Raw genomic sequence first — 144,179 nt, forward strand, 5'->3', positions numbered from 1 at the left:
CAGCAGTCGGACAATGAAATTACGGTCTCAGGCGTAGGCTGCCATTAGCAGTGCAAACGGGTGAGTTTGGAGTGGTGCAGTGGTAGGAAACCGTGGACTGTTGATGAATGAAGTCGCTTTGTAATCAGCGATGAATCATGGTTGTGTATACCATCAGCGGTATGTGGTGGCGAGCCTTGGGAGATGCCCATTCTCCTGTTTTGGGGAGGCTCAGCAGTGTTGGCGTCATGATGTCGACTGCCATCAGGTATGACTTGTGGCCACGGCTGGTAGCCATCGAGGTGGCTCTGGTGGCCCAACAGTACGTCGCAGCCTCATGTGTTACCTGTCACGCGATGGTATCATGGTGACATGTTTCAGCAGGACGATGCTCTTCCAAAAGTGAGACTGTGTGCATGATGTCGGGGCACTCGCATGGCCAGCAAGACTTCCAAATCTGCCCCAGATAGAAGCAGTTCGGACGCTTAGGAGCAACTCGAACGTCGATCCTAGTGCCAGTATCTGGGACACCAGATCCAATGGTGGAGGTTCCAGCTGGAACAGTTATGGACCATCGTGCGTGAGGAGAGGACACTACTGGTTCATAACAACCGAAACAGTTGCGTGCATCCAGGCCAACAGGGCTGCAACGTCGTACTGACAAGTGGTCTTCTACAGCAAAGATGGGGTTGTACTGCCTATGTAAATTTGTCACGTTTTTCTAATTACTGCAATACCGTGGCTTGAACTGTCAACCCATCAAGTTTCATTTCGCTTCCTCCTCTCCTTCTGGGTGCTTCAGTTTCTTTGTCAGGCAGTGTACTTAACTGGACTAGGATTACAAGACTTTATGCACAACACTTTTTTAACTCGGCTGAGGTTGTGTACTAAAACCTCTGGTTTCACCATGATGGTGTTCTAGCATATTTCAGCGGCAAAGCGCGAGCACGCAGCATATTATCCGACTATGGAAAACATTGCATACATTCGGCAAAACCCGTAGGGTGGCAAGCGGGATTGGTTGATTTACCGCATACCGATTATTATTTCCTTTTTTGGGGGGGGGGGGGGGGACGATTGCCTGGAGTAAAGTACAGGCCCAGTGTAGTACTTACGTCACCTCATGTAGTGGTTCCGTTTCGTCGCTCATGCACTGCACAGCTCCGACTAGCGCCGACGTAGCCCAACACAAACCAGTGTCCTGAACACTGTCCTACAACTAAAGGGTGATTTTGCTAAAATAGTAAAAGCTACAGGGAATCATCTCTGAGAGGGCAAGGACAGGAAAATGTGATACGGATATATGGGCAGAACTGTGTTTTAAGGGAGGTGCAACTTTTCGACAATTACAATGGCATCAGCACTAGTGAGACATGGTAGTCAATGGGCTACAGACGGTGCTGCAGGAGACCTCCGAGATGGTCCGGCAACAAACACATTCGCGAGCGATGAGATAGGCAGCCACTTCACAAGATGGTAACTCAGACTAGTGGCAGTCTAACGAATGACTAATGACAATCTTTCTGAAGCTACCTGACGCCCGATAAACCAAATGCAACGATGGAACAATACGCTAAAGCCGGAAGCGGCGGTCTGCACTACGTCCGCAGAATACTGTGCTTAGAGCGCCCTGGACGAGAAAGGAACCACTACCATCAGAGTAGAAGAATCACCAACCGTCCTAAAGTCTAGAAAGCTGTCAAAACTACACGCCTTACCGCACAGCAGCGGCAAGGCGAGGAAACGTATACTGCCGTTACATATACTAACACCCAGGGCAGATAACTGGGCCGTTAGCGGACACAAGGGAAGAAATATTACCGCTGGTTGAACTTAACACATTGTAACAAGTTGAACGCAGTAAATAGTAATAAGAAGTCGAAGAAAGCTAATCAGATCCTCCTTCCCCAAGCACTCCACTCGCTGCTCTTCGCCTCAGCGATAATACGAACAACAACACGAACCCAAGTCACTGGAGAATATCGGGATATCACAATGGTGGAGGTTTCTCTACTTGGATTGAAATGCACTCATCTTAAAGCTTCCTGGATCCAGTTTACGACGAGGTCGCGCACCCTCGTGACCACAGCCCTTCCATCTGGCAATCCATGAGAGCCGCCAGCGGTTCTGGCATGATCTGGCACTGCGCGGATCTGGCTCCTCCTCAGTCCCCAACCGAACTGCCCCACTCACACGACCCGGAAAAACAACGACGTAGCCCGAATGATAGGACAATTACTACATATCGATAACCGCCACTGCTGCCACTAGCGGACTTGCAACGCTTGCTATACCGAGTGGCGCCAGTCAACACGAGAAGAAGACAAACAACCGCAATCATGCCAACTAAACGATACCGTCTGACCTCCAACAGAGGGCGGAAACCTACAAACAGCGCCAAAGCGAGCCGCAGCACGGCTCAACCAGACCGGTGGTCCATCAACATCAGACAAGCAAGGCGACCCCGTGGAACATTCTTCACAACACCTATCACTGCCTACAACACATGCAATGCTTATTACCTAAAGACTTGCCTCTGATGTGAACGTTTTGATGCTGGTTCGTCCTGCAGGCCATCATGGTATTGGTATTTGTGTCATCCGTCCTATCCACAGATGAGACTACCTTTACAAAGGGCTATGGAAAATCCCCATGGTATGGTGGCAGCGAACCATCAGCACCGGTTCAAGCTCAGTGTTTTATTGGGCATTACTAGAGACCGCCTCGTAGGACCACACCTCATATGCGACGCAATGCACACTTCCTGCAACTGACCCTACCTCCAAGTACCTTTTGAGGTGTTATAACTTCCTTGCACGTCGTGTGGTCCTTCAGTAGATACAGAAGCGAGAAACAATGCCGTTGGTGAACAGAGAATTCAGATATTAATTTATTCTACATCTAATATCCAATTAAAAAATAAATACATAGCTTCATTGGCGTAGTTGCGGCGACAGCTGGTAACAGTAGCTTTGAATGTTGAAACATAAACAGACGGGGCAGATTTACAAATTAGTCTTTGCGAATTAGTCAGTTTTCAATAAAATAACTATTCTGTATGAATGAGAGAGGAGAAAGACCGATCTAGTCCTGTAATAATAGTAATAGCGAATACTCTCTCCAAGAATCACAAGAGCAAGACGTGTATTTGGGAAAGGCCGGATGATACAGGAAGATTTCAGTTAGACTACATCACAGTCAGACAGAGATTCCGGAATCGAATACTCGAATGTACTGCGTACCCATGAGCAGATATTGACTCTGATCACAATGTAGTAGTGATGAAGAGTAGGCTGAAGTTTAACAGATTAGTCAGGAAGAATCAATAGGCAAAGAAGTGGGATACTAAAGTACTAAGGAATGGTGCGATAGGGCTTGAAGTTCTCTAAGGCTATAGATTTAACAATAAGGAATAGCTCAGTAGGCAGTACAGCTGAACATGAATAGACATCTCTAAAAAGGGCAGTCACAGGATTTGGACAGAAAAACATAGGTACAAAGAACGTCATTGCGAAGAAACCTTGGGTAACATACGAAATACTTCGGTTGATCGATGAAGGGAGGAAGTACAAAAACATTAAGAGAAATTCAGGAATACAGAAATATAGGACACTGAGGAATGAAATAATTAGGAAGAGCATGGAAGCTAAAATGAAATGACTGCATGAAAAATTTGAAGAAATCGCAAAAGAAATTATTGTCGGAAAGACTGACGCAGATAGGAAAGTCAAAACAACCTTCGGTGAAATTAAGAGCAAGCTTGGCAACATTAAGGGTACAATGGGAATTCCACTGTAAAATGCAGAGGAGAGAGCGGATAGGTAGAAAGAGTACATTGAAGGGAGAGGGGTGATTTGTCTGATTTGATAGAAGAAGAAACAGGAGTCGAATTACAGTAGATAAGGATCCAGTATTACAATCATAATTTAAGAGAGCTTTGGAGAACTTAAAACCAAATAAGGTAGAAGGGATGGTCAACACTCCATCAGAATTTCTAAAATCATTAGGGGAAGGGGAAACAAAACTATTCATGTTGGTGTGAAGGATGTATGAGTCCGGCGACGTACTATCTGACTTTCGAAAAAGTATCATCCACACAATTTCGAAGACTGCAAGAGCTGACAAGAGCGAGAATAATCGCACAATCTGAATAACAGCCCATGCCTCAAAGTTCCTGACAAGGATAAAATTCGGAAGAATAGAACAGAAAGCTGAGGGTCTGTTATTTTACGATCAGTTTGGCTTTAAGAAAGGTAAAGGTTCGAGAGAGGCAATTCTGACGTTGCGATTGATAATGGAAGCAAGACTAAAGAAAAATCAAGACCAGTTTACAGGTTTTGTCGACCTTGAAAAAGCGTTCGACAATGTAATATGGTCTAGAATGCGCTAACTTCGTGGCAGATTAGAACTGTGTACCGGACCGAGACTCGAAGGGAAAGGTCCCGAGTTCGAGTCTCGGTCCGGCACACAGTTTCAATCTGCCAGGATGTTTCAGTGTCACATGGTGCAAGATGTGGGAAATTATGAGAAAAATAGGAGTAAACTATAGGGAGAGACGGGTAATATACAATACGTATAAGAGCCGGCCGCTGTGGCCGAGCGGTTCTAGGCGCTTTAGTCGGGCACTGCGCTGCTGCTACGGTGGCAAATTCGAATACTGCCTCGGGCATGGATGTGTGTGATGTCCTTAGGTTAGTTAGGTTTAAGTAGTTCTAAGTCTAGGAGACTGATGATTCAAATGGCTCTGAGCACTATTGGACTTAACTTCTTTGGTCATCAGTCCCCTAGAAGTTAGAACTACTTAAACCTACCTAAGCTAATGACATCACACACATCCATGCCCGAGGCAGTATTCGAATCTGCCACCGTAGCAGCAGCGCGGTGCTCGACTAAAGCGCCTAGAACCGCTCGGTCACCGCAGCCTGCGGCACGATCAAGATTTAGTATCTTGTAGCACTGCATTTACTTAACAACGATATGTCTTTATAATAAGAATAATAAGTAATCAATCATACAAACTACAGTACTCACGACGCACTAAGTACCTCCTGTAATCCTCAGCAAGACGCAGATCCCGTGCGACTACTTAAACCTAACTAACTTAAGGACAACACACACATCCATGACCGAGGCAGGATTCGAACCAGCGACCGTAGTGGTCGCGTGGTTCCAGACTGTAGCGCCTAGAACCGCTCGGCCACTCCGACCGGCGGAGACTGATGACCTCACATGTGAAGTCTCGTAATGCTTAGATCCATTTGAATACGTTTAAGAGCCAAGAGGGACTAATAAAAGTGGCCGACCAAGAACGATGTGTTCGGATTAAAAAGGATGTAAGACAGGGATATAGTCATTCGCCTCTATGTTGCATCTGTATATCGAAGAAGCAATGATGGAAATGAAAGAAAGATTCAAGAGTGGGATTAGAATAAAAGGTAAAAGGGTATGAATGATAGGATTCGCGTCCGCCCCCGGTAGCTGAGTGATGCCGGCACGATAACTCAGCGTGTTCGGTCAGAGGGTTAGCTACCCTCTGTAATAAAAAAAAGACTGAGTTAATAGATCAACGGCGGTCTGAAACGGGTGTCTTGCGACGTCCACCCCGAGCACATACAACGAACGAAAACGAACAAAATGAGATTTAAAAAAAAAAAAGTGGTCAACGCCTCATGCTGTCAATGCTAAGGGCCCGGGTTCAATTCCCGGCTGGGTCGGAGATTTTCTCCTCTCAGGGACTGCGTGTTGTGTTGTCCTAATCATCATCATTTCATCCCCATTGAAATCGAAGCGCAAGTCGCCGAAGTGGCGTCAAATCGAAAGACTTGCACCAGGCGAGCGGTGTACCCTACGGGAGACCCTCGTCACACGACATTATTATTATTATAGGATTCGCTGGCACCTAAAAATAGATTTAAAAAAAAGTCTGTAAATGTTAGTCAGCTGGCAAACACACAACATGCAATCAGTGTATGAATGTTCGAACTTCACCTTACGTTGGAGCTCCGGAGAGGGGATGCCTGGTCTCATTGGCAGCGGCGTCATCGCTCTTGGCAGCAACCTTGTGAAGCCGTGGCGGCTGTTGGAAACGCAGCGGCGCGTGTCAGGAAGTGCCGTAGACTGAGCCGCGGCCTATACCGCAGGTAGCATAAAGGGTAATTTGGCTACTACTTGTTAGTGCCCCAGCTCGTTGCCCCCTTCAGTGAGGAGCTAAATCAGTAGCACAGAATGAGCCTCCACACTTGGCTGGTGTGTTTTAATGTGTGCTGTCAATCATTGAAATCTAAATTGTCAAACATCTATTATCTTCACATTCAAGTGCGTGTACCTCATACGGAACGCATTTCTGGCAATGCGTCCGTACGACCTCTTTTGCTTCTTATCCTTTCAGGGGTCATTTCCTGTGGTTAGTAAAATCACCTTGTTTACTGCCACAGTATTGCAAATGGCGCATATTACTTCAAGTCCTTGTATCACTTCCTCCCTTTCCTGTTCGAGTCGCTACTTGTACGTCCGAAGAAAATAGTTCACATAAACATAGGTCCGCAAATGACCGCAAATCTGCAGTGCTTTTCCAGAACATCCAAAGAAGCAAAGATTTTTATACAAGAAAATTTGTTCACTATCTATTAAGAATGTAGACAGTCGGTTAGAGCGTCAGCGAGAGCGCACCGCCAGTTCCTGCTACTAATAAGGCGAGTACACCGTTCGCTTCTTACATATTTTTACGAGCTTCAAACAAGAGCGACTTATTTTCAGTTATCTGAGTAGTTACTAGTTTATTTTTGTAATTTCTTGCCTGTTAGAGTGCTTACTACAAACAACTTTTTATTTCAATAACAGTGTAGAGTACAGTACCACCGTTGCTGTCGACCGTTATATCTAAACTCATATCGTACAGGCTTTTGTTTGTTTGGTTAGAACAGCTCAGTGTCAGTTAGGCGGTCAATGAGAGAGCACTTCGATTTCCTACTGCTAATAAGGCGAGTACACAGTTCGTTTGTTGTATATTTTTACTAGCTTAAAACAGGAGCAACTGCAGTAATGGATAGAAACTGTGATTGTTGTGTACAGATGCGAGCCGAGTTGGCGACCCTACACTCACAGCTCCAGGCTGTGTTGGCTTCTGTCACACAGCTTGAGGCTGCTGCCAAGAGGCGTCACTGTGGGGCATCGAACTTGGGGATGCGAGGGACGTCGAGCACGTCCCACGTGTCCTCCGATCGGTCCACTGCTGTTACTGCCCTGATACTGCCTGCACTGTGGTTGACCCCTCACCCGCGGTCTAGTGGGAGATTATTCCAAAGTCTGGTAGGCAGCGAAAAACTTTTCGAGGGGCCGATCGTAGGGCCTCCTCGGTTCGTTTGACGAACAGGTTTCAGGCGTTATCTGCGGCTGACGATGTCTCTCAGTCGGATGCAATCGTCCACCCCGTTTCAGAGGAAGGTCCTCGGCGCACAGTCTGGGCATTCACAGAGGGTGGGTTTGGTGGTAGTTGGGAGCTCCAACGTTAGGCGCGTAATGGGGCCTCTTAGGAACATGGTTGCCAAGGAGGGGAAGGAAGCCAGTGTGTACTCCGTGTGCATTCCGGGGGAGTCATTACGGATGTGGAAAGGGTCCTTCCGGATGCCATGAAGAGTACAGGATGCAACCAGCAGGAGGTAGTGGCTCATGTTGGTACCGATGATGTGTGTCGCTTTGTTTGTATCAGATTCTGTCTGGTTTCAGGTGGCTAGCGGAAATGGTGTAGACTGCTAGTCTTGCTTCCGAGATTAAGGTGTAGCTCACCACTGCAGCATCGTCGATAGAACGGACTGTGGTCCTTTGGTGCAAAGCCGAGTGGAGGGTCTGAATCAGGAGCTCAGGCGGTTCTGTGACCGCACTGGAGCTCAAATAGTTGTAGGTACAGAGAGCTGGCTAAAGCCGGAAATAAGTTCAGCCGATTTTTTTTTTTTTCAAACGATCTAATAGTGTTCAGAAAGGATATGATAAATACAGTTGGTGGTGGAGTATTTATTGCTGTCAGAGGTAGTTTGCCTTGTAGCAAAATTGTTTTATCGCGAAATACGGGAGATAGTGTCACAGACATGATACGTGAATTGGAGTGGCAATCATTAAAACAAAGGCGTTTTTCGTTGCAACGGGATCTTCTCATAAAATTTTAATCACCAGTTTTCTCCTCCGATTACGAAAACATTCTGTTGATACCCACCTACATTGGGAGAAATGATCATCATGATAAAATAAGAGGAACTTGTTTCCCGCGTGCCGTTCGAGAGTGGACCGGTAGAGAGACAGCTTGAAGGTGGTTCATTCAACCCTCTGCCAGGCACTTTATTGTGAATAGCAGAGTAATCACGTAGATGTAGACCTAGATGTAGATGTCTGTCATTGTTGGCAACCCTTAGTGTGATGTTTCAATCGTTTCCTAAACTTGAAACGAGTTAGTTTTATGTAATGTTCAGTGAGAGAACAATAACAATAGCATATTTAAATGAAACCACATTGTAACTGTTGTAGTTTGTAGATTATGTATCTGACCAACAGATTTAACACCAATGGATTTTTGTATATGGGGATGAATGAAATACATAGTTTATGGGGACAAAGTCAATACACCTGAGGGATTACTTGCTCACATTATGAATGCTTTAGACGAAATTAAGAACAACCCTGTCAAACTGAAACGAACAAGAAAATCTGTTGATACGCGTGCATCCAAATTGATTGAACTCGGTGGAGACATTTTTGAACATTTATTGAGAATGTATTGTGAAATTTTATGTACACTGTACAACTTCCTTACTTGCCAGTTTATCATAAATTCACGTGAGCTATGGTATTAATAAAAGTAGATTCTCTGACACATTCATACAGTTTCAGTTACCGTTATTGCCATCATTTTTCCAAAATTAATTTCACTACAATTTCTACTGAAAACTTTGTGCAATTGTCTGGAAATTAAAAAAACAAATTGGGCCAAGTAGCTAATAAATTAAAATTTTTACGAAATTACGTCTTTGCTTCTCTTCATGTTCTGGAAAACTACTGCAGATACACGTCTGAGACATGTTTTATTAGATACGCCAAATCAATAACAACAAAATAAATGGAAATCGTGCATTACTCTAACCTTGTACAGTTTCTCGATGGCTTGATATTAGCGAAGTTGCTAAATTTCAGACAAAATCCTTATTAGCCGTAAATCCGTAACCAAACATATGCGAATCTATGTTCATATGAACTTTTTTCATAGTTTTGCTTGTGGAATAACGTATTAAAATATTTGAATATCTTCGTGAATCACCCTGTAAACAAACCAACAACTGTATTTTCACGTTTGACTTATTCCAGAGGAACTGGCTTTGGCAATTCCGTTACGCCATAGTCAGGCACTCTATGGGAACATAGCTGCTGAGTTAACATACCACGGCTACACACTCGTAAACAATCAACTGTTTGTTATTGGTTACCGAACTGCTATTGGTTAGCCTCTGTGTGAGACCAAAAATCTCTAACCTTTCCTTTATGGTTTTCCGCAGGGTACACGCAAGAGAAAGCAGTACAGTGATTGAATCTTCTACAAACATACGCTCTTCAAATTTCAATACTAGGCCACTCCGTGATGCGAAACGTCCGTCTTGTATCGCCCGCTATTGGAGTTAAATGAGGCTTTCGCGCTTACTAAACTAACCTTAAGAAATTCGATGCTCTTCGTCGGATCTTAAATGCTATCTGGTTATGGTCACAGACTGAAAAACAACATTCGAGTATGGGCCACTTAAATGTTTGCAATCTCCCTCCTTCAAGAGCATACTACAATTTCTGAGGATATTTCCAATGAATTGCAGTGTGATATCTGCCTTTCAACTATTTGTAGGTGCTCCTTCCAACGCAGTTTACTCCATTAGGATTCTCATAGATATTAATTGATGTGACTGCTTCCACCGAGAGTTCGGCACGCATGTAAACATACACTAGAGGATTCATGCCTTTTTAAGTGCTATGCATCTGCATATTCCCCTAGTTTTACGATGCTATCTACATCTACATCTACATCCATACTCCGCAAGCCACCTGAAGGTGTGTGGCGGAGGGTACTCTGAGTACCTCTATCGGTTCTCCCTTCTATTCCAGTCTCGTATTGTACGTGGAAAGAAGGATTGTCGGTATGCTTCTGTGTGGGCTCTAATATCTCTAATTTTATCCTCATGGTCTCTTCGCGAGATGTACGTAGGAGGGAGCAATATACTGCTTGACTCTTCGGTGAAGGTATGTTCTCGGAGCTTTAACGAAAGCCCGTACCGAGCTACTGTGCGTCTCTCCTGCGGAGTCTTCCACTGGAATTTATCTATCATTTCCGTAACGCTTTCACGATGACTAAATGATCCTGTAACGAAGCGCTCTGCTCTCCGTTGGATCTTCTCCATCCCTTCTATCAACCCTATCTGGTGCGGATCCCACCCTGTGAGCAGTATTCAAGCAGTGGGCGAACAAGCGTACTGTAACCTACTTCCTTTGTTGTCGGATTGCATTTGCTTAGGATTCTTCCAATGAATCTCAGTCTGGCATCTGCTTTACCGACGATCAACTTTATATGATCATTCCATTTTAAATCACTCCTAATGCTTACTCCCAGATAATTTATGGAATTAACTACTTCCAGTTGCTGACCTACTATTTTGTAGCTAAATGATAAGGGACCTATCTTTCTATGTATTCGCATCACATTACACTTGTCTACATTGAGATTCTATTGCCATTCCGTGCACCATGCGTCAATTCGCTGCAGATCCTCCTGCATTTCAGTACAATTTTCCATTGTTGCAACCTCTCGATACACCAAAGCATCATCTGCAAAAAGCCTCAGTGAACTTCCGATGTCAGCCACAAGGTCATTTATGTATATTGTGAATAGCAACGGTCCTATGACACTCCCCTGCGGTTCACCTCAAATCACTCTTACTTCGGAAGACTTCTCTCCATTGAGAATAACATGCTGCGTTCTGTTATCTAGGAACTCCTCAATCCAATCACACAATTGATCTGATAGTCCGTATGCTCTTACTTTGTTCATTAAACGACTATGGGGAACTCTGTCAAACGCCTTGCGGAAGTCAAGAAACACGGCATCTACCTGTGAACCCGTGTCTAAGGCCCTCTGAGTCTCGTGGACGAATAGCGCGAGCTGGGTTTCACGCGACCGTCTTTTTCGAAACCCATGCTGATTCCTACAGAGTAGATTTCTAGTCTCCAGAAAAGACATTATACTCGAACATAACACGTGTTCCAAAATTATATGCACTAGGTTACATATATACAAGGTCGGCCAATAAAATTAGATGGAAAATATTTATGAGACCGAAACGTAATTGACCCTTGTAACTGTACAGGAGAAATACTCATCATAGAAAATGCTGGAAACGAAATGGTTGCTGACATATGCCTGCACATGCGCATCTCCCGTATGCTCTGGTCCAAGTATTTCTCTGTATTATTAAGTTTGAGTGAATGAGAGATGCCACACAAATTAGTGATCACGATAAAATACCGCGTGTAGAGCAGAATTTTATGCGAAACAAAATTATTGGAAAACTTGTGTGGAGCTATGAAATGCCTGGGCTAGCAGGACAGAGCAGATCAGGTTGTGGAAAGGGGCCAAAATGAGTTCCTGACAGTTGCACTCAACATATAAACTTTATACATCAACACACAAAATTACAACAAGGATGCAAAACAAGCAAAACTTTATTCGATGTCTTTTGATTAACTTTATTCGACATCTTTTGATTAACTTCATTCGACATCTTTTGATTAACTTTAGATTGGCTCAATGCTACATTCAAAATCCAAGGCACAAAGCTTAAGCAAAATTGAAATAAAAGGTTCTTCTGGAGGTTTCACCCAAGAATATTTTCTAAGTCTTCAATCTAATCGGCTGAAGGCCTCAGCAAATTGAATTTAATGGAACTAGGCTGGAGGTCGCATATTAAGCAATAAGAGGAGTTTCAGTCAAAAGTCAGAAACCCTTATCTTAAAACATTTCATGCAAACTGGGCTCAGGGCCCCATTCAAAAGCATAACAATCTTATGCCTTAAGGGCAAGAGAAGAAGATTAATTTAAGAGATATTGATACTCGACTGAAAGCCACACACCAACCAAATAACTAAAATCCAAACAGGGAAATTACTACATAACACACAAGGAATGGAGCTCAGAAGCTTTAAAGGTTCAGCCTGGGATTGTAACACTGACGCCCATTTAGGTGACACAGGCAGCAGGACCAACGACTTCTTAATCTGGAGGCAACCCAACCGACAGACAGTCGACTGACCAATCAACCAAATCAGTTTCGCTCCACACAACGACCGCAAGATTTCAATACACGAAACACACAATATATTGGCACCCACAACGACCAACAACACCTCAGCTGTTGAACTACACGCCACGCTGGACAGCAACAACATGATGAGGAAAATACACTGCCAAAAATTACGTCAACCACCAGGGCAGGTAATCGAAATGTCGACGGCCACAAGGTAGAAGATACCGCTGGTGAACTTCCATAACAGGGAATAAATTAAGCTAAATTTCACAGGAAGACGGCTGGAACCTTTGCCGACTTAAATACACACGCCTTGTTGCTCACGGGAATGTCCCAAAACAGACAACCATGAGCAAACGAAGAAATGTAAACAGTTGGGGCTCGATAGTAAGTTAAGTCAGGACTCAACTTTCATGCCCAAGGTCGGTGGGCGACGAACTTGGTAGCACTCGCAAGCAACACCTCACACCGCGCGTGCACGCCACCAGCGGCTCCAACCCGACCTCGTGCGAGGGTGGCTTGCTTGCTACTCCACGCCAACAGACCGACTGGACTGCTGCTCCGTCGCGACTGCGCTGCTGGTGCGTCTCCCACTAACTGACCATCCGACACACGATGACCCGGAAATACGTCGGGCGCTCCAGAGATGGTACGACAGTGCGCTTGTCGATATGCGCTGCTGCTGCCACTCCTGGGCAAATAAGGCAGGACGTTAGTCACCCCAGTAAACGGAATAAGAAAACGAGACGGCACTACCGTAATAGAAGATGACAAATAATTAATGGGATGAACACGAGCCGTGCACCGCTCAAACTGCTTGTGAGTATTTTGCAAAAATCTCTAGCAAAGTATGCAATCCAGAACTTAACGGCAAGATATGATGAATAGGATGAATAAAAACCGCCAATATTCGAAAGGAGTTCGAACTTCTGAAAACGTTGCTTTAATGAACGGAAGTCTGAAACTAAGTCCGATTGAATCTCAATGCCATTTATCTGTGCAGGAGAGACTTAAGAGAAAAATTACAAAAAAGTAATTGAAACTCTACTCTTACAGTATACTTCGTTCCTGAGTTAATGCGTGTAGACGAGCTTTCGCGTGTTGAATTCTGCTGTCTTGAGTACTGGCGAAGCCTTCACAGTATGTGAAATCACAGAAAATTCACTATTGTGCAACAGAAAATTACATTTAGTGTTTCGAATATGAATACCCGTTTCATGACCTCAAAGTCAGAGTTTAGTGTTCAATATCTGATGTTCGCATCGCAATAAGATTCTTTCACCAAACTTTTAACACCAACCAATGTGTCCAGAAACTGTTTAACCGTATGTGGATCTATTGACCGGAGATAACGAATGTACGGATGTTTTCATCAAGACGGAACGACAGCGAATACCGCCTTGACAACCTTGGCACGTGTGCATGATGAGTTCGGTGAAGATAGGCCAATTAACACGATCACATCCGTCTCCTTTCCCCCTCGATCACATGACTTCTCTCCCTGTGATCTCTACTTGTGGGGCAATTTGAAGGGTCAGGTGTACTCAAGCAATCCTCACACATTGGAATAGCAATAGCAGACCGTTGTAAACGCTCTTGTTACTGTCCCTCAAGCAGAGCTGCTAAGCATGTCCTACAGTTCGATAAATCTACGATGCATCTACAACTGTTCCCCATACTACGCAAGCTATCAGACAGAGTATGGCGGAGGATGCAGTGTACCACTATCAGTCCTTCTTTTTCCTGCTCCACTCACAAATGGGGCGAGGGAAAAGGTTCAAATGGCTCTAAGCACTATGGGACTCAACTGCTGTGGTCATTAGTCCCCTAGAACTTAGAATTACTTAAACCTAACTAACCTAAGGACATCACACACAGCCATGCCCGAGGCAGGATTCGAACCTGCGACCGTAGCAGTCGCACGGTTCCAGACTGCGCGCCTAGAACCGAGAGACCACCGCGGCCGACAGGGAAAAGGACAGTATACCTTAATTTTTCTTATCTTCACGTCATTGCGTGAAATGTACTTTGAACACAGTAGAATCATTCTACAGTCAACCGCAAACGTACGTTCTCTAAATTTTCTCAATAGCGATTCTCTAAAACAACGTCTTCCATTCACGTACTCCCATTTGAGGTCAAGAAGCTTTTCCGCAAAACTCACTTATTGATCGAATCTACCGGTAACAAATCTACGAGGTGCATTCAAGTTCTAAGGCCTCCGATTTTTTTCTCCGGACTGGAAAGAGATAGAAACATGGGCATTGTTTTAAAATGAGGCCGCGTTCATTGTCAATACGCCCCATATGTGGCAGCACCGTACGGCGGATGGAATTTTACCGCCAGCGGCGAGAGTGAGAACGGTTTTAAATACTTAAAATGGCGACGTTTTCCTTACTTGAACAGCGTGCAATCGTTCGTTTTCTGAATTTGCGTGGTGTGAAACCAATTGAAATTCATCGACAGTTGAAGGAGACATGTGGTGATGGATTTATGGATGTGTCGAAAGTGCGTTTGTGAGTGCGACAGTTTAATGAAGGCAGAACATCGTGTGACAACAAACCGAAACAACCTCGGGCTCGCACAAGCCGGTCTGACGACATGATCGAGAAAGTGGAGAGAATTGTTTTGGGGGATTGCCGAATGACTGTTGAACAGATCGCCCCCAGAGTTGGCATTTCTGTGGGTTCTGTGCACACAATCGTGCATGACGACCTGAAAATGCGAAAAGTGTCATCCAGGTGGGTGCCACGAATGTTGACGGACGACCACATGGCTGCCCGTGTGGCATGTTGCCAAGCAATGTTGACGCTCAACGACAGCATGAATGGGACTTTCTTTTCGTCGGTTGTGACAATGGATGAGACGTGGATGCCATTTTTCACTCCAGAAACAAAGCGACAGTCAGCTCAATGGAAGCACACAGATTAACCGCCACCAAAAACATTTCGGGTAACCGCCAGTCCTGAAAAAATGATGGTGTCCATGTTTTAGGACAGCGAGAGCGTAATCCTTACCCATTGCGTTCCAAAGGACACTACGGTAACAGGTGCACCCTACGAAAATGTTTTGAAGAACAAATTCCTTCCTGCACTGCAACAAAAACGTCCGGGAAGGGCTACGCGTGTGCTGTTTCACCAAGACAACGCACCCGCACATCGAGCTAACGTTACGCAACAGTTTCTTCGTGACAACAACTCTGAAGTGATTCCTCATGCTCCCTACTCACCTGACCTGGCTCCTAGTGAATTTTGGCTTTTTCCAACAATGAAAGACACTCTTCGTGGCCGCACATTCACCAGCCGTACTGCTATTGCCTGAGCGATTTTCCAGTGGTCAAAACAGACTCCTAAAGAAAACTTCGCCGCTGCCATGGAATCATGGCGTCAGCGTTGTGAAAAATGTGTACGTCTGCAGGGCGATTACGTCAAGAAGTAACGCCAGTTTCATCGATTTTGGGTGAGTAGTTAATTAGAAAAAAAATCGGTGGCCTTAGAACTTGAATGCAACTCGTAGCAGCCCGCCTTTGATCTACTACGATGTCTTCCTTTAATCTGACCTGTCGAGGATCCCATACACTATAGCAATACTGAAGAATGTTTCGCTCTAGTGTTCTATATACGGTCTCCTTTATAAATGAGCTGCACTGTACAAAATTCTCTCTATAAACCGAAATTTACCATTGATGTAACGTCGTAAAAGACTGTAATGTATTTTAGATATTTCGTTCATTTGAAAAAATTGTAAGTAGGAACAATTTTCATTAAAAATCCTATAGTTAAATTTGTCGGTTTAGTTAAAGAATTCATTGCACTTATATGAACCTTAAATTCACTTAAAAGTAATTTTAGGTTCGGAAGGGTGTTTAACGTAGCAAGTTATTATGAGATAACATTCGTTGCAGTAAGGCACGCAACCATCTAGTACGGTGACTGCAGGATGGCTTTGTTTTTTTTCTTTTTTTTCGCTTTACTCACAGCACAACTGACGCTGCCTGCTGTGAGAACTGCATAGCGTAACATTCAGCCGATACGATGATTCATACTGTTGTGTACATAGTTCTGCATAGTCAGCGCGTACACAGCTTTCCCACTAGAGCGCGCTCCACTAAGCACAACAGCGCAGCGCTCGTCCGTCTCTGGCAATTGGCGCTGCCTTAGAGATGGACCAAATTCTGCTTCCGCCGATCAGCGTATTAATATGTAACGCAGCCAATGAGATTGCTGCTACTGTATAACCTTTTCCCCTCGTGGATCAATCTCGCATAGTGATACCTGATCGCGCGACGTATTATAACAATTGTACAGACCTCCGATTAGTCAGTCTGCATTGGTCTGCACCAGTCTGTACCAGTCTGCATTGGTCTGCACCAGTTTGCATTTGTCTGTGCCAGTCCATAGTCACGTTTCAGTCTGCGCCTAATAAGATTACCATATTCCTGTACATAGCCATGGAGATAAATGTATAGACACTTTGTCAAGTATCAGAGATATGTGAGAATAAGGTTAACGTACCAAGACCAAAGGAACTTCAGATTGTCAATTGTAAATAACATCCAGAACTAATTTAAGTAATGTTTATGCTGGTTATTATTTAAATAAATGTGTGTCAAAATTAATCAATTTCTGTTTAAAGTTGGTCACCGTCAATCTGCTACTCTAAGCGTGCAAGTGGCATTTCTATCGTCTAACCTAACGGCAGAAGATAAACAAGCCACGATAAGACCACGAGACGTATTGCTGACACTCGCCTACTTCGTTAGAGCGATGAGTCAAATAATCTGATGGTGTGTGTACCGAAGGTCTTACACTACGCATACCACATTGGCGACGAGGTACTAAGGAAACAGAAGATTTCAGCACAATTACGGATGACCACGTGTGAGCCTGAAATAAAATAGATTACAGTGGACTTCTGGAAGATACATACTTGGCTGCTAACCCGCTCTCTGGCAACTAAAATATCATTATTGCAGTAATCCAGTCGCACTTGGCATTTTCAGATAGCCATGGACCTCACGGCACAGATCGTAAATCTCAAGGCACAAATACAATAGACGCAACAGGCGTTGCTTACAAGAGTGTAACGTTTGGAGTCGCAGCCTGCCGTAGCGTCTCCCCTACAAATTAAACTTCCTCCACCACCTTTCGCAATTTACAACAGCAAGGAAGAAGCGTGGCCGGACTATGCAGCACGCCTGGAACAGCACTTCCTCACACACCAGATATCAGGTGATGTAGAAAAGAGATCTTATTTTTTGGCAAATTGCTGCGCAGCTATCTACAACCTTATCTCAAAACTGAATCGGACTTGTGAACCGACAAATTTGTCATTCCCAGCTATTAAAGACTTGCTCGAAAAATACTTCGACAAGCAAACGCATGTCGCTGCTGCAATGCATAAATTTTACTTATGCAAGAAAAAGGCACAGCAGACATACACAGAATGGATTACACAGTTGCAAGGATTAACTAGGAACTGCAAATTTATTTGTGAAAACGAAAAGTGTAAAAAGTCCTATGCAGATTCTTTAATACGTGATATGCTCATAATGCATTCACCAGACGAGAAATTAAGGAAAGAGCTCCTTAGTTTAATCAATGCGTCCTTGCAAGATTGTTAACCAATCATTCGAGCACACGAACAAAGCCAAGCTTATGTGAGTGTGGCACGCGACGACGGCTGTGACGTGTTCGCGTATCCAAAGCCGTAAACAGGACAGCAAGGCTAGGCTCACGCGATCTAAGGACGGATCACACACCCAAACTAAAAGAATAAAGTTTAAATCATGTCTCAAATGTGAAATCAATCATCACAGAGACAATTGTTGCTTTCGTAACGCACATTGTGACTTTTGCAAACGTAAAGGGCACAAATCAGAAGTGTGTAATAAGAAAAGTGTACAGACTAGAAATAAATTTAGCAATAAGAAAGTGCTTAATTTTAAGAATTATACCTCCAATGCGTGTGGCGATATGAGTAGGCAAGACTATATTCAGGTTTCAAAAGTTAAACATAAAGTTAATGCTATTCTACAAAACAGGAACAAGTATTTTTATGTCACATTACTGGTGAACAAAATACCTATCAAATTCCAGATTGACACAGGATCGTCGATCTCTATCATAAATCTGCATGCGCATAAACGACTAGGTTCTCCTAAATTGCAGCATTTTGAAAGCACACTGTGCAGCTACAGTAATGAACACATTCCAGTCAAAGGTGCACTGACGACGGAAGTAACTTACAAACAGTTTTCCAAGACAGCTACTTCAGCAGTAGCCATAAGGCATCAAACTTGCTGGGCCTGGATCTCTTTAACGACTTAGGCTTCACAATCCATGAAGCAAAACAGGTCATACATGAAGTTCCGAAAGGAAAATTACAAACACTGTTGCAGAAGTACGACGATATTTTTTCCTCCGCGACAGGCAGTGTCACAGATTGCCAGGCACACATTACGCTGACACCGAATGCAGTGCCGAAGTTTTGCAAAGCTAGAACTGTCCCATACGCAATGAAAGAACGCGGAAAACAAGAAGTTGACCGTTTAGAGGGCAATGGTGTTATCGAACCAGTCACATGTAGCGCCTGGGCAACACCAATCGTTGTAATAGAAAAGCCAAATGGATCATTACGTATCTGTGGAGATTTCAAGACTACTGTCAATTCACAGTGCATTATAGATACATACCCGATTCCGAAACCGGAAGAACTGATGCATAAATTAGCAGGGGGTGTGTATATAGCCAAACTGGATTTAAAGAAGCATATCTGCAGATCCCTTGAGACAACGATACACAAAAGTTTACGGTACTAAATATTCCATTTGGATTGTACAGATACAAGCGCTTACCATTTGGTATCGCTAGCGCACCAAGCATCTTTCAACGTTACTTGCAACAAATAATTATCTACTGTCCTAACGCAGTTAACTATCTCGATTACATAATCGTCTCGGGAAAATCTCCACAAGATTTACTAGATAACCTGGAAGAATTGTTCAAGGTTCTCAGAAAGGCCAATCTCAGGTACAACAAGGACAAATGTACATTTTTTGTCAAGAAAATTCAGTATTTAGGACATATATTGTCAAATAACGGAATCAGTCCGACACCACAGCATATAGACGCAATACAGAAATTGCCAGCTCCGAAAGACTTAAAGCAACTAAGAGCTTTATTAGGCCAAATTAATTATTAGCGGAAATTAATACCGAAAGCAGCTGAAATTTCCGAACCGTTGCACAGATTGCTTCACAAAGGAGTCGCGTGGAATTGGTCCAAAGAAATACCAGCGCGCATTCGAAAAACTGAAACAAAGTTTAGTAGACGCAAAATGTCTTACGACATATGACCCGCAAAAGTTGATCACTATTGCGGCGAACTCGTCAGATTACGGGATCGGTGCAGTCATGTCCCATAAACATCAAGGAATTGAACGACCGATTGCACACGCGTCGAAAACTTTAAACTCGAGTCAACGAAACTCTAGCCAAGTAGAAAAAGAGGCACTAGCAATTACCTTTGCCGTCAAGAAGTTTCATGACTACATATACGGTCGAAAATTTGTTCTGCTCACAGACCATAAGCCATTGGTGACCACATAATAGTGTATCCACTAAGACAACACAGCGTTTACGACATTGGGAATTGCCACTGTCTAATTACAACTACGAGACCTTATATATATCGACGGCAAAACATGCCAACGCCGATGTACTTTCACGTCCACCGGCGGGTCAAGATGGACATTTTGACAAATCAGAGGACGTATGTTTTCGGATAGACGTAATCAGTGAGGGCGTCGTGAAACAATTCCCCGTCACTGCCGCCTTAATAGCTGAGTTAGTGCCCAAAGATCCAGTGTTATCAGATAAAGCAGTATATTCTTACGGAATGGCCAACCGATAAGAACATGTTAGCTCAGCCAGAAGTGAAATCTTATTTGAACACGAGGCATGCTGTCACAGTGCAGAAAGGCGTCATATTAGTTCACAGTGAAACGGGAAAAACAAGAGTAGTTACACCCAAAGCTCTCAGGAATAAAGTGTTTAAAATGTTACACCAATATCATTGGGGCATAGTACGCACGAAACACATGCCCAGACAATATTGCTACTGGAAGAACATTGCTACTGGAAGAACATTGCTACTGGAAGAACATTGTTACTGGAAGATCATTGCTACTGGAAGAACATTGCTACTGGAAGACCATTGCTACTGGAAGATCATTGCTACTGGAAGAACATTGCTACTGGAAGTCCATTGCTACTGGAAGATCATTGCTACTGGAAGAACATTGCTACTGGAAGACCATTGCTACTGGAAGAACATTGCTACTGGAAGATCATTGCTACTGGAAGAACATTGCTACTGGAAGAACATTGCTACTGGAAGACCATTGCTACTGGAAGAACATTGCTACTGGAAGAACATTGCTACTGGAAGAACATTGCTACTGGAAGATCATTGCTACTGGAAGAACATTGCTACTGGAAGAGCATTGCTACTGGAAGAACATTGATAAAGATATTGAAACAATGGTTTCTAACTGTAAATTATGTCAGACGTATCAATCAGCTCCAACAAGACAATATTTTCCGTGGCCACAGGCAACAGAACCATGGTCAAGATTTCATATTGACTATGCAGGTCCTTTTCATGGAACTTCTTGGTTAATTGTCACTGACGCATTTTCAAAATTCCCTTTTGTACTACAAATGCGTACAACTTCCTCAGCGACAACAATTCAAGCGTTGTCAAAGATCTTTTCAATTGAAGGATTGCGTCAAACGATAGTGACCCATAACGGCACACAATTTACGTCTCAAGATTTCCAGTCACTCTGTCAGATGAACGGAATTGCACATTACAGGACGGCACCATTTCACCCTGAGGCTAATGGACTCGCCGAACGATTCGTACGAACGTTCAAGGCACACGTAACAAAGTTGGTGCAACAGTACAACACAGAGACTTACTTATTAATTATTCTGTCACAATACTCCGCATGAGACACAGTCACCAGCAGAAAAACAGCATGGGCGACAAGACAGGACTTTGATGTCTATCCTAAAACCCAGAATGTTTCAGAAAATGATCAACGAAAGTAGAATGGATGACAATTCCTCATAACTGACTACAGTCGAGGAAAGCGTACTTGGACACAAGGAATCATTGAAGAATGCATTGGAAATGTAATGTATAGAATAAGAACGCAAAGCGGCATAGTTATTAGCCATACTAATCAATTACGGCAGCAAAGACAGCAGTCACATAGAAGCAGAACTCCTAGGGTGTTTCATTTTGCAAACTCAGAAGCAGATGTCAACCCCGAGCAGCTCGCAGGATTCCAGACGTCGTCACCGGCAGCCGCCGCCACCGCCGACGCCGACGCCGACGCCGACGCAGACACCGCCGCCGACGCTGACGCAGCACCTTCAGGGGCAGCCGACTACCCCAGCCGTCCACAGCCGACACAGCCGACTACCCCAGCCGTCCACAGCCGACATGCCCAGAGAAGAAGGACATCGAAGAGGAATTAGATGTACCCTATGACCAATGTACCGATGTGGAAATGCAATTATGTCACAAAATTTTTACTTCTCCGGTTCCTTGTTCCGTAGCTTTTGAGTGGGTTTTCCTAGCGGACCTCGGGCGAATGCCACGGGAAGCAACATGTGTGCACCCACAGACATACGCATGCCAGAGAGCAAGGAAGCAGGAAAAAAATGCTTTACAAGCAAACTTCAAAAGCTTATTTTTCTTCCCCCGGAAGGGAGGGATGTTGTGTACATAGTTCCGCGTAGTCAGCGCGTACACAACTTTCCCACTAGAGCGCGCCCCGTTAAGCACAACAGCGCAGGCGCAGCGCTCGTCTGTCTCCGCACTACGAGATGGGGCTGTCTTAGAGACGGACCAAATTTTGCTTCCGCCGATCAGCGTATTAATATGTAACGCAGCCAATGAGATTGCTGCTACTGTCTAACCTTTTCCCCTCGTGGATCAATCTCGCATAGTGATACCTGATCGCGCGAGGTATTACAACGAGTGTACAGACCTCCGATTAGTCATTCTGCATTGGTCTGCACCAGTCTGTACCAGTCTGCATTTGTCTGTGGCAGTCTATAGTCAAGTTTCAGTCTGCGCCTAATAAGATTACCATATTCCTGTACATAGCCATGGAGATAAATGTATAGACACTTTGTCAAATATCAGAGATATGTGAGAATAAGGTTAACGTACCAAGACCAAAGGAACTTCAGATTGTCAATTGTAAATAGCATCCAGAACTAATTTAAGGAATGTTTATACTGGTTATTATTTTAATAAATGTGTGTGAAAATTAATCAAGTTCTGTTTAAAGTTGGTCACCGTCAATCTGCTACTCTAAGCGTGCAAGTGGCATTTCTATCGTCTGACCTAATGGCAGAAGATAAACAAGCCACAATAAGACCACGAGACATATTGCTGACACTCGCCTACTTCGTTAGAGCGACGAGTCAAATAATCTGATGGTGTGTGTACTGAAGGTCTTACAGTACACACACCACACATACTCTTTACGAAACTAAACAACCCATATTAGATATTATCCGATTTTGTTCAAATTTGGTACAAAGCCTTTTGTTGTTAATGGAATGATGCTGTCAAGATAACAATTTTTTATTTATTATAGTTCCGGAAATAAAGAGAATTACCTAAAAGTCCTAACACCTACACTTGTTTTGTAAAACAAAGTTAGGAACAATAACAGATTGACTTTCATTATCATTTGAAGCCGGTAAAAAGTTGTCAGTGCATAAAAATCAACTAATTAGAATTTTCTGTTTAAGAATTTAGTCACTTTGCGTTACGTAATACAAAAATCGGCCAAAATTATTATTTGATTATATGTTGTTGAGTGAGTGCTTGAGAATGGTTGAGAGAGTGTATGTGGGACATTCATTAAAATTTATTATATCATTTTACGTAAAACCTTGTACAAATGAACCATGGGAACGTTATGTTGCAACCACGATTCAGGTGACGTGTATCTGTGTGACCATGCTTTTGTATAAAAGCAGCCAGAATGGAAGTTACAGGTGGAATAAATTTATTTATCCATTTGAAGAATATGCCGCATTTTCTTATTTTGATTAAACATAATACAAGAAATTGAAGTTTTGTTCACATTAATTTCTATCAAATTAGCAATTGGATAAAGCAAGATTTTCCGTGAGAATGATCAGGAAGGAACTTTCTGATAGGTCGTTTGGATCAACAGCCAATCAGAATTAAGATGTTCCCGTGTGTATAAAGGAGTGGGCAGAGAGGAAAGTACCTTGGGAGAGTTGCTTGCTGGCCGGCCTACGGATAACAAGATGTTAGATCGCTCCTTAAAAATAATCTGCAAGATTAGGAAATTGCGAGCTAATTTCGGTTCGAACATGTCTTGACTGAAGCGACTGGAGTTACGAACATTTTTAGGAAAGTTTGGTGTTTCTAAGTGAAATAGCTCGAGAGATATGAGCGTGTAAACATTTTGGTCATAGTAACAATTCCACGTGGTCTGTTTCGTGCTCTGTACGGAATATTTTGACGATCACTTCTTACGAAGACCACTAAAACGATCGAATGTTTAACTCGCGAATAGTTGTGGGCCTGTGATTGTTTTTTTTTTTTTTTTTTTTTTTTTTTTTTTTTTTTTTTTTTTTTTTTTTTTTTTTTTTGTCATCAGTCTACTGACTGGTTTGATGCGGCGCGCCACGAATTCCTTTCCTGTGCTAACCTCTTCATCTCAGAGTAGCACTTGCAACCTACGTCCTCAATAATTTGCTTGACGTATTCCAATCTCTATCTTCCTCTACAGTTTTTGCCCTCTACAGCTCCCTCTAGTACCATGGAAGTGATTCCCTCATGTCTTAGCAGATGTCCTATCATCCTGTCCCTTCTCCTTATCAGTGTTTTCCACATATTCCTTTCCTCTCCGATTCTGCGTAGAACCTCCTCATTCCTTACCTTATCAGTCCACCTAATTTTCAACATTCGTCTATAGCACCACATCTCAAATGCTTCGATTCTCTTCTGTTCCGGTTTTCCCACAGTCCATGTTTCACTACCACACAATGCTGTACTCCAGACGTACATCCTCAGAAATTTCTTTCTCAAATTAAGGCCGGTATTTGATACTAGTAGACTTCTCTTGGCCAGAAATGCCTTTTTTGCCATAGCGAGTCTGCTTTTGATGTCCTCCTTGCTCCGTCCGTCATTGGTTATTTTACTGCCTAGGTAGCAGAATTCCTTAACTTCATTGACTTCGTGACCATCAATCCTGATGTTAACTTTCTCGCTGTTCTCATTTCTACTTCTTCTCATTCCCTTCCTCTTTCTCCGATTTACTCTCAAACCATACTGTGTACTCATTAGACTATTCATTCCGTTCAGCAGATCATTTAATTCTTCTTCACTTTCACTCAGGATAGCAATGTCATCAGCGAATCGTATCATTGATATCCTTTCACCTTGTATTTTAATTCCACTCCTGAACCTTTCTTTTATTTCCATCATTGCTTCCTCGATGTACGGATTGAAGAGTAGGGGCGAATGGCTACAGCCTTGTCTTACTCCCTTCTTAATACGAGCACTTCGTTCTTGATCGTCCACTCTTATTATTCCCTCTTGGTTGTTGTACATATTGTATATGACCCGTCTCTCCCTATAGCTTACCCCTACTTTTTTCAGAATCTTGAACAGCTTGCACCATTTTATATTGTCGAACGCTTTTTCCAGGTGGACAAATCCTATGAACGTGTCTTGATTTTTCTTTAGCCTTGCTTCCATTATTAGCTGTAACGTCAGAATTGCCTCCCTCGTGCCTTTACTTTTCCTAAAGCCAAACTGATCGTAACCTAGCGCATTCTCAATTTTCTTTTCCATTCTTCTGTATATTATTCTTGTAAGCATCTTCGATGCATGAGCTGTTAAGCTGATTGTGCGATAATTCTCGCACTTGTCAGCTCTTGCCGTCTTCGGAATTGTGTGTATGATGCTTTTCCGAAAGTCAGATGGTATGTCGCCAGACTCATATATTCTACACACCAACGTGAATAGTCGTTTTGTTGCCACTTCCGCTAATGATTTTAGAAATTCTGATGGAATGTTATCCATCCCTTCTGCCTTATTTGACCGTAAGTCCTCCAAAGCTCTTTTAAATTCCGCTTCTAATACTGGCTCCCCTATCTCTTCTAAATCGACTCCTGTTTCTTCTTCCATCACATCAGACAAATCTTCACCCTCATAGAGGCTTTCAATGTATTCTTTCCACCTCTCTCCTCTCTCCTCTGCATTTAACAGTGGAATTCCCGTTGCACTCTTAATGTTACCACCGCTGTTTTAATGTCACCAAAGGTTGTGTGCTGAGTCTGTCCTTCCAACAATCATATCTTTTTCGACGTCTTCACATTTTTCCTGCAGCCATTTCGTCTTAGCTTCCCTGCACTTCCTATTTATTTCATTCCTCAGCGACTTGTATTTCTGTATTCCTGATTTTCCCGGAACATGTTTGTACTTCCTCCTTTCATCAATCAACTGAAGTATTTCTTCTGTTACCCATGGTTTCTTCGCAGCTACCTTCTTTGTACCTTTGTTTTCCTTCCCAACTTCTGTGATGGCCCTTTTTAGAGACGTCCATTCTTCTCCAACTGTGTTGCCTACTGCGATATTCCTTATTGCTGTATCTATAGCGTTAGAGACCTTCAAACGTATCTCGTCATTCCTTAGAACTTCCGTATCCCACTTCTTAGCGTATTGATTCTTCCTGACTAATGTCTTGAACTTCAGCCTACTCTTCATCACTACTATATTGTGATCTGAGTCTATATCTGCTCCTGGGTACGCCTTACAATCCAGTATCTGATTTCGGAATCTCTGTCTGACCATAATGTAATCTAATTGAAATCTTCCCGTATCTCCCGGCCTTTTTCAAGTATACCTCCTCCTCTTCTGATTCTTGAACAGGGTATTCGCTATTACTAGCTGTAACCTTTTCTTCTACTCCTTCCCCTACAACTGCATTCCAGTCGCCCATGACTATTAGATTTTCGTCCCCCTTTACATACTGCATTACCCTTTCATTATCCTCATATACTTTCTCTATCTGTTCATCTTCAGCTTGCGACGTCGGCATGTATACCTGAACTATCGTTGTCGGTGTTGGTCTGCTGTCGATTCTGATTAGAACAACCCGGTCACTGAACTGTTCACAGTAACACACCCTCTGCCCTACCTTCCTATTCATAACGAATCCTACACCTTTTATACCATTTTCTGCTGCTGTTGATATTACCCGATAATCATCTGACCAGAAATCCTTGTCTTCCTTCCACTTCACTTCACTGACCCCTACTATATCTAGATTGAGCCTTTCCATTTCCCTTTTCAGATTTTTTTTAATTTCCCTACCACTTTCAAGCTTCTGACATTTCACGCCCCGACTCTGAGAACATTATCCTTTCGTTGATTATTCAATCTTTTTCTCTTGGTAACCTCCCCCTTGGCAGTCCCCTACCGGAGATCCGAATGGGGGACTATTCCGGAATCTTTTGCCAATGGAGAGATCATCATGACATTTCTTCAACTACAGGCCACATGTCCTGTGGATACACGTTACGTGTCTTTAATGCAGTGGTTTCCATTGCCTTCTGCATCCTCATGTCGTTGATCATTGCTGATTCTTCCGCCTTTAGGGGCAATTTCCCACCCCTAGGACAAGAGAGTGCCCTGAACGTCTATCGGCACCTCCGCCCTCTTTGACAAGGCCGTTGGCAGAATGAGGCTGACTTCTTATGCCGGAAGTCTTCGGCCGCCAATGCTGATTATTTATCAAAATGAAGGCAGTGGCGGGGATCGAACCCGGGACCGAAGACGTTTTGATTATGAATCAAAGACGCTTCCCCCTTTTTTTATTTTTTTAGTTCTTTTTTTTATTAATCTATTAAAGTGCTCTACCATTTTTTTATTTTTTTCCCGGAATGAGCGCCTTAACCGCTTTCTTGTTTTTTTGTTTTTGTTTATTTTTTTCCTTTTTATTTATTTTTTGTTTTTTATCTTTTATATTTCCCTTAAAAAGCCCCTTAGGAAAATGGAACTAAAAAAACCCTAAGTGCCACCGACACTTTTCATCCTATAACAAAAAATCTGATCCACTTCAGGCGTTGGCTCCTGAGTAAACCCACCCCAGAGAGCTGCCTATATATCAGGGGAAATATGGGAAATCAAGGTTAGGGCTATCCTTTGACACTTTTTTTTTTTGTTACATGATTACATTTAGGGAACGTGTACAAATGAGAATTCTAGTAACTAAGTGTTACAAGTAAGTGTTACAACAACAAAGGTGGCATAAAAGAGTAATCCAGAAATAAAAACATAAATCACTGATGTCATTCCAACTAAAAGGTTCTTCAGTAATGTAACTGGTTCCACTTGGAGCCTCGTCATCGTTATCTGATATCTCCAATTGCGCCTTTGAAGGGCATCTGCAACGTAGGCATTCAGCTTCGCTAGTGCCTCAAGGAAAACAGCATCCTTGCAGCAGCTTGTCTCTTCCTTCGCTCATGGCTGACAAGGCAGAACGTTCAGCCGTTTGTGTGATGCGGCACAGAACATTAACCTCAGCTCGGCACTCCCCAGCTGAGTGGGGGGTAAACGAAAACGCTCCGTAAATAATTTGCGAAGAGCGTACGGTATTTCGGTGTGCGTTCGAGGGCATTGTGAGCATTTTGCAGGAACCACCAGTAATCAAGCTGCTCTTTCTCTCCGTCGCGAAAGATGTAGGCGACGGTAAGTCCTTTGAACCATGTAAGCGCATGATATTTTGCAGCCGGAAAGTAAGTTCCATCTGGACAGAGTAGGGTCTGAGGGTCAATCATATTTTTATTAATCTATTAAAGTGCTCTACCATTTTTTTATTTTTTTCCCGGAATGAGCGCCTTAACCGCTTTCTTGTTTTTTTGTTTTTGTTTATTTTTTTCCTTTTTATTTATTTTTTGTTTTTTATCTTTTATATTTCCCTTAAAAAGCCCCTTAGGAAAATGGAACTAAAAAAACCCTAAGTGCCACCGACACTTTTCATCCTATAACAAAAAATCTGATCCACTTCAGGCGTTGGCTCCTGAGTAAACCCACCCCAGAGAGCTGCCTATATATCAGGGGAAATATGGGAAATCAAGGTTAGGGCTATCCTTTGACACTTTTTTTTTTTGTTACATGATTACATTTAGGGAACGTGTACAAATGAGAATTCTAGTAACTAAGTGTTACAAGTAAGTGTTACAACAACAAAGGTGGCATAAAAGAGTAATCCAGAAATAAAAACATAAATCACTGATGTCATTCCAACTAAAAGGTTCTTCAGTAATGTAACTGGTTCCACTTGGAGCCTCGTCATCGTTATCTGATATCTCCAATTGCGCCTTTGAAGGGCATCTGCAACGTAGGCATTCAGCTTCGCTAGTGCCTCAAGGAAAACAGCATCCTTGCAGCAGCTTGTCTCTTCCTTCGCTCATGGCTGACAAGGCAGAACGTTCAGCCGTTTGTGTGATGCGGCACAGAACATTAACCTCAGCTCGGCACTCCCCAGCTGAGTGGGGGGTTAACGAAAACGCTCCGTAAATAATTTGCGAAGAGCGTACGGTATTTCGGTGTGCGTTCGAGGGCATTGTGAGCATTTTGCAGGAACCACCAGTAATCAAGCTGCTCTTTCTCTCCGTCGCGAAAGATGTAGGCGACGGTAAGTCCTTTGAACCATGTAAGCGCATGGTATTTTGCAGCCGGAAAGTAAGTTCCATCTGGACAGAGTAGGGTCTGAGGGTCAATCATATCAGGTGTGACCCGGAGGTAACAAGCCAATATCTTCTGTGTTAGTCGCCAAACTCCGTACCATGATGCGCAAGTAAAACGATGTTCATCAGTATCCAAACGGTGACAATCTGGGCAGTAAGGGGAGTCTGCCAGTCCAATAGTGTGAAGTCGCTGTAGTGTGGCATATTTTTTGTTGGCGATCTGATACCACTTCGAACGCACTGTGGAGGACAGAAAGTTGTGGTGTATCGTTTCCCACACTCTTGGCCAGTGAACCGTAGGGTACTTGTTTTCCACCACGTTATGGGGAACAGCACGCAGAAGGTTGGTATAAAAATCTTTCGCCTTTGGTGGACGCGTGGCGGAGAGGTTCGAGCTGACATAGCTGTAATCAAGAATGAAGCTCGACACATGGGAGAGCTGTGGTGCGACGTGCGCAACCGACACCGGCGGGACGTTAGAGACTGGCATCAGAACCTGTAGTAAACGACTCGTGAGAGAGGCATATTGACTTTTCCATCGTTTCCTCATGTTGCTCATGTAAAGGCTAGCTGCTCTCGCCCTGACGTTGACCAATCCCAACCCTCCTTTGTGCACTGGGAGGGTAAGAGTGTCGTATCGTACTTTAAAGATATGACCTGCGGAAACGTAGTAACTCAAGGCCGCTTGAAGCCGGCGAGCTATCTGCAGCGGTAGTGGGAGGACTTGTGCCACGTGGTTGAGTTTTGATGCCACGTAGAGGTTCAGGTATTCAACACGTTGTAGCTGGTTCAAGTCCCGGAGTAGGTTCTGTCGCACCATTGCGCGTATAATCTGTAATAACCGTCGGTAGTTTGCTGCAGCTGTTTTACGTACATCTTTCTTGAACGTGATTCCCAAATATCGCAGATCAGAAACTGGTGGGAGGGGAGCGAGGGCTTCCGGTCCGAGACTACGCTCAATATCCAACACAGCCGACTTGTTGATGTTCAGAAGACTGCCTGCGGCCTGTCCGTATCGCTCAATCCAGGTTAGTACGCTTTGAACTTCGTCATTGGAACGAACCAGCAGTATCAGGTCGTCAGCGTATGTCCTATAGCAAAAGGTGACGTCCCGCAGCGTGATGCCAGATAGGCGGTGGTTAAGGCCCCCTAGGAGTGGCTCGAGTGCGATGGCATAAAGGTAGGTAGAAAGGGGACAACCCTGTCGTAGAGACCTCTTAATGGGTACTGGACCTACCGTCCTTCCATTGACCTGGACGTGTGAGCTGGCTGCGGTCCAAAGACGCCGTAGGGTGTCGATGAGGCCCGGGGGTAATCCCATACAGTCCATCACTCGTAGGAGGAAGTTGTGGTGCACTCTATCAAAGGCGCGGTTGAAATCTACGGAGACGATCGCCGCTCTCAGACGGCACGCAGAAGCGATTGCTATTAAGTCCCTGCAGTCACCGGTGGCCATGTGTATGTTGGCTTCTCCCCCCTGCGACGTCTGTTCTGGAGCGAGGATCATCGGCAAAGTCGTCTTAATACGGCTCGCCATAATCCTGGTGAAAATCTTGTAATCGGCGTTCAGCATTGTAAGCGACCGATAGCCGTTAATCGATAGCCCTCCACCTGGCTTGTGTACTGGTATGAGAAGACCTTCTACAAACGCTGTGGCACAACACAGTCTGGAGACATAAGTTCGCGGAACATTATAACCCAGCGAGGCATCATGATGTCGCGGAAAGTCCGGTAGAATTCGATGGGCAATCCATCAGGCCCAGGAGACTTATTGGCCGCACCTTTGTCCACGGCGTCTTCGACTTCTTCGAGTGAGATTTCCTCTGTTACTGCATTCACGGTAACCTCGTCGATAGTACGTGTTACCTGCTGTAAAACTTCAGTAGTGGCCTCGTCATCAACGATTCTTTCCTTGTAAAGATGACGAAAATGATCCTCCACCGCCTTTACTATGGTTGCTTGGGTCGTACATAAGCGGCCGTCGTGTGTCCTGAGTTGTATGATTAAATGTTGGCGTTGTCGGCGCTTATCCGCCACAACGTGGTGCATAGTGGGTTCCTCCGCAAACGTTCGGTCTTGCCGTCGCGAGCGGACGACTGCACCTTCTAGTCGGCGCTTCGTCAATGATAGTATGTGAGCCTTGATTCTGCTTTGATCATGTTGCCTCTCCGGGGAAGGGGGTAAGGCGTCAAGGTCCCTGAGTGCCGCGTAGTAAAAATCGAGGGTCTGTGGATGCCACGCAGTCACGTCCTTGCCATATTGCATAAGTGTCCTACGGATTTCTGGTTTGGCACAGAGGAGCCACCACTCCAGGGTCGAGGTGTATCGAGGGTGGCGGCGTTCACAGTCAGTCCACGTTGCTGCAACTTGCCGATGGCAATCCAGGTCCTGGAGATGAGTTATGTTGAGCTTCCAAAAGCCATTGCTGCGCCAGACTTGTTGGGGGCGTAGGTGTATAGTGCAGATATAGGCACTGTGATCAGAATAGGCTTGAGGCCATAGTTCGGCGTCCACCACACCTTGTGTGAGATCTTGTGACACATATATGTGGTCGAGTCGGCTGGCCGAATGACTGGTAAGATGAGTGTGGCCAGAGCGGTTATCGTGGACTTTTTCCCACGTGTCGCACAAGTGAAGTTCTTGGTTCATCGCACCCCGTTCCGGACAAGGCATGTAATGTGGGATTTGGTCCTTGGGGTGAAGTACGCAATTAAAATCGCCGGCGAAGACGCTGTGGTCGTATCGTCCTAGGAAAAGGGGAGCGACATCTGTGGAGTAGAATCTGGCGCGGTCGTGACGTCTTGTGGTACCCGACGGCGCGTAAACATTAATGAATCGGGTGTTGAGTGCCCTAAATGCTACTCCTCGCGCGGAGGGCAGAAACGTGATGTCGGTAACTTCAATACCTTCACGCACTAATATTGCCACTCCGGTATCAGCAGGGCTACCGGGCGTCACATGTGTGGTGTACCCGTAAAAGTGCGGGAGTGCAGTCGTTTTCACTTCTTGTAGGAAAGCAAAGTCAACCCCCATGGCTCGTATGGTTTCTTTCAAAAGTTGGATCTTGACAGGAGAACTGATCATGTTGATATTCATTGTAGCCGGGCGGTAAGTCTGGCAACGAGTTGTTTGGGCGAGGTTATCCATGGTGAAGGTGGAGAGAAGCGAACATCGGAAGTGATGTCAACCCCCGCCGAACGCGGTCCTCCTTGTGCTGCTTATGCTGCATGATCCGGCGGCGCCTCAGCTGGCCGCGGGTCGGGATCTTGTGTCTCGACGTCCTCGGCCCACGAAGCGGGCGCGGATGTCTGTTCATGGTCCATAGCCTCGGAATGTTTGACAGTAAGGGACCGGGCGACTTCGATGCCTGCACTGGTACCTTCCCGCTGCTCACTGTTTCTGTCAATGGGGTGATGGTCGAAAGCTGCATGTTTTTCTGTCTGTTCTGCAAGGTTGGATTCAGTGGAAACAGCTTCAGCTTCGCGGCTGGCTTCTTGAGTGATCAGTCGTTCTTCCCCGGCCGAATGCGAACCGCTGTATTTCGACACGGTCCGACGACGCCGCTTTCGGCGTTTCGGTGATCGCTGTTTACGTACGTGGCCTTCATTGTCAGAAGACGGCACTGACTCACGCTCCGCCGGAACAAACGCTTCGGTCAGTACAATAAGGGAATCAATTGCCATCTTACTGGCGTCAATGTCTGTCGCGTTCGGTAGCTCCAGAGTCGTAGTGCTATTTTCCACCACTGGCCAGGTCGGCGGGTCATCCAGGTCTTTGTCCGTGGAAAGTGATTCTTGTACCGCTGAAGCGGTCGGCCGTGTCTGTTGTGTGGAGAACGTCGTGAGCGCCGCCGCGTAAGTAACGGGTAGAACAGTCTTCGCCGCTGGTGGTGCAACGTCCTTCGGTGGGAGTTGTGTGATCCGACGCTGGAGGCACTCGGAACGAAGGTGACCTTCCTTACCGCATCCGGAACACGTCTTCGGTTGGCCGTCATAAATATGGCCCGGCATCCACCTATCTGTAGACAGGATGGCACGTGTCGTTGGAGATCTATGCGCACTTGGCGTACTCCATTGAGTACTGGATACGTCTTAAACTGGGTCCATTTTTCAGCCACGTGTTCGTGTACCGTGCCGTAGGGGCAGAGCGCCGCTACAACTTCTGCCGCCGGGAGTTCAAATGGAAGTTCGAAGATGCGTATAGTCCGCAGTCCCATTGCGGCATGGCCGACCTCGACGTTGCCAACATTGCCATCTGCGTGGCAGAAGCGGAGTTCTTGTTTCATCTCTCGAAGCACCTTGTCGCAAGTGGTTTCATTTATGACCTTCACATAGACCGTGCTACTGACGATCGAAAAGTGAATGCCGACAATGTCGGCAGCCGGGATCTTGGCTTCCTCTTTTAAAAAACGTTCGACTTCGAGCGCCTTTGGTCGGGTAAAGTCGTTCCGAAACGTGAATTTCAAGGTTGATCTTCTGTATTGGTTTGCCATTGTTTTGTAGCGCTACGGCGTCACGTTAGTGTCGGCCGAAGAAAGTAAACAAGGCGCGCGGGCCCTCTCTGCCAGCGGAGAGCACACACCGCACGTCCGCTTCGCTCGGCTGCGAGAGCCGCACTGAACCCCTAGACCACAGGTAGAACCCTGTGATTGGTAGAAGGTGAAAATTAGTAGGATTGGATATCCTAAAATTCTGGCTGCTTTTCGAGTGGATATTTGTTATACAGATAGTGAACTTGCAATGATGACCTTTTTGTAAGTAGGCTGTTTCACTGCACACGTTTCTGTTGGTCATAGTATATGGACAATATGTGAGAAGTAGGGACTGATAGTGTTTGCACGTGTGTTAATAATTCAGCAAGGGACTGGATAACAGGATTGCTGGTTCTAAGGACATTTCAAACAAATTCTTTGTGATTGGACAAGTGGTGTTTTATAGACTTGCTATATTCTTCGCAAGACTCTTCGAGGGTGATTGTGCACCTGCACATTCGCAACAGATGGCTGCTGGCCATCTCTATAAGGACTACAGTGGGTCTACACCTTTGATGACCCACCAATACCATTATTTCTACAAGGACTACAGTGGGTCTACACCTTTGATGACCCACCAATACCATTATTTCTACAAGGACTGCAGTGGGTCTGCACCTCTGGTGGCCCACCAATACCGTAATCTCTACCAGGACTACAATGGGTCTACTCTGTGACGACCTACCTACCAATATTCTTGAAAACTTCGACTTACTCTGCTGTGGGTTTGCTCTGTTGTGGCCCATTACCTGTCTGCATGTCAAGAGTCAGCACTGTCTTTCCGTTGGAAGGACAACACTACTTCTTCAAGACTGCATGGAAATCCACTACTTCCGTGTGCATTTTCTTTTACTACTCAGACTTTGAGAAAAACACTGCAATTTTACTTTGATGAATGATCAGGACTGTCTTTATGGACTGTGAGAAAATTTTAGCTTTTGACCAACATTGTATCGATAAGTGTGTGCATTTCATTTCTTTGTCATTGTAATTATGAAAAAATTTTTCAAATCTGTATTGGCCACTGCCAAAAACAATTTGTAAATTTTTTTGTGGGGAGCATGAGGGCTATGTAAGTAGGCTGTTTAGGTTTTTTTATTGGTAACGCCGCCGCCACGTAGCGCTCTCTATAAAAATCACTGGCTGTGCCGTGTGCAGTCTGTGGCTGGTTTGCATTGTTGTCTGCCATTGTAGTGTTGGGCAGCGGCAGCTGGATGCTAACAGCGCGTAGCGTTGCGCAGTTGGAGGTGAGCCGCCAGAGAGATGGCGGAGTTTTGAAATTTGTAAGAATTGGTGTCATGAACTGCTATATATATTATGACTAGTGAGGTAAATACATTGTGTTTTCTCTATTAAAATCTTTCATTTGCTAACTATGCCTATCAGTAGATAGTGCCTTCCATAGTTTGAATCTTTTATTTAGCTGGCAGTAGTGGTGCTCGCTGTATTGCAGTAGCTTGAGTAACGAAGATTTTTGGGAGGTAAGTGATTTGTGAAACGTATAGGTTAATGTTAGTCAGGGCCATTCTTTCGTAGGGATTTTTGAAAGTCAGATTGTGTTGCGCTAAAAACTATTGTGTGTCAGTTTAAGCACAGTCTTGTATAAATTTTTCCAAGGGGACGTTTCATATGTCGACCCTTAGCCAAGGATACCTCACTGGAATCTTCTGATTTTTTCCTTGCAGTTTGTGTAATTAGTGTAGCTTTTGTTTATTGCTAGCGCGTAATCATAGAGATAATTTCCTTTGTATTTGCAGACTTTCATTGTTTTACAGTAAAATAGTTGTGGCATGCATGTAGTTTTGCACGACGTATTTCGCAGCTGCGCTTGCAATTAACTAGATATTATTTTCAGTGCTATGTTAATGTGTTCTCTTATTTTGTTCTTCAAATTGTGTTTTTCTGTGTTGTCGTGTGAAAAATTGTGACAATAATGGCGTGTGAAAAACGTAACACTAGGCTCCAAACTAAACAGAGAAATGACAGTGAAGACGAAAGCAGTGTGTTAGCGTCACCATGTAATGAATTCACTAACGTTCAAAGTAGTTATTTGGTAATAGCGCGTAGGGAAATGGACCGGGCTGCAAATAATGGTGTAGGCAGTGAAACAATTAGTGAACAGGGAAGCGTTATCGATCGATCGGTCGGCAACAGCTCGCCTCAGGATTCCGAAATGACAGGACACAATCTTGAAAATACTGTAGATTCAGATTTTGCGTCCTCACCGTTTTCTCAAATAAATCAAGACACATTTTCTGCTTTTCAAAATGCGAATATTGCCGGTTCAAATGCACTGCCGAAAAGCACTGAGGAACATGTTTCAGACACCAGTGCGCTGTTATTACAGTTAATGCAACAAATGGGACAAAGGCTACAAAAGTTAGACACAACGCTTGAACAAAATCAGAAACAAATGGGACAAAATCTTCAAAAGTTAGACACAATGGAACAAAATCTTCAAAAGTTAGACACAATGGAACAAAATCAGAGACAAACACAGCAAAAGTTAGACGCAATGGAGCAAAAGCTTCAAAAGTTAGACTCAGTGGAACGTACGCTTGAACAAACACGTGAGGATTTAACTACTGAATTACATAAAATCGAATCGAAATGTCAAAAAGTCTGTAATGACGTAAAAACACAAATTTGTGAGCATTTTCAATCTATTTTTTCGCGGCATGAAAATGCATTACAGAATCACGAAGCAGCCATAAAAGAACTGCGAACTATTGTTCATGAAAATCATGAGACCTTGCAAGCTAAAATTGATTCAGTTGCATCTACCGATTCGGTTACGCAACTTGCAAAAACTCAAGAAAACTTAAAGGACACAGTAGATACTCTGAAAATTGGTTCAGAAAGACACATGGAGGACATTAGTTCATTATCAGAGAAAGTAGTTGAACTTTCGGATCAGCTAAATAATTTATCTACGAAGGTAGATGATAATCTGAATGACACAAAACCGGTAGTCTTTAATGACACAGAAGAGTTCGAACAAATTAGGAAATTCAAACAAAATCAGAATCAAATTAATACGCAACACCAAAGAGAAATCCGGGAAGTACAAGATCAGCAGACACAGGTAATACAAGAATTACGTATTTCAGAGGACACTCGCACTCCAATACGGGAAGACGGACATAAAAATACGGAACTGCCACAGAATAACAACACAGGGCACTTTGGAGATTATGAAAGAAACTGCCAAGGTGCACCGCATTTTGAGATGGAACCACCGACACGACGTAACAATGACCGATATGCTACTCGCCGACACGATGATTTTGACTATAAGCTGTTCATTACTACACGTAAATTCAAAACATTTAAGAATTCTGGCAACGACATTCATCCACAAGCGTGGCTCCATCAATTCTCTCATTGTTTTCCTCCCAACTGGTCACTAGAGCACAGATTAAAATTTATGTGTGGCTACACAGTAGTGTGAGTGTCGCCCTAACCGCCGTCTGCTTCACGTCTGCTGTGCAGCGAGCTACCTTAATTTAAGTATTATCTGTATTTTTCTTACTTGTCACTTCTTCTTCTGCGTGTTTTTGCTTTTAGGAAGCTTTAATAGTAGAGTGCTATTAAGTGTTCCATAGATCTCGTGTTTGTTTTGAATACAGTCAGAGAGTCCCTTTAGTCAGCCATAGTGCTAGTAGTGCTAGTGTTTGTTTTCAATACCGTCCAGAGACAGGTAGTGCTATTTTCCTTGTTTCTACAAGAAGTGGTAAGCAATCACAGTTTAGTCAATAATCAACCGCCTTTAGTGAATTAGCAGTCTAATTAAAAGTTGATTAACACTCTATAGTAAATTGATTTCTTAGGATGGATAGGATGTGTGGCTCCTGTGTACGGAGGCAGGAGGAGCTGGCCACTCTTCGCGAACAGCTGAGCGTGTTGATGGCCGCGGTCAGCGGTCTTCAGGCTGCTGCCTCGGAGTGTAGCGGCAGTGGGGAGTCTGGTGCGTCGCATGGTGCACCCCAGGTGTTAGATGCTTCACCCACTGTCCCTGCTGTCGAGACATCTTCGCGGGTACCGGGTGCGGTTGGGCCACCCTCTCCCCAAGGGGAGTGGCGGGTTCAGCGGCGTTCGCGGCGCACGAGGCGGAGGGTCAATGTGGAGGCTGGCCGTGTGGCGTCGCCCGCTCTGCCTGTGAGTGGACATGTGGCTGCTCCTTCAGCAAGGTCCGAGCAGGCACACGGGGGGAGGGGTTTATTAGTTATTGGGAGCTCCAACGTTAGGCGGGTGATGGAGCCCCTTAGGGAAATAGCGGAAAGGTCGGGGAAGAAGGCCAGTGTTCACTCTGTCTGCTTGCCGGGGGGTCTCATCCGAGATGTGGAGGAGGCCCTACCGGCGGCGATAGAGAGCACTGGGTGCATCCGACTGCAAATTGTTGCTCATGTCGGCACCAATGACTCCTGCCGTCTGGGTTCAGAGGTCATCCTCAGTTCGTACAGGCGGTTGGCGGAGTTGGTGAAGGCGGAAAGCCTCGCTCGCGGGGTGGAATCAGAGCTAACTATTTGTAGTATCGTTCCGAGAACCGATCGCGGTCCTCTGGTTTGGAGCCGAGTGGAAGGCTTAAACCAGAGGCTCAGACGAGTCTGCGGAGAGCTGGGGTGCAAATTTCTCGACCTCCGCTATCGGGTGGAGAAATGTAGGGTCCCCCTGAATAGGTCAGGCGTGCACTACACGCCGGAAACGGCAACGAGGGTAGCGGAGTACGTGTGGAGTGCACATGGGGTTTTTTTAGGTTAGAGAATTCCCTCCCTAGGCCCGACAAGACGCCTCCTGAGACGCGGCAAGGCAGGAGTAGGCAAAATGCAACAAGGAATAACAATATTAATGTGCTAATAGTAAACTGCAGGAGCGTCTATAGAAAGGTCCCAGAACTGCTCTCATTAACAAACGGTCACAACGCCCATATAGTACTAGGAACAGAAAGTTGGCTGAAACCAGACGTAAACAGTAATGAAATCCTTAACTCTGATTGGAATGTATACCGCAGAGATAGGCTGGACAGCGAAGGGGGAGGCGTGTTTATAGCGATAAGAAGTGCAATAGTATCGAAGGAAATTGACGGAGATTAGAATTGTGAAATGATTTGGGTGAAGGTCACGGTTAAACCAGGCTCAGATATGGTAATTGGATGTCTCTATAGGCCCCCGGGCTCAGCAGCTGTTGTGGCTCAGCACCTGAAGAATAATTTGGAAAATATTTCGAGTAGATTTCCCCACCATGTTATAGTTCTGGGTGGAGATTTTAATTTGCCGGATATAGACTGGGAGACTCAAACGCTTATAACGGGTGGCAGGGACAAAGAATCCAGTGAAATATTTTTAAGTCCTTTATCTGAAAACTACCTTGAGCAGTTAAACAGAAAACCGACTCGTGGCGATAATATATTAGACCTTCTGGTGACAAACAGACCCGAACTATTTGAAACAGTTAATGCGGAACAGGGAATCAGCGATCATAAAGCGGTTACTGCATCGATGATTTCAGCCGTAAATAGAAATATTAAAAAAGGTAGGAAGATTTTTCTGTTTAGCAAAAGTGACAAAAAGCAGATTACAGAGTACCTGACGGCTCAACACAAAAGTTTTGTCTCAAGTGCAGATAGTGTTGAGGATCAGTGGACAAAGTTCAAAACCATGGTACAATATGCGTTAGATGAGTATGTGCCAAGCAAGATCGTAAGAGATGGGAAAGAGCCACCGTGGTACAACAACCGAGTTAGAAAACTGCTGCGGAAGCAAAGGGAACTTCACAGCAAACATAAACATAGCCAAAGCCTTGCAGACAAACAAAAATTACGCAAAGCGAATTGTAGTGTGAGGAGGGCTATGCGAGAGGCTTTCAATGAATTCGAAAGTAAAGTTCTATGTACTGACTTGGCAGAAAATCCTAAGAAATTTTGGACCTATGTCGAAGCGGTAGGTGGATCAAAACAAAATGTCCAGTCACTCTGTGACCAAAATGGTACTGAAACAGAGGATGACAGACTAAAGGCCGAAATACTAAATGTCTTCTTCCAAAGCTGTTTCACAGAGGAAGACTGCACTGTGCTTCCTTCTCTAGATTGTCGCACAGTTGACAAAATGGTAGATATCGAAGTAGACGACAGAGGGATAGAGAAACAATTAAAATCGCTCAAAAGAGGAAAGGCCGCTGGTCCTGATGGGATACCAGTTCGATTTTACACAGAGTACGCGAAGGAACTTGCCCCCCTTCTTGCAGCGGTGTACCGTAGGTCTCTAGAAGAGCGAAGCGTTCCAAAGGATTGGAAAAGGGCACAGGTCATCCCCGTTCTCAAGAAGGGACGTCGAACAGATGTGCAGAACTATAGACCTATATCTCTAACGTCGATCAGTTGTAGAATTTTGGAACACGTATTATGTTCGAGTATAATGTCTTTTCTGGAGACTAGAAATCTACTCTGTAGGAATCAGCATGGGTTTCGAAAAAGACGATCGTGTGAAACCCAGCTCGCGCTATTCGTCCACGAGACTCAGAGGGCCTTAGACACGAGTTCACAGGTAGATGCCGTGTTTCTTGACTTCCGCAAGGCGTTTGTCACAGTTTCCCACAGTCGTTTAATGAACAAAGTAAGAGCATACGGACTATCAGATCAATTGTGTGATTGGATTGAGGAGTTCCTAGATAACAGAACGCAGCACGTCATTCTCAATGGAGAGAAGTCTTCCGAAGTAAGAGTGATTTCAGGTGTGCCGCAGGGGAGTGTCATAGGACCGTTGCTATTCACAATATACATAAATGACCTGGTGGATGACATCGGAAGTTCACTGAGGCTTTTTGCAGATGATGCTGTGGTGTATCGAGAGGTTGCAACAATGGAAAATTGTACTGAAATGCAGGAGGATCTGCAGCGAATTGACGCATGGTGCACGGAATGGCAATTGAATCTCAATGTAGCGAAGTGTAATGTGATGCGAATACATAGAAAGATAGGTCCCTTATCATTTAGCTACAAAATAGCAGGTCAGCAACTGGAAGCAGTTAATTCCATAAATTATCTAGGAGTACGCATTAGGAGTGATTTAAAATGGAATGATCATATAAAGTTGATCGTCGGTAAAGCAGATTCCAGACTGAGATTCATTGGAAGAATCCTAAGGAAATGCAATCCGACAACAAAGGAAGTAGGTTACAGTACGCTTGTTCGCCCACTGCTTGAATACTGCTCAGCAGTGTGGGATCCGCACCAGGTAGGGTTGATAGAAGAGATAGAGAAGATCCAACGGAGAGCAGCGCGCTTCGTTACAGGATCATTTAGTAATTGCGAAAGCGTTACGGAGATGATAGATAAACTCCAGTGGAAGACTCTGCAGGAGAGACGCTCAGTAGCTCGGTACGGGCTTTTGTTAAAGTTTCGAGAACATACCTTCACCGAAGAGTCAAGCAGTATATTGCTCCCTCCTACATATATCTCTCGAAGAGACCATGAGGATAAAATCAGAGAGATTAGAGCCCACACAGAAGCATACCGACAATCCTTCTTTCCACGTACAATACGAGACTGGAATAGAAAGGAGAACCGATAGAGGTACTCAGGGTACCCTCCGCCACACACCGTCATCTGGCTTGCGGAGTACGGATGTAGATGTAGATGTAGATGTACTTGGGGAATGAACCAGCTGTAAGAATGCGGTCGGTCATTCACGATTGTCACAGTGAAGGAGAATTTTATCATGCCTTCCTGTCAGCATATTGGTCTCAAGCTACACAAGACCGAGTAAAACATAGCATCATGATGATGAAACACTTTGAACAATCTGAATCTTCCAGTCTCGTCAAATATTTTGAAGACATGTTGCATAACAATCAGTATCTTTCAAACCCATACAGCCCTTCAGAACTCATCCGCGTTTGCATAGTGAAATTGCCTGAACATTTAAGGAATATTATTTTGGCAGGACGCTCCAAAGATGACATTGAAGCTTTTCAGGGACTGCTACAAGAATTGGAAATTGTCACTGAAAATCGCGGAACGCGAAAACAGGGACACTACAATTACAGGTCATATCCGTCACAATTCCGCGATAACAGAAATAATAACTGGACACGACGAGGCTATTCTTACAACTCAAACCGTGAACAAAACAGACACCCATATGACAACCACTGGCAGAGTAATAGTTACAGAGAAAAATCGCATTTCCGTAGTAATGAATATAACAGAGAGAATCATAGAAACAGACAATATGGCAACCAGATCTATTATTATCACGGGAGACAGAATAACTTCAGACGCAAGGGTCCACCGCGCAGTGATAATTCAGGGAGAAATTCTCCACCACATGACCGACAAACAATTAATTACAGAAATTACCGACATGACGACAGACGATATGATCGTAACGACAGACCTGAATTGCATCAGAACTGGCGGGATTCAAACAGAGCAGGGCCCTCTCGGCAAGGTGAATTGGTAGAAGTTAGGTCTCCTAATCCCAATAACGACGCGCGACAACAAAGAAACAGACGATGACTCGCACCGCAGGCAGCCATGTGCGCCGGCTGGCTCAGAGAAAAATAACATAAGCTAACCTTGAGCAAAATTCCAGTGCTCTTTACTGCCGTATACCACATGATGATTGACTTCAAGTTGATTTGCTGCATACTGAGGAAGAGTAAAGGTTTACACCACATTTCACATGTAAAACCGTTTATTGAAATATAATCTGCTTTTTAACTTTGTCTTTGCCATAAAACATTTCACTTCACATTTCAAGTATGCTTTGTCACACTGAGAAACTGTTAACATGCAACAATGTTTGAAGTTAACTATCCAGTCTAGAACTTAGAGAACTTATTTAGACAGTATTTACGAGTGCATTGTTATAGTGAACAGACGTCACAGTGTTATTGTGTGTGTACATTCTTGCTTGTTAGTTGCACGATTACATAACGACTATAAGGCTTACATTCTTAGAACGTTTACCAGTACTGCTAATGAGATTTTAATGCAACATTTTGGTTTACTTGAAAATACGTTCTTTATTTGAAGTACATTTGGTGAGATTAAAGATGACTTGTCATTTGGTTTCTCTGATAGCTACACGATTATATCACAACGCTACTAATATTTGACACGATTTACATTGTTGCTTTTGCGGTGTATCTGTTTTATATCTGCAAAGTTTTTCTGAATTCTTCTGGAAAGGAAAACATGTTTTAGTAGTAACTTTGTGGTATAGGTACAATGAGACAGCCTTTTCTGTAGCACAACAATACATTACAGCACAGTACTTTCTTCATCACGGCAATAAACGTAATAACTACGATATCTATACGGAAAGCATTTCACTTTCGTGTATGATGAGGTAAGTACATTGACTTCAGTAGAACTTTGCTCACAGAGCATGATAACTACGACAGTTCCACAGAATTATCTTACAGCAAAACGCACATTTAGCACTACAGGGCACGCATTTGAGTGATTAATTTGGTACTTAAACCATTTATTTATCAAGATTGTATAATTACAAAGAAAATTTTTCGTGATACATTTCATTCCATTGCTGTAATTTGTAACACCTGATGGTATAATTACATTAATCCTCAGGGGGGTACACGCTTACTTTATGTACCATGTGTGTGGCAAGCACAAGGAGCCCTAGCTAATATGGTATTTGCTTATACAACTTTACACATCGGTACCATATTTTTCCAACACAGAATTACACAGCTACCTGGTTATTTAACAGGGAAACAAACATTTTTTTTGCTACGTCAGTAACAGATGTTTACGCAATTACACAGTTGGATAACTTCACACTTACGAAATTGTATTTTGTCTGTACTTTGTGAACTGTTCATATTTTTTTCAGAACCATTATGATACTATGAGAGCTTTGAACGATGTATTTGGTATGGGGTCATGATTTTTAAAGTACGGTTGAGGTAGATGACACTTTTGACATGAGCACAGATTTTTTTTAGGTTTTGAAATAGGAAGCCACGACGATTTTGAGATTTGGCTGAGGTTTTATGATGTTATGATGACGATGTGTATTACGCTGTTGTGGTATGTTTATGATCAATAGGCTGATGCTATGTGAGGAATTTGATTATGCTATGTATTTCTTATGATTAAATATTGAAGAAGTGTCGACAAATATGTATATGTGTAATAAAGCAAGGAATAATGAGTAGTGGTTAGGGACTCTGGTTTGTGCAAAAGGTTGTTGGAAACCAAGAATCGTACTTTAAGAGTTATGAAATGTATGTAAATGCGTGAATGTATTACAATGCCAAAGAAAATTTTTTGGACACTATTATATTTAAAGGATTTTGTTTCTACAGTTTTGTAACGCAAATTCTCAACCTGTGAAAATATTTTTATATGTGACTGTCACTGTAGCGGAAACTGATGTCGTAAATTTTTCAGTAAGAAAGGTAAGAGACCACCAGCACGTAATGCGTCGTGGGCACCCAGCTGCGCGACAGGCGCCTGGAAAAAAAGCCATTAGTGTGTGCCTGTCAGTGGCACAGGTGAAGAAAAAAAAAAGAGGCCATTATCTTCGCTACTGACATTCCTTTGTAGAAAGCATCGTAAATACGACACCCTCAAACTTGAAAACATGATTACACTGTAGAGTTCTTAATTTATGATATTTACTGAAATGAAATGATGAGAAATGTTTCATGTCTATTGTCTTGCTAGCTGGAAGATTGTTTACTGCATTATGAAATGCCTTATGGCTAGCGAATGACGTTTCACGCCTTGCTTTGCCTATTTTGTTTAGTATCTAGTTTCTTGTTGCAACGCAGCATTGTTTAAATTAAAATTTAATACATGTACTAATATAACTACTTTCTGTCTACAGACCCAGTAAAGAATCATTTTATGATGTACTTCCTTAGAAAAGAGAGCACAAATAGACATTTCCCTTCACAGGACTTACAAAAATAATTTTTTTTTACGATTTTGTAACTTATCTGCTAGCGTATGTTCTAGTGATGCATCACTCTAGTGTTAAGATGTGGCATAGGTATTACACATTTTTACTGTAATATTTTTTCTGTTTCAGCTTTGTCATGTTTAGATATAAATTATTACATTTATTGCTGCTCGCTATGCTTACTTGCATTTTTTTGTCATTGCTGTTTGTATTAATTGTTTTGTGCCGCTGCTTTGCCTCGTCCCTTAGTTTAGCATCTGAGCACAGTAGATTTAAGTTAGCTTAAGATGGGGTAGGCTATATAAGAGAACGAGTTATGAATTGGAAGAAATGCATTGAGAAGCTATAAGAAAATGATTTGGCCAAAAAAGTAGTGTACAGTGGAGAAAAACTATTTTTGAAAGAGGATGCGAGCAAAGCATGCTTGGATAGGATAGGATATTTTTGGTGGAAACAAATGTTGAGATATGACGAAAGATCTACAGAATGAAGTTTTGGGTTATACTGCAGTACCAAACGTTACACTGCAAACAAACCCTGTCCTTTCCTTTTGTGTTATCCCACTATGTGTTTGTGTACCCTTGTGTATTTGTTTTCTTCCTGTCTCTGTGTGCTGTTTCATAGAATTTTTTCTCTTCTAATACTAAGCTACATTCACTATGATGAGGAATACTGTTATCCTCAAATATAATTTGCGTTAATAACATGTTGTTTACTTCGTAAAGAAGTTTACACATTATTTATTCTGTTTTGTTCTAATGCTCATGTGTGAAGTTGATGTTTCAAAAGTTATTCTGATCTTTTATGTATGTACTTATGTCGTAATTTTTGTAACACTGATGTATTTGCTATTTAGATTCTTTTGTAAAGCCTGTACTACTGCTAATGTTATCTGTATTGTTATGTTCTTTAATGATGTATTTTGTACCTTTGTTATTGTATTCTTATGTTATAAAATTGTAATAGACACCAGTTCATCAAATTAAGTAACTTGTAAGTTACATTTCACTGCACACGTTTCTGTTGGTCATAGTATATGGACAATATGTGAGAAGTAGGGACTGATAGTGTTTGCACGTGTGTTAATAATTCAGCAAGGGACTGGATAACAGGATTGCTGGTTCTAAGGACATTTCAAACAAATTCTTTGTGATTGGACAAGTGGTGTTTTATAGACTTGCTATATTCTTCGCAAGACTCTTCGAGGGTGATTGTGCACCTGCACATTCGCAACAGATGGCTGCTGGCCATCTCTACAAGGACTACAGTGGGTCTACACCTTTGATGACCCACCAATACCATTATTTCTACAAGGACTACAGTGGGTCTACACCTTTGATGACCCACCAATACCATTATTTCTACAAGGACTGCAGTGGGTCTGCACCTCTGGTGGCCCACCAATACCGTAATCTCTACCAGGACTACAATGGGTCTACTCTGTGACGACCTACCTACCAACATTCTTGAAAACTTCGACTGACTCTGCTGTGGGTTTGCTCTGTTGTGGCCCATTACCTGTCTGCATGTCAAGAGTCAGCACTGTCTTTCCGTTGGAAGGACAACACTACTTCTTCAAGACTGCATGGAAATCCACTACTTCCGTGTGCATTTTCTTTTACTACTCAGACTTTGAGAAAAACATTGCAATTTTACTTTGATGAATGATCAGGACTGTCTTTATGGACTGTGAGAAAATTTTAGCTTGTGACCAACATTGTATCGATAAGTGTGTGCATTTCATTTCTTTGTCATTGTAATTATGAAAAAATTTTTCAAATCTGTATTGGCCACTGCCAAAAACAATTTGTAAATTTTTTTGTGGGGAGCATGAGGACTATGTAAGTAGGCTGTTTAGGTTTTTTTATTGGTAACGCCGCCGCCACGTAGCGCTCTCTATAAAAATCACTGGCTGTGCCGTGTGCAGTCTGTGGCTGGTTTGCATTGTTGTCTGCCATTGTAGTGTTGGGCAGCGGCAGCTGGATGCTAACAGCGCGTAGCGTTGCACAGTTGGAGGTGAGCCGCCAGCAGTAGTGGACGTGGGGAGAGAGATGGCGGAGTTTTGAAATTTGTAAGAATTGGTGTCATGAACTGCTATATATATTATGACTAGTGAGGTAAATACATTGTGTTTTCTCTATTAAAATCTTTCATTTGCTAACTATGCCTATCAGTAGATAGTGCCTTCCATAGTTTGAATCTTTTATTTAGCTGGAAGTAGTGGTGCTCGCTGTATTGCAGTAGCTTGAGTAACGAAGATTTTTGGGAGGTAAGTGATTTGTGAAACGTATAGGTTAATGTTAGTCAGGGCCATTCTTTCGTAGGGATTTTTGAAAGTCAGATTGTGTTGCGCTAAAAACTATTGTGTGTCAGTTTAAGCACAGTCTTGTATAAATTTTTCCAAGGGGACGTTTCAGTTTCACCATGTTAAATACTGTCATGTCAGTCATTTCATGTGTTTCAACGTAAACAGAAACACAGTTAACCTAATTTTAAACGCTTTTCTTCAAGTAGACTGAATATCCCGATCGCACGATTTTTTAAACATGAACTTTCGAGAACTGAATTTTAACTAGAGAGTACTTTGTATTACAAGTAAGTTGTACTATCATTAGTAAATGAGCTAATCTTCGAGATTTTACTTTGAACCTTCTGTTACCATTTGGTGACTGTACTCCCTCTGCTGTATCCTAAGATATCTAATTCAGGCACACGAGTTTTCGGACAAAATACAGACACTGGTGGTCGCAGCCTTGATACTTTCTCCTCAGAATTGAAGTCCACATAGTGGTATGTGGCTGTCACCAGCATTGGATAGACTCCAAGTTCCTGGTAGGAAGCATGGTGAGTCTCTGCAGTATCACAGGGGAAACAAAGTCCCAGATGGAATCTGCTGCCATATTTTGTTGACTCTCCTGGCACACAGCAGTATTACAAAGTAAGATACATTTCACAGTGTCTTAAGCACATGCATTGTCTCTAAAATAAAAATCTTATAGTCTGTGCAGGATAGCCTTTTTATGACCCATAAATGATTCACAATATCATCAGAGGCGAGAAAAAATATGAAAATGCTTCTGTCGAATTTGGAGCAATGGACATGAGACCATTCGAGGGGAGGAGTTTGATAAATTTCTTGCGTGCTGCTCGCTGCTGCTTATATTGCTGTTTCTTTTATACACCGGTCGGCACAAATAAATTACTATCTCGTCCTCCAGCCTGGCAGATCAATGAAAAAAAAATGTTGAAAGATGAATACAGATAAATGCTCGAAAACTAGGCAATGGAAGCCACTTTGGAACTGTAGTAGCAGAACATTTCATGAAAAACTGGGAGAAGGTACAGTAGTGAGTGAATTTCCTGGTCATGTTATATAACAGGGGAAGATTTCACCTTACTGACTATGAACTGGGGACGGGGGTAGGGGTAGGGAACTGTCTATTTTTTCTGAGTGTTTCATCCAAAAATTGCTTTGAGGAAATGAGAGATTGCAGGGCACTGTCACTTCTGTTATGGAGGTATGCTGTACAATGTTTGTAGGGAAGTTGATCTTTATTACTTGGTTGCTATACTTGGAAAAGATCTGACTTCATTCATATGATGAAATGATTGGCAGTAGTTACGGCTCTTGCTCGTGTGCTATTATGAAGGAATAGTGGTAAACTTAACTTGCGTTCAAAGGGAGAGGGTGCCGATTTAAACGACTGCAGTAAAAGTGTATGGCGGTCGAGGGCAGAAGGAAGTGTTTTTTCGGCGGAGCATGGGTGAAAACATTTGTGGACTGCCCAATCCCCCAAGCTCATTGTGCAGACACGTTGGTTGGCGCCGGTCGGTCGGCGACTGAGTCCAGGTAGGCTGACTAGCACCAAGGTTCAAAATGGCTCTGAGGAGCACGGGACTTAACGTCTGAGCTCATCAGTCCCCTAGAACTTAGAACTACTGACACACACAGCCACGTCCGAGGCAGGATTCGAACCTGCGATCATAGCAGTCGTGTGATTCCAGACTGAAATGCCTAGAACCGCTCGGTTACACTGGCCGGCTAGCGCCAAGGAGTCGCCGCTGCTATTGGCAGATCATTGATGACCGGCAATAAAGCAGAGGATGTGCCCTTGTTAGGCATGAAACCGATGAGATGACTCTGTGTTTTTGTGAATTTCCGTGAGACAGATTAGTAGCGGCCAGACGTCCTGGCTCTGCTACAAAACATATTTGTGAAGGGACGAGGCTTTTAGCGAATTTATGGCTTTTCTTTGCAAAGTTCGAAATGGCTGCAACAGGGGAGATAACAATCTTTATATGGAAGGCTGTGGTTCCATCCAGGTCATGCTTTTAGCAAAAGACACAGCGTGAAAGCGTGGGAACGAGGCCACGAAGCTGAATCTTTTTTTTTTTTTTCTTTTCTCCCAATAATTTTCATAGTCACTGATTACTCAAAGCAAGAGCAAGAGTCGGTCTCTCAGCTTCGAGTGACGCGCTCCAGCTTGTGACTGGCTTGGGTTAAAGTGGGAGTAGTCTAAGATGCATATGTGCTTGGCTACAGAGCTGGCGAGGAAAGCTGAGAAAGAGGACACTCTTCTGCCAGTGATTCGCTAGTGCAGAACTGCAGGTCTTCCCTAAACAGTGAAACTTGTGTCCTTTGCTGTTGTGTCACTTAGAGCCTGTGCCAGAACCGTCAGAGGTGCTGCTTCTAGCATCACACACACAGCGACTGATGCATGTTGTTGTTGTGGGCTTCAGTCCTGAAACTGGTTTGATGCAGCTCTCCATGATACTCTATCCTGTGCAAGCTTCTTCATCTCCCAGTACCTACTGCAACCTACATCCTTCTGAATCTGCTTAGTGTATTCATCTCTTGGTCTCCCTCTACGATTTTTGCCCTCCACGCTGCCCTCCAATACTAAATTTGTGATCCATTGATGCCTCAAACATGTCCTACCAACCGGTCCCTTCTTTTTGTCAAGTTGTGCCATGAACTCCTCTTCTCCCCAATTCTATTCAATACCTCCTCTTTAGTTATGTATTCTACCAATCTTATCTTCAGCATCACCACATTTCAAAAGCGTCTATTCTCTTCTTGTCCAAACTATTTATCATCCATGTTTCACTTCCATACATGGCTACACTCCATACAAATACTTTCAGAAACGACTTCCTGACACTTAAATCTATACTCGATGTTAACAAATTTCTCTTCTTCAGGAACGCTTTCCTTGCCATTGCCAGTCTACACATTATATCCTCTCTACTTTAACCATTATCAGTTATTTTACCCCGTAAATAGCAAAACTCCTTTACTACTTTGAAACGTCCCCTTAGAAAAATTGTACACGACTGTGCTTAAACTGACACACAATACTTTTAGCTCAACTCAATCTGACTTTCAAAAATCCCTACAAAAGAATGGCCCCGACTAACATTAACCTATACCTTTCACAAATCACTTACCTCACAAAAAAATCTTCGTTACTCGAACTACTGCAATACAGCGAGCACCACTACTGCCAGCTAAATAAAAGATTCAAACTACTGAAGGCACTAACTACTGATAGGCATAGTTAGCGAATGAAAGATTTTAATAGAGTACAAACAATGTATTTACCTTAATAGTCATAATATATATATCAGTTCATGACACCAATTCTCACAAATTTCAAAACTCCGCCATCTCTCTCCCCACGTCCACCACTGCTGGCGGCTCACCTCCAACTGAGCAACGCTACGCGCTGTTAGCATCCGGCTGCCGCTGCCCAACACTACAATGGCGAGTATTACAACAATGCCAACCAGCCACAGACTGCACACGGCACAGCCAGTGATTTTTATACAGAGCGCTATGTGGCGGCGGCGTTACCAATAAAAAAACCTAAACAGCCTACTTACAACTTTAAGTGTCTCATTTCCTAATCTAATTCCCTCAGCATCACCCGACTTAATTCGACTCCATTCCATTATGCTCGTTTTGCTTTTGTTGATGTTCATCTTATACCCTCCTTTAAAGACACTGTCCATTCTGTTCATCTGCTCTTCCAAGTCCTTTGCTGTCTCTGATTGAATTACAATGTCATCGGCGAACCTCAAAGTTTTTATTTCTTCTCCATGAATTTTAATACCTACTCTGAATTTTTTTGTTTCCTTTACTGCTTGCTCAATGTAGAGATTAAATAACATCAGGGAGAGGCTACAACCCTGTCTCACTCCCTTCCCAACCACTGCTTCCCTTCCATGCCCCTCGACTCTTATAACTGCCATCTACTTTCTGTACAAATTGTAAATAGCCTTACGCTCCCTGTATTTTACCCCTGCCACCTTCAGAATTTGAAAGAGAGTATTCCAGTTAACATTGTCAAAAGCTTTCTCTAAGTCTACAAATGCTAGAAACGTAGGTTTGCCTTTCCTTAATCTTTCTTCTAAGATAAGTCGTAAGGTTAGTGTTGCCTCACGTGTCTACTTATTTGTTTTTTAGTCGGCCGTCCAAACATTTGACATGTTCCATCATGCATCGTAGCACGGAGTCAAATTGGTTTGACAGACCAGCAAATTGGTCCACCTGCACACTGGAATCCACCGGAGCTTCAGAGGCTCATAGGGAAGTATCCGTGTTCGGAATTAGCCAAACGTGAGACCGCGTACTTGTATTTTTAGGGCGCGCGCATTAACAGATTGCTGCCATACATGAAGCCAGTCCCCGAACGAATCGTTGTGACTGACTATCAGGAGGGTAAATATTCGCTGCTACGGTGTAGGGCTCTAAAATATGCTTCTCAGCACCATGTTAGAACCATAATTTTCTTTAAGGAATATTAGAGTATAGACGCTTGACTGTAGCGTAGATTTTGGGGCATACCACGCATTCACATGTATGAAGTCTGGTAAACCTATTAGTGTTCTGGTTAGTGTCGCGTGTTGATCCCAAGCTGATCGCTTTCTTCATGCTAGACCGCATATTAGAGAAAGCGTTTGTCCAATAAAAATGTCTATGCCGTTTCTTTAGCCATTTTTTTGTCTTCTGATGTTAAGAAAGAATAAATCTACTGTTATTTAGATCACAACTCCTCCCAGTGTTCTGATTAACATTACCTTTCCGATTTTCATTAAAGTCTTGATTACAATTGAAAGTTGGAAACTTGTAGAATTATTCAGAGAACCATCACATCTTAGATCTCCTGCTGACAAACTCGATCGAACTTTTCAACTCATTTGACATACATTATGAGGCTGTTATAGCATCGTTGAATACGGGTGCCAGTTGGAATGAAAGAAAGGTAGGTAGATAGTTCTACTTACTACGTGCGACAAAGAGTTTAGTTCACCTGAGCAGTCAACATGAAACATTAATTTCCGAGTCTGAAAATGTTGAATGTAAATGGACAATGTTCAACAGTGTTACACAACACACTTTGGACACATGTATGGTTAGTAAATTTTTGTTTGCTGGGAAAATCGTCTTAAAAAGATACTCTGAAAACTACAAGAGTTTCGCCGCAGATTTAAACACAAGCAAAGCCTCGTAGGCGATCTAAAATGGAGCGAAATCAAACTCATCGTAAGGTGTGCAATGTGTGAAGTGTTCAACTAATTCTAAAATTAAATTCTCTCTACTGAGTTAACAGAAATTATTTTGTCAAGTCGGTAATCGAATCAAATACGACTGCCCAGAAAGACCATAATTTTATCCAAACGAAAGATGACAGGGAGAATCCCGAAATACTACAAAATACTAAGATTCTACAAAATTGCTTCACTGAGGAAGAACGTATCACGGTTCCTCCTCCTAATGCTAGCATGAACTCCAAAAATACACATATCGAAATAAGTGGCCACAGAATCACTAAACAGTGGAAAGGTGACTGGTGAGATACCTGTACAACTGTACATAGATCATGTACAATAAATTGCTTCTGTTGTAGCAATACCATACTGCAGGACGCTGCATCCTAATGATCGAAAAAATGCGCAGTTCATTTTTGTTTTCAAGAAAGGTCGTCGAAAGTACGCTTACAACCGTAGGCCTAATCGCTCACATCAGACTGTTGTATAATTCCGGAGCACGTTTTATGCTCGCATGTTACAACCCTTCTGGATACTGAGCCGTCCTGCGGCTCCTGTTGGTGCTGTTTGTAGGATTCCGCCCTCTGTTAGAGGCCAAACTGTATCATTTAGCTATGTTGGTTGTGGTTGTTTGTCTTAACTGGCACCACTCGTTTCGCAAGCGTTGCCTGTTCACCAGTGGCAGCAGGTGCGGTTATCGATATGTAGTAACTGTTGCCCTATCTTTACAGACGAATGGAAAAACTGATAGAAGCCGACCTCGGGGAAGAGCAGTTTGGATTCCGTAGAAATGTTGGAACACGTGAGGCCATACTGACCCTACGACTTGTCTTACAAGAAAGATTAAGGAAAGGCAAACCTACGTTTCTAGCATTTGTAGACTGAGAGAAAGCTTTTGACAATGTTGACAAGAATTCTTTCTTTCAAATTCTGAAAGTGGCAGAGGTAACATATAGGGAGCGAGAAGCTACTTACAATTTGTATAGAAACCAAATGGCAGTTATAAGAGTCGACGAGCATGAAAGGGAAGCAGTGGTTGGGAAGAGAGTGAGACAGGGTTGTAGCCTCTCCCCGATGTTATTCAATCTGTATATTGAGCAAGCAGTAAAGGAAACAAAAGAAAAATTCGGAGTAGGTATTGAAGTCCATGGAGAAGAAATAAAAACGTTGAGGTTCGCCGATGACACTGTAGTTCTATCAGACACAGCAAAGGACTTGGAAGAGCAGTTGAAAGGAATGGACAGTGTCTTGAAAGGAGGTTGTAAGATGAACATCGACAAAAGCAAAACGAGCATAATGGAATGTAGTCGAATTAAATTGGGTGATGCTGACGGAATTAGATTAGGAAATGAAACACTTAAAGTAGTAAAAGAGTTTTGCTATTTGGGCAGAAAAATAACTGATGATGGTCGAAGTAGAGAGGATATAAAATGTAGATTGGCATTGGCAAGGAAAGCGTTTCTGAAGAAGAGAAATTTAACATCGAGTATAAATTTAAATGTCAGGAAGTCGTTTCTGAAATATTTGTATGGAGTGTAGCCATGTATGGAAGTGAAACGTGGACGATAAATAGACAAGAAGAGAATAGAAGCTTTCGAAATGTGGTGCTACAGAAGAATGCTGAAGATTAGGTGGGTAGATCACATAATTAATGAGGAAGTATTGAATTGGGGAGACGAGGAGCTCGTGGCACAACTTGACTAGAAGAAGGGATCGGTTGGTAGGACATGTTCTGAGACATCGAGGGATCACCAATTTAGTATTGGACGGCAGCGTGGAGGGTAAAAATCGTAGAGGGAGACAAAGAGATGAATACACTAAGCAGATTCAGAAGGATGTAGGCTGGAGAGCTACATCAAACCAGTCTCTGGACTGAAGACCACAACAACAACAACTATAACAACAACATCTTTGGGGCGACGTCGTTGTTTTTCCGTGTTGTGTGAGTGTGGCAGTTCGGTTGGGAACTCAGGAGGAGCCGGGTCCGCGCAGTGCCAGAACACGCCACAACCGCTGGCGGCACGCATTGACTACTGGATGGAAGGGCTGTGGTCTCGAGGGTGTACGACCTCGTCGTAAACCGGATCTTGCAGGCTTTAATATGAGTGCATTTCAATTCAAGTAGAGAAACCTCCATCACTGTGACATCTCGCGATTCTCCAGTGAGTTGGGTTCGTGTTGCTGCTCGTAGTGTCGCCGAGACGAAGAGCAGCTAGTGGAGTGCTTGGGGAAGGCGGATCTGAGTAGCTTTCCTCGACCTCTTATTACTATTTACTACGTTCAGCTTGCTACAATTTGTTAAGTTCAGCCAGCGGTAATTTTTCTTGCCTGGTGGCCGCTAACGCCCCAGTTACCTGCCCTTGGGGTTAGTGTATGTAACGGCAGTGTACGTTTCCTCGTCTTGCCGCTGCTGTCCGATAAGGCGTCTAGTTTTGACAGCTTTCTTGATGGTAGGCCGTTGGTGATTCTTCTACTCTGGTGGCAGTGATTCCTTTCTCGTTCCGGAGGCTCTAAGCACAGTGTTCTGGGGGCGTAGTGCAGTATGCCGGTTCCGGCTTTGGCATGTTGTTCCATTCTTGCATTTGGTTTATTGGATGTCAGGTAGCTTCAGCAAGATTATCATTAGTCATTCGGTAGACTACCACTAGTCTGAGTTACCATCTTTTGAAATGAATGCAACTCTTGGCTGCTTAACTCATCGCTTGCGAAAGTGTTTGTTGCCAGACCTTCTCAGAGGTCATTTCCTGGAGCACCGTCTGTGACTGGTCCTTGTGTTTTATTATTGTATTATTTATAACCCTACCGTGTAATGCCTACATTGAAGGTTATGTATGTCTAGTTATAATTCCGGTCGCCTTCTGGAATAAACCTAGTAGTGTAAGGGTTGAGTTACAAGGTTATCATCATCTTATTTCAACCCGTTGGTGGTCAGTTCCTTGTTTCTTTTAATTAACCTTTGCTTGTATTTACTGTTTTACAGCAGGTTTCTAAAAATTTTATGTGATTCCCGTTCCTGGCGTGTAAGGCATTCAGCCGTGATTGTGGTCGTTTGCTTTAAAAACAAATAAGTCGATATTTGTATTTTAACAGTAAGCCTGAAAACCTTATTTACTGCCATTCTTGGCGTATGATACTTTCTGCTGTGTTTATAGCCACTTACTTTTTAATATTTCAATACCTGTAAGTTGTAATTGCAGCGAGTTCCTAATAATTTTAATTTATTGCCGTTCTTGGCGTGTATGGCCTTCAGGGGTGATCGGAGTGGTTTGTTTAGAAAAGAAAAACTTTCCAGTATGAGATTTTCACTCTGTAGCGGAGTTTGCGCTGATATGAAACTTCCTGGCAGATTGTTCGTATCTGTATTTTATCGTGATTTACTAAATTGTAACGCACTGAAAAAACTATTATTTACACAGTTGTTTATTCCTTCATTAATAACGTGTGGTATTTTTTTATTTGTTGTTGAGTCTGGAATTGGGTAACCAATAGTAACTGATTAAGGCCCCGTCCACAATCGTGACCGAATCCTGCCTTCCCTTGACTAACAGGTTTCAGAGACCTAAAGTCGCCTCAGTAGAAATCAACATGGATTCCAGAGACAATAATAGTATGATGTCAAGCTCACTCTGTTGATTCACGAGACCCAAAAAGCAGTAAATACCGGGGCACAAAATTTGGAAATCTGTGGTAAGTTCCTATGGGACCAAACTGCTGAGATCACGGTCCTTAGGCTTACACACTACTTAATCTAACGGAAACTAAGTTACGTTAAGAACAACACACACACCTATGCTCGAGGGAGGACTCGAATCTGCGACGACGAGGGGGGGGGGGGGGGGGGGAGCCGCGCGATAGATTTTTTATTTACTTCTGGGAACCGTTCGACACGGTTGCCCACTGTCACCTTATGAATGAAAGATGAGCGTTGCGGTGGCCGTGCGGTTCTGGGCGCTCCAGTCCGGAACCGCGTGACTGCTGCGGTTGCAGGTTCGAATCCTGCCTCGGGCATGGATGTGTGTGATGTCCTTAGGTCAGTTAGGTTTAAGTAGTTCTAAGTTCTAGGGGACTGATGACCTCAGATGTTGAGTCCCATAGTGCTCAGAGCCATTTGAACCATTTTGAAGATGAGCGTTCGGAATGTCAGACAAGCTTTGTAAATGGATTCAAGAGTTTCCAGAAAATGGAGAGCAGCGTACTGCAAGGAATGATTATGTGTCCACTACTGTTCATAATATATATACAGAGCGAGCTAAATATAACTGGCTTGGAAAATATTTACAATAATAGTGAAGGAAGGTTGAGCCTTGTTAATAAGATTACGGAAGATGCTAGAAATAGACGCCTTTAATGACGACGCAACACTGTGCTCCGTTTCTTGAGGAGTGCCCCAGGGAAGTGAGACTGGAGCGCTCTTGTTTTCTATCGGTAGGCCTGCGACAGAATGCTTACGTAATATGTTCCCGAACGCCGCGCATGGATTTTTCGGGGCTAATACTGCGGCTTCTGATGGTGATAACAGGTAGGGTTAAGTGTTTAGGATAGCCCACTGGCTAGGGACCATTTGTATACCCAACAGAAGGATCGTCTCAGTGTCACTGTCCTACAGTGTAGTGCGAAAATTCGAATATTACACACAGCTTAGGCAAATACAGAAACTCGGTCGATTGTTTTACGGTGGGCTTGATAGCACTTGTGGCGGCACCAGTAGTTCCTGGGCGGTTATCCACAGCAAATGGCTGAAGTTTTCTCCATGTATTTCTAAGATCCTGCTCTCCAACGACCCTGTAAATTTTCTTGATATTTTTATCCAAGACACAGAGTTTCAAATTTATGCTACTTCTGCACGTAAAATCAGGTATGAGGCCAAATCTAATTAATAAAAAACTGCAGCAAATTGGTTAAATTTAAATGGTACTTACCTAGGCATTTATAAATGAGCCACCTACCCGTTTAAGAAAATAATCGGCTATCGAGAAACAACGCGAAAACTTGTATTTTTCAGGTCGGTTTCGAGACTGATATGCGCAGCACGCTTGAAAATTTTCTTCGTATGCTGAACAGAAAATTGCAACACCAAAAAGTAATTGATATAGAGTAATGAAATTTCGGAATTACATTTGTCTAGTTAACACTTTTAAGTGATTAACATTGCAAGATCACAGGTTAATGAAAGCTAGACGTAACCGCCAGAATCTTGAATGCAAGCATGCAGACGCGCATGCATTGTGTCGTATAGGTACCGTTAGTTAGTTTGTGGGAAGGAGTTCCGTGTCTCTTGGATTTGGTTGGGCAGTACAAGCACAGATAATGCAGTTACTACCTCCCGAGCTCAGGGGTTGGATAATGTCAGGAATACCGAAAGGTATGATTTGCGAGAGAGGGATGACTCACGCTGAAGCGCCGCGCTTGCGTGAGTGGGTCAGAGACAATGGCAGCGCCGGAATCTGCTGCTCTGGCGTCCGGCGGCCCAGTCTTGCAGACGTACAGCTACTGCTCACGCCACGGCTAAGTGGCCGCCGCGTATTTTGGCTGCACCCCTCGCCCGTGGCGGAATGATCTCTCAAGCACGACTTGTGCACTCCACGTAGAGCGCCGAAGAGAAGCAGGCGACCGCCATGGTTGTAGAGAGCCTTAGCAGCTCCGGCCGTCCGATCAGGGCAGCTCGTTCAGTGACCTCAGACAGTTCTGCACCCGGGATGCAGCGATTTTGCGCCCCAGCCCAAGCCCAGCCCAGAGGACGGAGGTCAGCAGTCCTCTTTTTCCTCTCGCTGGTGCAGCTCCTAGGTGCGGCGGGCCCCACCGCAGCTACGGCGCTTCCGTGCAGCGGAGGTTGGAGGTAGCTTCAGTTGGCTCTCGATATCCACCACCAGAAGGTCGTCGTGGTTGGCCTGCAACTTAAACAATCGTCATACCCTCCAGTTCTAGACGCAGACAGAATGGCGACTGCCCGATTTGAGCCTCTGGGCTCGCTTTCTAATAGGATTTTCCCTATGCCTCTGAAGTAGTTCCTCTGGATGGGACAAGTGGAGTGCTCTTTATTAATTACAACGTCAGGTGTCCCCAGCCCGCTTCGGCCCCTACACGCAGGTCACTAGGTGCTGTCGTAACTGCAACGTGTGGGTTCTTCAGAGCACGCCATGCCCTGTCCTGCTCTGATTACTTCACACTTGTACCCGCCAGACCGTGCCTTCTCGTCTGCGAACGTTGTAATAAACCTGCCTCGCAGAATCATTTTCCAAATATCAGCATCGTACGCCCCTCCCCCCTGATGTGCCAATCGGCCCCTTAACTAGTGCCTTCCAACCACAGCTGCGCGAAATTTAGAAGAATTCCCCGAATCCGTACCTGTACTAACTAGTGGCGCGGCATCGCTGTTTCTGGATGACATTGGAGTTGTCGTCCTATGATATCGCATATGTGTCTCGACTTGCGACAGATCTGGTGATCGAACAGGCCAAGGTAACATGACCACAACCTGTAGGGCTTGCTAGGTTACAACAGCGGTATGTGGGCGAGCGTTATCCTGTTGGAAAGTCCTTCCTGAAATGATGTTCACGAATGGCTGCACAACAGGTCGAATCATAAGATTAACCTACAAATTTCCAATCGGTGTGCGTGGGATAAACACATTAGTGCTCCTATTCTCATACGAAATCCCAGCCTAAACAATAACTCTAGGCATACGTCCAATGTGTATAGAACGCAGAAAGATTGGTTGCAGTCCCTCCATTGGCCCCCTTCTAACCAACATATGGCCACTGCGGGCACTGAGACAGTACCAGATCTCACCAAAAAGCACAACGGGCCTGCACCCTGCCCTCCAACGAGCTTTCGAGTGCTATGCACACTGGACGTATACCTAGAGTTATTGTTTAGGATGGGATTTCGTATGACAATAGGAGCACTCATGTGCTTACCCCACACACTCTGGCTGCAAATTTGCAAATTTGCTCCATGTTTCCTCGGCTTCTTCGATCACTAAAGTCGCAAATGGCGTTGGTTTGGGATCACGGCGTCTGGCTAGTGGTGTTAGTGGAATGCACGCTACAGAGCGTCAGTCTCGGCGCTGTCCTTGATGTAACCGGTTTTCACTGTGCCACTATGGAGGCAACTGGTGCTGAAATTACTGCTGCAGATGCAGTACGACACGCCAGAGCCACACGCCGAACACCGTGGTATTCCCGCAACGTAGTGCCACGTGGCCGTCCGGAGCACAGTCTTCTTGCGACGGTAGAGTCTTGTAACCACCGCTGCAAACAATAATGTACAGTTGTGAGAAAATGAAACGCCTACAACCATTAATTGCCAACTGCTGATGGTTGATGATTGGAGTGCTGACACCAAAGTTCGCGTATAGTCTGGCGTTATGTTGGCCACTGATGCTGTATATATAGGGATCGTGTCAATCCCTTCAGCATCAACTACAGCATGAAGATGCCGAATTGAAGCGCTGAAACTGGTACCTACAAAACAAATAAAATCGTAAGGACGGCTGTAGGTGTTTCATTTTCTTATAATAGTACCCGGCCGTCGTCCCCAAGACCTCCTCCCAAAAGGATGGTCACACAAAAACATAATGCACAGTAGCTACATTCGTACCACGTCTTTCTGTAATATCGCGGAAGGAACATCAAGCTTATCGTAGGCCTGTTACACAGCCGCGTTCAAATTCAGTAAGGTTTCGCAAAAACAGACGTAATGTCTGATTGGGATAATAGCAATCAGTGATTTTATAATGTTACTTATAATCAGTCTTGATTGCAAAATTTTTTATTCATATGACCGGTTTTGGTTCATTCAGAACCATCTTCAGATCTGTAACAATAATGATACTAATTTACTATTTTCCGGAAGTAAATCTTTTTCATCCTACTTAACCAACATCAAATGTACCAGAACGTACCTCATTTTTCAGTTACAGGAGTAACTGGATGTCTAAATTTTGATAAGTACAGATTTTGACCTTGACATCTACGTATTTTAATGAAGTATTTTTTAATAAAAAAATCTACTGAATATAGTATGTGCAAATGGAATATAACAAATGTACCAGACGCCACCTGTCGGTAACAGTGTTATAATTAATATAAATGACGTGCACTCTGTCAACTAATTTTATGTGACGCACCATGTTAAATTTGCTGGATTTGGACGGGTTACTCCTGTAACTGAAATATCAGGTACGTTCTGGTACATTTGATGTTGATTAAATAGGATGAAAAAGATTTGCTTCCGGAAAATAGTAAATTAGTATCATTATTGTTACAGATCTGAAGATGGTTCTGAATGAACCGAATCCAGTCATATGAATAAAAAAATTTTGCAATCAAGACTGATTATTCAGTAAGGTGTTGATAATGGCGTCTTTGTCGCCTTATAGGCATTCTTGGATAACTTACACGCCACGTTCAGTCTCAAGTGTAAGCAAACCAAACCTGATTTGCATCCTTGCTTCTAACGTCAAGCTTATGCGACTTGGCACGAAATTTGAACAGACGTCATCTTTCAGCTACAGCAACACGTCTACCAATTTTCGTTCAGTCTCCTTCTTGGTATTGTGATTTTTTCGGTCAGTGTATCTTTATACAGAAGCTCAAATTTGCCCTACTTGTACACGCAAAATAAGCACATAAGATGCGGTGTGAAACAAAAATGCAGTTTATGAAGCGACGTATCACGGAGAAAGGAGCTGTGAAATGTCTCCGTTATTATGTGGGAACCCCAGATTTTGCACGTAGAATCCTGTCTGAGGAGTAAAATTGGTTTGACTTTATTTCAGTTTCACAGAAGCAAACCGTATACATTTTACTGACTAGTACATTTCTTTTCATATTACATGCCTGCTGCAGCAGGAAAAGAAGGGAACCAGCGGAAAAATGTCTCTATCGGAGCACAGAAAATGCGACTATGTATATTTGAAAGACTCTGACTAAAAATTGGAGCACCTGCGGTCTCTTTCTACCTTCCTTATCAGTTTTATAGAATTTACTAAAAATTTTGGTATGTGTTAATATTCGCCCTTCTTTATGCTGACAATGAAGAAAACAGCGGCAGTGAAAAAGAGAAGGAAAAGTAGTAAATACTGGAAGATAGTAGGCACTGGTCGTATTGTACGAAGAGCGAAGGAGACAATGGCATTGCTAGAGAAACAGATGGAGACAGTGGTAGTGGAACATAGCAGACAGTGACAGAACGGTGCTAGGAAAATATTGAAAAAGACATTGCAAGTGGAGGAAGAATAAAGAGAAAGAGAAAGTGGAAGTGTGTGGCAGCCAACGATAATAAGAGAAAGAGCATATAATAATGACAACGATGAAGTGACAGTGAAAAGAGACAGCAGCAGCAGGAACGAAGGAATGAGATATTAGCAGTAAGAAGGGGCAAGAGGGAGACAGTGATAGGAAACTGTAGTAGTAGGACAGAACGAGGGGCACTGTGGCTGCCGTACACGAGATAATGACAGAGATACACAAAAAGATAATGACAAGGCGTTGGGCTGAATGAGTGCGAAAGAACAACCGGGAGCGGATGGGTGTGAGCGACTTCTAGCGATGGGCTGGTGGGTATCTGTTACAGTTAGCGGAGCTCCTAGATGTTTGACGTCAATTGCATGTTACTAAAAGGGGCGAATATCTTCGCATGCCAAACTTTTTAGGAAAATTTTGGAAGGTGCTAAGGAAGGTAGATCGCGACAACTGGTATCCCTTTTTCAGTCGGAGACTTTTAAATAAACAGGAATATAGTCGAACTTTTTACGCTCCAATAGCGCTCTGGTACCGTATACGTAAACGGCCTGACGGATAGCGTGATCAGCAATCTACGGCCGTTTGGTGAAGACGCTGTAATGTACGGGAAATATCGTTGTTGAGTGACTGTAGGTTCGTGTAGTGAGTGGACAGCTTGCTCTAAGTGTTGAAAATGTCAGTTAATGCAGATGAGTAGGAAAAACAGTCTTGTAATGTTCAAATACAGCATTAGTAGTGTATTGCTCGACAGAGTCACCTCGATTAAATATCTGGGCTTAGCGGTTCAAAGTGATATGAAATGCAACGAGCACTTAAGATCGGTAATAAGATTTCAGAGGCTTCGACTTGATGGCGAATAATAAAACTGATTTACGAAATTTCCCTTTCTCTTCAGAAATAATATTATTCGTACAGAATTGCGCATTTTAACGTTTTCCAAAAAAAGGACAGAACTTATTAAACCATTTACATTAGTAAATATCCATGTTACATCATATTTCAAAGGCTTCGACTTGATAGCGAATAATAAAATTTATTTACAAAATTTCCCTTTCTCTGCAGAAAAAGTATTTTTCGTACAAAATCGCGCTTTTTAATGTTTTCCAAAAAAAAGGACAGAACTTATTAAACCTTTTACATTAGTAAATATTCAAGTTTTCCTCGAAATTAAATTTTAGTTTAAACAATTACTTTACAGATTTCTATATCGCTTTGAAAGGAAATAAACCAATTAATGCTCTTTGCCATCGTTATGTTCGTGTTCATGGAACCTAAAATGTTATTATACAAAAGATTCGACTTGCTTAGCGTTATTCCATAAAATTTTCTAGCAGGATAACATTAGCTTTCATCGCTGTGGATAAAATGTTTCTTTCGTTATATTATTAGAATGAACTTTTTTTCAATTATTCTTAACCTTCTCGTTTTGGGGAGCGTCTTTTTTACACACTTTAGCAAGAAAACACTTACTTTCTGTAGCAGCACTGGGACAGAAGATTTTTCTTTCTCACACTTACACTTCCTTTGCTCTAAAGGCACTTCAATGTGATACAGCGTTCAGTCATGTATCCTAGACATGGTTTCTTATAGGATCGTATCAGGTTTTTCAAAATTTTGTACCTATAAAATACAGTACGTCTAAGCCCACATTCTCAACTTCTGCACGCTAACTTTAAACATATACACGCATCATAATTCGTATTTTTGTTCCCAGATCTAAAGGGGAAACTTTGCGAGGAGCCTTCCAGAATTTTAGTGTGCTCAAACTTTACTGCTTATTTTCACAAAGTTCTTTTCCAAAAAAACTCAATATTCATTGAAAGTCAACATTTTTCATCGAGTAGTCTTATAAAGTACTAACTGTTTTCAGTACAGACTGAATTAACCATTATTCAAAAATAACCACAGTACTCAAATTGGCACTATTACTTTACTTTTTTTCAAAAAATCAAATATGCATTTTATAGTGGGAAAATTCCTAAGGAAGTTCCTGCTGAAAGCAATACTTATTAATTTATATGCAAGCTTCATAAAAACTTGTTTTTCAAGCAATTACAAACATTTTCTTTTCAGAAAAATTTTACCTTACAATTACTATTAAATATCTCATGACCTTACATAAAACAAACTATTATACACAGAGAATGCAAAATTATTGGAAATGTTGAAAATATTTACACCAACTTATGTGTCTCTCAGATAAACATCAGATACATAATCTATTTACTTACTTATACTAGGCACGTTCCTTATTCCTTATTCCTTTTACCACAAACATCTTCCAGCATCATATCTACATCTTCTCAAAATGACTTAGAAATCATATATTAAGGAGTCACATTACATTATTTTTTCAGTATACCTTTTTACATCACTTTCACTCCACATTCATTCGTGTTAGTCTTTAGGAATCATTTACCCTCATAAATATATTTCTTTGACCAGTTCTCTTATTTTCTGATGGCATTTACTCTCTATGTACATTTTATACACATTATTTGCTACGTTAGGGAAGAAGGAAAGAAACTATCAAAAATGTTCTGAATGATGAAGAGTTTGGTTGACAAAAATACGAAAAGGAAATTATATTGCCAACAACTTGGGATGCCTGGTGTTCGTCATACATTCGTCATACACCTGACGACGCTAAGAATGCATGCCCCCTGAGGCCTATTTACAACTACTGTCCCCATCATATTCTGTATGTACTTCTTCAAATCAGTGATATACATTGGCATGAGGCTTGGGCACAATTTCAAAGGGTCTCACATACTCATCTGTAAACTTTATGGTTTGTACAGTAAGCTTTCTAGATTTTTCCTTGGTTTCCACCAGACTACATCGCCTACTTGAAAACTTGTAGAACATATTCTCGCATAGTATCTTCATTTTCTCTCTAGAGCCTTTTGTCTAATATTTTCCTGTGCTATCCACTGTTTCTGCTCCAGGGGCATTTCAGTAAGATAGGGATATTCCACTTAGTCAAATAGTAAGTTATTTGGTATGATTCCACACATTAACTCTGCAGGTGCAAAACCAGTTTCTTGATGTTTCGGGTGATTAATCACCTCTTCAAAATATTCTAATAACACTACTGGCCGTTAAAACTGCTACACCAAGAAGAAATGCAGATGATAAAGGGGGAATTCATTGGACAAATATATTATACTAGAACTGACATGTGATTACATTTTCACGCAATTTGGGTGGATAGATCCTGAGAAATCAGTACCCAGAAAAACCACCTCGGCCGTAATAATGGATTGATACGCCTGGGCATTGACTCAAACAAGTACAGGTACAGCTGCGCACGCAGTTTCAACACGATACCACAGTTCATCGAGAGTAGTGACGGGCGTATTGTGACGAGCCAGTTGCTCGGCCACCATTGACCAGACGTTTTCAATTGGTGAGAGATCTGGATAATGTGTTGGCCAGGGCAGCAGTCGAACATTTTCTGTATCCAGAAAGGCCCGCACAGGACCTGCAACATGCGGTCGTGCATTATCCTGTTGAAATGTAGGGTTTCGCAGGGATGGAACGAAGGGTAAAGCCACGGGTAGTAACACATCTGAAATGTAACGTCCACTGTTCAACGTGCCGTCAATGCGAACAAGAGTTGACCGAAACGTGTAACCACTGGCACCCCATACCATCACGCAGGCTGATACGCCAGTATGGCGATGATGAATACACGCTTCCAATGTGCGTTCACCGCGATGTCGCCAATCACGGATGCGACCATCATGATGCAGTAAACAGAACCTGGATTCATCCGAAAAAATGACGTTCTGCCATTCGCGGTTCCATGTTCGTCATCGAGTATACCATCGCAGGCGACAAGGGTAACCGCAGCCACGGTCTCCGAGCTGATAGTCCATGCTGTTGCAAACGTCGTCGAGCTGTTCGTGCAGGTGGTTGTTGTCTTGCAACCTTCCCCATCTGTTGACGCAGGGATCGAGACGTGGCTGCACGATCCGTTACAGCCATGCGGATAAGATGCCTGTCATCTCGACTGCTAGTGATACGAGGCCGTTGGGATCCAGCTCGGCTTTCCGTATTACCCTCCTGAATCCACCAATTCCATATTCTGCGAACAGTCATTGGATCTCGACCAACGCGAGCACCAATGTCGCGATACGATAAACCGCAATCACGATAGGCTACAATCCGACCTTTATCAAAGTCGGAAACGTGATGGTGCGCATTTCTCCTCCTTACACGAGGCATCACAACAACGTTCCACCAGGCAACGCCGGTCAACTGCTGTTTCTGTATGAGAAATCGGTTGGAAACTTTCCTCATGTCAGCCCGTTGTAGGTGTCGCCACCGGTGCCAACCTTGTGTGAATGCTCTGGAAAGCTAATCGTTATCACAGCATCTTCTTCCTGTCGGTTAAATTTCGCGTCTGTAGCACGTCATCTTCGTGGTGTAGCAATTTTAATGGCCAGTAGTGTAGTTGGCCCAAGCTGAGTGCTTCTTGTGACAATACGTCCTATAAAGACGATTTAGTTCTTTCAGTATTCTTTTATACATGTTTCTCTGGGGAAAATAGGCTGAAATTTTGGTATGTTCTATATTACATTTGTTTAAACATTCCTCAAATCTCTTGGACTCAAACTGTGGTCCATTATCTGATAACATGGCTTTCAGCACCGCAACGTTTACAAAATAATTTTTCTGTGGTTTACTAACATTTATTTTGGACATTACTTTTTCATAGGGTAAAATCTAACATAATTCGTAAATCCATCTACCTTTTCAAAGACATATTCACACGCCCCCCTGGAAGTAGGTAAAGGGCCAGAAAGGTCCACAGCTACGATATCTAGCCTATTTTGAGGTTCTACAGGTTACATTTGTCCTTGTACGATCCTATTATTTGCTCGCACCTTCTGCCATCGGTCACAAGATTCCAGACTTTTCTGTGCCCAGCGCCATATGTTATCGAAAATTACTACCTCATTCAATTTCTCAATACATTTTCTGGCTCCATAACGCCCGTACTTCCTATGCACGTAGTCTATCAACAAGTCCACATATTGTTCAGGGAAACAGATGCGCCATTTTTCCTCGTCGTTCTTTCTTCGCCTAAATAGTACCTCCTGGTGTATTTTGTAATATTCCGCTATTTTCGGAAAATCTGGATGACCTAGCCAGCTTTTTACCAGTTTAATATTGTCATTTTGATTTAGTTTCCTCCTGAGGTTCTTATAAATGCGTTTAAGTGGTCTTTCTTCCTCTGGTTGTATTATTGCCAGCAAGACATCACTAAATTCCAGTTCTCCTAAAGGATCTACTTTCTGCCCGTGATTCTTCACGTTTCTACACAATATATCGCCTACTATGTTCTCTGAGCCCTTTATATACTTTGTATTAAATTGCTGGAGATACATTGGCCACATCCTCAGTCTGCCGTGTTTTAGTTGGCATGTCTGCAAATTGTTAAGGCCCGATGGTCACTGTAAGCTGTTACTTTGTAGCCTAATAGGTAATTTTCAGATTTCTGTAGCCCAAATATAACTGCTAGAGCTTCCCGCTCCTAACTGCCATAATTGTTTTCAGCCTGTTGCAACGACCGACTAGCAAACGCTAGCGTTTTGTGAATTTGGTTTTAAGTTCTCCAAAACAAATGGTTTAAATGGCTCTGAGCACTATGGGACTTAACATCTATGGTCATCAGTCCCCTAGAACTTAGAACTACTTAAACCTAACTAACCTAAGGACAGCACACAACACCCAGTCATCACGAGGCAGAGAAAATCCCTGACCCCGCCGGGAATCGAACCCGGGAACCCGGGCGTGGGAAGCGAGAACGCTACCGCACGACCACGAGCTGCGGACTTTTAAGTTCTTCAAAGGAACTCTGACACTCATTTGTCCATCAAACGGTACATTTTTCTTTAATAGTTCTCTCAGACAATAATTGTCCAGGCATAAATTTTCAATATAATCCAAAACGGCCAAATATACCTTTTAATTCCTTTCGGGTGGTAGGTCCTAAATAATAACTAATATCTTTAATTTTTTCAGGATCGGGCATAATTCCTTTTCCACTAACAATATGTCCCAGGAATTTTGTTTCTTTCCTCATCGACACCATTTTGCCTAATTTGAGCTTCATTCCACCCCTTTCTATTGCTTCTAAAACCTTATCCAACAACATACAGTGGTCTTCGCAAGTGGGAGTTGAAATCAACACAATGTCCACATAAACTGTAATTCTTCTTAAAAACTGGTCACCTAGCACTTGCGACTTTTCCCTAACAAATGCACAAACGCTGATGTTTAACCCAAAGGGCACAACCTTGTCCTCATAGTACCTTCCATCGAACAGGAAAGCTGTGTATTTCCTAGATTCTTTCGCTAACGGTATGTTCCAGTAGCCACAAGTTACAGACATCGATGTGAAAAAATTTGCACCCTTAAATTTTTGCAAAAATTCTTCTATATTTTCAGGCCTCTCACTCCTTCGCAATATTATTTTGTTCAAAGTTCTGGCGTCCAAAAAGTGCCTACTCGAACCATCTTTTTTAGACACCACAACCAATGGGTTGTTGTTGTTGTTGTTGTTGTGGGCTTCAGTCCTAAGACTGGTTTGATGCAGCTCTCCATGCTACTCTGTCCTGTGCAAGCTTCTTCATCTCCCAGTACCTACTCCAACTTACATCCTTCTGAATTTGCTTACTGTATTCATCTCTACGATTTTTACCCTCCATGCTGCCCTCCAATACTAAATTTGTGATCCGTTGATGCCTCAAAACATGTCCTACCAACCGATCCCTTCTTCTAGTCAAGTTGTGCCACAAACTTCTCTTCTCCCCAATTTTATTCAATACCTCCTCATTAGTTACGTGATCTATCCACCTTACCTTCAGCATTCTTCTGTAACACCAGCTTCTATTCTCTTCTTGTCCAAACTATTTATCATCCATGTTTCACTTCCATACATGGCTACACTCCATACAAATACTTTCAGAAACGACTTCCTGATACATAAATCTATACTCGATGTTATAAAATTTCTCTTCTTCAGAAACGCTTTCCTTGCCATTGCCAGTCTACATTTTATATCCTCTCTACTTTCTACCATCATCAGCTATTTTACTTCCTAAATAGCAAAACTCCTTTACTACTTTAAGTGCCTCATTTCCTAATCTAATTCCCTCAGCGTCACCCGATTTAATTTGACTACATTCCATTATCCTCGTTTTGCTTTTGTTGATGTTCACATTGTATCCTCCTTTCAAGACACTGTCCATTCCGTTCAACTGCTCTTCCAGGTCCTTTGCTGTCTCTGACAGAATTACAATGTCATCGGCGAACCTCAAAGTTTTTACTTCTTCTCCATGAATTTTAATACCTACTCCGAACTTTTCGTTTGTTTCCTTTACTGCTAGCTCAATACACAGATTGAATAATATCGGGGAGAGGCTACAACCCTGTCTCACTCATTTCCCAACCACTGCTTCCCTTTCATGTCCCTCGACTCTTATAACTGCCATCTGCTTTCTGTACAAATTCTAAATAGCCTTTCGCTCTCTGTATTTTACCCCTGCCACCTTTAGCATCTGAAAGAGAGTATTCCAGTCAACATTGTCAAAAGCTTTTTCTAAGTCTACAAATGCTAGAAACGTAGGTTTGCCTTTCCTCAACCTTTCTTCCAAGGTAAGTCGTAAGATCAGTATTGCCTCACGTGCTCCAACATTTCTACGGAATCCAAAGTGATGTTCCCCGAGGTTGGATTCTACCAGTTTTTCCATTCATCTGTAAATAATTTGTGTTAGTATTTTGCAGCTGTGGCTTATTAAACTGATAATTCGGTAATTTTCACATCTGTAAACACCTGCTTTCTTTGGGGTTGGAATTATTATATTCTTCTTGAAGTCTGAGGGTATTTCGTCTGTCTCGTATATCTTGCTCACCAGATGGTAGAGTTTTGTTAGGACTGGCTCTCCCAAGGCCGTCAGTAGTTCTAATGGTATGTTGTCTACTCCCAGGGCCTTGTTTCGACGCAGGTCTTTCAGTGCTCTGTCAAACTCTTCACGCAGTATCGTATCTCCCATTTCATCTTCATCTACATCCTCTCCGTTTCCATAATATTGTCCTCAAGTACATCGCCCTTGTATAGACCCTCTATATATTCCTTCCAGCTTTCTGCTTTCCCTTCTTTGCTTAGAACTGGGTTTCCATCTGAGCTCTTGATATTCATACAAGTGGGTCTCTTTTCTCCAAAGGTCTCTTTAATTTTCCTGTAGGCAGTATCTATCTTACCCCTAGTGAGATAAGCCTCTACATCCTTACATTTGTCCTCTAGCCATCCCTGCTTAGCCATTTTGCACTTCCTGTCGATCTCATTTTTGAGACATTTGTATTCCTTTTTGCCTGCTTCATTTACTGCATTTTTATATTTTCTCCTTTCATCAATTAAATTCAATATTTCTTCTGTTCCCTAAGGATTTCTACTAGTCCTCGTCTTTTTACTTACTTGATCCTCTGCTGCCATCACCATTTCATCCCTCAAAGCTTCCTATTCTTCTCGTATTCTATTTCTTTCCTCCATTCTTGTCAATCGTTCCCTTATGCTCTCCCTGAAACTCTGTATAATCTCTGGTTTAGTCAGTTTATCCAGTTCTCATCTCCTTAAATTCCCACCTTTTTGCAGTTTCTTCAGTTTTAATCTACAGTTCATAACCAATAGATTGTGGTTAGAGTAAACATCTGCCCCTGAAAATGTCTTACAATTTACAACCTGGTTCCTAAATCTCTGTCGTACCATTATATAATCTATCTGAAACCTGTCAGTATCTCCAGGCTTCTTCCATGTAAACAATCTTCTTTTTGTATTATGAAATGCAAAATGACTAAAGTTTTAAAAAGAAAATTCTAATTAATTGATTTTTATGCACTGAAAACTTTGTAATGGCTTCAAATGATAATTGAAGCTTGTTTTAAAAAACAAGCGTAGGTACTAGAAATTTTACTTAATTCTCTTTATCTCCGGAACTATAATAAATAAAAATTTGAAATTTTGGCAGAATCATTCCATTAACAACTAATCCATTAACAACAATCGGATAACAACTAATACGGATTATTTAGATTCGTAGAGGATATGAATCTTCGTATCGACTGAATGTTACGCTATGCAGTTGTCATGGCAGTCAGCGTCAGCTGTGCTGTGAGCAGAGCGAAAAAGAACGTACCCATCCTGCAGCCACTGTACTAGAAGACTGCATGCCTTGATGTTATCGCGTAATAACTTGCTGCATTACAACCTCTATAGCTGAAACTTTTGTTAAATAAACTGTAATTTCTGCTTACAGTAGCTTTTTCCCCCACGACTTTAAATGCAATTAAAATGAATGTAGTACATTTCGTGATATTATACTTCATATACGTATGAAATTGAACAGGCAATGTGTCTTTACTTTACTATCTGTAAACAACAGATGGAAGATTAAGGCCTTAAATATGACTTATGGAGTGAAAGAACAATATTATAAACCACTTGAAACCTTGGATAACTGAAGTAATACTCGGTATTGATTCCGTATGTGAAAAGTGGAATATGCGAACAAAGACCCACAAGAACGTATCAGAAGTATTGTCACGTAACTGTTTCCTTTTTAACACTCTAACTTCGGCAGTGATTTTAATTTACTGCATTTTATTAGGGTAATGACTTAAACGCCTAGTAAGCCCGCTACAGATTTTACCGACTGTATTCTTCTTCTTATTGCATACCGTACAATTACGTATATGACTGAAGAATATGTGTAGACCTACAGAAGTGACATCTGGTGAGCTTACGACACACAATCATTTTGTGGCTACTGTACGGCAGTTTGTTTTGAATAGTAGAGCTATTAACAAGAGGACTCTCGTATATATCTTATTTCATATATGAGCGACGTTACTGGCTCTGATTTTGTGTTTGTCATTTGACGATACTATTATGGATCCATTACATCAGAACATAACAAGTATAATTCGTCATATTTAAAGCGTATAATTTTCACATGTTTGTCAATAATACTTTTAATTACAGACTATTTTATTATTTTAAGCTGCAAACAATCATTTTACTGAATTAACTCACTTGTTTCATTCTCCTATGGCAGAATCAGCAATAGGTTTCTGTTCTCCTAGTTGAGTAGTACTATTTAACTAATTTAGGAAATGCAGGTGGCATTGGCTTCATTGGCAATAGCACAGCTATATCTGTATTCCGTGTGTTTCTACGTTATTTATTTATTTTTACGTATTTTTACGTGATTTTGTCCTCGACCATGAATTATCGCTTCTTTCATATGCGGCAATCCCTAGCCAGGACCCAGTTCTACATTCTGTTTCTGTGTTGTTGCTTGCCTCATAGAAACCTCCCCCCCCCCCCCCCCCCAAATGGCCTTACCATCAAATTAACCGTCTCCACCTGCGATCCTCCTTTCCACAATTATCTCCATTTGTTCATATTCCGCCAGTCCTTAACCCTCACCAATTTAGTCCTGCAAAACCACGTCAATCAGGCCCAAACCACCCTGCAATATCTTCTGACCATCTGTAAAATTCTCCTGCTATGCAATGGCAAATGCCTGGATTCCATCTGACACATTAAAACTCTTGCCCTCCAGGAACTTGAGGAAAATGCACAACGCCACCTCAAAAAGTTCTCTAACCTGTTCACCTCTTACTCCCATCTTGTACTACTACTATCCACCACCTCTACAACAACCTTCAAAGCTCCCCCACATCCTAAGATAGCTGACAACTCTGCCTCACAGACCTACTGCATTTAACCCACCCTCAAAAACTGAGTCCCACCACCATACAGAATCCAGAACCTAAATAGACCTGGGACACCATCATGAAATTTTCCTACAAAAACCTTAGACCCACAGAAGTATCAGTTCTTTCCTGAGGCCTCACCTTTTGCCCACTCTCAAATTCAATCATACAGGTCTTGTTAATGACCTTCTCTCCTTCTCCCAGTCGCTAGAATGGATACACTTTTTCATCACTAACCCCTTTAATTAGACTCAACCAAAGACCGATGTTGAATGAACCTTGTCTGACTCGATTCACTCCATCCAACCATGATCCACCCACACTGCCCCCAAATCCCCCTCTGTTGACTTTCCAGAATTTCTTAAACTGGAACCTTGCCTCACTATCATTCCTCAAATCTCTCAACATGCATGCTAGCCTTACACTCGCAGAAAGAACATCACCCCCTAAAAACTGATCAGAACCTTATAATCCTACCTGCTGACAAAAGTTCTACCACTGTTGTTTTGGACCACTAGGATTACCTGCAAGGAGGACTCCACCAGCTGTCGGATTCATCCACCTACAAACATTGCCATAGTGACCCCATTTCATAAATCCAGTCTTTCCTCAAATGCTTAGGCACATCCCAGAACTCTCCTTGGAGTCCCTCTCTCTCCTCACCCCAACAACTCTGTGCACTCCCACCCTATACATGCTTCCCAAAATCTATAAACCTATGCCCCATCATGGTTGGTTATTGTGCCACACTGAGAGAATCTCTACTCACATAGACCAAAACCTTCAACCTGTTACCTGCTACCCACTGTCCTTCATAAAAAGTAGCAACCATTTCCTACACCGACTCTACACAGTTTCTGTTCCTTTGTGGTGCCCTGCCCACTACTATTGATATCTCGTCCCTCTACACTGACATTTCTAATGCCCATGGTCTCACCATTACAGAACACTACCTTTTCCAATGCCCAATGGATTGCACACCTACAACCTATTTCCTGGTCACCATGACTAACCATATCGTTACCCACAATTATCTCTCACCTAACGAAATCCCTACAAACAAATCTGGGGTATGACAATGGGAACCAGCATCACGCCTTCCTATGCCAACCTATTCATGAGCCATCTAGACGAGTACTTTCTAACCAATCAGAATGCCAAAACCCCTCACCAGGTTCAGATTCATTGACGACATCTTCGTTTTCTGGATCGAGGATAAGGGCACCCTATAGACATTCCTCCAGGACCTCAACATCTTCTCCTCGTTTCACTTCACCTGATTCTCCTCAACCCAACAAGTCACCTTCCTCATTGCTTAACTGCACCTCAAAGATGGATACATGAGTATCTCCATACATATAAAACCTACCAACCATCAGCAATACATCCACTCTGACAGCTGCCAACTATTCCATACCAAGAACTCTGTTCCTTATACTCCAGCAACTCATGGCTGTCACACCTGTAGTGGCGAGCTTTCCCTCTTGAAATATACCAAGGGACTCACTGAGGCCTCCACAGATCATAATTACCCTCCCAACGTTGTACAGTCACCCCCCCCCCCTTTCACTCGACTTCCAAAAATATGGTTCAAATGGCTCTGAGAACTACGGGACTTAACATCTGTCGCCATCAGTCCCCTAGAACTTAGAACTACTTAAACCTAACAAACCTAATGACATCACACACATCCATGCTCGAGACAGGATTCGAACATGCGACTGTAGCTGTCACGCGGTTCCAGACTGAAGGGCCCAGAACCGCATGGCCACACCGGCAGGCACCCCACTTCCCTCAGTCCCACATGACTTAGTACAACCCAAGACTGCAGCAACTGAATAACATTCTCCATCAGGATTTCACCTACCTCACGTTGTGCCCTGAAATGAGGAATACCCTACCCACTATCCTTCCCGCCCTTCCCATAGTGATATTTTATTGCGCACTAAAACTACACATTACCCGCATCCATCTCTACACAACCGCTGCACCCAACTCCTCGCCTCGTGGTTCATATCCCTGCTAGATGCAAGGCCTATCCCATACATCCTTCCATCACTATCTACTTCATTTTGGTTACTAGCGCCACATATCCCATCAAAGGCAGGGCTACCTGTGAAACCAGTAATGTAATCTACAAGCTAAGCTGCAAGCACTACGCATCTGCTAAACAAGGGCATGACAACCAACAAGTTGTCTGTCTCCGTGAGTGGCCACTGGCATACTCTGGCCAAACGACAGCTCAATCATAACGTTGCTGAGCACACAAACCAACACAATGTCCTTCATTTTAATGACTGCTTCACAGCCCATGCCTTCTGGAGCCCTCCTACCAGCACCATCTTTTCTGAATTGTGCAAGTGGGAACTCTCCCTGCAATATATCCCACAGTCCCATAAACCTCCTGACCACAGCCCCTGCTGTTATTGTCTGTCACTCACGTATGCCCTTCCCTGTTCCCTGTTCCCACACCGACACACCCACAGGCTTTTCTTTCTATCTTTCCACTCCCCCCACCCCCGCCCTCAATCTAATCTGCCAAACCCAACTAGCTGCCTACCCTCCCTCCCCTTGTATGCTTCCAAAAGCAGCACTAAACCATTTCACACCCCCATTGAGCTGTTCACATGGCTTCCCCCATCAGAGGTTCGAGTCCTTCCTCAGGCATGGGTATGTGTTTGGTCCTTAGTATAGACTGCTTCTTCCAACATGCACAATAGCTCGCATTACTGTCTCCACCAGCCAGAAACAGTGGTCATATGTATGTCAGTTGCATTTGTGTGTGAGTGTGTGTGTGTGTGTGTGTGTGTGTGTGTGTGTGTGTGTGTGTGTGTGTGTGTGTGTGTGTTGTCTAATTGGAAGATAGGCTTTTGGACGAGAGCTTACTTGCTTGACAGTCTTTTCGTCTTGCCTATCTGCGACTCAACATCTCTGATATATTGTGAGTGGCAATCTAACCTTCTCGTGATAGTGTCATTACTCCATCTGGATTTCCGTTTAAGTTAAAGTAATTAAAAGCAAGAGTGAAGACATTAAGAGTACAAAAGGAATTGCACTGTTAAATGCAGAGAACAGAGCAGATAAGTGAAAACAGTAGATTGAAGGCCTGTATGAAAGGTGGAGGGGTGGACTTGTCTGATATCGTGATAAAAGAAGAAAGAGAAGTCGACAGGAAAGACATAGGAGCTACAATATTAAAATCAAAATTGAAAAGACCTTTGGAAGACTTAAGATCAAAGAAGGCGGAAGGAATGGATAACATTTAATCGGAATTTCTAAAACCATTGGGGGAAGTAGCAACAAAACGACTATTCAGATTGGTGCGCAAAATGTATGAGTCTGGCGATATACCATCTGACTTTCGGAAAATTATCATCGATCCCATTCGGAAGACTGCGAGAACCGTCGGACAGTCAGCTTACCAACTCATGCATCCAAGTTGCTAACAAGAAAAACATACAGAAGAATGGAAAATTATATTGAGGATGTGTTAGATGACAGTTGGACTTGAGGAAACATGAAGGCACCAGAGAGGCAGTTCTGACGATGCTGCTGATAATGGAAGCAAGACCGAAGAAAAAGACACGTTCATACAATTTTTCTACCTGGAAAAAGAGTTCAATGATATTAAATGTTCCAGATGTTTGAAATTCTGAGAACAATACAAGTAATCTATAGGGAAAGAGGGTTATATATTTCAAGAACGAAGAGGCAAAAATAAGAGTGGGAGATAGAACGAAGTGCCCAGATTAAAAATAGTGGAAGACAGGAACGTAATCTTTCGCCCTTAGTGTTCAATGTGTACATCGATGAAGCAATGGCCGGCCGCTGTGCCGACCGGTTCTAGGCGCTTCAGTCCAGAACCGCGCTGCTTCTGCGGTCGCAGGTTCGTATCCTGCCTCGGGTATGGATGTGTGTGATGTCCTTACGTTAGTTAAGTTTAAGTAGTTCTGTCTAGCGGACGGATGACCTCAGATGTTAAGTCCCATAGTGCTTAGAGCCAATTGAACCATTTGAAGAAGCAATGACGGAAATAAAAGGAAGATTCAAGTACAAGTTTAAAATTCAGGCTGACAGGACATCTATGATAAGATTTGCTGATGACATTCCAATCCTCAGAGGATGTGAAGGAGAATTATAGGACCCGTTGAAAGGAATGAACTGTCTGATTGGTATAGGATATGGTCTGAGAGTAAAGTGAAGAAAGATGAAAGTAATGAGAAGTAGCAGAAATGAGAACAGCGAGAGACGTAACATGAGAATTGGGGATCACGAAGTATGTCAAAACAGAGCAAGAAGTACACAAAACACAGACTGGCACTGGCAAGAAGAGCAGTCGTGGTCAAGAGAAGTTTACTGATATCAAACGTTGGCCCTAATTTGAAAAAGAAATTTCTTAGGATGTACATTTGGAGCACAGTATTGTATGGTAATGAAACATGAACTGTCAAGAAACGAGAACGGAACAGAATCAAAGAATTTGAGATTTAATGCTACAGAAGAATGTTAAAGCTTAGGTGGACTGATAAAATAAGGAATGAGGGGGTTCTTCAGAGAATCAGTGAGGAAAGAAATATGTGGAAAACACTGACAAGAAGAAGGAACGGGATGATAGGACATCTGTTAAGTAAGTGCAGAATGCCTTTCGTGGTTAAGCTGCATAACGTAAAACTTGTAGGGGAAGATCGAGTTGGAATAATTCGAGCAAATGACTGAGGACGCAGGTTGCTAGTGCTACTCTAGGCCGATAAGGTAGGCACAGGAAAGGAATTCATGACGAGCCGTGTCAAACCATTCAGAAGACTAAAAACGAAAGTGTCTTACCCACCCAACCTCTTTGATGTTTTATTACAGCTCATCCCAAATAGTTGTGTCAGCCTCTTTTGTGTCAGCCTCTTTGCCCGCTATGTCCTTCTGACTTTAAACTAGTCCGTTGAACGCGCAGTTGTCCGTGTCTTACTCCCATGGTTGGGTTGCTCGTGGCAGTAGTGTCCACAGTCCACGAAGAGAGCCACACATTACGCCGTTAGATTTTAGTTTATGGGATTGGATAAACTCTGAGATGCACAAGTGAAAACTAAACACGTGAGATTAACTGCTTGATCACATCCGAGACGCCGCTGTCCTGTCCTTGGGGTCACCCTGTACACCCTCCAGACTGTTGATGTCTGAGAACCGACGTCTTGTGTGATCTCTAGTATACTGTGATTCATGCATCTTGCACCAGTTATCCTGCGTTAAAAGTCGGTTAACTCGTGATGGACTGCCTTGTTCACTAAACACTTCTAAATCTAAATAGAATAGTCGTATGGCATGAATGCCTGAGAGACCCAGGTTCAGCCGCCTAATTCGAAAGATGTTCCCCATCCATCGTGGCCGCAGGCACCTCTCCTTCACTGTGAAAGCTGTGTGCATAAGTGTATTTGTTATGTGTAGATGGCAGTATAACACTTACTGCCCAACATCTACGTCTACATCTACATCCATACTCCGCAAGCCACTTCACGGTGTGTGGCGGAGGGTACCTTCAATACCTCTATCGTTTCTCCCTTCTATTCTGGTCTCGTATTGTTCGCGGAAAGAAGGATTGTCGGTATGCCTCTGTGTGGGCTCTAATCTCTCTGATTTTACCCTCATGGTCTCTTCGCCAGAGGGAGCAATATACTGCTTGACTCCTCGGTGACGGTATGTTCTCGAAACTTCAATAAAAGCCCATACCGAGCTACTGAGCGTCTCTCCTGCAGAGTCTTCCACTGGAGTTTATCTATCATCTCCGTAGCACTTTCGCGATTACTGAATGATCCTGTAACTAAGCGCGCTGCTCTCCATTGGATCTTCTCTATCTCTTCTATCAACCCTATCTGATCCCACACTGCTGAGCAGTATTCAAGCAGTGGGCGAACAAGCGTACTGTAACCTACTTCCAGAGAGTACTGTAGCGGGAAAAACCAAGTACTACACTATACTGCGCCGTTTGTTACACTGACACAACGTGTATTATCAAATACGATATTACGTAGCACTACATGTAAATGTGAATGTAAATTGACCATGAGTTACCTAATGGATTTGGATTAACGAACCTGAATTTAATACAGCAGTAGAAATCAGAAAGCTAAAGATTGAAATCTGAAAAATTGCTTAAGTAACCAAGTTCACTTAAATGAAATAAAATACTGTTGCCAGTCTGATTAGGCGTAGTAATATGAAACATTACTTATAAGAATCTATATTGAATTTTGCTAAAGGAAAGCTACCATTACTTCTTTCCCAGAGAAGTGCAATGAACTCTACCACAACTAGACTAGAGTTACAGTGATGCTAGCAGCTATAAATAGTATATGCAAGTTCTCACACAAACAGTTAAATCTTATTCCTTCTCAATAGTAATTACTTTGTTATGTATGAATTATGTGGCATCCGAAAATTATGAAAGTCAATACTAAACCAGAAATTGGACATGGACTTAGTCCTATTTCAACAGTTACTTTCCAAATAGCACAAATATAATTAAACGTCACTTGTAATAGGAGTTTTACGCTCATTAAGAAGCAATATTGTTACTGTTTTTATGGATAAAGGCAATTACAGTAACTTAATCTTTCATAGGCAAAGACTTAGGTGGGGGCCCCTGAACTGTCTTTCCAAATTTTACTACACAAAGCACACAAAACAAAAGTATTTCTTAAAAATGCAATTAGTAAATTCATTCTTCAAGAATGTTTGCTCATAATAAGCAACACAAAAGTGAGTACCCTTAAACTGTCCATTACCATAAAGCAAACTAAACACACTTTTCTGAGATAAATTATGAGGTGCAAATTTTGGTATTATTCTTTCACTAATTTTACTCACCTTGCAGTACTCTTAAGAGTTAATGTCAATGATCTTTTACACCAGTCCTTAAGTATGACTTTAAATGCAGGTTACTCTAACCTCAAGATAAAGTGCTTCCTTTTCTCATAAGCACAACCAGCAATTTTCACTGTCAGAATTAAAAGCAGTTAATCTTTGAAGGACAAATACTTTGTATTAAAACAAATCAAACATTATGGAGGTTTTCATAAATACAATACTACCTATCCCCCTTGATTTCAATGAAACACATAGTATTTCTATATATCTCGTTGCATTCAGAATTAAGCAACACCAACGATCACTTATTTTCAATCGTTTTTCACATACAGGATACTTGGATGTTAGTAATTATGTGGAATGGATGCCAAGGGTCAGACACATCGTCGAACACATTTTACCTTTTTTTTTTCTCATCAGTCTACTGACTGGTTTGATGCTGCCCGCTACGAATACCTTTCCTGTGCTAACCTCTTCATCTCAGAGTAGCACTTGCAATCTACGTCCTCAATTATTTGCTTGACGTATTCCAATCTCTGTCTTCCTCTACAGTTTTTGCCCTCTACAGCTCCCTCTAGTACCATGGAAGTCATTCCTTCATGTCTTAGCAGATGTCCTACCATCCTGTCCCTTCTCCTTATCAGTGTTTTCCACATATTCTTTTCCTATCCGATTCTGCGTAGAACCTCCTCATTCCTTACCTTATCAGTCCACCTAATTTTCAACATTCGTCTATAGCACCACATCTCAAATGCTTCAATTCTCTTCTGTTCCGGTTTTCCCACAGTCCATGTTTCACTACCATACAATGCTGCACTCCAGACGTACATCCTCAGAAATTTCTTCCTCAAATTAAGGCCGGTATTTGATATTAGTAGACTTCTCTTGGCCAGAAATACGTTTTTTGCCATAGCGAGTCTGCTTTTGATGTCCTCCTTGCTCCGTCCGTCATTGGATATTTTACTGCCTAGGTAGCACAATTCCTTAACTTCATTGACTTTGTGACCATCAATCCTCATGTTAAGTTTCTCGCTGTTCTCATTTCTACTACTTCTCATTACCTTCATCTTTCTCCGATTTACTCTCAACCCATACTTTGTACTCATTAGAATGTTCATTCCGTTCAGCAGATCATTTAATTCTTCTTCACTTTAACTCAGGATAACAATGTCATCAGCGAATCGTATCATTGATATCCTTTCACTTTGTATTTTAATTCCACTCCTGAACCTTTCTTTTATTTCCATCATTGCTTCCTCGATGTACAGATTGAAGAGTAGGGGCGAAAGGCTACAGCCTTGTCTTACTTCCTTCTTAATACGAGCACTTCGTTCTTGATCGTCCACTCTTATTATTCCCTCTTGGTTCTTGTACATATTGAATATGACCCGTCTCTCTCTATAGCTTATCCTTACTTTTTTCAGATTCTTGAACAGCTTGCACCATTTTATATTGTCGAACGCTTTTTCCAGGTGGACAAATCCTATGAACATGTCTTGATTTTTCTTTAGCCTTACTTCCATTATTAGTCGTAACGTCAGAATTGCCTCTCTCGTGTCTTTACTTTTCCTAAAGCCGAATTGATCGTCACCTAGCGCATTCTCAATTTTCTTTCCATTTTTCTGTATATTATTCTTGTAAGTAGCTTCGATGCATGAGCTGTTAAGCTGTTGTGCGATAATTCTCGCACTTGTCAGCTCTTGCCGTCTTCGGAATTGTGTGGATGATGCTTTTCCGAAAGTCAAATGGTATGTCGCCAGACTCATATATTCTACACACCAACGTGAATAGTCGTTTTGTTGACACTTCCCCTAATGATTATATAAATTCTGGTGGAATGTTATCTATCCCTTCTGCCTTATTTGACCGTAAGTCCTCCAAAGCTCTTGTAAATTCCGATTCTAATACTGGATCCCTTATCTCTTCTAAATCGACTCCTGTTTCTTCTTCTATCACACTCATAGAGGCTTTCAATGTATTCTTTCCACCTATCTGCTCTCTCCTCTGCATTTAACAGTGGAATTCCAGTTGCACTCTTAATGTTACCACCGTTGCTTTTAATGTCACCAAAGGTTGTTTGTACTTTCCTGTATGCTGAGTCTGTCCTTCCGACAATCATATCTTTTTCGATGTCTTCACATTTTTCCTGTAGCCATTTCGTCTTAGCTTCCCTGCACTTCCTATTTATTTCATTCCTCAGCGACTTGTATTTCTGTATTCCTGATTTTCCCGGAACATGTTTATACTTCCTCCTTTCATCAATCAACTGAAGTATTTCTTCTGTTACCCATGGTTTCTTCGCAGCTACCTTCTTTGTACCTATGTTTTCCTTCCCATTTTCTGTGATGGCCCTTTTTAGAGACGTCCATTCCTCTTCAACTGTGTTGTCTACTGCGCTATTCCTTATTGCTGTATCTATAGCGTTAGAGAACTTCAAACGTATCTCGTCATTCCTTAGAACTTCCATATCCCACTTCTTAGCGTATTGATTCTTCCTGACTAATGTCTTCGGCCTACTCTTCATCACTACTATTTTGTGGTCTGAGTCTATATCTGCTCCTGGGTACGCCTTACAATCCAGTATCTGATTTCGGAATCTCTGTCTGACCATGATGCAATCTAATTGAAATCTTCCCGTATCTCCCGGCCTTTTCCAAGTATACCTCCTCCTCTTGTGATTCTTGAACAGGGTATTCGCTATTACTAGCTGAAACTTGTTACAGAACTCAATTAGTCTTTCTCCTCTTTCATTCCTTCCCCCAAGCCCATATTCTCCTGTAACCTTTTCTTCTACTCCTTCCCCTACAACTGCATTCCAGTCGCCCATGACTATTAGATTTTCGTCCCCCTTTACATACTGCATTACCCTTTCAATATCCTCATACACTTTCTCTATCTGTTCATCTTAAGCTTGCGACGTCGGCATGTATACCTGAACTATCGTTGTCGGTGTTGGTCTGCTGTCGATTCTGATTAGAACAACCCGGTCACTGAACTGTTCACAGTAACACACCCTCTGCCCTACCTTCCTATTCATAACGAATCCTACACCTGTTATACCATTTTCTGCTGCTGTTGATATTATCCGATACTCATCTGACCAGAAATACTTTTTTCCTTCCAATTCACTTCACTGACCCCTACTATATCTAGATTGAGACTTTGCATTTCCCTTTTCAGATTTTCTAGTTTCCCTACCACGTTCAAGCTTCTGACATTCCACGCTCCGACTCGTAGAACATTATCCTTTCGTTGAGTATTCATTCTTTTTCTCATGGTAACCTCCCCATTGGCAGTCCCCTCCCGGAAATCCGAATGGGGGACTATTCCGGAATCTTTTGCCAATGGAGAGATCATCATGACACTTCTTCAACTACAAGCCAAATGTCCTGTGGATACACGTTACGTGTCTTTAATGCAGTGGTTTCCATTGCCTTCTGCATCCTCTTGTCGTTGATCATTGCTGATTCTTCCGCCTTTAGGGGCAATTTCCCACCCCTAGGACAAGAGAGTGCCCTGAACCTCTATCCGCTCCTCCGCCCTCTTTGACAAGGCCGTTGGCAGAATGAGGCTGACTTCTTATGCCGGAAGTCTTCGGCCGCCAATGCCGATTATTTGTCAAAATTTAGGCAGTGGCGGGGATCGAAACCGGGACCGAAGACGTTTTCATTATGAATCAAAGACGCAACTTTTTTTTTTTAATCTCACTTTGTTCGCTTTTGTTCGTTGCATCTGCTCGGGGCGGACGTCGTAAGACATCCATTTATGTTCGTTGTTGATCGATTGTCTCAGTTTTTTTTATGACAGAGGGCGCGTAACCCTCTGACCGGACACGCTGAGCTATCATGCCGGCTTGTCCCTAGACCACGGGTACTTTAGCTTATTATTGCAAATTAAACAACACTTAAATGTACTGGTTCATACTTTGATATGAATCCGACCTGTTAGATTGACTGAAGTGATGACATAATATTGGTGGCGAGTACATGGTGGCTACCTGGTCCTTCTTCTGGATGTAATTTGCTCTATTACTTTCTTCTCAGCGACGAAATAGTCAACTTTACAGCCTTTTCCAACAATAGACAACATTTTAAAATCGTACACACATCCGAGGCCTTTCCATATTAATCCAGGTACTGAATGTCTCACTCGGTACTTGCGCTGTTCACTCTACTTCTTCTCAGACCAGACTGTCCATTATCCAGCTGCCGACTGACTGTGCTCTCACTTGGCGCCCAGACTGAGCGCCACACCCACCTTTTAGCCCGCGGCAACCAGTTTTTGGAACGCGCCCACTCACTTCCGTTACAAATGGGAAGTACTTCTGCTTTTCATTTTATACAATGCAAGTCCTTGGGTATGAACCAGCTTATACATAGTTTCCAACATTTTTCGTGGTGTCTGTTATTCTATATCGTGTCTCCCTACCAATTTAGCGCTCTGAGCGTGTTTTTTAGGGAATTGACTAGTTTTAATCTGGGACTTGTTGCTGGTAAGGAGACGTCAGACCACACATGACATGCAGAGTTCAGAAGAGTTCAGTGAGACCAGCGATAATATAACCAAATACTTAATGATTTCAGCATCAGCTCCACTGCACTCCCTGTGAAAGAATCTTAATACTAACTAAATTTAGTGGAAGGGGTTCAAGGCTTTCCTATTTTCAGTTAGCTGGTAAAATAACGTCGAAAAAGCAGTTAAGTTTACCATTGGAAATTTTATTGTACTCACAAAACATTGTGAGTATAAAACTATCAAAATGGTCTACAGTGACCCTCAATTATCTTTAATTACTTATCTAACTTGTCGTAAATTACAGTGCCTGATGTGGCTTCTCAATAACTATATAACAGAAAAATCATCGCGTTTCAGATTTTTACTTCAAGTGGCAAATGTGAACACCATGAGCTTTAAATGACGATCGACACTAGTATTACGCAAAAAGGGAATGCAACAAATAAGAATTCAGCAGTTCTGAGTGAAGCTTTATGCGCTGTTATGTGGCATCGCGTGCGTTCATTACCTTGTCAGTGTTCGTCAGGGAGCGGCGGGCAGCACAGCTCCGCTCACCACGCCGTCTCGGAAGCAACTCTCCCCTAACTTCTCCTTACTGCAATTTACCGCAGTTGGTTTTAAAAAACTATCTGACTGTGTTTCATCTGACCAATCAGAGTCTCAATGTTAACCTTAAGCTCCGCCTACAAAAATTCTGTCTATCCAATGAGAAACGTTATACTTTTCGTGGTGGGGCAATGTTTTTAAAGTTTGCAACGTAACAGAGACGCTAAAAAGTCTCACTCTAAAACTTGCGGCTGGGGTGGCCCTTTTAGTGTCATCATAAGATCTATACTGTTCTTTTGGAGGGCTCTAGCTTTTAACATGGGTGGGGGGGTGGTCCTAGCGGTTAGCTTGCGACGTGGGTGTCCAGTCCGTCCCTTATCGTAGGGCCTTCTAGCTTAACACGGTTCTGCTCTCGGCTTCTGTTTTCGTTTCTCCCCTCGGAACTGCGTCTGTCTCACAGTGGGAAGGTATGACATGCATTTAGGCATTCTTGTGTTAGTCTGTGGTATTCCATTTGCTCACTCGTTACTCGTTTTACTTTGGTTAATTTAATGTCACTATTTATTCGGAGCTATGTGACATACTACTGGATTTGCTTATCATGTCAGGGTTTTTCATGGAAGGTGTTGGATTTGCCTGACACCTTACAAGTTGAAAGCAAACATATTTAATAAAATCCCAACATTTAAACACATTAATAAGTGAAAATAAAATAACCATAGTTAAATATACATGACGATAGTATCTGTTCCCGAAAGAACAGTTACCGTAGATGACCATGCAGCTTTGCTAGAAATGAAATGATAATTAAATGGACACCATAGCTGCAAACAGGCGTTGATGCACTACATTAGGGACATGTTGAAAATGTGTGCCCCGAGCGGGACTCGAACCAGGGATCTCCTGCTTACACGGCAGACCCTCCATCTATCTAAGCTACCGAGGGCACAGAGTATAGCGCGACTGCAGGGACTTATCCCTTGCACGCTCCCCGTGAGACCCACATCAACGCCTGTTTGCACCTAAGGTGTCCATTTAATTATCATTTCATTTCTAGCAAAGCTGCATGGTCATCTACGGTCAATGTTCTTTCGGGAACAGATACTATCGTCATGTATAGTTTAAATATGGCTTCCCAGCCATTGACCTTCTTGTGCGAACGCACACACTATGCCCGAACTCTTACAGAACTTGGTAGATTAATCTGCTACGAGTACTGAGTATGATGGGCAAACATCTCTTAGGCGCACTCGAATGTAGTGGTGTGGACATGTTGGGAATGTGCCCTCGGTGGCTCAGATGGATAGAGCGTCTGCCATGTAAGCAGGAGATATCTGGTTCGAGTCCCAGACGGGTCACACATTATCAACATGTTCCTGATGTAGTACATCAACGCCTGTTTGCAGCTATTGTGTCCATTTAATTATCATTTCATAATTAAGTACTACTTTTCTCCGAGTAATACAAAGAATTTAAATGGTAAAGAGAAAACATTTTACACAACTTTTCACTTCATTACAATAGGTCAAAGACATTACATAGTAAAAAATACATACTTGACATTAAACAGAATTAATTATTAATGCATGAGTAGTGTAGCGTCATGTTCATGTCGAATATGATGAGAGAAGGGGGAGGGTAACACCTGGAGCCGGCAAATAGCCTTCTCCTCTCGAAGAGCACTCAGGGCACCTCTGAGTCTAACATCCCCTTCCGCTGGACGGATCACCAACAACAGTGTCGCATCTGCTCACTTCTTACATTGAGAAGGTGAGATTTTCACTCTGCTGTGGAGTGTGCGCTGATATGAAACTTCCTGGCAGATTAAAACGTGTGACGGACCGCGATTCGAACTCGGGACCTTCGCGTTTCGCGGGTAAGTGCTCTACCAAGTAAGCTACCGAAGCACGACTCACACCTCGTCCTCACAGCCTTACTTCCGCCAGTACCTCGTCTCCTGTGAGGACGGGGCGTGAGTCGTGCTTGGGTAGCTCAGTTGGTAGAGCACTTACCCGCGAAAGGCAAAGGTGCCGAGTACGAGTCGCGGTCCGACACACAGTTTTAATCTGCCAGGAAGTTTCATAGAGAAGGTGTTTGGAGCTGAATGCCGGACATGCGCCATCAGACCTCCTGCCTCTCTGCCGTAAAGGCAGAGGGAAAATTGTCAACAGCACACAGCATACCCAGACGGTCATTCATGCAAGTAGTGGCCACGACCGACGGTTTTAACTTCGGTGATGTGACAGGAACCAGTGCATCCATCTCGGAACGGCCGTTGACGTCTGTAACTGAGTCCACGGACATAGTGGAAGGCGGCTGTTTCGGAACGAGCGCCATTCATGCGTCGCAGGACTACACTGCTCTCGGCATAAGTCACTTCTTGGTCACCGTAAGTCAGGGCTGAGCAAATGCCGTTTCGCGAACGCCGGCGCTAGCAGAAGGCCCCAAGGCCTGCCCTCAACTCTCCCCCACCCTGCCAGCCAGCAGTATCCACACCATCTACTCGACTAACCACGCGACCCACTCGGTCCGTTTACTTCCCTCATTTCTTCTGTCTGTGTAGACATCACGTTCGGTGTTTCTGATACAACTGAGCTAGTGGGAGGGAAATGGGTGGAGTTAAAATCGTTAGAACGAAAGTCCTTTGAAACCATACTCGTTAATCCACAGTGGGAAGAAGAGTACTTTTTTTTAACTCTTTGCGGACCTCAGTGTTTGATTTCCAATGCAACATTGTCTTAATGAAGAAGTACAATGTAAAGCGAGATTATCAACTGCTTCACGAGAAGGATGTAGTCGGTTTGAATAATGACGAAAGAAAAGCCAAACTTATCGAACTGAAATAGAAAAAGGAGAAAGACGTGCGTATACATGTAGATAATTATGACACTGATTCACATTATTACTGTTATTAATATGTTACGTGCATTTTCCCTCACTTTTACGTTCTCCTGTACGTATTTAGAGGACTGAAAACCTCACTCATCCACAACGATGCAGCGATGACAGTAACCTATCATGTAGCTCTTCAAATAGCTCAAACAGCACCGCCCTTCAGCGATGGAGAATTTGTGAAAGAATGTTTTGTTGCTGCAGCAACAATTTTGTGCCCAGCAAGTCTTACTACTTTTGAAACCATTCCTCTTTAACGGAGAACGGTTTGCAGGCGTATTGAAGAAATGGCACACGATGTGGAAGCTCAATTGAGAAACAGGATCAAGGATTTGGTATTCTTTTCATTAGCACTGGACGAAAACACTGATGTATGTGATGCTCAGCTTGCAGTCTTTTTGCGAGGAGTTGATGCTCGGTTTAATGTGCTTGAGGAACTCTGCGATTTAGTGCCAATGGATTACACAACACCGGCCGATGATATATTTCAATGCGTAGAACATATAATAGAGAAATACGAGCTATGTTAGGTAAAACTTTCATCGATTGAAACAGAAGGGGCTCCTGCAGTGATTGGTCATAAGCCTGGTGTCATTGCTTTGATACGAAGAAGTTGAAAGCCGTCAGTGTCCAGCAGGAACTACCACCAATACATTACGTTCTTCACCGTGTTAATTTTCTAGAAAAATGTACCAAATTAGTTGGCGTCATGGACGCGGTTATAAACAGTTAAAATTTCCAGATCGCCCGGTTTGGGACAGACAATTCAAATCGTTCCGGGCAGATCTCGAGTGTGAATACAGTGATGTTCCATATCTTTGTGAAGTACGCTGGTTAAGTCGAGGTGTTGTTTTAGAACTACTTTTTAATTTACGTAAAGATATTGCGTTATTGATGGATGCGAAAGGAAAACCGGTGAAAGAATTGGACGACCCACAGTGGATTTTAGACCTTGTGTTTTTAACTGGCGTAACCAAACATATGAATTACTTGAATGTAGCTTTATAAGGTAGAAATAAGGCAATTAGCGAAGTGTTTGGCACGATTTTCGCATTCAAGAGAAAACTGATTTTGTGGGCAATGCAACTGCCAAAAATGTCATGAGTACGCTTCCCGAGCGTTGCACTAGTTGACAGCGAAAACAATTTAGAACAGCAGAGGCTCTAAGAACATTTTGATGGGTTTGTAACGGTGCTACAGTCTCTCGAAGGCATTTTTGATACAAGTTTTGAGGACTTAAATCGACTGGAATGCGATGTCAACCTTTTTGCGACTTCTTTTGCAGTTAACGTTGTAAATGTGCCTTCTTAAATCCATTTGGAACTCATTGACTTTCAGTGTAATCGTGTGCCGCAGGGGAAGTTTCGCACTGCAGAAACCTTGGAAAGCTTCTACAAACACTTTCCGCGTGAACAGTTTCCATAGTTATTTGAAATAGCTGCTCGTGTGTACAGTGGTTTTGGAGCAACATACCCGTGCGAAAGCGTTTTCTCTATAATGAAACTGACAAAATCGAAACTTAGGAGTAGTCTTACTGATGTTCCTCTGACTGGTGCAGTGCCTAGTAATTTCACACCAAATATCGAAGTGCCAGTTCAAAATCATTGTAAAAACATCCAGGATGATGTAAATTAATGCCTATGTCCTATTCGTGCGTAGTACCCCTCGTCTGAACTACACATGTCTGTGTAAATATAACGTAACATATACAATACAAGTGTGTTCGTTTCTTAATCCTTTGCGTCTGTATCCTATTTGTGGCCATCAGAGTACAATGTGTTACAATGGTTCGACACTGCGTTTCATCCGAACATCGCCAATCGTTGTATGGCAGAGGATACGCAAACATCGGGTATTCACGTTTTATACTTACGTCCCACATACGCATGTTGTGCCACATATGATTGGCCTACCGATAACCGTATATCGGTATCGAGTTCACGAACGCTACATACGTTTGAAACGACCTCGAATGTATGTGTGTTCCACCTACACTCCGTACGTTAGCTCTTCCATTCTTAGCTGTGTTGCGAAGCGCTCTCGCAACGCCACGGTTGCTCCCGTGCCCATCCCTGCCGTAAGTTATGAGTTAACTGTGAGCACGAGAGGAACATTTTCCATAAACGAGAAAGTACTGGTTTATCTCATTACAAGGCCAAAGCTTCGACCGGCACTGGGCAATGAGTTCGTTTCAGCTCTGACGTGCTTTAATGCATAAAGGCACTGTGACCTCATCCTCCGCCTTGGTCACCATGCTGTAGCAAGCAGTATTGCAGACATTTGTCTTGTGTCTGATATGGACCTTTCGTCTCATGGTGAGACCACAACAAGCCATGAGAAAGTTTCATTGCTTTGGCTGCTCCCATGGTAACTTTCAAGTTGGGTAAAACAGTGTCCTTTCCACATTATTTTTTTACTTGTGGTCTTCACGTACAGAATAGTGGATCCTCATTCTCATATGTAATTGCTTAAGAAAGGAGGTGATCCGTTTCTACATCTACATCCCTACTCCGCAAGCCACATCACGGTGTGTGGCGAAGGTTACCGTACCTCTATCGGTTCTCCTTTCTATTCCAGTCTCGTATCGTTCCTGGAAAGAAAGATTATCGGTATGCCTCTGTGTGGGCTCTAATCTCTCTGATTTTATCCTCATGGTCTCTTTGCGAGATATACGTAGGAGGGAGCACTATAATGCTTGACTCCTCGGTGAAGGTATGTTCTCGAAACTTCAACAAAAGCCCGTATTGAGCTACTGAGCATCTCTCTTGCAGAGTCTTCCACTGGTCTTTATCTATCATCTCCGTGACGCTTTCGCGATTACTAAATAATCCTGTAACGAAGCGCGCTGATCTCCGTTGGATCTTCTCTATCTCTTCTATCAACCCTATCTGGTACGGATCCCACAGTATTCAAGCAGTGGTCGAACAAGTGTACTGTAACCTACTTCCTTTGTTTTCGGACTGCATTTCCTTAGGATTCTTCCAATGAATCTCAGTCTGAGCTCTGCTTTACTGACAATTAATTTTATATGGCCATTCTATTTTAAATCACTTCCAATGCCTACTCCCAGATAATTCATGGAATTAACAGCTTCCAGTTGCCGGCCTGCTATATTCTAACTAAATAATAAAGGATCTTTCTTTCTATGCATTTCAGTACAATTTTCTATTGTTACAACCTCTCGATATACTACAGCATCATCCGCAAAAAGTCTCAGTCAACTTCCGATGTTATTCACAAGGTCATTTATGTATATTGTGAATAGCAACGGTCCTACGACACCCTCCTGCGGCACACTTGAAATCACTCTTACTTCGGAAGACTTCTCTCCATTGAGAATGACATGAAGCGTTCTGTTATATAGGAACTCTTCAATCCAATCACATAATTCGTCTGATAGTCCGTATGCTCTTACTTTGTTCGTTAAACGACTGTGGGGAACTGTATCAAACGCCTTGCGGAAGTCAAGAAACACGGCATCTACCTGAGAACCCGTGTCTATGGCCCTCTGAGTCTCGTGGACGAATAGCGCGAGCTGGGTTTCACACGATCGTCTTTTTCGAAACCCATGCTGATTCTTACAGAGCAGATTTCTAGTCTCCAAAAAAGTCATTATACTCTAACATAATACGTGTTCCAAAATTCTACAGCTTATCGGCGTTAGAGATGTAGGTCTATAGTTCCGCACATCTGTTTGACGTCCCTTCTTGAAAAATGGGGATGACCTGTGCCCTTTACCGATGTTTTGGAACGCTACGCTCTTCTAGAGACCTACGGTACACCGCTGCAAGAAGGGGGACAAGTTCCTCCGCGTACTCTGTCTAAACCCGAACTGGTATCCCATCAGTTCCAGCGGCCTTTCCTCTTTTGAGCGATTGTAATTGTTTTTCTATCCCTCTGTCATCTATTTCGATATCCACCATTTTGTCATCTGTGCGACAATCTAGGGAAGGAACTACAGTGCAGTCTTCCTCTGGAAAAGCTAGGCATCTGGAAATTCAATTGACTTGCAAGCAGCTTCTTTCACTCGCGACTATGTTTTCTAGCTATTTGTAATGTAATTCTGAGATACGTTGTCATCTCATCGAGATCGGGTGTTCTGGCTGTTGTCCACATCTTCCCAACATGATTTATTTCCGTGCCTTAACGTGTTCATCTGGTTTTCAGGTGTCCCCTCAGGGAAACCGATGAAAACGTCGATTTACGACGTCGAAATATCGTGTGGGTGAGACGCGGAGCACCGCGGAGTATCCAATCTCAACGAATCGCCGAGAAAGTCTACCCGAGACATATTGTTCGAAAGGGATGTCAGATGCTCTGTATCTTCGCAGCCATCATTGAGAAACTGTACGTTATCTAAGTAGCTTGTGAATGATAGTAGTTTTCCGATATGTTTTCGCAAATTCATAATCTTACATCTTTTTTCTGGGACTACCATTGCCACTGCTGTAGGTACCACATGACAAATAGGATCTACAACGTGCGATTTACTACACTTTAAGGCCCTGTAGTTCACCTTCACGTACAACATTCAGTTGTGTTACTTCGGAGTACCTTCCCCCTTCTTCGTTGCACTTTGCTTAAGTTTGCCATCTACAGCTGCATGTACCCCATATTCACTGCTTGGGTGTGTATTTGAGGGAGTAAACTGTGTTCATAATCAAATAGGAACACTCGTGCGTAGTTTCAAAATGGATTGGTAGCTTACAATTGCGCCACTACGGTCGCAGGTTCGAATCCTGCCGCGGGCATGGATGTGTGTGATGTCGTTAGGTTAATTAGGTTTAAGTAGTTCTAAGTTCCAGGAGACTGATGACCTCAGAAGTTAAGCTCCATAGTCCTCAGAGCCATTTGCACCACCATCATATGAGCAATATATGCGAGGAAGCAATGATGGAAATAAAAGAAAGGTTCAGGAGTGGAATTAAAATACAAGGTGCAAGGATATCAATGATACGATTCGCTGATGACATTGCTATCGTCAGTGTAAGTGAAGAAGAATTAAATGATCTACTGAACGGAATGAACAGTCTAATGAGTAAACAGCTTGGTTTGAGAGTAAATCGGAGAAAGACGAAGGTAATGAGAAGTAGTAGAAATGAGAACAGCGAGAAACTTAACATCAGGATTGATGGTCACGAGGTCAATGAAGTTAAGGCATTCTGCTACCTAGGCAGTAAAATAACCAATGACGGACGAAGAAAGGAAGACATCAAAAGCAGACTCGCTATGGCAAAAAAGGCATTTCTGGCCAAGAGAAGTCTACTAATATCAAATACCGGCCTTAATTTGAGGAAGAAATTTCTGAGGATGTACGTCTGTAGTACAACATTGTATGGTAGTGAAACATGGACTGTGGGAAAACAGGAACAGAAGAGAATCGAAGCATTTGAGATGTGGTGCTATAGACGAATGTTGGAAATTAGGTTGACTGATAAGGTAAGGAATGAGGAGGTTCTACGCAGAATCGGAAAGGAAAGGAATATGTGGAAAACACTGATAAGGAGAAGGGACAGGATGATAGGACATCTGCTAAGACTTGAGGGAATGACTTCCATGGTATTAGAGGGAGCTGTAGAGGGCAAATAATTGAAGACGTAGGTTGCAAGTGCTACTCTGAGATGAAGAGGTTATCACAGGAAAGGAATTCTTGGCGGGCCGCATCAAACCAGTCAGTAGACTGACGACAAAAAAAAAAAAAAAAAAATGCGCAATAGGACCTATTAGGATTCCCCCCATTCCACCTTCAATTTACATTAATAATATTTAGTTGAATTGACAGCCTTTTGATTTGTGTGATTTATCGGATTTCTCGGATTTATTTTCGTGCCCATGTGGATGAGCTTACATTTTTCATTATTTTGTGTCAACTGCCAGTTTTCGCACCAGAAAGATATTTTGTCTAAATCATTTCTGACGACTTTACTAGACGACAAATGACATCTTCATCTGAAATCTAAGATAGCTACGCGGATTGATTTCTTTTGAATAGGTTTATGACTCAATCTATCTTTCCTGTATTTGACATTCGTTTTTCCATAACGTGAGGATAATGATTTCATATTCCTGTGGGGCAGAGGCTCACTACATCGACAAAACAAGATTCGACAGTTTCTCAGTGACACAACAGTGCGCACGTCACTCTTAGGCTTTGTCCTGTATGCTCGACCTTTACAATTTTCGCAAATGACACAATACGATTTTTTCTTCAGGGGATACGTTAACGAATACCTACATCTACATCCGTACTCCGCAAGCCACCTCACGGTGTGTGGCGGAGGATGCCTTAAGTACCTCTATCGGTTCTCTCTTCTATTCCAGTCTCGTATCGTTCGTGGAAAGAAAAATTGTCGGTATGCCACTGTGTGGGCTCTAATCTCTCTGATTTCATCCTCGTGATCTCTTCGCGAGATGTACGTAGGAGGGAGCAATATACTGCTTGACTCGTCGGTGAAGGTACGTTCTCGAAACTTCAACAAAAGCCCGTACCGAGCTACTGAGCGTCTCTCCTGCAGAGCCTTCCACTGGAGTTTATCTATCATCTCCGTAACGCTTTCGCGATTACTAAATGATCCTGTAACGAAGCGGACTGCTCTCCGTTGCATCTTCTCTATCTCTTCTATCAACCCTATCTGTTACGGATCCCACACCGGTGAACAGTATTCAAGCAGTAGGCGAACAAGTGTACTGTAACCTACTTCCTTTGTTTTCGGACTGCATTTCCTTAGGATTCTACCTATGAATCTCAGTCTGGCATCTGCTTTAACGACGATTAATTTTACATGCTCACTCCATTTTAAATCACTCCTAATGCTCGTGACAGAAAAGAGCTCAAAGACACAACAACAGGACGACAGAAATATTTCGATAAAGAAATCGCAAATGAAGTTTATGACAAATTTGGCTAATAAGCACATACAGGATTGGCAATAGCACAGCAAAAACTTGGCCTGTGGCGAACTCTACACGTGCTCTGAGGGTTCCGTACATACTTAAATGTGTACACACACAGTTCACGCGTCCCGAGAATCGAGAATCTCAACGATTTTTGTCAATTATCGACATTGATTCTGGCAAGACTTACAAGTATTCAAATTTAAGTCTGAAATCGGGTAACAAAGGACAAAAGAAATATTTTTGTGTGATATAATTAGAAATTAACAATTTGCGGACTTTTTCGGTTTTTTGTACTTCGAATCCTTGATCCCTGCCAGATTTTGTGATTCTAGGTCTACTGGAAGTTCCCTATAGGTTTTGATGAGTGAGTCTCCGAGTAGCCGGCCGCTGTGACCGAGCGGTTGTACGCGCTTCAGTCCGGAACCGCGCTGCTGCTACGGTCGCAGGTTCGAATCCTGCCTCGGGCATGGATGTGTGTGATGTCCTTAGATAGGCTTACGTAGTTCTAAGTTCTAGGGGACTGATGACCTCAGAAGTTAAGTCCCATGCTGCTCAGAGCCATTTGAACCATTTTACCTCCACTGTGAAATCTTGGTTCTTGTCAAATTTCGTCATTATAGGACAAAAAGGAAGTACCCTATAGGTTTTGATGAGTGGGCTTGCATTAACAAAATGTGACATATGAAGGGCTTATTTCAATAGTGTTCCCGCGTCCGGGTTCCCGGATTCGATTGCCGGCGGGCTCAGGGATTTTCTCTGCCTCGTGATGACTGGGTGTTCTGTGATGTCCTTAGGTTAGTTAATTTTAAGTTGTTCTAAGTTCGAGAGGACTGATGATCATAGCTGTTGAGTCCCATAGTGCTCAGAGCCATTTTTCAATGGTGGTAAAAGTCCATTACCTCCCCTTTTCTGCCTATAATGCTTCTGAATTTAATGATCCAAGCAAACAGAAAGAAAGGTTCATCTCTAGCACGAAGCCATATGCTTCAATATTTTTGGTATATCAACTGCAGAGTTTTCAGCGCTCATTTAACTTTAGGACTCTGTATCTCAAAATGAACAAAAATGGACTTGTACCACTATTGAAATGAGCCATTCATATATAGCCGTATATTTTGATTGCATTGACTAAGAAAGTTACATTTATTACTACACTGCTAAGGGATCTTGGACCATAGTATGTGACGTGAATTTAAACTTGATACGTCTAACCATTCCTGGAAGCAAGGGGATTAGGAGACAGACGGACAGGCAGACGGTCAATAACTAAAGAATAAATCGCAAATTAAATACGTTCGAATTTTTCACTTTAGTTCTATTGTGAAATCTTGCTTCTTGCCATATTTCATAATTACAGTTTAAACTGCAAGTACGCTCTATAGGTTTTGATGACTGAGTTTGCGAGTATCAAATTATATGACAATAATGGAATTATCTTTTGATTGCACAGACATAGAAACTAGACTTTTCGCAAAACCAAGGGATCGTATATCATTAGAATGTGGCATTAATATCAACTTGATACGTCTACCCTTTCCTAAGGAAAAGGTTTTTCATCAGTCTAACAGACAGACAGGCCAACGAAGTGGTCCTGTAGGGATTTCATTTTAGCAGCTAGAGGTGTGGAACCTTAATAATAACAGTTGTTGTTGTGGTCTTCAATCCAGAGACTGGTTTGATGCAGCTCTCCATGCTACTCTATCCTGTGCCAGGTTTTTCATCTCCCGGTACCTACTACAACCTTCATCCTTCTGAATCTGTTTAGTGTATTCGTCTCTGGTCTCCCTCTACGATTTTTAACCTCTAAGCTATTCTCCAATACTAAACTGGTGATCCAATGACACCTCAGAACATTCCCTACCAACCGATCCCTTCTTCTAGCCAAGATGTGTCACAAATTTCTCTTCTCTCCAGTTCTATTCAATACCTCCTCATTATTTATGTGATCACCCATCTAATCTTCAGCATTATCCTATAGCACCACATTTCGAAAGTATCTATTCTCTTCTTGTCTAAGCTGTTTGTCGTCCATGTTTCGCTTCCATACATGGCTACACTCCATACAAATACTTTCAGAAACGACTTCCTAACACTTAAATCTCTACTCGATGTTAACAAATTTCTCTTCTTCAGAAACTCTTTCCATGCCATTGCCAGTCTACATTTTATATCCTCTCTACTTCGACCATCATCAGTTATTTTGCTCCCCAAATAGCAAAACTCCTTTACTACTTTAAGCGTCTCATTTGCTAATCTAATCCCCGCAGCATCACTCGATTTCATTCCACTCCATTCCATTATTCTCGTTTTGCTTTTGTTGATGTTCATCTTATATCCTCCTTTCAAGACACTGTCCATTCCGTTCAGCTGCTCTTCCAGGTCCTTTACTGTCTCTGACAGAATTACAATGTCATCGGCGAAACTCAAAGTTTTTATTGCTTCTCCAAGGATTTTAATTCCAGTTCCAAATTTTTCTTTTCTTTCCTTTCCTGCTTGCTCAATATACAGATTGAATAACATCGGGGAGAGGCTACAACCCTGTCTCACTCCCTTCTATAATTTAGATTGAGTAGTGTGTAACTTTAGGGACTGATGACCTTAGCAGCTAAGTCCCATAAGATTTGGCACATATTTGAACTTTTTTTTTCACGCCCTTCTCATTCACTGCTTCCCTTTCATGCCCCTCGACTCTTATAACTGCCATATAGTTTCTGTACAAATGGTAAATAGCCTTTCGCTCCCTGTATTTTACCCCTGCCACCTTCAGAATTTGAAAGAGCGTATTCCAGTCAACATTGTCAAAAGCTTTCTCTAAGTCTACAAATACTAGAAACGTAAATTTGCCTTTCCTTAATCTATTTTCTAAGATAAGCCCTAGGGTCATTATTGCCTCATGTGTTCCACCATTTCTACGGAATTCAAACTGATCTTCCCCTAGGTCGGCTTCTACCAGTTTTTCCATTCGTCTGTAAAGAGTTCGTGCCGGCCGGAGTGGCGAGGCGGTTCTAGGAGCTGAAGTCTGGAGCCGAGCGACCGCTACGGTCGCAGGTTCAAATCCTGCCTCGGGCATGGATGTGTGTGATGTCCTTAGGTTAGTTAGGTTTAATTAGTTCTAAGTTATAGGCGACTGATGACCTCATAAGTTAAGTTGCATAGTGCTCAGAGCCAGCCAAAGAGTTCGTGTTAGTATTTTGCAGCAGTCGCTTATTAAACTGACAGTTCGGTAATTTTCACACCTGTCAACACCTGCTTTCTTTGGCATTGGAATTATTATATTCTTCTTGAAGTCTGAGTATATTTCGCCTGTCTCATACATCTTGCTCACCAAATGCTTTTTGAAACACTCTATATAAACAGCCTAAACCTACGCTGCCGTATATGCGAGTGTGAGAAGAAAGGAGAGGCTTGTAGCCTGTCGTATTGTGCGTCGCGAGCCTGGGAGGCGACCGAGAGCGAGTCGCATGTGAGCAGGAGGGCATTAGCCGGCCCAGGAAGGTCAAGGGTCGCTGGGTCACAGGGCCACGGGCCCTAGCCAGCCAGGCAGCCAGCCCTGTCCGACAGCGGCCGCCATTAGCCGGCGATCAGCCGCGGGCGCGCTCGCTGGCTGCGTCACGTGGGGACTTCCCCTCCAACCCACCGTCTACCGGCGGGATTATCCGGGATCTGATAAGGGTGACAGCGCTCGCGGTCTAATACAGCGGGTGTCCCTACTGCAGTCTTAAGGGGAAGCGCGGTCTAACTCACTGAACCACCACAGGTTACCATCGGAGCTGAACAATAGCTCTACGCAAGACGCGAAATCTACATCTACATCTACAATAGAGCGTCGATTGGGGGACATGGGTGTTCGGAAAACTGGTTTGTTCGGATAAACGGACTGTACATGTTTATTTGCCAAAAAGAAGTACTGTGCAGTAAATTTATGCATAAAAACAGGCATCTCTTTTACTATTACAAAGTAACATACAAAGGCAACTTCAGTAGGAATATATAGTATGTGGCACAGTTTATTAAACAAAAATATATACATATGACATACGCTTTTTGCATGAACAATACACACAGTATACAAAATTAACGTTTAAAAAAATCCTTTATTTTGGTCTGTCTAAGCAAGCCTACACACTTAAAAGCAGCTAAGTCACGTACTTTTTTCATTACAAATATCTAAAACTAGTCGCTTTCATCTTGGGCTTCGCAAGGCAGCATCTAAACAAGTGAACACCTCAGAAACTGTTGGTATACTTTCATCTTCACTTTCTGGAGCACTGATTAATGAGATGCTGGCGGCCTCATCTTTATCAGTGACGACGTTTACAATCTCGGTGTCCTGCATGATTTGTTGTCCTGGATGTGATTCATCGATATTCATCCATTCATGAACGTCTTCTTCATCACATTCGTGGCACTCTATTGCTTGGTTTGGGAGTGAGAGAAATGATTGACGGTAAGGTGGGAGAGTAACAGGTGCGAGCGAGTACACAGTTCGGTTAAGCGGTCGTTCGGTTGACCGACGTTCGGATAATCGTCGCTCTACTGTGCATCTACATTTCAGTGTCTGGCAGAAGATTCATCCAACTACCTTCACAATTCTCTGAGATTTCAGTCTCGTATACCACGCGGAAAGAACGAACACCTGTATCTTTCCGTACGAGCTCTGATTTTCCTTATTTCTCCCTATGTGGGTCGGTGTCAACAAAATATTTTCGCATTCGAAAGAGAAAGCTGGTGATTGGAATTTCGTGAGAACATTCCGTCCCAACGAAAAACGCCTTTCTTTTAAATGATGACCAGCCCAAATCCTGTATCATTTCTGTGACACTCTCTCCCATATTTCGCCATAATACAAAATGTGCTGCCCTTCTTTGAACTTTTTCGATGTACTCCGTCAGTCGTACCTAATAAGGATCCCACACCCCGCAGTAGTATTCTAAAAGAGGACGGACAAGCGTAGTGTAGGCAGTCTCCTTAGTTGGTCTGTTACATTTTCCAAGTGTCCTGCCAATGAGACGCAGTCTTTGGTTAGCCTTCCCCACAACATTTTCTATGTGTTCCTTCGAATTTAAGTTGTTCGTAATTATAATACCTAGGTATTTAGTTGAATTTACGGCTTTTAGATTAGACTGATTTATCGTGTGACCGAAGTTTAACGAATTCCTTTTAGTACTCACACTTTTCGTTATTTAGTGTCAACTGCCAATTTTCGCACCATTCAGATATCTTTTCTAAATCGTTTTTCAATTTGTTTTGATCTTCTGATCACTTTATTAGTCGATAAACGACAGTGTCATCTGCAAACCCAAGACCGGTGCTCAGTTTGTCTCCCAAATCGTTTATATAGATAAGGAACAGCAAAGGGCCTATAACAGTACCTTGGGGAACGCCAGAAATCACTTCTGTTTTACTCGATGACTTTCCGTCAGTTACTACGAACTGTGAACTCTCTGACAGGAAACCACAAATCCAGTCACATAACTCACACGATATTCCATAAGCGTGCAATTTCACTACAAGCTGTTTGTGTCGTACAGTGTCAAAAGCCTTCCGGAAATCCAGAAATACTGAATCGATTATTAGCCAATCACAGTAGAGGCCTTTGGCGCACTTTGGTGCCTGGAAGTGACGTCGTGCGTTCGTCTCTGGGAGTCTGTTTTCAGATCTTGTTATGACAGGTGCAGTCCGATACTCTAATATTTTTCTTACGACTGCGCTAAATTTGTATTATGGAGAATCGGATCAATTTGTAAAAGGTTGTGTGACTAGTCGTGGATGACGTCTACAGAAATTTCGATTCCTTTTCTTAGTGAGAATTGAGACTGTTTTCCGATGGGTATATGTTCGTTGTTATAATCCACAACTTTTAGTCATGAAGAGTGATGAATGCATAGCACACTAACACACAAAAAGAAATAAAAGACCAGGCATGAACTATCGGAATGGGAAGAAAATTGGTAGATGTGATGTCCGTGTACGGACAAACAAACCAGTACAATTTCAGAAAGATTTGAGGATTTGCCCAAGAGAAAGAGCTTCAAACATTGAGCAAGTTCCTAATTCAGCTTGTCATTGATTGTTAAAGGTGTTGGATGTTTTCTTGAGGGATACGTTCCAAATTTTGTCCAATTGAAGCTTTAGATCGTTCGAATCCCAAGATGGTTGGAGGGTCCTGACCATAATGCTCCAAATCTTCTCAACTGCGAAGAGACCCGGGGACTTTACCGGCAAAGGTAAGGTCTGGCAAGCACGAAGGCAAGCAATAGAAACCCTCGCAGTGTGCATGCGGACATTATCTTGCTGGAATGTAAACCAAGGACGACTTTCCATGAAGTGCATCAAAACCTAGTGTAGAATATCGTCCACTTAACACTGTGCTATAAGCGTTGCTCGGGTGGCAACCAAAGGCGTCTTGCTACGAAAAAATGGCATCCCATGCCATCACTCAAGGTTGTCGGGCCATAAAGCAGGCGACAGTCAGTTGGTATCCCATCATTGTCCGGGGCACCTCCAGAAACGTCTCCGCAGGTCATCGCAGCTCAGTTCGAAGCGGGAATCATCACCGAAGACAATTGTATTTCAGTCAATACCATTCCAGACCGAAGACGTGTCTGCAGATGCATGGCACAGCATTGGGATACCGCAATGTTATGTAAATTTGGGTGACAAGAGTGACTCAATAATAATGCTTTCGTGTTAGATTTCCAATACTCCTGAAATCTATGAAGGTTCTTAATAGTTCTTATTTGTAGATCCAGAAAGTTTATTAACTCATTTTGTTCAACTTCTGTTGTGATTCTTGTTTCAGGACGCAAGATGCTTAATTTTTCATGGATCATTTGTATGTCATTTTCGTTACCGCTGACAAGAAATGGGGTGTCGTCTACATTTCTGGGGTAGTAGATAATTTTATCTAAACTAGGGCCCTTTCAGCTGAAAAATTATTCTTCTACCAGGGCGTGTTGAAAATAATTCCTCCGAATGTTTTATGTGTCAAGTTTATTCCATATTTCTAAATTTCCGGAAAGCTTTTGACACCGTTCCTTACAAGCGACTTCTAACCAAGCTGCGGGCCTATCGGGTATCGTCACAGTTGTGCGACTGGATTCGTGATTTCCTGTCAGGAAGGTCGCAGTTCGTAGTAATAGACGGCAAATCATCAAGTAAAACTGAAGTGATATCAGGTGTTCCCCAGGGAATCTTCCTGGGTCCTCTGCTGTTCCTGATTTATGTAAATGACCTGGGTGACAATCTGAGCAGTTCTCTTAGGTTGTTCGCAGATGATGCTGTAATTTACCGTCTAGTAAGGTCATTAGAAGAGCAGTATCGGTTGCAAAGCGATTTAGAAAAGATTGCTGTATGGTGAGTCAGGTGGCAGTTTACGCTAAGTAACGAATAGTGTGAGGCGATCCACATGAGTTCCAAGAGAAATCCGTTGGAATTCGATTACTCGATAAATAGTACAATTCTCAAAGCTGTCAATTCAACTAAGTACCTGGGTGTTAAAATTACGAACAACTTCAGTTGGAAAGACCACATAGATGGTATTGTGGGGAAGGGGACCCAAAGGTTGCGTTACATTGGCAGGACACTTAGAAGATGCAACAAGTCCACTAAAGAGACAGCTTATACAACACTCGTTCGTCCTCTGTTAGAATATTGCTGCGCGGTGTGGGGTCCTTACCAGGTGGGATTGACGGAGGACATCGAAAGGGTGAAAAAAGGGCAGCTCGTTTTGTATTATCACGTAATAGGGGAGAGAGTGTGGCAGATATGATACGAGAGTTGCGATGGAAGTCATTAAAACAAAGACGTTTTTCGTCGCGGCGAGATCTATTTACGAAATTTCAGTCACCAACTTTCTCTTCCGAATGCGAAAATATTTTGTTGAGGCCAACCTTCATAGGTAGGAATGATCATCAAAATAAAATAAGAGAAATCGGAGCTCGAACAGAAAGGTTTAGGTGTTCGTTTTTGCCGCGCGCTGTTCGGGAGATAGTATGATTGTGGTTCGATGAACCCTCTGCCAGGCACTTAAATGTGAATTGCAGAGTAATCATGTAGATGTAGATGTAGATGTGAAAACTCTTAAAGCTCTTTAAATAAAACAAGCTTTATTAACATTTTACGTCCCAGTTGTTCGTGTCTACGTATTTTTTTCTCAACAAAGTCGCCCTGGGGGCGAACACATTTCTCCTGACGAGATATCGGTGTGTTGATACTGCTGCTGTAGGATGTTTGACTTAGTTGGCGGACCCTCTGCTTGCACCGCTTCATCACTGCCGAAGTGAAGTTAAATTTTCTCATATTGAGGATACGGAAGGAGCAATCTGTTTTATTCGCTAAAAACAAGCCAAGATCACAAAAATATTTATTTATTTAAAACCGCCGGTTTCAATAAACTTTGCTGTCATCTTGAGGTCCTAACAAAGTGCATATACATGGCATATGTTTCGTAACACGAGTTAAGACGTAATATTTGAGATAAGAGTTTTAGATTGTCATTACAAAGAACAGAAGTAGAACTGTACTTTTACATACCTCAAAAAAAATTTTTTGTTCATTTTAAGTTGGACCTCACGTCAAGCTGTCATGTGGATAAAAAGGCAGCACATTATAAAATATTTGTCTAAATAAACTATTTAAAAACAAAGCACCTTGTGCAAATTCCCAGGTCCATACGTGTATATCATGATAAATGTCCTCTATCAATCCTGTCTGGTAAGGATTCCATGCCAAATAGTACTACTCTATCCAAGGACGGACAAGTGCAGTGTAGACACTTTCTTTAGTGCATGTGTTGCATCTTCTCATTGTTCTTCCAATAAAACGCAGTCTTTGGTTCTCCATTCCCACGACATTATAGTTCCAATTTATGTTGTTCGTAATCATTATACCTAGATATTTTGCATAGTTGACTGCCTTTAGGCTGTGTGATCTATAGTGTGACCGAAATCTAACGGATTCCTTCATGTCGATGACCTCATCTTTTCAATATTTACGGTCAATTGTCAATTTTCACACAACACAGGTATCATGTCTAGATGACTCTGCAATTGATTTTGATCTAATAACTTCACAGGTAAATAACAGCACGTGCAAACCATCTACGTTGACTGCACATTTTGGCTCCTAAATCATTTACTGCAATGGCCTATAGCACTTCCTTTGGGAACGGCATATGTCACGTCTGTATTACTCGTAGATATTCCATCGATAACTACGAACTACTACCTTTCTGACAGGACATCCCGAATCCAGTCGCAAAACTGAGACCACTCGCCAATACAATCTGATTAGAAGCCGCTTGTGAGTAATGGGTTCAAATCGATCTGGAAATCTTAATATATGGAATAAAACTCAGAACCTCTGTCGGACAGTACTCATTACTTCATGGAAATGAAGAATTACTGTGTTGCACAAGAACGATACTTTCTGGATCTCTGCTGGCTATGTTAATACATCGTTTTCTTCGAGGTAATTCTTAACGTTCGAACACAGTATACTTTCCAAAATGTTACTGCAAGTCGATCTCAGTGTTATGGATCTGTTCAGTGGCTTACTCATATTTCATTTCACGAGTGTTTGTGTGACCTGTGAAACTTTACTACCTTTAGGCAGTTCGAGGAGTTGTATATGATTGGTAAGTATGAAGCTATTACATCTGCATACAATCTGTTACACAGTCTGGACCGGAAGACCTGCCTTCGTTAAGTCATTTGTGTTGCTTCACTAAGTTCTAAGTCACTCATGCTGGCAGCAGTTCATATCTAGTTCTAATTTACTCAGCAGTTCGAAAGGAGTCTAATTATTACACAGTGGGGACCGGAAGACGTGTCTTTGTTACACCGAGAATATCTAGTTCTTAATTACTCATGGTAATAGCAGTTCGTGATTCTATTTCTGGAAAATGTATTTTTGGTGAAGGAATTTCGGAAAGCTGTCAGTGACACGTCATCGGTGTCATCGGTATTGCGCAATGGAGGTACTGATTTGTATCTTGCCGCTGGTGTACTTTACGTACGAACAGAATCTCTCTGAATTTTCTGCTAGATTTTCTGCTAGATTTTCTGCTAGATTTCGAGACAAACTTTCATGGTGGAAATTATTAAAAATATCTCGCTTTGAAGGCCGCACTAAGTTTAGAGCTTCTGTAAAACGTCGCTAATCTTGGGAATGTTGCAGGGTAATCTTTAATTTATACATCGCGTTCTAACTACATGACTCGTAATACATCAATTTATCTAAGTCTTCTGACGACTCGTTGAAATTCATACAGAAGATGTTTGAAAATTTCTAATGACTTGATCCGTCAGTGCATAGAATAGACTTTGAAAACAAATGTCACATGATCGAAACTTATGGATCTTTTCGAATCTACATCTCGATTACGGAACAAATCACAATTATAAAGTACGTTTTACCCTGAAAATTGTATATATGGACTTTGTCTTTCACTTTGCAATGAAAACTAGACTGCAGTTATAACGATCGAAAGATATGGAAGAGCGGTGGTCATTGCGAAAAGAGTGATACAGTTTTGCAACCCATAAATGTTATTTATTCAGTTTTTACATAGAGTAAGCAGTAAATAAACCACGGAGAAATAAATTACAGTTTCGGGAGAAGAAATGAAAACCTTAAGGTATGCCGACGACGCTGTAAAATTGTCATCGATGACAAAAGTTTTTGAAAACCAGTTGAATGAAATGAATAACATCTCTAAAAAAGAAATTTGGAGTGGAGTCTGATTCAGGTGCTGCTGAAGGAATTAGGAAATGAGACGCTTAAACTATTAGACAAGGTTTACTGTTTAGACTACAAAACAATGTACGATAATTGAAGTAAAGAGGATATAAAATGCAGTTTGGCTATTGCAAGTAATACTTTACCGTGAGTTAACATCCATCATAAATTTAACTCTTAGGACGAAAATTGTAAGTAATACTTTACCGTATGTTAACGTCTATCATAAATTTAACTCTTAGGACGACTTTTGTGGCGGTGTCTGTGTGTGAAACTGGAACGAAAACAACCCAGACAAGAAGCAATAGAAGTTTTGAATCTTAGTGTTACAGAAGAATACTGAAGATTCTCTGGGAAAAACAAGTAACTAGTGAAGAGTTACTGAATCGAATTGATGAAACAAGAAATTTATGAAAGAACTTGGCTAAAAGAAGAGATAGGTTGATAGGGAACATCTTGAGGCATCAAGGGTTCGTCAATCTGGTACTGCAGGGGGACGAATGGGGGGGGGGGGGGCAGTGTAAAACGTTTGGAGGGAAATCTAAGCCTGAACGCAACACGCAGTAGTTACCAGAAACAGAGACACGCTGACAACAGTCTAGCATGGAGAGCTACATCAGAGCAATCTTCAGACTGAGTAGAGGAGAACAATAACAGTCCGTGTTATATATAAACAACCTGTAACGTGTATAAGTGAGTAGTAAGAAATATTCATTATTGGCGTAGTGATTGTAAATGTTAAGAGAAAATCAGGCAACGGGCAGAGTTCAGCTGACTGAAGATTGCTGTGATGAACCTGATACTGAGTTCACTCCATGCGGTATACGTAATGCTGGCATTCTACTCGATCAGGATTATAAGTGGAGATTATCAATGTGGTGGCCAGCTGAGATCATTGGCGTGGTGACGGTGGAATACTGAACGTGATTTAACCTGTGGGTCTAAAAAAAACAAGAACTCCTCTTTTCCCTAGATGAAGAACAACACCAATGACTTCACATGGCGTAATGTGACAGTGCTGCATCGTAGTCACCGCTAAATTCAGAAAACGTATCTCTGGTGTCACTATCAATATCACCCCACAGGCGTGTTTAAGCTGACAACAGAACTGCAAGTTTCTGTCAGATGCCGACAGCAGTCTTGTGGGATCTGGTGAACCCAATGGAGCATGCCCGCTGAGCCACGCCTCCAGCGGCTCTGTACCATGAGTGCTCTCTGCCGCCATAATATACGACAGCCAGCGGTAGCCACTTAGCCTACCCAACCATGAAGCATCTTCGCTGTGTGACACCATGGTTCAAATGGCTCTGAGCACTATGGGACTTAACTGCTGTGGTCATCAGTCCCCTAGATCTTAGAACTACTTAAACCTAACTAACCTAAGGGCATCACACACATCAATGCCCGAGGCAGGATTCGAACCTGCGACCGTAGCAGTCTGTGACGCCATGAAGATGCTGCCTAACCACCAATCCAAATCCATTGTTCGTGCTTCAGTTCAGAGGGTTTCATCCTTATTGACATTGAGAACTTGACTATTTTTTGCTGCATCATTTCTAATGAGTCTTCGCTCGCTTGGAGAAATACAAGTTAAATAAATTAGCTGTTCATTGTATTAACTTGTTTGCAAATTATTTCTGCTTCTGTCTGGCTTCCCTATGACAATAGTTGCCACAGCAATATGTATCCCACATCTCCTTACCGTTTTGACCGAAGCTGTACACATTATTTGCAGTCTGAGATTCCCGAAGCTATAACAGTTAAAAATTCAGGCAACTATGAACTGCACAATACGTCTCATGTATTATCATCTCCGCCGACCGGAATGGCCGAGCGGTTCTAGGCGCTACAGTTTGGAACCACAGCACCGCTACGGTCGCACGTTCGAATCCTGCCTCGGGCATGGATGTGTGTGATGTCCTTAGGTTACTTCGGTTTAAGTAGTTCTAAGATCTTGGGGACTGATGACCACAGCAGTTGAGTCCCATAGTGCTCAGAGCCATTTGAACCATGGCGTCACATAGCGAAGATGCTTCATGGGTGGGTGGGCTAAGTGGCTACCGCTGGCTGTCGTATATTATGGCGGCAGAGAGCACTCATAGTGCTCAGAGCCATTTGAACCATTTTTAGTGTCATCTCCAGTCTCTATGCGGATTACTCATTCTTACGTGATTGGAATAACTACTCTAACCATTACTGCGTCAACGAATTCACTAACAATGGAATTAACTGCAGAAGTGGGAGTCATTTAAAGTATCTCAACAGATTCGCTACTTGGAAGATTTTTGCGCTTCATTACTGAGAAGTCCGCTTTCATAGCTGAGTGGTCAGCGTAGATGGCTGCCATATAGAATGACTCTCCCAGGTCCTTCGTTTGAGTGCTGGAACGGGATCCAGTCGGCCTCGTGTTGCCTGTTGAGGAACTACCTGAATGGGAAGTAGCGGCTCAGGATCTGCTAAACCGAGAATGACTAGGAGAGCAGCGTGCTAACGCCACATGCCTCCGATCTCCATCAAATTGACACCATTGGCTGAGAATGACATAAAGGTCGGTCGTTCCCAATTGGCCCATCTGAGGCCAGAACGGCGCAGCATTCCTTTTCCTTCCTTTCATTACTGAGACCGCTCTTGTCATCTGTTACGCATTTTACTACTTACCGTGATGTGTCCATTTGATCCACAACGATGCTGCCACATATGTACGGATGCGAAAACCTATGAAACTGATTCTTTTATTTCTCTATTCTTGTGTCCCCCCCCATGAACCATGGACCTTGCCGTTGGTGGGGAGGCTTGCGTGCCTCAGCGATACAGATGGCCGTACCGTAGGTGCAACCACAACGGAGGGGTATCTGTTGAGAGGCCAGACAAACGTGTGGTTCCTGAAGAGGGGCAGCAGCCTTTTCAGTAGTTGCAGGGGCAACAGTCTGGATGATTGACTGATCTGGCCTTGCAACATTAACCAAAACGGCGTTGCTGTGCTGGTACTGCGAACGGCTGAAAGCAAGGGGAAACTACAGCCGTAATTTTTCCCGAGGACATGCAGCTTTACTGTATGATTAAATGATGATGGCATCCTCTTGGGTAAAATATTCCGGAGGTAAAATAGTCCCCCATTCGGATCTCCGGGCGGGGACTACTCAGGAGGATGTCGTTATCAGGAGAAAGAAAACTGGCGTTCTACGGATCGGAGCGTGGAATGTCAGATCCCTTAATCGGGCAGGTAGGTTAGAAAATTTAAAAAGGGAAATGGATAGGTTAAAGTTAGATATAGTGGGAATTAGTGAAGTTCGGTGGCAGGAGGAACAAGACTTCTGGTCAGGTGATTACAGGGTTATAAACACAAAATCAAATAGGGGTAATGCAGGAGTAGGTTTAATAATGAATAGGAAAATAGGAATGCGGGTAAGCTACTACAAACAGCATAGTGAACGCATTATTGTGGCCAAGATAGATACGAAGCCCACACCTACTACAGTAGTACAAGTTTATATGCCAACTAGCTCTGCAGATGACGAAGAAATTGAAGAAATGTACGATGAAATAAAAGAAATTATTCAGGTAGTGAAGGGAGACGAAAATTTAATAGTAATGGGTGACTGGAATTCGAGTGTAGGAAAAGGGAGAGAAGGAAACATAGTAGGTGAATATGGATTGGGGCTAAGAAATGAAAGAGGAAGCCGCCTAGTAGAATTTTGTACAGAGCACAACTTAGTCATAGGTAACACTTGGTTTAAGAATCATGAAAGAAGGTTGTATACGTGGAAGAACCCTGGAGATACTAAAAGGTATCAGATAGATTATATAATGGTAAGACAGAGATTTAGAAACCAGGTTTTAAATTGTAAGACATTTCCAGGGGCAGATGTGGACTCTGACCACAATCTATTGGTTATGACCTGTAGATTAAAACTGAAGAAACTGCAAAAATGTGGGAAATTAAGGAGATGGGACCTGGATAAACTGAAAGAACCAGAGGTTGTACAAAGTTTCAGGGAGAGCATAAGGGAACAATTGACAGGAATAGGGGAAAGAAATACAGTAGAAGAAGAATGGGTAGCTCTGAGGGATGAAGTAGTGAAGGCAGCAGAGGATAAAGTAGGTAAAAAGACGAGGGCTGCTAGAAATCCTTGGGTAACAGAAGAAATATTGAATTTAATTGATGAAAGGAGAAAATATAAAAATGCAGTAAATGAAGCAGGCAAAAAGGAATACAAACGTCTCAAAAATGAGATCGAGAGGAAGTGCAAAATGGCTAAACAGGGATGGCTAGAGGATAAATGTAAGGATGTAGAGGCTTATCTCACTAGGGGTAAGATAGATACTGCCTACAGGAAAATTAAAGAGACCTTTGGAGAGAAGAGAACCACGTGTATGAATATCAAGAGCTCAGATGGCAACCCAGTTCTAAGCAAAGAAGGGAAGGCAGAAAGGTGGAAGGAGTATATAGAAGGTTTATACAAGGGTGATGTACTTGAGGACAATATTATGGAAATGGAAGAGGATGTAGATGAAGACGAAATGGGTGATACGATATTGCGTGAAGAGTTTGACAGAGCACTGAAAGACCTGAGTCGGAACAAGGCCCCCGGAGTAGACAACATTCCATTAGAACTACTGATGGCCTTGGGAGAGCCAGTCATGACAAAACTCTACCAGCTGGTGAGCAAGATGTATGAGACAGGCCAAATACCCTCAGACTTCAAGAAGAATATAATAATTCCAATCCCAAAGAAAGCAGGTGCTGACAGATGTGAAAATTACCGAACTATCAGTTTAATAAGTCACAGCTGCAAAATACTAACGCGAATTCTTTACAGACGAATGGAAAAACTGATAGATGCGGACCTCGGGGAGGATCAGTTTGGATTCCGTCGAAATGTTGGAACACGTGAGGCAATACTGACCTTACGACTTATCTTAGAAGAAAGATTAAGAAAAGGCAAACCTACGTTTCTAGCATTTGTAGACTTAGAGAAAGCTTTTGACAATGTTGACTGGAATACTCTTTTTCAAATTCTAAAGGTGGCAGGGGTAAAATACAGGGAGCGAAAGGCTATTTACAATTTGTACAGAAACCAGATGGCAGTCATAAGAGTCGAGGGGCATGAAAGGGAAGCAGTGGTTGGGAAAGGAGTGAGACAGGGTTGTAGCCTCTCCCCGATGTTATTCAATCTGTATATTGAGCAAGCAGTAAAGGAAACAAAAGAAAAATTTGGAGTAGGTATTAAAATTCATGGAGACGAAGTAAAAACTTTGAGGTTCGCCGATGACATTGTAATTCTGTCAGAGACGGCAAAGGACTTGGAAGAGCAGTTGAACGGAATGGACAGTGTCTTGAAAGGAGGATATAAGATGAACATTAACAAAAGCAAAACGAGGATAATGGAATGTAGTCAAATTAAATCGGGTGATGCTGAGGGAATTAGATTAGAAAATGAGACACTTAAAGTAGTAAAGGAGTTTTGCTATTTGGGGAGCAAAATAACTGATGATGGCCGAAGTAGAGAGGATATAAAATGTAGACTGGCAATGGCAAGGAAAGCGTTTCTGAAGAAGAGAAATTTGTTAACATCGAATATAGATTTAAGTGCCAGGAAGTCATTTCTGAAAATATTTGTTTGGAGTGTAGCCATGTATGGAAGTGAAACATGGACGATAACTAGTTTGGACAAGAAGAGAATAGAAGCTTTCGAAATGTGGTGCTACAGAAGAATACTGAAGATAAGGTGGATAGATCACGTAACTAATGAGGAGGTATTGAATAGGATTGGGGAGAAGAGAAGTTTGTGGCACAACTTGACTAGAAGAAGGGATCGGTTGGTAGGACATGTTTTGAGGCATCAAGGGATCACAAATTTAGCATTGGAGGGCAGTGTGGAGGGTAAAAATCGTAGAGGGAGACCGAGAGATGAGTACACTAAGCAGATTCAGAAGGATGTAGGTTGCAGTAGGTACTGGGAGATGAAGAAGCTTGCACAGGATAGAGTAGCATGGAGAGCTGCATCAAACCAGTCTCAGGACTGAAGACCACAACAACAACAACATTCTTGTGTACTATTCTGTCTTGACCTTCGTCTTCTCAATATACTTTACACTGAACTGTGTTGCTGTGACCATCACAGCATGTGGTGGTCTGAAGTTCAGTGATACCCTTTGACATATTTTATTATACAGGGTGGTTCATTGATAGTGACCGGGCCAAATATCTCATGAAATAAGCGTCAAACCAAAAAACTAAAAAGAACGAAACTCGTCTAGCTTGAAGGGTGAAACCACGTGGCGCTATGGTTGTCCCGCTAGATGGCGCTGCCATAGGTCAAACAGATATCAACTGCGTATTTTTAAAAATAGGAACCCCCATTTTTTATTACATATTCGTGTAGTACATAAAGAAATATGAATGTTTTAGTTGAACCACTTTTTTCACTTTGTGATAGATGCTGCTCGGTATCCTGGACGACATCATCCAAGTGTCCGAACCGTTCGCCGGATAGTTACGTTATTTAAGGAAACAGGAAGTGTTCAGCCACATGTGAAACGTCAACCATACCCCGCAACAAATGATGATGACCAAATAGGTGTTTTAGCTGCTGTCGTGGCTAATCCGCATGTCACTAGCAGACAAATTGCGGCGAATCGGAAATCTCAAAAATGTCGGTGTTGAGAATGCTATATCAACATCGATTGCACCTGTACCATATTTCTGTGCACCAGGAATTGCATGGCGACGACTCTGAACGTCGTGTACAGATCTGCCACTGGGCACAAGAGAAATTACGGGACGATGACAGATTTTTTGCACGCGTTCTATTTAGCGACGAAACGTCGTACACCACCGGCGTTAACGTAAACCAGCATAATATGTTCTACTGGGCAACGGAAAATCCATGATGGCTGCGAGAAGTGGAACATCAGCGACCTTGGCGGGTTAATGTATGGTGCGGCATTATGGGAGAAAGGACAATTGGCCCCCATTTTCTCGATGGCAATCTAAATGGTGGAATGTATGCTGATTTCCTACGTAATGTTCTACCGATGTTACTACAAGATGTTTCACTGCATGACAGAATGGCGATGTACTTCCAACATGATGGATGTCCGGCACATACCCCACGTGCGGCACACTGGACTCTCATTCGGAAGGACGACGGTTCAATCCCGTCTCCGGCCATCCTGATTTAGGTTTTCCGTGATTTCCCTAAATCGCTTCAGACAAATGTCGGGATGGTTCCTTTGAAAGGGCACGGCCGACGACTTCCTTCCTCATCCTTCCCTCACCCGAGCATGCGCTCCGTCTCTAATGACCTCGTTGTCGACGGGACGTTAAACACTAATCTCCTCCTCCTCTTCCCACGTGCGCTTGAGGCGAAATTTAACAGCATATTTCATGACAGGTGGATTGGTCGTCGAAGAACCGCACCATGGCCCGCACGTTCACAGGATCTGACGTCCCCGGATTTCTTTCTGTGGGGAAAGTTGAAGGATATTTGCTATCGTGGTCCACCGACAACGCCTGACAACATGCGTTAGCGCACTGTCAGTGAATGTGCGAACATTGCGAAAGGCGAAGTACTCGCTGTTGAGAGGAATGTCGTTACACGTCTTGCCAAATACATTAAGGCTGAAGGACATCATTTTGAGTATTTACTGCATTAATGTGGTATTTACAAGTAATCACGCTGTAGCAACATGTGTTCTCAGAAATGATAAATTTACAAAGGTACATGTACCACACTGGAACAACAGAAATAAAATTTTAAAACGTAGCTACGTTCTGAATTTTAATTTAAAAAACCTACCTGTTACCAACTGTTCGTCTAAAATTGTGTGCCACATGTTTATGACTATCACAAAGCGAAAAAGTGGAACAACAGAAATAAACTGTTCAAACGTACCTACGTTCTGAATTTTAATTTAAAAAACCTACTTGTTACCAACTGTTCGTCTAAAATTGTGAGCCACAAGTTTGTGACTATTACAGCACCATCTATCACAAAGCGAAAAAGTGGTCCAACTAAAACATTCATATTTCTTTACGTATTACACGAATATGTAATAAAAAATGGGGGTTCCTATTTTAAAAAACGCAGTTGATATCCGTTTGACGTGTGGCAGCGCCATCTAGCGGGCCAACCATAGCGCCATCTAGTTTCCCCCTTCAAGGTAGACAAGTTTCGTTCTTTGTAGTTGTTTCGTTTGATGCTTATTTCGTGAGATATTTGGTCCGGTCACGATCAATGGACCACCCTCTATACACTGAGGTGACAAGATCTGAAGTACCTCCTAATATCGCGTCGGACCTCCTGTTGCACACTGTAGTGCAGAAACTCGATGTGCTATGGACTCAAAAAGTCGCTGGAAAACTCATGGAGAAATATTCAGCCATGCTGTCTCTATAGCCGTCCGTAATTGCGAAGGTGTTGCCGGTGCAGGATTTTGTGCATGAACTGACCTTCCGCTATTTCCCCCAGCTTTTCGATGGGATTCATATCAGGCGAGCTGGATGGCTAAATCACCCGTTCGAATTGTCGAAAATGTTCATCAAACCAATCGCGAACAATTGTGCCCCAGTGACACACCGCATTGTCAGCCAAAAAAAAATCCATTGTTGTTTGGGAACATGAAACACATGAGCTGCAGAACATAACTATGACCCAGTGCATTCCGAGTAAACAGAGCCCACACCAGCATGGAGCCACAACCGAGTTTCACGTTTCCCTGTCGACAACTTGGGTCCTTGGCATAGTGGGGCTTGCGTCACACTCGAACCCTACCAACTGAAATCGGAACCCGTTTCACCACCCTACGGTTTCCCAGTCGTCTAGGATCCAGCCGATATGGTGACGAGCCCAGGAGAGGCGATGCAGACGATGTCGTGGTGTTAGCAAACGCGCTTGCGTCGGTCGTCTGCTGTCACAGCCCATTAACGCCAAATTTCGCCTCACTGCCATAATTAATACGTTCGTCGTAAGTCCCACATTGATTTCTGCGGTTGTTTCCCGCAGTGCTGCTCGTCTGTTGGTACTGACAACTATACGCAAAGGCCGCTGCTCTCAGTCTTTATGAAGGCCCTCTGCCAATCTGTTACCCGCAGTGAGAGATATTGCCTGAAATTTGGCATTTTCGGCACGCTCTTGACACTGTGATCTCATAACAATATTGAATTTCCTAGCGATTTCCGAAATGGAATGTCCCATGCATCTGGCTTCAATTACCACTTTTCGATGAAAGTCTATTAATTCCCGCCGTGCGGCTATAACGACGTCGGAAACCTTTTCACACTCTTTTATGCCTCGTGTACTCGATACTACCATCATCTGTATATTTGAGTATTGCTATCCAATAACTCTTTTTCACCTCAGTGTACGTTGATCACTGTTGATCGGTAGCTGTACTAGACTAACAGGGGAGAGTTTTCTTAAATGATGTGACACAAACGCAGTGCGATTTTACAAACATAGTCTCTCCCTGCCTGCCAGGTTTTCCATTTAAATAATTAGACCTATTATCACACACGATTAATTTTCACTCGTCTGTGCACATGTACCAAAATTAAAAGTGGCGTTTAAAGTTTGTTCGCTGTAAGTCACCGTCACTATGTGAATACGTAGACAGATGGTTCAAATGGCTCTGAGCACTATGGGACTTAACTTATGCGGTCATCAGTCCCCTAGAACTTAGAACTACTTAAACCTAACTAACCTAAGGACATCACACACATCCATGCCCGCGGCAGGATTCGAATCTGCGACTGTAGCGGCCGCGCGGTTCCGGACTGTAGCGCCTAGATTCGCTCGCCCAACACGGCCGGCGAATACGTGGACAGGCAGATGATGCTTACGCATTACATTGTTGGGTATGTAAAAGAGTCGTCTACTTACAGTGGGTTATGCAGAGACCGTCTTCTTCTAGTCCGAACAAGGTGTAGTGGTATGTAGATCCGAGGTCCAAAACGACGGGTAATTTTGCTTTCCGAGATGTAACCAAAAATAAGTAACGTGTACGCGATCAAGTAGATGCAGTAAGCAGGTCAGAGAATGCCAAATTATGACCAAAAAGGCCGAGATTGATACCCATGTTCTCCAGATCATTGAGCCGGCCGGACTGGCCGTGAGGTTCTAGGCGCTACAGTCTGGAGCCGAGCGACCGCTACGGTCGCAGGCTCGAATCCTGCCTCGGGCATGGATGTGTGTAATGTCCTTAGCTTAGTTACGTTTAATTAGTTCTAGGCGACTGATGACCTCAGAAGTTAAGTCGCATAGTGCTCAGAGCCATTTGAACCAGACCATTGAGGACTTGGAGCAAACCCAAAAACCACTTAGTCAGATAATGGCCAATACAAGACTCATTTGTTGTCCTACCCCAGCGGTTGGAGGTCATTGTCATGGTGGCACCAGCAGAAGCCTTTCAGCCCGTTGACGTATCTGAAAGGATGCACAAGGCTTTGGAGAACAGTACAAACGTTGAAGATGTCCATGTGACAATACTAGTAGCACAACTGGCGCAAGCTGAGCCCACGGAAGAAGAAGCACATTAAAAAATGAAGACTTGCCCGAAAGCTCGTGATATTAAAGCAGGATTTGGAGCGGGCAGAAGAACATACTGAGCAGAGTGTCACCAAAATTGGTAAAGAGGGGCTCTGTGTTGTTGGTAATAATCTGAATTTCCTTAAGGTGTCATAAGGAGAGGAAAACACAGTGTGGTGAGACTGTCGACGAGCAGGCGAAAGCCCTTTATGGATTGAAAGAGACTGAAGCCAGTTACGACTTTTCTGAATGACCACGGCAGAGATTGTGTACAGGTCTGAGGATGCTCTCTTATTTCTTTTTCTTTCTATTTATGACGATTACCTTGACTGGGGCCTATGGCACTACACTCATTCTCCATTGCATTACACGATGCAGTTGTTGGTTGTTGTTGTTCTGGTCATCAGTCAAGAGACTGGTTTGATGCAGCCCTCCATGCTACTCTACCCTGTGCAAGCTTCTTCATCGCCCAGTACCTACTGCAACCTACATCCTTCTGAATCTGCTTAGTGTCTTCATCTTTTGTGTCCCTCTACGATTTTTACCCTCCACGCTGCCCTCCAATACTAAATTTGTGATCCATTGATGCCTCAAAACATGTCCTACCAACCGATCCCTTGATGCATCAGAGCATGTCCTACCAACAGATCCCTTCTTCTAGTCAAGTTGTGCCACAAGTTTCTCTTCTCCCCAATTCTACTCAATATCTCCTTGTTACCCATCTAAACTTCAGCATTCTTCTAAAGCACTACATTTCGAAAGCTTAAATTCTATTCTTTTCTAAACTATTTATCAACCACGTTTCACTTCCAAACATGGTTACACTCCATACAAATACTTTCAGAAACGACTTCCTGACACTTAAATCCATACTCGATATTAACAAATTCCTCTCCTTCAGAAACGATTTCCTTGCCATTGCCAGTCTACATTTTACATCCTCTCTACTTCGACCATCATCAGTTATTTTGCTCCCCAAATAGCAAACCTCATTTACTACTTTTAGTCTGCCATTTATCTAATTCCCTCAGCAATAATCCGATTTAATTCGTCAACATTCCGTTATCGTCGTTTTGCTTTTGTTGATGTTCATCTTATCCTCCGTTCAAGACACTATCCATTCCGTTCAACTGCTCTTCCAGGTCCTTTGCTGTCTCTGACAGAACTACAACGTCATCAGCGAACTTCAGTGCTTTTATTTTTTCTCCATAGATATTAATTCCTACTCCGAATTTTTCTTTTGTTCCCTTTACTGTTTTCTCAATATACAGATTGAATAACATCGGGTATAGGCTACAATCCTCTCTCACTCCCTTCCAAATCACTGCTTCCCTTTCATGCCCCACGACTCTTATAACTGCCACCCACTTTCTACACAATTGTAGATAGCCTTTCTCTCATTGTATTTTACCCCTGCCACTTTCAGAATTTGAGATTATTCCAGTCAACATTGTCAAAAGCTTTCTCTAAGTCTACAAATGCTAGAAACTTAGGTTTGCCTCTCATTAATCTATCTTCTAAGATAAGTCGTAGGGTCAGTATTGCCTAACGTGTTCCAAAGTTTCTACGGAATCCAAACTGATCTTCCTCGAGGTCGGCTTCTACCAGTTTTTCCATTCGTCCGTGTAAAATTCGCGTTATTATTTTGTAGCCGTAAATTATTAAACTGATAGTTCGGTAATTTTCACATCTGTCAACGCTTGCTTTCTTTGGGACTGGAATTGTGATATTCTTCTTGAAGTCTGAGGGTATTTCGCCTGTCTCATACATCTTGCTCATTATATGATAGAGTTTTGTCAGGGCTGGCTCTCCCAAAGCTGTCAGTAGTTCTAATGGAACGTTGTCTATTCCAGTGGCCTTGTTTTACCTACTTGATCCTCTGCTGCCTTTACTACTTTATCTCTCAGAGCTACCTATTCTTCTCGTATGCTATTTCTTTCCTCCATTCTTGTCAATCGTTCCCTAATGCTCTCCTTGAAACTCTCTACAACCTCTGGTTCTGTCATTTTATCCAGGTCTCATCTCCTTAAATTCCCACCTTTTTGTAGTTTCTTCAGTTTTAATCTACAGTTCATAACCAATAGATTTTGGTCTGAGTCCACATCTGTCCCCAGAAATGTCTTACAATTTAAAACCTGTTTCCTAAATCTCTGTCTTACCATTATGTAAATATCTGGAACCTTCCAGTATCTCCAGGCCTCTTCCGTGTAGCCTATACAACCTTCTGTATTGATTCTTGAACCAAGTGTTAGCTATGATTAAGTTATGCTCTGTGCAAAATTCTACCAGACGGCTTCCTCTTTCATTTCTTACCCCCATTCCATGTTCACCTACTACGTTTCCTTCTCTTCCTTTTCCTATTATATACTTCCAGTCAGCCATGACTATTAAATTTTTGTCTCCCTGCACTATCTGAATAATTTATTTTATCTCATCATACATTTCATCGATCTCTTCACCTGCGGAGCTAGTTAGTATATAAACTTGTACTACAGTGGTAGGTGTGGGCATCATGTCTAACTTGGCCACAATAATCCGTTCACTATGCTGTTTGTAGTAGCTTACCCGCATTCCTATTTTTTATTCATTATTAAACATGCTCCTGCATTACCCCCATTTGAATTTGTATTTATAACCCTGTATTCACCTGACCAGAAGTCTTGTTCCTCCTGCCATCGAACTCCACTAATCCCATTACATCTAACTTTAACCTTTCCATTTTCCTTTTAAATTTCTAACACGCCTGCCCGACCCTTAGAACTCCGGTTTTTTTGTTTGTTTTTTTTTTGTTTTTTTTTTTTTTTTTTTTTTTTTTTCCTCCTGATAACGACGTCCTCCGGAGTAGTCCCCGCCAGGAGATCCGAATGGTGGAATATTTTACCAATGAGGACGCTATCGTCATTTAACCATACAGTAAAGCTGCATGCCCTCGGGAAAAAATTACGACTGTAGTTTCCCCTCGCTTTCAGCCGTTCGCAGTACCAGCACAGCGAGGCCGTTTTGTTTAGCGTTACAAGGCCAGATCAGTCAATCGCCCAGACTGTTGCGCCTGCAGCTACTGAAAAGGCTACTGCCCCTCTTCAGGAACCACACGTTTGTCTGGCCTCTAAACAGATACCCCTCCGTTGTAGTACGGCTATCTGTATCGCTGAGGCACGCAAGCCTCCCTACCAACGGCAAGGTCCATGGTTCATGGAGGGAGGGGCAACTGTCGGTATTAATGTGAAAATCGAGGTTCTCGGAGATTGAGTGATATGCTGCAAGTGCGTTATGGACTGGAACAGATCATCATTCTATAAATACGAGGGACGTTCCGAAAGTTAGTTTCGTCACTGTTTTTCACACGGAAAATTTATTGTCAAACACGCACACATTATGGCACTACGAACTATACATTCTACACTACTTTATTGGACATAGTCGCCAACGACATTGAAACAGCATTTGCTGCGAGTCATTGCCTTATTTGTAGTAGCATGCAATCAATTTGAAGAAATCACTCTGGTAACATTCGGTGCCACTCTATGCAAAGAATTGTCGGACAGGATGCTCCACCTTGGAAGTTCCGCCTTAAGAATGCGGCTTCCAATGCCGGGAAAAGGTAAAAGTTCTCCTCTTAAAATGTTAACACCAGCGACCATCCATTTGATAAGACATGGTCTCTTCACCATGCATGGTCTGTAGGCGTTCATGGACGTCAGACACAGTATTTCTAAGTGCACACTTCTACCGGATAACAATACGCACTCCGTTGGCGACCACATTGTCAGTACACCTTCATCTGCTATCATAGTGTGTACTCGAATAACCTCGGGCACGCTTCTCTGTTGGCAGTCTCTCTTTTTTGGCGCTGTGTGCATACATCATTCCTCCTCCGCTGATGCTCATTCCGTCTTTGAACCAGCAAAGGGTGTGGATTCATATGGCGTTTTCTTGTGTCACGTAGTACACCATGAGCACCATCATCTCTTCCAAAAACAATGTCCAAACATACTTTCAAAAAGTCCCTCGTGCCTTACATCAGCATTTGTATTGTGTTCAAGTTAACATTATTCATACTGCTACCTTTTCTATAATTTTTTTGTATTTAGTTGTATATAGTGTTGCCCAGACGGTTTGTTTAAATCAGTCCTCTTTGTTTATGAATGTTAAACTACACAATTTGGCATAATTAAAATGACATTTAGTATTCAATAAATCTGGTTTGGTGTGCTAAGTGTGCATCTGTGCCAGCAATTTTGATTAATTATTCTGGTAATATGTAACTGCAAGTAACTACCAAAAAAAATAATTTTTTTAGAGTTTTCTGCTTAGTATTTGTACTGACTATATGACAGTACTAAACTAAACAACAATCTTTCATTTTTCTCTATAATTTGTTGACAGTGATCACGAAATTTCAGTGTCAACTTTTCTGTGCTCGAAAGAAATAAAGAACCTGTACTGTCTTTCCACTCTTCAAAAAACAAGTACAATACTGGTAATTATATAGTGTTATACTTCATGTCCAGAGTCAAATTCCTGTTTTGTATGAATGACTAAATTTAAGGAATGTTTTTACTATTATTTTGCTCATTAGCACATATTTGTAGATGATACTATACGCATAAAACAGTAAGAAGAGTTTTATATTTTTGTTGTTGAATGTATATTGTATCTATCTTTTTAAATAAATAAAATTGGATTATATATGAAATGTAACTATACTGCCTCAGCTTCATATGTTTATTTAATGTGTTAAATTAGTGCTAGTTTATAAATTTTGCGGTAGTTATGTTGTTTATCTAACAGTGTTGGATAATAAAAATGATTAATATTTTTTTTAAGTAGCGCAATCGCAAGACACCGAACTTGTGTTCTGGAGGATAACAGTTAAAACACTGGTCCAGTCATACAGACTAAGGTTTTCCGTGATTACCATGAACCGTTTAAGGCAAATGCCGGGATGTTTCCCTTGAAAAGGCGTGGAAGAATTCCTTCTCCAACCTTCCCCAATACGAGCTTGCACTCCGTAGGTAACTACCTCATCGTTGACGGTATAATAATCCCTAACCTTCCTCTCTTCTTTTTCTAAACAAATAAATGGCAGAAATTAAATCGAAAGAAAGGTATGGCAAAACAATTCTATTATTTGGAATTCTTAAAGGTGTATCTTATGTCATGAGCCACGTGTTCATCAGTAATATAGGAATAATTACGTGAGAACACAGATGTGTTGCTGTTGTAATCGGTTCTTGTTTTACACTGTAGTTCGCTGTAAATATTTGATGTCTTTAGAGGAGAATGGGTAACTACTCTCGTCGAAGAGCTTTTAGCGCGCTTTGGCTAATGCCTCGAGTGTTAAATTACGTTGCCTCTCCTGTCACCTCTTTCTTCTCCTTCCTTTCGTATCAACTTCGCGTTTTAGGGAGAACAGTATAAAAATTATGAACATCAGAAAAGACAGTATAACGACTCACTGAAGCGGTTTTTATTAACCTCGGCCCATTTCGGAGTTTTCTTTCTCCGAAGGAGTAATTAAATTCTTCAGTATAACCTGTTTTACGCCACATACATTTTGTATAGTCCTCCGCTCATTCAAAATTGGTGCACTTTACAATAAGTATTATGTGTGTTTTTATTAACAAAATGTACGCATCTATTAAAACTGCCAAACCAACTGACAAGAGCGTATCACTGTACTTAACTTTCAAGGAAATTTAGTTTCGAATGATCAGCGTAGCCTCACAATCACGATACAAAAAAGATCTACAACGTCCTACGTTGAATCTACCTTTGGTTCATATGAACTAAAACAAGGTGCTGAAAATCTGATGGCCCTATCGAGGTAACATAATATGTTTAGCAGGACTGATCCTAATGGAGGGTCGGTAGATGACAGCAGGGAAAAGCTAAGTCCAACATAAAGGCTGATTCAGCTGGACCTATTCATCGGTTTTCTATAACCCGCAGCCCCTTCAAATAGCACACGCGAGTTTTTAATATACTCTCGCTCACTACACACAAACTATTAGTCCCGCAGAAAGATATGAATAGGAACATTTTGCAGTAAATTTAATGTAGTTAATTTTCTACTGGGATGCGCTTTCGCTAGAGAACGTATTTCTTCTAATTGCTCAAGAAAAACGAACAAACGTGACCTTCAAACGCATTTTCTTGAATAACTCGAAATCTGTCCAAGGCGTTGCAAATTGAACAAAGGTGATGGGTAGAGCAGCTGTGTCACCCTGTATATGTACATAAATGAAGAGTGTAGGGCACACCTTAGCAAGCTATACATGGTGAAAGGCTGAGACAACTGTGATGCATAGCATACGTTGATGAGCCAAAACATTACGACTAACTGCTTAACAGCGTGTTGGACCACCTTTGCAAAACAATACAGAAACGACTGTTCATGGCATTGATTGGACAATTTGTGATAGGTTCTTGGGGGTATTTGACAGCAGGTGTCCGTGCAGTGGTCTCGTAAATCCCGTAAAACACGGGCCCCTTCCGTGGTTTTGCATATCCTACAACAACATAAAGTCGATGGGAAAAAAGCCACGTGCACGCAATGAGTTTCTCATCCAGAAATCGTCCGTAAATGTTGTTTGTAAAAAGATCGTGTTATTCCTTGTTTAACAAGGAGAATCGTCCACCAGCTGAATCACCAGTGGCGAGAGCGTTGTCTGTAGAAACTACAGTTCATCGTTTTGTGATATTCCTGCTTGAGCTGGTCGGTAATTCAAAACTGTCATTAGAATATGGAATCATTGGTTTCAGGAAAGCCGTACTTAAGAAATTTTTGGAACATTGTCCTTGGAAAAACACAGCAGTCAATAAAACTATAGTAACACTGTTTCAATAAAACAGCTTAGATTGCATGTAAGTTTTATACGTTACACCAAGGAGTGTAAAATGATCTGATGATGGTGTCGTAAGAGGACAAAACCAGTCACCGAGTGAAATATATGCAACTTAAATGCGACAGACAGTTTTATTCAAATAATTTTAACGCCATGCTTAATACCTGACATAATCTCAACTGCCCAATGCGACTATAACCCGAGAGTACAGTTATAATTTTCATTTGGCCATGTAGAATCGCACACCAAGATACACGCCCTGAGTCACGAAATGGGTTTCTTTGCTCCAAGACAAGTGTCCACACAGACAGCGTCTGGAGCGCCACGGACTTTCAGGATGGCAGACCATTTTTTTGCAGTTTCCCTCGAGGCAGAACCACAGAGATTCACACCAACAGCGGGTCAGCACCACACCACACTGTCTTGTCAAATGAGTAGCGTTTTGGGGGGCAGCGTTATGCTAGACATATGCGTGCGCGGAGGCTCCGAGGAGAATGAATGTTACCGCATTGCAATTATCATCTTCATATGCACACAATCGAGAGAGATGGCGCAGTGGTTAGCACACTGGACTCCCGTTCAGGAAGACGATGGTTCAGACCCACACCTGGCCATCCTGATTTAGATTTTCCAATACTTCCCTAAATTGCTACAGGTAAATGTCGGGATGGTTCCTTTGGAAGGCCTCGCTGATTGGCCCCCTCCACTAAATCAACCAACCAATCATATGTGGACAGCACCTGGTATGATGATTTTACGTTTGTGATATACCGGTTGGTTATTTTTAAAGTACACCTGTTCAGGGAGGTCCAGCGTTGACTGCAATTATCGTATAGCAGCGAAATTTGGTAGATATGCTATGCTTTAATGTGGAACTGATTCAATCTAAAAAAAGAATTAGTTCCAATTTTGGGAACCAGGTGCTAATCTGGCGCTTTAAAGCATCTCGTTCACGTCTCTGGTGCTCATATTGAAGAAATTGTGTTAGTGATGGATAATAATGAAATCAACATTATGCCTTTCTCACTTGTTTAATGTATTACACATGGAAACAGTCCTATACGTTTTCCGTCCATTCAGAGCGGCAGATTTGCACCTGGTGAAAAAAATTTCAACTAAATATTTTTCCCAGCTTCAATCGGTGCCGCATTTACGCATTATAATGTCTACCAAGTTTCTACGCAATACCATAATTACACCCCACATTGGACCTCTGTGCGTAGCTGTACTCCAATTACTTTGTGGAACTATCCGATATTAAGGCCAGTGACGACGTCATATATTCGCTGTCGGTATGTAGTTATCATTTAATAAGCTCTACCAAAACTAGGTCATATCATCGCTGTCTGCATGGATTTATCATTCAGTGAGCTACAATGAGGCCACATGTCACCCATATGGTTCTGAACTAGCTTGGCAGAAGTGTCCCAGTGCGGAGTTATCCACCATGCTCTACAGATCTCTCACCCATCGAAAATATCTAGGGCTGGATTATCGTTAGCATTGTTAGCAATTGTGGGGAAATAAACACAAGTATATATATATATATATATATATATATATATATATATATATATATATATATATATATATATATATATATATATTGCTAGTCACTAGTATGTCAAACCAACTTGAAGTTTGATGCGTGGTGTCTTCATGGTGGAAGTCCTTCTTACAGTTGTGGCGTACACTAATCTAGAAATCAGACTTTTCAAAAAGCTAATACTAACTAAACAACAAAATCTACTCAGCGATCTAGAACAGGTCCGCTCAAATTTTTTTTTTTTTTTTTTTTTGCTTTGATATCTGATACATGCTATTTAACCCATTTAGGTATCAGCTGACTTAAAAATTAATAAAGGTTTAAACACAAAATAATCATAGCCAGAATTAACCATTTCAATTACGCAAAATATGTAAAAGGTAATATTCTCTCCACCAAAAGTTGCTGCCCAGTTTTCAAGGCATTAAATATAAGAAAAAAATTAAAATATACGTCATTATAAATGTTCAAAAATATTAATGGTATACTTGGCTTTGCATGTCATTGCCAGGTTTATTATAATCAGATGAATAATTTTTCAGAGCCAATCTTATACAATCTGACAAAGAAGGATAAGTCATTTTATTTTTACGCTTATATTTGACTATGTTCATCGTTGAAACCGCTGCCTGACACCAATAAGTCGTCCAAAAAAGGTTAAAAATACAATTCCACTTTTTCATTGTTAGGGGAAACTTTTACACTCACTAATTTCCAAAGTTTTATTTATTGTATTCTGACTTTAAGGAAATAACAGTTTGAAATTGTATTACTTCCTCTTCAAGTATAGTCTCACTACCAGAGAAAACAGTACTCATTTTACTTGAAAGAGATCCCACAGCCACTTTTCAGAAAGGTTGAGATAAGAATGGTAGAACAGGTTCCATTGCTTTGAAATCTGAAAATCCGTTTTCAAATATTGTCTTCAGTGTTGACAGGCTGCCCGTATACTTCTTTGGATCTTCTCGATCCATTGCTCTTTGTTGATCTGACAGTTCTGACAGTATTTGAGTAAAGTGTTTCACATTTAATTTCTGTAACTGTGCTGTCCAAAGATTAAGTTTTTGGATGAAATACTTTATGGAAGACATAAAGACATAAGAGTTATGACGGTTTCGTTTTTTCCTTGAATTATTTGTTTAAATCGTTAAGTTTAGCTGTTAGATCACTTTCAAATGTCATATCCAAAAATCTGATCAAATCATGTAGCTGTGAGTAATCTTCCTCTCTTTCGGATACGAAAGATTTTATCGCTAGTAGAAGTTCTTTAAATCTGTTTAGATCCGTACTTCTACTCAACCATTAAACTGCAATGTGCAATATCAGTTCTCCAGACTGGCTATCGTATACTAAAATACCATTCTAAACTTTGCACTCTGTAGTGACTGTGAGAATTTTGAATTCTCAATTTTTGTGGCAATACTCATAACATGTGCCAGTTTCAAAACTTGTCCACATGCTTATGTACAATACAATGGTACTTGACGAAAAGCAGGAAATATACTTCATTCGCATACAAGGTAACAAATCCTTTGTGTTTACTACCATCATCATCACCATCATCATCAATCGTATTCAGAAGTGAAACATTTTGATGCATTGTGAATATTTTCTCCTCTCTAACATCTTTCAAGGTCAAAATTGTAAGAAAGCGTTCTTTTACGCTGAAATCCGGAAATACCAATCTTAGGAAACTCATAACTTGAAGTTAATCGATTCCATGTACTGGGCGAGCAACACAAGAAGGACTGCAAATCCGTTATCAGTTCACCTTTCATATTTTCTGCTATTAATTCTAGTTTTCTTGTTATATAAGGCCTTGACAGAGGCATGTCTTTGTTGACTGATACTATCTCTGATTTGTTTTTCAACGTGGAAACGAAGGACTCACTACTTGCCAGAAAACCTTAACAACTGTGCCATCGTCAAATGGATTTGCATGTTTCTCCAGTACTTGTGACACACGAAATGATGCTATGTTTGATATAAGACTTGTTTGTACAGGCCTTACGAAAAATGACTGCTGTGATTGTAATTTACTTTTAAGATAAGAAAGTCGGTTCCTCCTTAACTAACTACCAACAGCTGCTACCGGTTTTAAATCTTTGTAAACTGTTCTAAAATTACATACAATATTTCCTTTTTTAGGTGTGACATGTCACGCATATAAACATTTTTTTGTGGAGGGTACAAAAATTCTTCTTCCTATCACCATCAAAATGATTCTGTGTTTGGCTGCTGCACTCATCTTTTCACAAACACGTTACTGAGAGAGAACTACAACTTGTTGGAATATGACAAAGATGTGTACGAACTTTTTTTGTTTGTCGTCATCATTTGATGATTGATTTTAGGATCTAATTCCATAGATAGGTTTTGGAAGGTCATTTAATATGAAAGTGAGGTATCAATCTATATACTGAGAGATGCGAACAGGGATTTAGGAATTTGGTACAATTTCTGAGAATCCAAGGTGTTTTATGAGTGTTTAATATGTACAAAATTGAATCTTCGTCTCTCTCAACTTCTGAACTTGCAGAAAGTTGATCAAAATAATCCTTCGAGTTATTTCAATTTTCTTTGGGGCGTTCTTCTTGAAAATGTCTGTTAAGGCCAAGGCGCTGCACCCAGTTCTGAACAGTAGCTCTATTCGCCAGCGTTGACTGCACTGTCACTGAGCTGTGCAGTCGCTGTAGTGTGTATTTTCGAGCCATCTCTATCGCAGTTCTTTAGATAATGAGTGATGAGGCGGTTGTTTGACATATCGATATAGACAGCAATCTCAGTTTCGATAACACGAAGTATTTAACTTATCATTACCTCCGTCGCGCACATTTTTGCTTCGTGAAAGCTCGCAAACGGTCTGTGGCAAACCCTGAACGCTCTCTCCACTCACTCCGTGTCCCTCTCACAACGCCCCGAGCTACAGTTCGCGAGCAGCAGTCTCACCGTGCAAGAGGAAAGACTGCTGCTGGGCGCCAGCCTTGAAGGCGGTGAAACTGAGATGGAGACGAAAGAGGCGGAGACAGTGTTGTCAGATCTACATCTACATCCATACTTCGCAATCTACCTTTGGCAAGTAGCGGAGGGTACCCCGAACCAGTGCTGGTCATTTTGTAAGGTGTCAGGCAAATCCAACACCTTCCATGAAAACCCTGACATGATAAGCAAATCCAGTAGTATGTCACATAGCTCCGAATAAATCGTGACATTAAATTAACCAAAGTAATACGAGTAACGAGTGAGCAAATGGAATACCACAGACTAACACAAGAATGCCTAAATGCATGTCGTACCTTCCCACCATGAGACCGACGCAGTTCCGAGAGGAGAAACGAGAACAGAAGCCGAGAGCAGAACCGTGTTAAGCTAGAACGCCCTATGATAAGGGACGGACTGGACACCCACGTCGCCAGCCTACCTCTAAGACTACCACCCGCACGTTTTAGTGTGATACTTTTTCGCGTCTCTGTTACGTCGAGGACCACCCCCCAGCCCATGTTAAAAGCTAGAGCCCTCCAGAAAAACAGTATAGATCTTACGATAACACAAAAAGGGCCACTACCACCCGCAAGTTTTAGCGTGAGACTTTTTCCCATGTCTCTTACATTAGGACCACCCTCCAGCCCGTGTTAAAAGATAGAGCCCTCCAGAAGAACAGTATAGATCTTACTATAACGCTAAAAGGACCACACCAGCTGCAGATTATAGCGTGAGACTTTTTAGCGTCTCTGTTACGTTGCAAACTGTAAAAACATTGCCCCACCACGAAAAGTATAACGTTTCTCATTGGATAGACAGAATTTTTGTAGGCGGAGCTTAAGGTTAACATTGAGACCCTGATTGGTCAGATGAAAACACAGCCAGATAGTTTCTTTTTTTAAAGCAACTTCGGTAAATTGTAGTAAGGAGAAGTTAGGGGGGAGTTGCTTCCGAGACGGCGAGGTGAGAGGAGCTGTGCTGCCCGCCGCTGTCCTGACGCTGTCTAAACACCGACAAGGTAATGAAGTAAAAATCTGAAACGCGATGATTTTTCTGTTATATAGTTATTGAGAAGCCACATCAGCCACTGTAATTTACGACAAGTTAGATAAGTTATTAAAGATAATTGAGGGTCACTGTAGACCATTTTGATAGCTTTTCTCTTTTGTGAAACTTAATTTAAAGCTAGATTATAGATGTGATATGGCATAGGTCATCCTTCGATCCATTGTAGAACTTGGAAACCCATTCAGGGAATATTCGTTTACATTTTTGTTGAATGCAGTTGATTTTTACCATCTTGTATTAAAACATTTCCTTTTGTCAATAGTGTAATTTATAAACGATGTTTTGTGAGTAGAATAAAATTTCCAGTGGTAAACGTAACTGCTTTTTCGACGTTATTTTACCAGCTAACTAAAAATAGGAAAGCCTTGAACCCCTTCCAATAAATTTAGTTAGTATTAAGATTCTTGTACAGGGAGTGCAGTGGAGCTGACGCTGAAATCATTTAGTATTTGGTTATATCATCGCTAGTCTCACTGATCTCTTCTGAATTCTACATGTCATGTGTGGTCTGGCGTCCCCTTACCAGAAACAGGTCCCAGGTTCAAACTAGTCAATTCCCTAAAAAACACGCTCAGAGCGTCGTTGCGCGAAAGTGGTATGGAGACACGATATAGAACAAACAGAAACCACCATGAATGTTTAGAATTTCCTTTGCTGTTCCACACGCAAACAGAACGAGGGAAAACAGAACGAGGGAAAACTAACTTTCTACACGCCTCCGTATTAGCCCTAATTTCTCAGATCTTATCTTCAAGGTCCTAACGCGTACTGGATGTTAGAGGCAACACGATTGCTCTGCTTCAAATGCCAATTTCTCAATAGCGTTCCTCGAAAAGAATGTCGCCATTTCCCAAGGGATTCCCATTTGAGTTGCCAAACCATCCCCGTGACACCTAAGTGTTGTTCGAACCTACCGGTAACAAATGTAGCAACCCGCCTCTGAATTGCTTCAATGTCTTCCTTTAACCGTATCTGGCTAGAATCCCAAACATTCGAACAGTACTCAAGAATAGGTCGCACTAGCATCCTACACGCGATCTGATTTACAGATGAACCACACTTTCCTAGAATTCTCCCAGTTAACCGGAGTCTATGATTCGCCTTTCCTACCACAATTCTCACATGCTGATTCCATTTCATATCGCTTTGCATAGTTATACACCCAGATATTTAAACGACTTGATTGTGTCAAGCGGGACACTACTACTGCTTATCCGAACACTAGGGGTTTGTTTTTCGTATTCATCTGCATTAATTTACATTTTTCTACATTTAGAACTAGCTGCCATTCATCATCCCGACTAGAAGTATTGTCTAAGTCATCTCGTATTGTCCTACAGTCGCTTAACACCTTACCTTACAACTCAGCACAATTAGCAAACAATCGCAGATTGCTACGCTCCCTGTCCGCCAAATCACGTATGTATACAGAGAACATATACGTCGTATCACACTTCCAGTCCTTACGGTACCCTTGTCTCATACAGGGTGTTTCAAAAATGACCGGTACATTTGAATGGCGGAATGGCTTCACATGCAGATGAGATGTACTGCTTCAGCTGTTCAATTGTTTCTGGATTCTGGGGGTACACCTGGTCTTTCAAGTGTCCCCACAGCAAGAAGTCACAGGGGTTCATGTCTGGCGAATAGGGAGGCCAATCCACGCCGCCTCCTGTATGTTTCGGATAGCCCAAAGCAATCACACGATCATCGAAATATTCATTCAGGCAATTAAAGACGTCGGCCGTGCGATGTGGCCGGACACCATCTTGCGTAAACCACGAGGTGTTCGCAGTGTCGTCTAAGGCAGTTTGTACCGCCACAAATTCACTAAGAATGTCCAGATAGAGTGATGCAGTAATCGTTTCGGATCTGAGAAATGGGCCAATGATTCCTTTGGAAGAAATGGCGGCCCAGACCAGTACTTTTTGAGGATGCAGGTACGATGAGACTGCAACATGGGGCTTTTCGGTTCCCCATATGCGCCAGTTCTGTTTATTGACGAAGCCGTCCAGGTAAAAATAAGCTTCGTCAGTAAACCAAATGCTGCCCACATGCATATCACCGTCATCAATCCTGTGCACTATATCGTTAGCGAATGTCTCTCATGCAGCAATGGTAGCGGCGCTGAGGGGTTGCTGCGTTTGAATTTTCTATGGATAGAGATGTAAACTCTAGCGCATGAGACGATACGTGGACGTTGGCGTCATTTGGACCGCAGCTGCAACACGGCGAACGGAAACCCGAGGCCGCTGTTGGATCACCTGCTGCACTAGCTCCGCGTTGCCCTCTGTGGTTGCCGTATGCGGTCGCCCTACCTTTCAAGCACGTTCATCCGTCACGTTGAAATTTTTCAAACAGATCCTTTATTGTATCGCTTTTCGGTCCTTTGGTTACATTAAACCTCCGTTGAAAACTTCGTCTTGTTGCAACAACACTGTGTTCTAGGCGGTGGAATTCCAACACCAGAAAAATCCTCTGTTCTAAGGAATAAACCATGTTGTCCACAGCACACTTGCACGTTGTGAACAGCACACGCTTACAGCAGAAAGACGACGTACAGAATGGCGCACCCACAGACAGCGTTGTCTTCTATACCTTTCACATCACTTGCAGTTCCATCTGTTGATGAAAATTATAACTACTGTAATTTTGGAAGTTTGTCCGCCTGAAAATGTACTGTTGTCCCAAGCATATTGCAACAAACGGTGTATTTCTATCGCTGCTCGTTTAGGTTTTATTGCCGTTTCAAATATACCGGTCATTTTTGAAACACCCTGTATGAACAATCGCCGCTTACAAATACCGTGAGAAACACCCATCGTCAGCAAACCGGTATTTCACGTAAACCGCTCATTTAAACATATGTAGGACAAAGGTTTTGAAAGATCGACTCAGGGAGCCATGGCGATCGTATGGTCGATCGCGATCGACTGGTTGAGCACCCCAGATCTGGAAGACAGACCTCTCCACTATTGGCGACGTTTCCAGAAACTGGCTTAACGCAGACGGTGACTTCGTTTTTCTTTGCTACACGACATTCAATCTTCCTGGCGCCTCCGGTGCTGAAGAAAGATAAGCAGAGTGGATCAGTGGCCGCTCCAGACGTCGGTCGATGCCGCTGTTGGCGCTGCAGCAGACAGTTGCCACCTGCCGGGTCTCCTCTGCTGCTTGGCGTAGCGTCGATGCTGTTCGCTGAAGCGTCCCTCGATACCTCTGCCGCATTTTTGCCTTCCTGGGCGACGGAAACGCCTCGCGTTTGCTGCGGTTCCATCTTCTCCTTCGTTCGGAAAGTGTGACGCCTACCTACTGCAAGACCAGAATTTATTCTTACGTGAAATCTCAGGGATCAACTTCTCCGTCCATAAAGAAAGCCTTAACTTGGGTGTATAAGTTGAAAGTTAGAGGTTAGGTGACTACAGACATGGACAGCAACACGGGTGGTTTGTATCATAACGGAATTGCGCATTTTGAGCGAACGATGCCAAATTGATACTCCGGTATACACATGCCTCTGCAGTATTTTGAATAACATTTCATTCTTATGCGGGCATAATTTCAGTATTTCCAATACAGAAATGTTCAGATTTGTCTGAATTCCTAAGGGACGAAACTTCTGAGGTCATTGGTACCTAGACTTACACACTACTTAAACTAACTTACGCTAAGAACAACACACACACACACAAGCCCGAGGGATGACTCAAACCTCAGGCGGGAGGAACCGCGCAGTCCGTGACACGACGCTTCAAACAGCGCGGCTCCAAAACAGAAAAAAATTTCGTTTGCACAGATGACGAGCGGTAAGATGGCTTTTGGGTGTGTCTGACGTTACTGGGACTTTTCAGGTGGAGATTGCAGCATTGAATGACCAGAGGAAATGTACGTGCAGCTTATCACTGTGTTTCAGTCTCTGGAAAGGACAAAACATTCGCATGAGGGACATGGGAGCATCATACCTACTTAGCGCACAGAGAGTTGGCTTTAGCTTCATGAATACATGATTAAATGGACTCAGGAGAGTGTGATGTGAAGAGTAAGCACGGGTCCTTCCAGCGGACTACACCGCCAAGAGATCGTAGGATTGTTCCAGTGGCTTTGAAGAATGACAATAGCTGAAATTCTTGCAGAGTTTACAAGAAGAGTGTATCCATGACTACAGTAAGCTAGTTTGAGATCTCGGGTACCCATGCATCACTTTCCTATGACGTCGCACCAATGGTGGCACTCTGTGGTTTCAGCAATAAGTCTTGCTTGTGTTTGTGGAGACCAGGTCGACGCCATTCTGTCTATAGACGATGAATATATTAATGAGACTGTAACACCGAAAATGCAGGATGCATGGCACCTGCTACCGATGTATAATATATTTTTTTTGCTGAATTGTGTGTAAATATTTGTAATTTAAATGCTTTCTTTTAATAAGTAATGACATTGCTTCATTGTATGTGTAAATTTAAGTAGAAGTCTTTCGAGATTTCATTGTATTTATCTGTGTTTAAATGTGAAACTTATAAGCTCTGGGAAAAAGGAAAAGGAGTTGTTATTTGCATCAACTAGCAACGATAATAGCAGTGCGTGTGCGTTGTAAAATCTTTGGGTAAGTGGTTGCTGCGTGGAGTGCACGGAGCGAGAGAGACGGGTTTCAGCGCTTGTAGTGTGCCGAGTGTGGTGTTAACGCTCTCGCAGTAGATTGTACCATTTCGGCGGCATCATGTACGCTCGCCGGCTATTTGTCTAGTAGCAGGAGTACGGACAGTGGACGGGTGGAAGAGGCTGTATTAATTACGATAGCCTGTCCCTGAAATTAGCCGTGCTCCGCAAGATGCTACCGTCTTCATTCCAGCAACACAGTTCCGTCATCGGCTCCGAGTTTCGCCGTATTCACAGCACTGAAGTAAGACTGTTCATTGGTAGAAAGTATTAACGGATAACGCAGCAGCACAACTGAATGTGATTTGATTGATAAGATTTATCGAAATAATGATCAGTTAAACTCAGGGCGATTGTGTCCTCATTGCCCCATGACATTGTTACCAAGCAGGATCCTTGTACCTTTTTTTTCCTAATATGCTGAGTGTCATAAGAAACAAACTGAATAGTTAGAGCTAGTTTATTAATGAATAAGCTCACTTTTAAGAATTTTAGCTACACTCTACGTTTACTTAACTGTTGTACAACAGAGGTTTCAATACATGAGTAAAGTAAAGCAATTTCATTTTTCAAGTTTGAGAATCTATCACTGGAAAAAAATCCAAATCTAAAGAAATGCACAAATTAAGAGTGTGAAAGTTTTATTTATTTTACATATAGCTGGGAGCACATGGTTGTTTGGTTTGGTACGTAATCTGTTATTTATTTCTGTTCAAGTCAGTAAAAAAAAGCTCAGTTGTCCAGACAATAATCTGAAATCCAATTTGCAAAGTAAGTAACTGCAAAGTAAAAAGTGTTTGCTTTTTTTTCTAAATTTCTTTGATGACATTACGTTGAGGTCACTGAAAGTCATTGTTCATGTAACGAAGTTCAGTACTAACATACATTTTAATTGCATATTTTCAAATCATTACTCGATTGTTCTTTTTCAAAATTTAATGACAAACATAATGTAAGAGTGACTTCTCAGTTTTCTTTATCATTACATACTCACTTCAAATTAGTGTAAAAAAACGTGACAATCTTCTGTTGCCACGTCAGTGTTTAACAATACATGATTTTATTTCCCTTCATCTTGTACAGGATTTTGGATGAAATTTGATCTAGTTGGCTGGCGACCTTTAATTATTTCCTTTTTGTTCATTGGTGTAACTTTTGGATTCATGATCAGTGGTACCCCTTTTCTGACCAGTGTTGTTCGTGAGTGAATGCACAAAATAACTTTCATTTTTCTAAATTATAAACCCTGTTCCGCTTAAATACTTTTGAATTTTAGTAGACTTTTCCATCAGAACGGTCTGTTGTACACTCACTTTCCTCCTACTTACCGGTATTATTTCCTTAGGAAAGATAGCCTTATCCGATTAGTAAAAATTCATTAAGCATACAAGTGATCTAAGGTCATATTTTATATTGCAAGCGGGATAGGCCGTAAGTATGATCATTAGTATCTGTCATCTGATCAACATCTCTGCTTAAGTTGCTAAGTACCAGGGGGGAACTTTTCAAGTTCGTCAGTCGTTTTCTTTGAGGGGAGGGAGGGGTGGGGGATGCTGCGCATTGTATATGTTGCACTATATGCTGCTGCGCTATCATCTGTGATGCTTGATCGAACAGCAACCTTACAAATATCCCCCTTATGACCTATACATTCGTGTGACCTGCAAATTAATGTAGTTGGTTCATTTACATCCACATCTATATGACTACTCTAAATTTCACAATTAAGTGACTAACAGAGGGTTCTTCGAACCATCTTCATACCATTTGACGACCATCCCACTCTCCAACTATGTGCCCGGGAAACGAACATTTTCTGTACAACTGTTGACTTCTCTTACTTTACCGTGATGACAACTAATCTCTATAAAGATCGGCGACAGTAAAATGTTAAACATTCAGAGGAGAAAGTTGCTGTTCCGCTTAAATACTTTTGAATTTTAGTAGACTTTTCCATCAGAACGGTCTGTTGTACACTCACTTTCCTCCTACTTACCGGTATATTTCCTTAGGACAGATAGCCTTATCCGATCAGTAAAAATTCATTAAGCATACAAGTGATCTAAGGTCATATTTTATATTGCAAGCGGGATAGGCCGTAAGTATGATCATTAGTATCTGTCATCTGATCAACATCTCTGCTTAAGTTGCTAAGTACCAGGGGGGAACTTTTCAAGTTCGTCAGTCGTTTTCTTTGAGGGGAGGGAGGGGTGGGGGATGCTGCGCATTGTATATGTTGCACTATATGCTGCTGCGCTATCATCTGTGATGCTTGATCGAACAGCAACCTTACAAATATCCCCCTTATGACCTATACATTCGTGTGGCCTGCAAATTAATGTAGTTGGTTCATTTACATCCACATCTATATGACTACTCTACATTTCACAATTAAGTGACTAACAGAGGGTTCTTCGAACCATCTTCATACCATTTGACGACCATCCCACTCTCCAACTATGTGCCCGGGAAACGAACATTTTCTGTACAAGCGTTGACTTCTCTTACTTTACCGTGATGATAACTAATCTCTATAAAGATCGGCGACAGTAAAATGTTTTAACATTCAGAGGAGAAAGTTGCTGATGAAATTTCGTGAAGACATTTCGACAAAACGAGAAAGCCTTTGTCCCAAGGATCACCATCCCAACTCTCTCACCAGATCCGTGACACTCAGCCCTATTTCGCTATGATAAAAAACTATTTGCCCTTCTTTGAACTTTTTCGGCGTCCTCCGTCAAACAAATCTGATAAGGATGCCACAGAGTATAGCAATAGTCCAGCAGAGGACATACAAGCGCAGTGTAGGCAGTTTCCTCAGTAGACCGTTGCATCTTCCAAGTGCTCTGGCAACAAAACACAGTCCTTGGTTCTCCCTTCCCACAACCCTAACCATGAGATCGTTCCGACTCAAGCCGATTGCAATTGCAATTTCCAGATATCTATTCGAATTGAGAGCCCCTAAATCTGCGCCATCAACCGTGCAACCGAAATCCAACGGATTCCCTCTTTCACTGATGTGGATAACCTCCCACTCCTCCCCATTTGGAGACATAATACGATTTGAAGACTTCCAATCAGCTATAATAACATTTATTTTGAGGCCATTGTTTTCTATTGTACAGTAAATGAATAAATTACATTATTCAGTCAAGATGTCCACACAGTGTCTGCTGCGCAGATTTGGGCTGTTTATCTGTAGAATAAATGGTTCAAATGGCTCTGAGCACTATGGGACTTAACATCTGTGGTCATCAGTCCTCTAGAACTTAGAACTACTTAAACCTAACTAACCTAAGGACATCACACACATCCATGCAAGAGGCAGGATTTGAACCTGCGACCGTAGCAGTCACGCGGTTCCAGACTGTAGCGCCTAGAACCACACGGCCACACCGGCCGGCTATCTGTAGAGTAGATCCATATGCTGTGATGGTGCATTTTGAATTGCCTCAACGGTAACGATATGCTGACACGTAGTCAGCACGGATTCGGAGACTATCATTCTTATAGGCTTACATAGGCTTACAACTCGATTACCAGTCTCTTGTGAGGAATGGTGTCAAAAGCCTTTCGGAAATTCAGAAATACTGAATCAGGATGAGATTCCCAATCGATAGCACCGACCACCACGTTCGAACAAAGAGCAAGTTGTGCTCTACAAGAGCAATATTCCCCCAATCCGTGGTGATAGTGCGTCAACGCACCGTTACCCTCAAGGCCATTCACATCGCTTGAACACAGCATATGAATCTGTTCTACAGATAAGCAGCCCACAACCTGTAAGCACAGAAGGCACTCTGTGCTATCTTGCCTAAATAATGTAATCTATTCACCAATTGTATACTTGCAAACAATGGAAGTCTTCAGGTCGTAATTCGGTCGTGTTATAAGAAGCTCCTCTTACACAAACTGCTTCTAAAATACCTAGCTAGCATACACTGATAGCTAAAACATTACGACCACCGTCCACCGCGACGTTGGATGCCGCCTGGTAGCGTACCAAGTACGTAAGCGGAGCATACATGGACGGGGGATCACCATAGCGAAGATATGAGCTGCAAATGTGGGATTCCATAGCGATAAGCGAATTTCACAAAGGGCAGAGTATTATTGCGCAAAGCCTGTGAACGAGTTTCTCGAGAACGGTGAAGATGGTCCAATGTTCACGTGCTACTGTCGTGAGCATTTTCAGAAAGAGGTAGGACACTGAAACTACCACTACGCGCTAAATGGTTGGACGTCCACGCCTCTTCACAGAAAGTGGGGTAGTATAGATGGCGATCTGTGGCGGACCACCCTACCTACTCACTTGTTGACCCAACGACATCGTCAGTAACGATTGTCATGGGTACGGAACCATCGCGATTCGACCATTGATCAATGTAAACGTGTCGGCTCCTCAGATGAATCACATTTTTGCTACGCCAGGTCGACGGTCGTCTCCACAAACGCCGTCATAGAGGTAAACGGTGTCTCGTAATGTGCAGCGCGCCAAAGACTCAGACTGGTGGGAGCAGTATTACGATATGGGAGACATTCTCCTGCACTTGCATGGGACCTGTGATAGTAATCGAAGACACGCTGACAGCTGAGAAGCACCTGCATCCCACCATGCTTGATGTCTTCTCCGACGGGCGATGTCATCTTTCAGCACGATAATTGTCCGTGTCTCGGAGTCAAACTATGCTATAGTGGTTTGAGGAGCATTACAGTGAACGCACTTCGATGTCCAGGAGGCCAAATTCGCCTGGTGTAAATCCTATAGAACCCATCTAAGTAGCTATAGGGCGCCATCACCACGTACGCAAATCAACGGCCCATTATTTACGAGAATTACGTGACCTGTGCGTAGACATCTAACGCCACATACTTCCAAAAAACCTACCAACAAACTGTCGGATCCCTCTTACGCAGTAATCAGTGATGTATTTCTTTACGAAGATGGACAAACTTGCTATTAAGCAGGTGGTCATACTGTTTTGGCCCCTCAGTCTAGATTTATTAACACTACGAAGAGTTGCTGGATTAGTCATGGACCATTTGCTTAGCAATATCGTAACGTAGAAGTTCATCCGCACTAGTTTTAATTTAGTGAGATATACCACCACGTAAGAGTGCACGTTGACATTGAGCACAAAACCATAATGACTCGGGAGATTCTTTGTCTTTCCATGCTGTTCATTTTGAGAGCTAACGGTTCTATACCCGCTGTTTCATTTTCACGCAGAAACTTAATAAAGGAGTCTTTCTATCCAAAATACGACGAAAACTTAAGTAAGTATTATTCTCTTGATTAATAACGCTCACTATAATGATATGGGAAAATCAGTAACACAACACGATTAAGTTATACAGGGTGGTTTACAACTCTTTATAGGTCCATACACTTCTTACTAGTAGAAGCCGACCTCGGGGAAGATCAGTTTGGATTCCTCAGAAATGTTGGAACACGTGAGGCAGTACTGACCCTACGACTTATCTTAGAAAATAGATTAAGGAAAGGCAAACCTACGTTTCTAGCATTTATAGACTTAGAGAAATATTTTGACAATGTTGACTGGAATACTCTCTTTCAAATTCTAAATATGGCAGGGGTAAAATACAGGGAGCGAAAGGCTATTTACAACTTGTACAGAAACCAGATGGCAGTTATAAGAGTCGAGCGGCATGAAAGGGAAGCAGCGGTTGGGAAGGGAGTGAGACAGGTTTGTAGCCTCTCCCCGATGTTATTCAATCTCTGTATTGAGCAAGCAGTGAAGGATACAAAAGAAAAATTCGGAGTAGGTATTAAAATCCATGGAGAAGAAATAAAAAATTTCAGGTTCGCTGATGACATTGTACGAGTAATTCTGTCAGAGACAGCAAAGGAGTTGGAAGAGCAGTTGAACGGAATGGACAGTGTCTTGAAAGGAGGATATAAGATGAACATCAACAAAAGCAAAACGAGGATAATGGAATGTAGTTGAATTAAGTCGGGTGATGCTGAGGGAATTAGATTATGAAATGAGACACTTAAAGTAGTAAAGGAGTTTTGCTATTTAGGGAGCAAAATAGCTGATGATTCTCGAAGTAGAGAGGATATAAAATGTAGACTGGCAATGACAAGGAAAGCGTTTCTGAAGAAGAGAAATTTGTTAACATCGAGCATAGATTTAAGTGTCAGGAAGTCGTTTCTGAAAGTATTTGTATGGGGCGTAGCCATGTATGGAAGTGAAACGTGGACGATAAATTGTTTGGACAAGAAGAGAATAGAAGCTTTTGAAATGTGTTGCTACAGAAAAATGCTGAAGATTAGACGGGTAGATCACGTAACTAATGAGGAGGTATTGAATAGAATTGGGGAGAAGAGGAGCTTGTGGCACAACTTGAGAAGAAGAGGGGACCGGCTGGTAGGACATGTTCTGAGGCATCAAGGGAGCACAGATTTAGCATTGGAGGGCAGCATGGAGGGTAAAAATCGTAGAGGGAGACCAAGAGATGACTGCACTAAGCAGATTCAGAAGGATGTTGGTTGCAGTAAGTACTGGGAGATGAAGAAGCTTGCACAGGTTAGAGTGGTATGGACAGCTGCATCAAATCAGTCTCAGGGCTGAAGACAACAACAACAGGCTTCTGAGGGTTTTAATGGGACTTGGAAGTTAGTAGATAAAGTATTGATAAAGAACGCATGTCCGGAAATGTACCGTTTAAATATAAAATATATTTGAAGATCGGATCACTTTGAAATCTCCGCTTCACCGTGCAGTGCGTAATGGCGTAGCTAAAGCATGTATCGCGAACGTTTTCTGGATCTCCTCACTCCATCACATATCACTTGTGGTTTGACTGTAAAACAGTTGCCAGAAACTGGTGTTTTCGAAACTAGGAGGGCTGACTTGAGTGCTCCATGGATGCACAGCAGGGTTTGTGGGTCGTGTTGTATGAAAGCCACGTGGAGCAGATACACATTGTGCAACTAAAGTAGAGTTGCGACGTGGAGAAGATGCTATAGAGCACACAGGCCAGAGCTGTCGTCTGTACTGAGTCCGAACGGTGAAGCGGGAAATTTGAAAGTAATCCAATCTTCAAACTTATTTTCAATCCAAACTGTACATTTCTGGACATGGGTTCCCTATCAATACTTTATCAACTAAACCCCCACTAAATGACATAGAAGCCTATGCTAAGAATTATAAAACAGTCTATATACACTAATGGCCATTAAAATTGCCCCACCACGAAGATGACGTGCTACAAACGCGTAATTTAACCGACAGGAAGAATATGTTGTGATATGCAAATGATCAGCTTTTCAGAGCATTCACACAAGGTTGGCGCCGGTGGCAACACCTAAAACGTGCTGACATGAGGAAAGTTTCCAACCGATTTCTCATATACAAACAGCAGTAGATCGGCGTTGCCTGGTGAAACGTTGTTGTGATGCCTCGTGTAAGGAGGGGAAATGCGTACCATCACGTTTCAGACTTTCATAAAGGTCGAATTGTAGCCTGTCGCGATTGCGGTTTATCGTATCGCGACATTGGTGCTCACGTTGGTCGAGATCCAATGACAGTTAGCAGAATATGGAATCGGTGGGTTCATGAGGGTAATACGGAGCGCCCTGCTGAATCGCAACGGCCTCGTATCACTAGTAGTCGAGATGACAGGCATCTTATCCCCATGGCTGTAACGGGTCGTGCAGCCACGTCTCGATCCCTGAGTCAACAGATGAGGACGTTTGCAAGACAACAACCACCTGCACGAACAGTTCGACGACTTTCACAGCAGCATGGACTATCAACTCGGAGACCATGACTGCGGTTATCCTTGACGCTGCATCAGAGACAGGAGCGCCTTCGATGGTGTACTCACTGACGAACCTGGTGCACGAATGGCAAAAAGCCATTTTTTCGGATGAATCCAGGTTCTGTTTACGGCATCATGATGGTCGCATCCGTGATTGGCGACATCGCGTTCAACGCACACTGGAAGCGTGTATTCCTCATCGTCATACTGGCGTATCACTTGGGAGTGACGGGGGTGCCATTGGCTACACGTCTCGGTCACCTCTTGTTCTCATTGACGCCACTCTGAACAGTAGACGTTACATTTCAGATGTGTTACGACCCTTGGCTCTACCCTTCATTCGATCCCTGCGAAAGCCTATATTTCAGCAGAATAATGCACGACCACATGTTGCAGGTCCTGTACGGGCCTTTCTGGGTACAGAAAATGTTCGACTGTTGCCCTAGCTATCACTTTCTCCAGATCTCTCACCAATTGAAAACGTCTGGCCAATGGTCGCCGAGCAACTGGCTCGTCGCAATGCGGCAGTCACTAATCTTGATGAACTGTGGTATCGTGTTGAAGCTGCATGGGCAACTGTACCTGTACACGCCATCCAAGCTCTGTTTGACTCAATTGTAGGCGTATCAAGGCCGTTATTACGGCCACAGGTGGTTGTTCTGGGTACTGATTTCTCAGGATCTATGCACCCAAATATCCTGAAAATGTGATCACATGTGAGTTCTAGTATAATGTATTTGTCCAATGAATACCCATTTATCATCTGCATTTCTTCTTCCTGTAGCAGTTTTAATGGCCAGTACTGTATGTGATCCTTGTAGTTGGACAATTTTAATAATCCGTTAGTACTCAGATTTCAGTAGGAGTATAACGATATCATGAACGCCGGCAGATTCTAGTCCCTCAATGTCAAACGGCGCCGGCCGTAGTGGCCATGCGGTTCTAGGCGCTACAGTCTGGAACCGAGTGACCGCTACGGTCGCAGGTTCGAATCCTGCCTCCGGCATGGATGTGTGTGATGTCCTTAGGTTAGTTAGGTTTAATTAGTTGTAAGTTCTAGGCGACTGGTGACCTCAGAAGTTAAGTCGCATAGCGCTCAGAGCCATTTGAACCATTTTTGTCAAACGGGGAAAGTTATAGTAAAACTAACTTTGCAGGTGGTAGCTGGATTGTTAGCAGGGTAATGTGTTTCATATTCTTCAGATCCTTGTGTCTATTTATAACACTCGTTACATATTTGTGTGAGAGGATTGTAAGATTCATAAGGAAAGAGAGAGAGAGATCGTGCACTGTATCAAGTAATGGATGTTTAGTTTTCGAGACTACTACAGAACGGGTAAGATTATCTGGGTCCTTCAGCAGCGTCAAATGGTTTAAAATCCACGAGCTTTCGACCTAGTACTGCTCGACCGTTGTCAGTATTGACTATGACCAAGGATTACTGGGTCGAAAGCTCGTGGATTTTAAACCATTTGACAGAGCTGGAAGTCTGAGAAAATTTTATCGGTGTGTATTGCTATGAAACCATGCATTCGTATGAAACATGTGAGGTAACGGGCGAGTCGTCGCACCCTGAAAAATATTCTAAGTTCGGAGGAAGCAGTAGCCTCTCGGCCCGCTTGGTGGGCGTGGTCCGCTCAGCGGGCCAACCACGTGGTGCCAGACGCTGGCCGAAGCTAGAGAGAGCCTGTATACAGAGAGAGTGGCCATAAGTGAAGTTGCCCGTGACTGGTTGATTAGCTTTGGCAGAAAAAATGGCGCCAAAAGACTCTCGCGCTTCCCATGTTCGCCGTGCTTTTGAGTCGAAGTTCAGAGGACTTCTGGAAACGATTAAAAGGTATTTGAATTATCGAGAGAACTGTTATGCGTTGTGCATGCATGTTCGATTTAGTTGTATATCGTTTTTAGTACGTAATAAGCGTTTGTGATCTTAAATACGAGTTGAAATAGTGAAGCGTTTTCAGATGAAGTCGGTTGGCCTACATGTCTGAAGTAAACACGTTAGTAATTGTACAGTAGTGTTTTTGACATCAAGTAATTCATCCTGCAGACATTCGTAAACGATGCCAGGTTGTGCTGCATTTGGTTGTTCCACTAGAGGCGAAGATGGATTTCGCATGTTAGCATTTCCACGCAATGAAGAAAGACGAAAGCAGTGGGCAGTCGCAGTCAACAGGGCTGACATAAATCAAACAGGAGCCTTGTGAAAACCAACCAAGTACTCTCATCTATGAGAAGTAAGTCGTTTTTGCTCTTTACTACACATAAAACAACTTGCAATATACATAGTTAAATTTGAAAACAGACCTGTAAATTGGCTGTGTGAAAATTATTATTCACATTATTCTTATAAAGAAAGGCATTTAACGAATGATTTCGCCATATTGTCTTGTGCTTTTGATTCGGTGAGTGTGTACTCCGCTACTCCACTACTGGCCATTCAAAAGTCACGCCCGCAGTTTGGCAGAAAAATGGCCGCCGTATCGTCCGGTTGGTCACTCTCTCCCTATACAGGCTCTCTAGCCGAAGAAAGAGGGGTCCAGCCGCATGGCTGGGAATTCCATGGTGACGTTATGTTGATGAAGGAGACATGCCGGGGGTGCCAAAGATGGCGGACTTTGTGAAACCTTAATGGCAGTCATTTCACAGTTCGTACAGAAATTAATAGTAGCCAGATAAATCATGACACTTCAAAAAGAAACATTCATATTATCATTATTTGGACAACGATTCTGATGGTGTAATCAGATTTTCAATATCTTTATTAGTTTAAAGTTTAATGTCTGACTGTAAATTAGACCAGTAACACCCAGCAACGAATTTCCAAAATCTAAGCCGTTCATCCGATTTCTTCGATCTACTAGTCTTTAGAAAGCTATTAGTGAATTACAGGCACGTAACTTCAATAGTACATTAGTTATTGGAGGTCAAAGTGGCTGATTACTATCAATCGCGTCAGGCCGTAAGTACTCCACAGTTACACGAAAAACGGTAGCAGCATCTTTGTAAATATATTTACTGCCGCTACGGTCGCAGGTTCGAATCCTGCCTCGGGCATGGATGGGTGTGATGTCCTCAGGTTAGTTGGGTTTAAGTAGTTCTAAGTCTAGGGGACTGATGACCTCAGATTTTAAGTCCCATAGTGCTCAGAGCCATTTGAATATATTTATTCGTGTATGTCTTTGTTTATATCCGATATATACTATTCATGAATAAATTGGTTACATATTTACTGTGTCTTAGAAAGCACAGAGACATAAGGCTCCTGACCTACCTTTTGCTTATTTTCTTTTGATATATGTTTATTTAATTGTTTGTGTATTTAATAATGTGTGTTAGAGCGTGTTCATGGTCCAGCTCTAGGATTATTTATATAATTTCAAGTACTTAAATGTAAATCCAGTATTCGTATGTGTTCAAATAAGTTTGTGAGTGTACGTCTGGAAGGAGACATAGAGGGAGCGCTCTAGCCAAACACAAAGCTCGTTACTAAGGGAGACGTATGGAGGTTGGGGAGGACATCGTTTCCGGATAGCACACGAGGTAGTCCTAGGAGTGCGATGGAACAGGTCGGCAGAGGACACGTAAAGTGCTGGACGCGACGGCGCGGCGGATGCACAGTCCACGGAAAGACTTGGACAGTGGAGCAGTTTGCGCGTACTCGCGGAGGATAGAAATATTTCGGAGTGCCGACCTGTGCTCTTGTGTGATTTCCGTGGCTTCTGCAGTGAAGACGTAGTATGTGTTCAGAAGTAAATATCTTGCGAGCTATGCTGTTGTTCGTAACTAATTATGTGAAGTACGAATCTATTGTTTTCCTGTTATTGAACTTATATTTTATTTAATTGCTGGATCATCGACACCAATAGCAGAAATATAGCGCACTCTCAAAAGTACTTCCACTATCGTACTCATCATTTAAAATTATTAAGATAGTACCTGCAGATTTTATTTAATTGCAATCTTTCATTTATAAATTTATATGTTACAGTCATAATTCGCAATTGCCGAGTGACAGAAACCTTCGACCATTCGATTCATGTGTGTATTCTTATCGTATACCGTAGACTCAGCAGTATTTGGCTTGTAATGCGGCAACTACGAGGCAGCTACGTATCCCAGCACCTAGATAACGACACCGGCCAAA

This window comes from Schistocerca gregaria, chromosome 6, assembly GCF_023897955.1.
Source record: "Schistocerca gregaria isolate iqSchGreg1 chromosome 6, iqSchGreg1.2, whole genome shotgun sequence".
Classification (NCBI taxonomy): domain Eukaryota; kingdom Metazoa; phylum Arthropoda; class Insecta; order Orthoptera; family Acrididae; genus Schistocerca; species Schistocerca gregaria.